Source organism: Festucalex cinctus, chromosome 2 (assembly GCF_051991245.1).
Source record: "Festucalex cinctus isolate MCC-2025b chromosome 2, RoL_Fcin_1.0, whole genome shotgun sequence".
Taxonomy (NCBI): domain Eukaryota; kingdom Metazoa; phylum Chordata; class Actinopteri; order Syngnathiformes; family Syngnathidae; genus Festucalex; species Festucalex cinctus.
The window spans coordinates 32,940,725-33,070,608 of record NC_135412.1 but is presented as its reverse complement, the minus strand read 5'-3'; the positions used below and the strand labels follow the sequence as shown (position 1 = coordinate 33,070,608).

At 40.7% G+C, this 129,884-nt stretch overlaps 1 protein-coding gene across 5 annotated transcripts; it reads left to right on the top strand.

The window, feature by feature from the left end:
* Positions 1–20,848: 20,848 nt before the first annotated feature.
* Positions 20,849–119,188, top strand: casz1 (castor zinc finger 1). 5 transcript variants are annotated; one of them, XM_077514699.1, is made up of 19 exons: positions 20,849–21,150; positions 75,504–76,073; positions 81,791–82,688; positions 84,801–84,866; positions 89,267–89,363; positions 91,628–91,792; positions 94,201–94,373; positions 95,453–96,321; positions 101,829–101,961; positions 102,273–102,336; positions 103,185–103,348; positions 104,048–104,170; positions 104,244–104,564; positions 105,947–106,145; positions 107,311–107,482; positions 109,781–109,932; positions 110,981–111,218; positions 113,185–113,553; positions 115,619–119,188. In XM_077514699.1, the coding sequence occupies exons 1-19, from the start codon at positions 21,102–21,104 to the stop codon at positions 116,836–116,838; spliced, it is 6,042 nt and encodes a 2,013-aa protein (XP_077370825.1). In that variant the 5' UTR covers positions 20,849–21,101; the 3' UTR covers positions 116,839–119,188. The 5 variants fall into 5 exon arrangements, with proteins under 5 accessions (XP_077370825.1, XP_077370824.1, XP_077370823.1 ...); XM_077514698.1 differs by lacking the exon at positions 20,849–21,150 and adding an exon at positions 55,616–56,284 and having other exon boundaries at positions 89,267–89,357; XM_077514697.1 differs by lacking the exon at positions 20,849–21,150 and adding an exon at positions 55,616–56,284.
* The last annotated feature ends 10,696 nt before the right edge of the window (positions 119,189–129,884 follow it).

Below are 129,884 nucleotides of genomic sequence, written 5' to 3'. Positions count from 1 at the left end.
AACTCGGTGAAAATAATAAAACAGCTGTTTATTCATTTTGGGAGTGAATGAAGTTGTCAGAAAGCTGGTTTGTTAATCTATTAATAAAGTTTGACTGACCTATATGACTGTTTTGTTGACATTCCCTTTAGCACAGCACCGTCTAATGGATGCATAACGTAACCCCAGCCTCTACTGTAGCGCCTTATATATGGAAAAATTAGTAAAACATGTCATTCATTGAAGGTGCGCCTTATAATGCAGTGCGCCTTATAGTGCGGTGCGCCTTATATATGGGAAAAAGTTTGCACATATGCCATACATTGAAGGTGCGCCTTATAATGAGGTGCGCCTTATAGTGCGGAAAATGCGGTACATTCATTGTGGTGATGTATGAAAGCAAAAAAAAAATATATATATATATATATATATATATATATATATATATATATATATATATATATATATATATATATATATATATGGGACGGTTTTTGAAAACCGTTAAAGCCGATCGGTTCAACAGTTTCGGTTCGGCCCGTCTGTGTTCTGTTCGGTCGCTTTCACACGACTTTTTTTTTTTTTTTTTTGGTCTGTCCCCGTTCATGAGCACTAATCCAATATGGATATGGCGGCGTCCATTGTTACGGGGAGCGTCATGACCATGCGTCATATCCTTCCAGCGAGGTTGTAGCCAATCATATTGCAGCGGGGTGGGTACAGCCTTGGAACAGCTCCCAGCTAGCTTGCTACAACACACCAAAAACCCGAGTGTAGCGTTTCGGCAGCGCGTTTGAAATATCAGCAATGGACTTGGAACAAAAATGCGTGGGGTGGCGTGGAATCGGGACAGAAACGTGAAAAAAAAAAAATGAAACATCCAAGTACTGGTGAGTCTATTTACTTGCTGTTGAACTGTATCGAGCTAGCAGCAGTGTTTGTGTTGACTCGCAAAAGTGCTCTACAGAGCAAGATTTGTTACATAAAATGAACGTCGGAATTACAACTGGCTGCAAATCGTTATGTTCATGACTGAGTTGTGTGTTTTGTTTCAAACGGGAACTTGGTTTAATGCGATGATATTCGATGTTAGCATAGCATGACTTAAGTCTTGTAAAACTCGTAAGCAGGTAAATCCCCTCAAAATAAAGGTGGGACGTCTGCATATATATATATATATATATATATATATATATATATATATATATATATATATATATATATATATATATATATATACACTCAACTCAACTTTATTTATAAAGCGCTTTAAGAACAGGCATTGTTGTATACAAAGTGCTGTACATAAACATCAGTTTTGCAGTAAACAAGAACAAAGCATATATATATATATATATATATATATATATATAATCAATAATAATCAATATTCAAATACTTCTGGGCTTAACTGGCATCAATAAATTTGAGCTCTGACAAAGTTTTCGTGATTCCTTTATTGTTTTTCGTAGTTACTTAAACAACATATACCATTACTTATTCTACTACTTCTCCTCTTATGTATGAATGAGACGCAGGGCTAGAAGCACAGAGCAAGGCTGACTTATGTAACAGTTTAAAATGTGTCTTTTGTAGTAAGAAAATGGATTTAGGCGTAGGTGTGCCCTTATTGTTCCAATCTTGGCCGTATATGTGAGTGCAGTGGCTTGATCAGGTTGTGTGTTTGCAAAAGTAGGTAAGTCTACTGCCTTACCTAAGTGGATTACAAGGTTTTAGGCTTTTCTCCTTGCACAATGTATTGGCAGAAAATCAGCATTGCAGACGTTGGTTAAATATCACTGCACGGCCTATCATAATAATATCATCAGCTACATGTATTGTTGAAATGTGAATGAATACATCACCATTTTGACATGCCTCAAAAGATAATGTGGATTACAACAACGGTTGTAAAATGTTAATGCAGTCGTTCAGGTTTGTCCATTAATCTGCACTGATGAGGCTCTTTTGTGTTGTTAGCAGTATACGATATCTAAATAACAAAGGTAACTTTCACATACACAATAATCATGATGTTAATACTCACATGGGAGAGCTGAGATACAACTTGACTCGGAATGGGCAAAAGTTCATAATGCATGATGAACATTCGACTCGGGAGGAGATATCAGATTACTTCAAACAAAACTGTTGATCCTGCATTGTTCAGTTACAACTGGTTGAGTGCTGAGCGATACAATTCACTGTGTAATTGTAATTTTCTTCCTTTGGTTTGTTTTTTTATGATCTTTGTGTTTCATTAAGTCGCCTTCAGATGATACATGGTGAATAAATGCCATTTTACCGTCATTTCAAGTGGCTCTTTTCTCTCGATGCATCCATTGAAGCTTTCAATACCTTTTCTCCCCCTCTCTTCTCCTGTCTCTTTTTTTCCACGAGCAGGAGGGTTTTACTTTACTCCTTTGTCATCCTAATTGATTGCATTAACCTTTTGAGTATTGAATTTCCTGTGCATCACGCCGAGCACAATGTGGAATATTATCATAATCCTTCCAAGTAATGGACACAGGGCAATCAACAATGCTTTAGGAAAAGTACATCTTTGAAAGATGGAGCATCATATTATTTTCAGCCCAAAGATGTGCATTGGCTAGGAGTGTTGGGCTTTAAGAAACTTGGTCAAATTAACTATGACCTTTTTGTCCATCTTTCAAATAAGAGATTTACTCCTATTTTTACTGGTTGTGATCCAATGTGTCCTGGTGGAAGGCACTCAACTGTGTAAAAGAAAAGCACATGTATAGCATTCTCAGTGATTTTATAATTTATTGCTAAATTACTTCAAAATAAATATGTAGAAAATTGAACTCTGGTCATTCATGCATTTTGAACTGATAAATGAATGACTGGTGAAGAGCTACTTCAGCTACAAATATTTAAAAGTACTCTATACCCCAGGCTCTCCAATTTATATCGTACTAAACGTGGTGATACACTCCAAATTTTTAAGAGCCGAACGATAGACTTTGCTTCCATTTAGTTGTATGTCACTCTTTATGTACAACATTTTTTCTAAAGACAAAGGAAAGGCATAAACAACAGACTAACATGATAACAACAGTGCCATTGAAAGTCTGTAATCACAAAGCTTTAAGGTAAATACAAAATCCAACTGCCAACATCACCAGGAAACCTTTTGTTAGCAGTATTTTTAGCCAGCTTTGTATGTTTGCAACTGAAAGAAATGCATACCGTACTGTCTGCAGTCCACTTCAGAAGCCCATATGTTGCTATGGATTCTATAAACTACCTAGATGGTAATTTACCCAGACTATGTAAACACTGGCCTTTAACGCATTAAAGTAATTGATTGTTGAAAAACTGACAAAAACCATTATCGTTTCCTTGGCAACGGCCAGTATTATCTGAGTTGCTTTGATGAATTGAGGCACGATAGCCTGTAATTCATATCAGCTCTATTATTTTTTCACTGCAAAGAAGGACAAAAATCAATTGCAACAAGCTCTTATGCATGGATAGATGCTAGTATTGATCGCTGCGTTGTTCATAGGGATAGTGCCTTTGAGTTTGATTTAAGACAGGTCACTCAAAGCCACCCAGTGAGACTCTAAGCTTGGATAAAAATGTTGATGGGTACAGTCATCTTTTGGGCACATTTTGGCAAATTTGCTCAAATGTATGATCAAAACAAAATCAATTGATTGGCCAAGGTGACAGGTCAAAAAATAGGTCAAGGTCAGTCAAAAGCACAAAGCTTTAGCCTGTCCTCTTTTGTCTTCCATCAAGCATTACTGGTATTCCACTGGGAACTTCTGCACTGTCGGCATATGGAAAACAAGGATCTTAAGTTCAATTATAAAAGACCATGGACCTCACAATATTGGTATACGTCAGGATTCTAAAAAGGCTGTAATGAGCAACCAGTTCACCGGGAGGGGGGCGAACAAACCTCTCAGAAACCAAAATATTGAGGTTAGATATTGCTTTCATTGAACTGAGTGAGCTGCAGTGATTGGCTGATCACTTATAAAATATGTGATTTTATGCTTATGTCCAAGAATGGCAACATAAAAATAGTGTAGTGTTCCTCTGCTATACCACATCATCATTATCACCCCTGCTGTCATTTTCTTTTAAACAATTTTTATTTTTTTTAATGTTTAATTAATTGTGTTCATGGTATGTGGGAGGGCTAAAATTCCAAAATAATTTTTTTTTAATGTGGTCTTTCTATATTGCAGCTTTTCAGCATTCACCTACCAGTATTCCCCACAACTGTACTGTATAATAAAACACATTTATCAGAAAAAAGTGGTATTTGTCATATTTTAGGACTGTTTTACGAGTACTGTAATATAATTTTAAAAAAATTATCTAAAATACTTTTCAGAGGGACAGTTGTTTTATTAAATTTCTCCGTGAAATCTGTTGCAGACTGTGAGAACAACATAGGACTGTACTCCAAACCAATAGAATTGTTTACTAGTGTTTCAACTTTCACAGGTAAAGTTTATGTTGGTTAATCCTGATTCTTTTGTGGGTTTAACAATAGGCTACATATTAGCTTGATCTTTTTGGGGCTAATTAATTAAATACATCTGTGTTCACATACAAAACAGAAATATTAAAAGTAAAGCAAATGTTGCGTATTGTTGACCATAGTTTGTCATCTGTCATTGTGTTTGTTTGTCAGCCTCGCTGCATCCAGCACCAGAAAAAGACAGAATCTTAATTGATCTAATCTGGTTAGCGCTTGCTATTTTCCACAGTTACATTAGAAATCCTCCCCCACCCCGCCCCACTCCCGTCACCTCCCTCTCGCTCTACCCCCCATCTGCCCTGACCTACATGGTAGTCACATGGCCCCGACTCCCTGGCCTGTCATTTTATGGAAAATCTGCAGGAGATAAAGCCACAGGGTTTAAAGTGTTATCCCCGCCTGTCCTTTGAGAAGGGCTAAACACTGAATGAGGTGTTATTGCATCAATGCTGTTGGACACTCACAGGCAGCAAAGAGGATATCTTCCTCCCTTTCTCTCCCTCCTCCTCCCCCCTTCAGTTTGATTGGATTTATTAGAGTGTCACCACTGTGACTTTGGGGGATTTCTCTTTCCCTGACACTGTCTTTGCATGCTTGCTTGGGTTATTTACTTAACTTGTCCAGAAAATGGACTGTGATCTACAGCTTACTGCCACGTCTGGGCAGGAACTAGTGCCTCATGCAAGTTAAGATATAGCAGACAGACACCTACGATGCATGTTCACTCTGCTTTGCGTACTCCTTGGCTGGTGCTGAGGGCTTAGTTTTGCACTGTGACCGAGTCCCCTTCACTGTTGTCTGTCTCCACGTTTTCTGCTGCCCTTGCCATTCAGCCAATTACTGCAAAACAGCTTAAGCCATTTTATCTTTTACTATTTTTTTCCACCTCTCCTTCTCTTGTTGCTGCTATATGTTTATACACAGCTCTTATTTTAGAGCTGAAGGCAACAATTACAGTTTCTTGTCAGGTGCTTTAGAGTTTAAAATTTATGAATGTTTAAAGTGGTCATTGAACTTAACTTTTTTTTCCACTCAAAATTGAAATGAATTGCTTTTGTTTGGGGACCAAATACATAATTAAAGTTTTCAAAGAGTTGTGGTGTGTGGTAGATTTAGAATCTTGCTAAAACTGCTACTCTTTATTTTAGAATCAGTGCTCTCTGCAGATAGTATTTTGTACAAAAGTGATGTATTTCTAGGCTTACTTGAAAACCGTCTGTTATTAATCTGTCAATTAGATACACATACTAATTATTTTTATGTTTATTCAAACTTTGAAAGCTGATTGCAGTTTTACTCTCTGTCTCAAAGTCTTCTTCATTCTAAATTCATCCACAGCATACATCTCATTACATAACTACATGTTCAATAACTAATATTGTTTCACGTCATAAGTTGGCAGTTGTTTTCATACATGTACAGTGCTTCAACCGGTTTATTAGACCACCACCATCTATTAGTCTCAGAGACCATGCAGTATCATCGAGTGCTTTCATCAACTAGCTCTCAAAAGTGTCACCATGCACTTTGAACAGGAATGAGGACTTTCAAACTGAATTCACCTTTTCACATGCAAATTTAAGCAGGATGACTTAATCAAGGCTCATATGCAACAACCAAAACACATTTTCTCTCTCTCCAGGACTTTAAGTCAATCACTGTAATTTGACTTTTTAATCAATAAATAATAATGTGCTTGACTATTTCTCAGTTGTTTGGTATAACTCAAAATATCATGGATAATGATAACGTTTTGTTTTTTGTTTTTTATTAAAAATAAAATAATTGTAATTACTAATGATGCTAATTGAAATTGTTTGTGTATAGAGATACTTTGCTGGCTTCATTGCAGAGCACGGGTTCAGTTCTCAACCAGTGCTTCAACTTGAGCTCTCCACTGTCAAGCCTGCTTAAACGGGGAGGTTGCATCATGAAGGGTAGGAAGGTATTGTTTTCACCCATGTTGGTTGGTTTTAAGATTACGTAAATTCTACACCACTGATTTCCATGAAAGCAGATAAGATTGAAAGAACCTATTGAAATTTAGTGCACAGCATAAAAGAATGACACAAAGAAGTCATTAGAACAGTTGACAGTCAACACCCCTGCCACATAATGCAAGTGGTACAGTCCCATTCACACTCTACCACACTGTCCAGCAAACAATATCAACAATTGTCAATATTAGGTTTTAATGAGGAGCTGTATAAGGCGACATTGCATTCAGTTGCCCCCAAATTGTCGCTTACGAGTGATGTCATCTGAAGGTGCTTTTCTCTTGGATACTCCCAGATGACATCACTTCCGTGCAACACACCTTTAAATGTCTTTATTCCGGTTAATATCAAAATAAATATACTTAAAATCACATTTAAAATCATCCGCAAAGGCTCAAGTATTACATTAATTACCAAAGACTAAAACGAAAGACATTTTCACTATAATTACAGTAGTTTTAGTTAGTTCTGTAAATCTAAAATATAGTTTCAGTTAGTTTTGGTTAGAAAGCATTTTTATTTTATTTCGCTAACAAAATTTTTCCTTGAATTTTAGTTTTAGTTTTTTCGTTAGTTTTTGTTAACTAAAATAACCTTGGTGTAAACTACATTGACCACAGTAAATGGTATCCTTTGCCAGGAATGTGTTGATATTGAGATCAGTTATTCCTCCTTGGCTGTGTATGCTCCACTGAGTGGGTTTCTAAGTTGGTATTATAGCTCACGTGATACAATGTGCTACGTATGGTGCTTGTGTAGGGCAACAAAACCACTATCAATGCAATGTCAAATGTAATGCAGAGCCACAAAGTGCTTGAGGAATGTGTCCAAAGTGCTCTGACATGTTGCATTCTGGTGCTAAAATGAACAGTGCCAACATCATGTGAAAACATTAAGGTGTTGATGCAGCTGTCAGCTTTGCTCTTTGTATAAGATGAAAAGATGAGATTCTGCCCTGTTTTTGTGTGAAACTAGAAAAGGCTGTGTCCTTAAAGAAGAGTTGAGCTATGCCCAACAGTGGCAACGGAAGGCAAAAGTGCTTCATATGACAAAAGAAAGCCATAAACACTGGAAGGGAAGGTTAGAATTAGAATCCTGAAAGATTCATGGCTCCTTTTTATTTAGAATGTGTTTTCTTTTCTTTATTGGAGAGCAGTTGCAACTGAATATTTGATGTATATAGCCTTAGAAGTAAGGAGGTGATGTCAGCAAAGGGAATGAAAAGCAAAGAGAAACAAGAGAGAAATGCATTTTGCTAAGTTTGCGCTTTGGAATAAACTCAACTCTCTTTTCACAAGTGGCTTGTTAATTAAATGTGAGGGGAGTTCGCTATCTGCAGGTTGTGCTGAGCCCTGGCGAGGCGAGGGTGCGCCTCACCGTATGCGCCGCACCGGCCGCTGGGTAGTCTCCGTGCGCAGAACACCATCTGCATTTTGCTGTTAACGCTCCTTCACATCCGAGGGAGGATTAGCAGAAAATCCCCAGGTTTTTTTCAACCAGTTGACAAATATCAGATTTGTCTCTTAAAAAATTAGCTCCATCTATATCTCCCACCATATGACACACAAAAAAGATTATCTGTAATACCCAGCCAGCTTGGCTGTGGAAAAAGCAGATTAAAATTTCAGTTTGGTCATATTTACTCAGACACTTATAGTACGAGACTATGTCTGCATTACACAGCAGACATTACCTCCTCATAAAGTGTGTGCCCCCCCCCCCCCCCCCCCCAATCAAACACTCGCGGATTCACTTCACACACACACACGCACACAGTCCATACCTTCCCGAAACAAGATGTCTGCCTTGAGCCAATTAGACATCGTACCTAAATAATTCAGCATTTTCCAGTTGGGCTTTCTCCTCCATGTGTCTTTAAACAGACACAGCTAGCTGCCAAAGGGGGTTAAAGTGAATAAAAGCAGCAGGTGCCTTTTCAGATGAAGCTTTGTACTCTGCAGAGGGTGCTGGGCTGTTATTTTAGCAGCCCACTGGTGAGGAGCAGGGGGTGGCTGGGAATTGGACCCGGTTGCTGACCTGAGACCACAGAGCTGTCCTGTTCGTGGCAGCATGCTTGGCGTGGCCACTAAAGTTGATTTGAAACCAGTACAGGCTTGGGTTGTAGGGGAAACTCGTGTTGAATACAATGATTCAGTAACAACATGCACACAAGCATTGTTTTTAGGTTAGGACTTCATGTGGTATGTATGTCTTCACAAATAATGTTTACAATCTCAGTAACGTGTTAAAATGGACAGTGATACTCTACTATTCAAGTGTGATCGAGGCATTCCGTTCGGACAGTTTTTCTGGGGAGTTTTTCACAAAACTGCACCTTTCAGAGTGGCCTTTTATTGTGGGCAATCTAAGGCACACCTGTGCACTAATCATGGTGTCTAATCAGCATCTTGATATGGCCTGTGAGGTGGGATGGATTATCTCGGCAAAAGAGAAGTGCTCACTGTCAAAGATTTAGACTGGTTTGTGAACAATATATGAGAGAAATGGTGATATTGTGTATATGGAAGAAGTTTGAGATCTTTGAGTTCATCTCATAAAACATGAAAGCAAAAACACAAATGTTGCGTTTATATTTTTGTTGAGTATACTTTCTGTTTCACTTTTGACTTTGCATTCATAAATGCCAACAAATCAAGGCACATCAAACGCAGATGAAAAAACACCATCAATGAATTAACATAACAATAACACAAAGATGCCACCAGATACTACAAACATAATACTTTAATTGCTTTAGCCTGAGCACAAAAAACAGCAAATAGCCGAGAATTGCAAAGAATAACGGGGTTCAGTGAATATGCACATTTGGAAATGTCAAAACACAAAATATACAGGGTTCACTGTATGAATTACATGTTATTTATTTATTTATTTATTTATTTATTTATTTATTTATTTATTTATTCATTCATTCATTCATTTTACATACTGTTAATTTTAATTTTATTTGTCCAGTGGATCTATTCTCTGCACTTTTAAGTTCTTTCTTCCTGCATGGTCAGACTGCACCATTTTTACATGGCTTTTCAGTCACTGTTCAGGCAATCATTTGGTGGTCTACATGTCAGTCATTCTACTTATTACCATTGTTTTATTGTGACGTCACCACTCCCTCAGGATCAGTAAGGTGCAGCCGCTGTATGAATGAGATAGTAACCATCTTTCCATTACAACATGTTTTATTAATCATCCAATGAGGTGCTTTGAGCGTCAAAAAGGTAGAAAAATGCGGTTTCAATTTAACATGTGGCTACAGAATGAAAAGTTATTTTTTAGTGTTATATTTAAAAAAATTGTTCACTAACAATATAAAGAAGGCCTATTAAAATACAGGTAGCAGGTAACCTGTTGTTTTAATATTTTTGTGTGTACCCTGGGCCCTCATGTGTTACGCATCATGGATTTTATTTTATTTTTTTTTTTGTAGTTGATGTTTTTACTTGAGATAAATTGTGCTTGAGTTAAAATCAATCGCCGTTACATTTGATTTAACAGTATGACATACATGCCTTGCCCTGCAATTGACTGGCAACCAGTTCAGGGTGTACCCCGCCTACTGCCCGAAGCCGGCTGGGATAGACTCCAGCACCCCCGCGACCCTTGTGAGGAATATGCGGTTCAGAAAATGGATGGATGGATGGACATACATGCCTTTCCTTATTTTAAATTATAACCTGCAAATTATTCTTAACTGAATAAGTCATACATCTTGACTCAAATTTTTAATTATCCAATTTTCTTCCATGAGGGATACAAAACTTCTGTACTTATTTTGGAGGAAGTAACTTTAGTACAAAGGAATGTAAAACTATTATGAATACTGAAGGAGTTTTTCAATGCAGTGAATTAATTAACACTGGTTGTGAAAGATGAGTGAATGCATGCTTAGTAGCCATCATCATCACCATCAGGGGGATTTAAACCTACGATGACACTATAGTATGTTATCGCTTTAAGCCTCGGCTAAGTCACTTTGTTCTTCCGTACCTATTCACTATCACATGAATAATCATCATCTGAGAAGGACATAGCTGAGGGCCCCGGGCCCTACCTGGTGTCCTGGACGCCGGCAAGACCACTGCCCCACCCAGAGGTTGCTTTATGAACACAGGAGCCCCATAAATGAAATTAAGGTGTCAATTAGTCAATTACAGCATAATAACTCTGAGGGCAGACATTTAGAGACAGAGAGAATCTCGGCTAAGTTCATTTCCTGCGGCCCAAGAGCCTAACGCTTGGCACACGTCACTCCCCACCCAGACTCGCTGAATAAGGGCCCCAGTGCTCTCCCTAATGTTATTTTCCCCTGGATATCTTTTTTGATCAACAATTTCCTTTCATGGGATTGTTTTTCACATGCTGGGGATGCACTATTTCTCTACCCAATTTGGCCAGGGAGAATTTTATAATTTAGTAATTAAAATCTTTGTTAGGCTTTAGAAATTGCAGCTAATTGAATTTAATAGGGAGATGAATTTCATTTTTATTTGATTAGCGGGACCCCTGGCATAGGTATTTATGGAAAAAACTCGACAAAAATATGCTGTGTGGGCTATGATGGCATAATAGAATTACACCTAATCGGATTTCACTGTCATGAATTTCACTCTAATTTCACTATAATTTTCCATTAGATAGCTGGTTTACAAATATTTGCTCATCTGCGATGGGAAAGGCTATCTGTCTAAAATGATTACCGAGCAAGCCTTCAGAAATATGTCCCCCCCCCCCCCCCCCCCCCCCTCCAACCCCCCCTCCCTTTTAAAAACCAGATTGCGAGGGATCAAAATTAGGAAGATTGCATTATGGATGTCTGCATCCGGGAGAGCAATGGGGGAGATATGATGATTACGGCCGGGGGATGAAAGCTGTGTCAAGAAAAATATATTACTCTAAAACATAGGCCTATTCTATCTACAAAATCTCTGCTCTCAGCACACTGCTGCCAAGTAACATACTATGTCATAATTCATGCACTAGTATAAACAGTGCGCAAATAAAAGAAAGTCCGTTGCAGCATTTTATAATATGACTTATGCACCAAACTCCGTTAATTGCTTCCAAGTGTGTAACCATAATGAGATTCTGCTGTTATTTTCATAGTGTGTGTAAGTCGATGTATACACAGCAATTATATATATATATAAAAAAAAAATAAAAAAATCAAGATTGTGACGAATCATTGTCAGGAGTGATGCAAATGGCATTCATCAAGAGGTGCTGTTGCATTGCCATCATCATCATCGCCATCATCATAATCATCATCATCATCACCATCGAGCTGGCTTTAGGTTTAATATTCAGCTCAGTCCCTGCCCAAAAATAAATATATAATGCATTCTAAACAGACGTGAGAGGGAATAATATCCCACATCATAGGCAACCTCAAATAACACAAGGCTGAACTCTTGTTGAATCCCACTTTAAAAGCCCCTGCTTCAGAATTAAGCTTTTACACGTTCAATTTCCTTTCCAATTTAACTGCAACATGCCAGTGAATATAAGAGTAAACTTGTCTGTTGCCTGATGAAAACACAAACTCTTAATTTGTTGTCTTTAAAGTTGGGGGTTCTTCACCTTGCTAGTGGTACTGAACCCCACCAGTTTCCTATGGGCATTCACCGGATCCTTCTTTATTGAGAAATAAACTATTATTTCAAATTCAAGACATAGGTCTAGGGTTTACTGGTGAACTAAATAAACAGGGAGAGTAGCCTTTGTCATCAAATCTGGCTCTCTTCACCTTGGATTCAGATCCATGTAGCTTAAGGACGTGCTCCTAGACAGCTAATTGTGCTGGACGAGATTGCTCAACTTGCCATTGCCAATCAACCAGTTAGGACGCTAACTCCCATCACACAACTCAACTCTATATTTATAGAGCACTTTAAAACACCCAGCGCTGTTTTCTTAAAATGGAACGGAGCAGCAGCTATCATGAAAACAGCAGAGGCCCCAGAATTAAACCCTGTGGAACACCATAATTTACATCATGCATGCTAATTCATATTGCACATATTCGTCTGAACATGTTTTTTTGCTTGACATAGCTAGTATGAAGGGATTACAGTAACAAAGAAATTGCATGATTTACTAGCACAACAGCCCCAAGTCGACTACTGAGAGCACCAAATTCCCTGCAGCACAGATAGGCTAATAAATGCAGCGTGATCACCTACAGCCAATGATGGCCAAGCGGGGAGTATCATCATGAATCATATAAGTCGGGTGCAGTGTTGCCACAGTTACCTTGAAAAAGTAACTTAGTTACTTTACTGATTACTTGGTTTTAAAAGTAACTAAATTGCGTCACTGATTACTTGATTTTAAAAGTAACTAAGTTAGATTAAAAGTTACTTTTTTAGTTACTTTCAGCAGCTGCCGATAACACCATCTCAACATAAAAATAATGCAGTAGAAACGGAGTTCCAAATACTTTCAATAAAGTGCATTTTTAACATGAAAATAAAGTTTTTTTTAATGAAAAACAAAATAGGCAGTCTCTCTTGACTTCTTGTAACGTAAATACTTTTTATAAAACAAAAAATAAAAATCTATCCAGGTTGAAAATGAAAATCCCCTAAATTCCTCTATTGTTTGTTTGTTCCGCTATTCCAGTGTGTACACATGTATCAGTTTAAATATTTATTAGTAGTTATTGACAGTTATAATTGTTTTTTGGTTTGTTTGTTTTTTCTCTTCAAAATAAGGATCAGGAAAACAAAAGGTTGATAATTTAATGTTAAATATAAATATTTAACCTTTAGACAGACACCAACACAATTAAACAGAATATTTGCACATTGTGAAGTATTTCAGAAACATAAATTTAAGACATGAAATAAACCTACCGTCCAGCCAAAAGAAATATGAAGCCACCTTATGGAACAATAAATCTATCAAACACATTTTAACCACTTAATATATGCAAAAATATTTCCAAAAGTTCATTTCCCTTTTTAATCAACAATTTTTGTTTTTAACAATTGTTTTTTCTTTTGTCATCACTTTCATTTTTGGTTAATGTATGACATCTTTTTTTGTTTTTTTAATCTGAGACCCGATGATGACCACAGAATCACTACTGTTTATATTTTGTTTTTTGGGCTGTCGTAATCGCGGGCACGTCTCAGTTCTCCTATCTGCTGCTCATGCTAGTTGTAGACATTGACAGGGAGCCACAAACTGAGAAATGAGATACTTGCAGTGTGCTTTTAGCTTAGCTGGTGTGTTGGCTGTGGGACATACCTGTGTCGTTTGAATCCATGCATTGGATCGTCACGGGAGTTATTCTTTTTGGCTCGCGCGCAGTACCAACGCCGGCCCGGGACATACAAGTGCACCGAGAGGACTCGATAGCCATGGGAAATACCGAGATGTACGGCACCGGCTTCTGCTAACTGTCTCCATTTGTATGTTGTCACTCGTTGCGCGCGCGCGCGCGCGCGCGCGCCGTGTCGCGAGCACGGAAACACGGAAGTAGCTTGAATGGTGATGCTACTGAAATGTAAACAAAACAAGTAGAGCACGGCGCAGAACTCTTGCTATTGTTATGAAAACCATAAAGCCTCACTCGCAACCGATACGATCGTTTAGCTCCCCTTGACGAACGATGGTTCGGTCGAATCGTTTTTTTGTTCCACCCCTACTGAAAACGTAACTTGTCTGACGTCACTCCCCCTGGCGAGAGGGCGGAGACGACCTCATCCCATAATGCTTCACGGACCAGTTGAGGATGGAAATAATTTTTTTTTTTTTTCCACTTTTATGGTCCATAATGCACACTTTTTTGTTGTGTTGTGTGCCTGTTGGTTAATAAAACTAGTAGTAAAAGTATCATCACTTTTGTTTTGAATGTGCAAACCATTCATGACCAGACCATGGCTGAATTCAGTGTGGTGATCAATGACTTCTGCCTCATCTTCGTAGTTAGCAGTAGTTGTTTGTGACTGTTACAAGAGTGAGATAGTTTGCCTTCTTCATGAAAATGTGGAGTAACGCATTGATTCTCTGGACAGTAACTTTAATCAGACTACTTTGTAGAATAAAGTAACGCGTTAGACTATTAGTTACTTTAGAAAGCAACTTTTTTGAGTAACACGTTATTAAGTAACGCGTTACCGGCAACACTGGTCGGGTGTGTGTCTTAACCTCCTCCGAACTCCTTAAACTGACTTAATCGAACCACCATGGTTCACTCGAACCCAGGTTAAGAACCACTGAGTTAAATGCAGTGGAAGTTCCTCATGCTGTCCCCCAACCAACCTGAGCATCCACCTGTCAGGGCTGAGCTCCACATTCAACCCACTCTTGTACCCCCTCCCTCCTTTCCCTTCCGCTCACTCACTCTTTGGTCCGAGCTGCCGGGAGACAGCAAGAGGGGTTCGAGAAACACAATCTGACTCCCAGCAAAGGTCAGATTTCTCACTCGGCATGTCTCTGGGCTTTGGGCACAAAAGCCACTGAATTCACATCTTTCAACTGGACCGTGGCCTTTGTCCCGGGAACCAAGGCTTGTGAGTGGGCCCTGCACCAGACCAGCCCCTCCTGGCGAGCACTGTGAGGGGCAGCCAAACGTCTGGCCCCGCTGGCCCTTTGACTGATGCGCCCCTGCCATGTCACATGCACGGCAGCACGCGCACACACACTCACACACGTACACACTCCACCTTGCCCTCAACATTCTCCTGCGCAAAGCATACAATAAACTGGGGCCACATCAAACGAAAAACCCCCACAGCTCCTTTTGAAAAGTAATGGTTTGGCCCCCAAAGATGGCAGCACCAGAGCCAGCGGATTGTGCTGCATCCACCCTCCCTTGCGGAGGTTGTTGCTACTTGAATAGAATGTGCCCCTCCAAGTTCACTCGAATGATACTGTTGATATGTAATTCAACTTTTAAGCAGACATTGGCACAACATATTCTGAAAGCACATTCCACCAAAGAAGAGTGCTCTACAATATAAATGTCTAATGCCGATGACTTTATCCACATTGTTTTCCATTACTTAGATTTCCACTTAGATGGATCGCAAGTCTTAATGGAACATTCTGGATATTGCCAAAGAAAATGCCATGATGCATTTATATTCACCACTGTAATATTAGCATTAAAAACTGCTTCAGCACAAACTATTTTTGTCTTTGTCAAAATCCTGACTGGAATATTAGATTGTTACTTGGCTGGATTTAAACAACAAATCTTCATTCCCAATTTAGAGCCTAGAGTACTGTAAAGTTATTACAATAATTTACTTTGAAGCCATATGACTCATATCTTGTAATATGTATACATTTACGGGACACCACTAACAACCCATATTTGCACATTTCCAAAAAGCAGCAAAAGCGCCACACATGGGGACAGAGACAGAAGTGACAACATTGGACAACAACAATGACATAAACAAAACAAGTGATGACATAGCGTTCACTTTGGTCTGGACTGACTGTACCCTGGGGAACGGGACCATTACTACACTGGCTGCCATTCTTTTCTCTATTTATTGGCCCTCTGAGCTTTCATTTTGCTATGGAATCTTGTTTTAGATAAATGTGAGTGTGTGTGTGTGTGGGGGGGGGGGGGGGGGGGGGGGGGGGTATGTTGTCAATCAGTGCATTTGATGACATCTGGTTTACATTGACTAGCAATGCAATTACACATTGGTAGATATTCAGTTCATATCAGATTACTATCCTCATATGGTCAAGGCCTGATTTTAGATCGATAGATGAATTGATGGATGACTATGCATATCTATCTATCTATCTATCTATCTATCTATCTATCTATCTATCTATCTATCTATCTATCTATATATCCATCCATCCATCCATCCATCCATCCATCCATCCATCCATCCAACCAACCAACCAACCAACCAACCAACCAAGCACCTGTCGTTGTGCTTTGGACTTGAATTGATGGTGATTCAGGCCTCCTCCTGTATTCCCAAACCATACATATTAACAGAAAAGACCAGACAAATATTTATAAATATTTATTTTAGTGACATATTTTGTACGGGGGTAATCCAAAAGTAATTTCAAGTAATCAATTTACATAACTTTAACATTTTTCTACTTGGATTATGTTACTAATTACATTTTTAGCAGGTAACGAGAGTACCTGTATCAGAATACAATTTTAAAGTAATCCCTTCCAACACTGCATGTATGTGACTTAAGTCATCGCAAATACAATAATAAAGGTTTTATGTTGTGATTCACTCAAGGGAGTTCTCCCCAATATTAATCTGGGAATGCTCTAATGTGATCTTCTCGGGAAAGGCAGGACATTCAGTACAATACCTCAAGCTGACTGGGCAATGCACAACTCGGGCACGTTTACCAAACTTTTTTTTTGAGCAATCACGGCAATGGATGAATATGTTGCTGTTGTTGTTGTCGTAGGTTGGGAAAAAAAAAAAACATGGACCTCTAACCTGGCAATAGCCAAATGGATATTAAATAGCGATCTGGTACCTCTCCACAGTAATTTCGTTGGGAAAAGGCGGGACATTCTGTACAATAATTCGAGCTGATTGGACGATGCGACATTCTACACCTTTGTTTTAACCAATCATGGCCATGAGGTGAAAACGCCATCTCCGTTCATGTCGAAGTGGGGAAGAGCACGGACATCTTACCAGCTAGAAATGCATGAAGCGCGCCACTCGCTGTTCAACTTTCAACAAGGAAACGGTGAGTAAAACTGCGAGAACAGAATTAATTGCAGCGTCCATTCGTCCATGTTAGGTTTGTTTGTTAGCTCTGGCGTCGGTGCTGGCTTCCTGGTTTCGTCACAGTTGCATATCCCGCCCCCGAACACAATGTCGCTCTGTGATTGGTCCGAACCACCAGTGGTTATCAGTGGAAGCGGTACAAGATGTATTCTCCGGAGTTTGTGAACTCACAAATTCGGCGAGAATTCATCTTGCGAGAGCAAGGTTAATGAACCTCTTAGCAGTAATGCACAAAGCACCTCTCTGTGTTCTTCATTCAACAAGGAAACTGTGAGTAATTCTACGAGAACAGAATTAATGGCAGTTTCCATGCATTCGTCCATATTACGTTTACGATTTGTTTCCCTCGGCTTCTTGTTTTCGTCACAGCCAAAGATCCCGCCCCCAACCACAATACCGCTTAGCGATTGGTCCATACACAAAGTGTATGGATCGGTGAAAATTAGCGGGCTCAGTACAAGATGGATTCTCGGGGGTTCACAAACTCACAAATCCCGTGAGAATTTAGCTTGCAGCGTAAGGTTTGGTTTTATGACCAAGTCAATCAACTCAAAGTTTGACCAGAGACCGCAGAAGTCAATGTGGTTGAGCTTTATCACGGTGGTGCCAAATCTAAGTAATAACATCTCTTTCATGAAACATTACACATTTAACAATTACAGTATATAGTCTTGATAAAATGTGAGGACGCTGTTATGGTTTTGACAGGTATTTGTAAGTAAGTTGACATGCATACGTTGGATCGAAGCCGATCAAGTTACAAACAGTAAGAATGTAAGCATTATAGTTTTTCCTCAAGAAGAGACTGTTTTCCCTTTATCATCTCAGACGAGTAATCACATTTTAGAAATGAACCAAAACCTGTTTTATGCACTTTTTTTTTTTTTTTTTTTTTTTTACTGACAACACTCAGCTGAAGCCAGCACGGTGTATCATTGCATGCTGGTTCACAGCCATAAACATGTTCATTTCCTCTTTTCTCTCTCCAATAAATGCTAGTTAGGCACCACCTTTATCCAATGTTGTGCCCTTTTGTAAACTCTACATTCTTATAATATCAAGTCATGTTGACAGTACATAGGTATTATGTCCAAATGGTCTCGAGGCACTTTGCATGCCACTGCGGAAAAAACTGCCAGGCAAATACGAGGTTTGACTTATAAAGTATTCATTGTCACCTGGTAACGGCCACCCTTTATCATTTCACCTGAAATTACAACGAAAACTGATAGCTTATCAGAGGGAGGCACAGAGAAAGAGTGAGTATTATATGACGTGGGAACTCTTTTTGTGTGAGAGATGAAACTTATTTGCTCTAAGCTAAAAAGTCATAAACATTTTTTCCCCTTTTTTCTATCCTTTTATTGACACTTGATGATTTAAAGACACACCTGACCTTTATAACAAGCATTTTGTATATTATGTACCTCTTAAAGTACTAATAAGCAGGGGTGCACATAACTAGTGTGCAATTGCACGTGCACTTAAAAAATGAAATTATTTGTGTACCAAGCATTTGGAATGTTTCTTTTGTTTGTGGGGGAGCAAAGAACGAGATGGGGCTTGTGTAATTCGAGAATAACTCATTCAGATGAGCAAACCTTTTGAGTGAATGTATGAAATCACTTAATGAACGGATCGTGGGGTGGCAACTGGGCTGTCTGAGCACAGAGGGGCCGGCGATGAGGCGGCCGGTTTTGTCTCAGAGCCAAGCATATGACCGGCCATCAAAATATATTTTTGACATGAAACTAGATGCAAAAAATATTATGGACCGCTACCACAGTGAGGTAGAACTCCCAAATCATCACCAGGGCAAATTTCTTTTCACCCCTCCATTGTGCAAGAAATAAGAATGTTGCTAACTTGAGGACCACAATTGGTGTTCGTGCTATTTTTTTTTTAAGTAGCTTGAATGGTTGCACTGTCAGCATACATGCACATCAAAATAAAAACAGTACATACTTTACGTTTATGTTGACTTCATAAGAGCTGTGAAGGCCGCTCAGACACTCTGGACAGGCCAGATGTGGTTGGTTGGTTGGTTGGTTGGTTGGTTGGTTGGTTGGTTGGTTGGTTGGTGAGTTGGGGGAAAAAAAGAACACCAAACAACAACCACTGTTGCTCATTTGAGCACGACACCAAAATTGTTCAGTGTACCACTGGTAATGAAATACAATTGTTTGTTTATTCTCTTTGCTCTTGTGGTCTAGGGGTTCTAGCTGTCAGTGTAAATACAAATTGAAAGTGGTCATTTCAGCTAAGAAGCCAAGCCGTTGATTGTTTTTGATAAAAAGTTGAAAGTCATACTAACTATGATAATGTCACCCTCTTAGAATAACGGCCAAAGGCATATTTTGACAAATATTAGTGGGGTGGTGGCCACCTCTGCTAAAATTGGCTACATGTTTACTTAAACAGGTCATTCAATTCTATCCATGAAATGAAAAAAGAAAAAAAAGGCTTTGGCCACTTAGAGGGTGACATTGATGTCGCACCACTCAGAAATAGTGAAGATCGTCTTTATGACCGTTTTCAACCTTAATGTCATTCCTGTCATTTTTACCTGAAACGCCTAAAAACGGTCTCCAAAGGTACATTTAAAGCTGTTCTTGAAACATTTGGGGGCTCTTTTTAAAGAAAGAGCTTTGAATTTTTCTCCCCAACAGTCAGAATCTGGTTAACTTTTTAAAACACTGGAACATTGGTCCAGTGGATCGTTAAAAGTTTGAAGGGAACCCTGACGAAAACTCAACATTCGCCACCTTTGCAAACACTCGCAAGACTTTGCTACTCAGTGAGATACGAGCTTTAGTCTCACAATAGAACATGCTTTGGAGCCTATCCCAGCTGTCATCAGATATACAAACAACCATTCACATTCACATACACACCCAAGAAAAATTTAGTGTGTTCAATTAACCTACCATACATTTTCTTTTTTTTAATGTGGGAGGAAAATGGAGTATCTGGCGAAAACCCACATAGGCATGTAGAGAACATGCAAACTCCAATAATGAAAGGCCGGACCCCAGATTCGAAGCCACAACATTTGCACTGTGAGGCGGATAAATAAATATGTTATTTGATAATAATAATAATAAAAAAAATAATAATAATAATAATATTTTTTTCACTTTATATTTTAATTTTCTTTTGATTTCAAATCACTACACAAAATGCCGATTATCACAATGATTAAGAAAGGTTACATTATCAACATTATCAAAGTAATGTTTAATTTTGGACTTGTGTTTAATAAAGGCTGCAAATATGCTTAAAATACTTGTTTCTCCCTAAAAGAAGAAAAAAAAGGTTCCCCTAATTTGAATGGAGGCAGCACAGGCCCCTCCCGGAGAGAGTTGAAAGGCTAGAAGAGCACAAAGATGGAAAAGGCCAGCCCACTGAGGGAGGGAGTTTAAAAAAAAAAAAAAAAAGAGAGTGCAGGGGCTCCTCTGCCATAATTTCCTATCAGCCTATTGAGACGACATCACCAGCAGCTTGGTTTGTGCGTGTGTGCATGGAAGCAAAGCAGAGGGCGAGAGAGAGGCAGGCGCACCACAGAGAGAGAGAGAGAGGAGGGAAGGGGGAGGCTCCATATTCTCTCACCTACCTCCCCCCAAGCCACGGGAAGGAGGGGCCAGAGCCAAAGCTGCCAATCAAATCTGCTTGTGGCAGCCGGCATTATCGCAGCAACAAACTATTGACAGATTACATGTCAAGGAGTTTAGTGCATGATTGAAGGAAGCCCCTTTTTTGTTGTAGTCACTTTTCCGCTTGATCTGCCCCTCCACCGAGCAACGTTTGAATGACTTTCCACCAGAGTTGAGTAGTATTATGAAAGTTACATGTCTGAGAGGATTTAACTTCGACTTCCCTGAATATGGTGAGTACTCCTCTTCTTTTCCCACTCTTCTCCCAGGTATGTTTTTTTTTTTTTTTTTTTTTTATGCAGACAGTTAAAGGTGTGCCTTATCTCGCTCGCTCACACACACCTACACACACACGCACACGCGCACACACACACACACTCAGGAAGGGAAGTTGTTCATGATTAAGCTATGTGCCAGCAAGGACGGCATACTGTATACAGTATACCTAAGTGTTGCAACACCCTTATTTATAGCACTTTTCAGAGTGCCCAAAGGTGACTGCAATATCAAATACGATCGCCTCCCGTTCCACTCAGTGTTGACACCATAAAGTACACATGTGAAGAAAGTTCACAGGACCAGTTTCATTTTCTCTTGCCTCACACTTTCTTTCTTGTTTTCAAACAAATTCTCATCTTTTTGTGAGCAGGCCAGCATATTTTGACTGTACAAATACAGGTGTTGGTTTTCTCCACAGAGGGACTGACAATGCCATTAGGATAGAATGAATGGCCTAAGGATTTGTTGCCAAGGGGACAAAGCAAACAAACTGTTTTGTTGTCACACATGTAAATGGTACAGGGCAGTCATTCTTGCCACCTTTTCAGGTAATTCTGAAGAGTGTGTGTGAATATTATGTGCTGTTTAATATCAACACTGAAGAATAAAGTTGAAATGAAAATACTGTATACACTTGCGTTCCAGTGAAGGGCATGGTGGCAAAAATGCTGCTTGTTTCTGTACTTGGTACTTGTGGGGATGAGCTGAATTACAGCGTCTGGGTGTCATTGTATTTTCTTCTACAGGGAAGGGTTCGCTTTTATTTTGATAATTGCTATAGCACAGTAACATTTAGTTCTTTCTGATTTGTGCGTGTGTGTGCGTGTATGCGTGTAATATTTATACGGGTGTGTTTTCTGTTGACGTGAACTGTGTGCGTGTGTGTGTGTGTATGAGTAGTTGCTGTACATTTTATTTAGTATAACTACACAATGTATCACCTTTTCCAGAAATTTCCATCTTATATTTTCTATTTAAAATAAAATCATATATAATTGTTTATACGGTATAAAATAGTTATGCACAGTTATGTATACAAGTTATGAGCATATTTGCTGTGCTGCAGCACGGTAGTAAATAATATATTGTTTTACAAATATATGAAGATGCAGAATTATTTGTCTTACATTTTTTTCCTAAACTGTAATTCACTCTTGTCATCTTTTGCTTCAGGCTGTTATTTTTAATATGTTTCTATGACACTTATGAACTCCCTCTGTTAGCAGTTTTTTTTTCTTGTTATTCAGAGTCCATCTTATTGGCATCTGAGCTCATCATGATGGAGAAATTAAAGCACTTCTAAGAGGACAGTTCACGTTACGTTGAAGTAGATGTCCACAAACTCATGCGAGTCAGGCTTGTGGGCACGCCTGTCATGTGTGGTCACTGTTCACTTTTAGGCAAGAATAACACGAGTCAAGTGAGGCTCCTATCGCGACACACCCTAATTTCAAACTTTTCGCCAGCTGGGAAGATGTTTTTCTCCCCACTTATGAGTCATAATGTTGATTGCTTTCACCCTGACAGAGTTGTCTCATTAACCCTTTGTGGCACCCTCCATCTTTTATGGCCTTCCACAAAAGCACGATGAAATGAGGGAGGAAAACATGTCGTGGGCTGAAGGGCCTCAATAACCTTAGATCACAATTTAGTCATAACCTGAATCATTTTGATGTCCAAGCAATAAAATATGCTGTTGCGCTCCTATTTCTCCTGCTCCTCAGATGACAGTAAATTTACATTTTTTAATTAAACTAGCCAGAATTTTTATTGGGGGGCTGGGTTATGCTAATAAGAATGTTGTGTACAGCAGATTAACAGAGTTTTGAAATAAATTTAACAGGCAGACATTTAGATGGGGAGAAAAAAAGTGAGTCTTTGTCTTAACGGTCTTTCATAACAATTTCTCCTGGGGATTCCATATATGAGGCGCCTGATGGAGTTCTCATCATCCTCTGTCATTTGATTAAAATTAAAAATATACATCTTTAAAATGCTTTTTTTTCTTTGTCCAAACAGAAACTTAGAGATAAATTTGATTACATTAGGCAATAACAAGCTCAACTCTAAAAAAACAAGTCTCAAATATTTTGCAGTTCAGGATTTCCTTTTTTATTTAAAAAAAAAAATATATATATATTTTTTTATATATAAAAAATATATATATATATTTTTTTAAGACTCATTTCATGATGTTTAAATAAAATTAATAAAATTTTCTAAATAAGCGCTGGTTGAAGATTATTGCAAAATGCAGTGTTTAAATGCCGCTTATATATTCGTGGAGTTTTATGGTCCGCTCGCACTGCTTGATTGATGTTTTTCGTGTGTGTGTGTGTTTTGCTTGGTTTTTGCAGAGGGAGAAGAGAGGGGACAGGAGACAAGGGGAGGGAATTGCACGTTTGCGTGCGTGTGTGCGTGCGTGTTGGTGTGTGTGTGTGTGTGTGTGTGTGTGCTCGGAGTATACGTAGAGAGAGGGACAACAGAGTGCCGATTGAGCATGTGCCCAGTCATCGACTGGCTTTTTTCAATTTTTGAAGCAAACAAGTCATATCAAACGGCGATATCAAGTCCAGCTGCACGTGGGCTGTCCCGCATCTTCCCGCAGTAGTCAAAGTGTTGGCGGCTACTTGATATGGGCCACGAGTAAGGCAAGTGGCATCAACACCCCCTTTCTTCATGGCTGTGCACTCATGCAGTGGCCGACACCTAATTAAACCTCAAAGCTCCGTCACCAATATGGAGTAATGGCCTAATTAATACACTGAGTAGAAATTATTACAGAATTATAAAAAGGTTGCACCTTGGGTCTTTTTGGATAGAAAATAAAATCCACTTTTTTTCCTTTTTTTTTTTTTTTTTGCACATATATGTTGGAATATACTTTTCTATCTGGTACAACAAATTAACGCATAAAATAGAATTATATAAAAAGAAAAATAATAATGAAGCTTCAACTTGTATCCTTCTCCTAATCTGACATACAAAATTAAAATTTCACAGGGAGAAAAGGAGAGATAAATAATCTCAAGTCATTGATATGCCGTATAAGAGGGCAAAATGGGAAATGAAGAGGTAATTAGCAGAGTGGAAGACTTTGGCGTGTTTGTCTGAAGCGCGGTCTCCACCGGCCATGAATGAATTTGCATGCTTCGCTTATCGAGGCGCACTTATTAGGCGGCTGAAAGAGAGATTAAGCCGGCGCAAAATGTGGTGACTAATCCTTTTAAATGTGGCAGCGGGTCTTTAGGTACAAACCGGGCAGCCCGCGCTTACGTTGGTTGCGGTGGAATGTGACGACGGGTGGCAACTTTGATGCAGACTTTGACGAGGGCACTAATGGTGACCATCTCATGACCCTCTCATCTGTGCAATCAAACCGCCATGTAGGGCTCTCTATTACATTTTATTTTTCACTAAATCCTTGTCCCAAAATTGTGTTTCACTTTTGTGTGAGTGTGTGTCTTGATGAAAATGTACGGAACAGAGAATCTTTCCTCCGTTCCCTCGCTTGCGCTGGGAGTGAGAAATATTTGTTCTGCCGAGTTACGGAGCCAGTAGCCCTGTCCTCATCCGTAATTGACTGCAAACATGAATGTCTAAACACTGCTCACACTCACCCTCCACTTCAGCTTCCACTCCTGCTTTTGCTTGGTGGTGACATTAAGGTCAGCATGATTCTTCCTCTCTGTGCGTGTTATATCTGAAGGCCAGCTGCTCATTTTTGTCTGTGCCAACGGAAAAAGAGAAAGAGAAGAGACAGAGCCAAGCAGGAGTTTGCTGTATTTCTTCTTTTTTTTTTTTTAAGTCGGTAACTTGATAGGATTACATGGTTCTGGAGCCTACACCTGTTAAGAGGCGGTTAGAAGAACAGTTGCAGTCCGTGGCCACGCAAGCTAAGCTTAAACACCCCCCCCCCCCCCCCCCCCCCCCCCATATCTTGCTGTCCGTTTTGTGTCGCCTTGTGGAGATTTTTACCCAGCATGTACTCAGGGAGTTCATTTCGCGGGGCGGCAAGCGCTCCTTGTGACATGCGAGTATGTGTTCAAGTGTGTATCTGCGTCAGTGTGTGTGTACGATCGGGTCGCCCTCCCTTCTCCTGAGACTCATTGTCTCCGTGCAGTCGCGCTTCCCTCACCAACCTCAGTCACGCGGGCAGAGCCACCCCCGTAAGAATATAAGCGACACAAAGACTTGAATTTTGGTTTGTTTTTCCTGGCGGGTTGGGGACAGGTGTTGGCAGAGCTGTAAAATGCCCAAATACTGGTTAAACCAGACCATTTAAATGATTAAGGGTTAGGTTGAGAACATTTGTGCATATTTTAGGAGTGCCAAAGACCTGTTGTCAATCAAAAATACTTTTGGAAGGAGTGGAGAAATGAGTAATGCATAAAATGCCTTGCTTGTTTTCTCTTGTTCGTGTTTTATTTAAGAATAAAACAGTGGTGAATTGTTGTCTCAAGCCGGGAGAGCGATTGCGTAGGAGACCGTTTGGAAGTGGTGACGGTTATCAGAAAAATCACATTTCAGTTTGCTGTTTTGCGCCTGGGTGCAATGTTTCCCACTGCCTTATTTGGCATTCAGCAGCTCTGTCACTTTCTGGGGGCCTTCAGCACCTGTTCCCCCCGCATTGTGCCGGCATTTTCTATATTTGGCAAGAAGTGGCGACTCTTTGGATTGGTGCGTAGGTCACAGTTTGTACTAGTTTGAGAGGCATAAACTTGATATTCTCATGTCTATTTTTGTTTTTCTCTCGCAGTTGTTCAGCAGACAATATTAGACAACATGATTCACCCCGCGAGGACCAAACATTTCTCAGCGGGGCTTTCTAAATGTCATGTATGATATTGGCACGCCGCCTTTCCACGGCCGCAAATGATCTCCCTTCTGAAGCGCAGGAGAAATAAAAAAAGAACAAAGTTAATACATATCTTGGGCTAACTTTTAATTGTTCTGATATGTAATCGCTAAATGACAATAAAAAAAGGAGGACGGCCACTTTAAAAGCTTTATCTCTGCTGCTCTGCGCTCAAAGTGTCATGTCCATAACTGCACCACCTGATCTACAGAGTAAAATAACCGCTTAGGCTTATTGTTTGGACAATATTGGAACCCCCCACCACCGCCACCCCCGACACCCCAGCTCCCCTCGCTGCTCCGCTCCCCTCTCCCTTGATTCATTTCACCCACTGTCCTCGGCTGCTGGAAAATGGCGTTAATTTTTTTATTACCTGTTTGACTCTCCAGCCTTATTACTGTAGCCCCTTAATGTTCCCTGTAACCGTGGAAACCAGATGAATAAATGTCCGCCAAAGAAAATGAGATGATTAAACAGGTCACCCTTGCAAAACAAATTCGCTTGGTCGAGCGCAATTTGTGTACCAAGCGGCTGTCTTAACAGTTTGCTAACAAGGGGATTGTTTGCCAGACTCATTGAAGATGGGGGGGGGGGGGGGGGGGGGGGTTCAAGATATCTTGGAGGGAGGGGGTTTGATTGAAGAGATAGTATTTTAGATGGTCGGGCAATTTGTCTCAACACTTTATTCTTTGTGATAGTCTGGTGTATGTTTATGATTTAAAGTTCCACCTTCATCCTTTGTGAACGACACTTTTTGCTTCCTGCGCGCGTGCGTGTGCTTATTTAAATCATGTTGTTGTCAGCGGCATTTGGTGTGCGATCATCAGCAAGTGCGGTGGCAAATAGAAATCTCCTCATTTATGTGGCAACCAATCATTACTGCTAATTGTCCTTGAGGCCATCTGTATAGGGTGGCTCGTCCTCTGCGGGCGTTGGTGCGGTGCCGGTCATGGATTTACAAGTACCCGACCCAACTCATCGTCGGCACAAAAAACATCCGAAAGGCACCGCCGCATTGACAAATGTTTTTCTCCCGCCCACAAAAATGATAACGCAAACACAATCATGGTGGCAAACGATCGCAAGGTTCGTTTCCTGTGTTGACCTTCTGCATTTCCATCGTGCATCGAGTCTAATGTTTTCAGTAAAAAAAACACGTTTCCACCAATTAATATGGTCAATTTTGGTTTTCCATAGAACAGTTTTAAATAGTAAACACCTATCCTGCCACTTTCTGTGTAGGAGGATGTTGATAACGTGAAAGGGTAAACAGTTACTTCGATGAAGAATGTGACACAAACTCATAATTAGGGATGGGTGGCTGATACCGGCCTGATTTTTAATGTGCTGGGTATTTGTGGTGGCTTCTGATATTTGACACCAATACTCATAGAAAAAAATAATAATAATCTGATTGAGAATGTCCTCCCTGGCAGTAGTTGGCACTATACTGCAGCAGTTTGGCACACCGGTGTTTCATCATCTTCAGCAGAAAGAAAAGTCTTATACATCAAAAGTACTAGTGGTATCAGTACTCACTATCAATTAATACTCAAAGAGTGAATACTTGTACTGGTATGGGTCTGAAAACAGTGATATTGAACATCACTACTCATGATAATAGTGTAGCGTGCTGACATTTTACATAATCAACACAAATGCTAATCTCTATGCATTTTGCTTTTTTCCAGTGGAGCAACTCACCGTCATATAGAAGCACTTTATCCATAGTCTTTCGAACATTAAAATGTAATTATCATCATTGTTCATAAATTTTTTATAATAAGTTTTCCCCTTTCAAAAAAACAAATAATAATGATAATAATGTTGTGGTAAAAATATAAAAAATAATAATAATAATTAATTATGGTTGAAGATATCAAATTATAGTTAATTATCTGCATTCTTGTTTTCAGTGACCCGACCCCAAAGTGAGTAGGCTAAAAATTGGGTATCCAAACTGTAAATTCAGTAAGAATATCGCATTTCTATTCAAAATGGTAACCTGGCAAGAGCTTACTAAAAATGAAAGTATAAGCGTTAAAGCACTTCCTGATGCTTCAGGGTGTTCTGTTTATGACTAATAGTCTAGTAAATGAGTTAAACACCATACATGTTGGATTGGACCAGGGAGATTGGACCGTGCAGCCAACTTGAGAGGGGACATTGAAAGAGCATCTGTTCGTGATAAAGAGGACATCATTTTCAAAATTTGTCAAAAATGCACTGGAGAGAGAGTCCAGGTTCAAACCTTTCTGAGAAACAGTGTAGCCACTGTTCACTTGTGATGAGAATTTTCTGGGTAAATTCGAGGGATGAAGCCACATAACTGATCAAACTTGTTAAAATCCAGGATGTGGCTGTGGTGTTGTTCATGGAGGGATGCCAACGCTTGTGCCACTTAAGGGTGTTGCCTGTTTGCACTGATGCACCACCAGCACTTAGTGCCTTCTTGCTTTAAAAAAAAAAAAAAAAGCCACATGGCACTCAGCCCATGCCAATTTATCCTTTTACCAATCCCAATCATTTATCCCACATTTGGCCTTAAAAATCAGAGGTTATTTTCTCGGAGAGTACCAGTCCTTCCTGAGCTTTGGATAGGTGAGCCATCTTTTTATTTATTTATTTATTTATTTTTCCCTTTCCACTGTCAGAGGGGGTATTTCATCCCAATACCGGGACACTATAGCTCAAAACTGAAAAGCACTTATGCATTATTGATGTTTTAATTTGTGCAAATGCCCAAGTCTTTGTTAAGTGATTATAGTGCTAGGGAGATAACAGGGGAGGTACTTTTCTATGAAACAAGAGCTTGCTTGCCGGCCGCACTGGGAGGCCATTGAACTAAATCTAACAAGCTTCTCGTCTGCTCAGTGAGACGGAGCTTGCGTTGAGCGGGCTGGCGGGCCGACGAGTGGGAGGGAATGAAGAGAGTTGACTCAAAATATCAAGCGATAAGAAAAGAATCAACCATTGATCTTTCGTCCATATTTCAGCTACACCCCCGCCGTTTATGATGCATGGTTTATAGGTCTTTTACATCCCTTATCAAAAATTATTTGATGTAAATACAATAGAACTGACCTGAAAAGCCCCATGTGCAAATACTCCTCGTGGCACACTAGGAACTGACCTTGGAGGTTGGGAGGGGGGAATGCAAAGTTGTAATGCTTGCAAAACAAGGCAATAAAATAATGCCCTATTGAAAGAAGGGAGTTTGGATAAATATAAAATTGAAGCAATCATTAACTCGGAACAAAGGTTAGTAAGGATGACATTTTTGAAAACATGGTAATCCCTCTGCCGACTGAAGTCACCATTTCCCAACTATAATCAGATATTTATTGCCATGGTTTATCCAATCTTTAACTTCTTATCAATTATTAGTTCCTCTGTTGCAGATGTAATTTTTTTGTGACCATCCTCTCTTGGGCTTTATTACTCTATATATTTATAGAGCGCTTTAAAATAACCACCACTTTTTTCTTAAGATGGAACACAGAGGCAGCAGATCCAATCAAAACAGCAGAGGCCCCATAATTGAACCCTGTGGAACACCATACGTTCCGTTATACGTTTGAATTCTATTGCCCATATTCGTCCGACAACGTTCTTGTTTTTGTTCTCAACATAATTAGCATGAAGGGATTCATTACAATATTAAAGATCTCGCATGACGTAGCATCACAAAAAGCCACAAGTTGACTACTGAGCACACCAAATTCCGTGCAGCACAGATAGGACAAGCAATGTAGCGTGATCACCTGTTGCAAATAATGGCTAAGCGGGATGTATCATTTCAGTCAGGTGTGTGTCTTGTCCTTCGCCAAACCCCTGAGACTGGCTCACTGAACCCCTGGAGTTTGATCGTCACTTTGCTTTTCATTCTTAAATAAAGGCAGATTCAGTAGACCAGCTTTCTTTGAGGTCCCCAGTCGAGGTAAAACAGAAGATCACCGCCTGTACAAACACACATGCGCACGCACCTACACACATGCAGTACACACTCAAACTGCCTTACCAAAGCATTTATTGCTTTATTAAGCTGTCTCATGAACCCACCGGCAGAACATGAAAATAAAGAGGAGAGAAAAAAAAAAGGAAAATCCCACATTATGTCAGTGATTTTATGTCATTTGTAAACTACAAAATGCTCACTTATTGCGTGCACAGGGAGCAGAGAGCCAGGAAAAAAAGGGGTCGCCTTAGAAATTCTGAATTTCAATTAGCGTATGTAATCTGAACCTGCTGGCTTTGATAGGCTCTTTTTTTTCCTCTTTCACTAAGAATACAGCAGCGCTTGTAAAACATTAATTAAGCTGACTTTTTTTAAAGTGTGCTTTATGCAGCTTCTGTTCCCCAGTTACCTCACAAGAGCTTCATCCCAAATCATTGACAAAAAAAAAACAAAAAAAAAACAATTCAATTGGAGTTGTTTAAAACATGAAAGTGACACCGTTGAGAGGATGATATCATGTGAGAGCTTAGCCTTTTGTTGGAGAATTGAAATGCATCCCGAGCTGAGTGAAACCTAAGCCGAGTGCGGGAGAATGAGCCTCTATTTTAATGCCTTTCTACCTGACAGATGACTTTAGTCTGTCTTTTGTATTGACATAGCAAATCATTGATTATTAATTATTTAATTGACAGCTCATCCTGCTGTCACGATAATATCATCCTGTTCTAAAAACTGGATATGTAATAAAATTCTAAGCCACTGGTTCTTAACCCAGTTCTCAATGCTCATTCACCAACCCCTTCTTTATTGATTGAAGAATAAAATGATTATTATTATTATTATTATTATTATTATTATTATTATTATTATTATTATTATTATTATTATTATTATTATTATTATTGACAAATTCAAGACCTATAGGGTTTACTGGTGAACAAAATGAACACAGAGTGTAGCGTTTTCATCCAATCGGGCTGTCTTCACCTTGACTTCCGCAAGCGTTGTATTCTTGTATTCCCCATCTACATGCAGCTTAAGGAAGTGATCCTTTAGTTTTGTCGATAGCTAGTTACAAATATGTAGCACTTTAAAACAACCTCCACTGTTTTCTTAAAATGGAACCCAGGAGCAGTAGATACAATGAAAAGGCCCCAGAATTGACCCCTGCGGAACACCATACGTTCAGTTATACATGTGAATTCATATTCCACATATTCTTATTTCTTTTCTTGCTCGATGTAGTATGAAGGGATTACAATAATAAAGAAAATGCCGTACCATAACAACAGTCACAGGTCGACTGAGTGTACCATATCCACTGCAATGAATCTGATTCGGGTGTGTGTGTCTTGACCGCCACCGAACCTGGTGTTTGTTCGAACCCAGTTTAAAGAACCGATGCTCTAATCTTTTGTCTCAATAAGAGTCAAAGACATACAGCACGTTGGCTGATGAATGCTGCTTAACATGAAAAGTTATGACAGCCCATTCACAGAAAAAAAAGAATGAATCAAGACATAAAATGGTGCAGTTTAGTCTCAACGGAGCATTTACCAAGTTCATACGTACATTATGTCTCAGGTATAAAAAGGAATGTTAAAGATCATTCTTCTTTTGAACTATTATGAAAGAAATGAGACTTTTATGTCATCTTCCTCTTGGAATATACGTGTCCCTCAAGTACACATATGCTCCTGTGCAGACTATTGTAAATCCTCTGGCAGTGGGAGATGAGTACACATAGAGATGATACATTAAAAGTGCCATAACTCGCACACCCAGCAAAGCTAAAAATCAATTGGAATGGATAGTTAAGCTAGCCCCTAAAAATCAATGAGCAATTCATGTCCTTGATCACAGTGAGTGTCATTCCTCTCAATGTTAGAGCCAGCCGACGCGCAGCTGATATGCTGCTCACTATTTATTCCCATTCAGCACAAATTCAGAGGAAACCTGAGCACGCAAAATAATACTCTCATATATTTGAAGATAGTGTGAAAGCATATTTGAATATTTTGTAAAGGCCACTCGGTAAATAAAATGCTCTAGTCAAAATAGCAGTGTCACATTTCCAGTCAAGTGTTGTTTTTAAACTCCTCAAAATGATGCAATCCAAGGACATTGTACACCAGGACAGGAAAGTGGAGAGGACCCCACACACACATTCACATACACACATAAATACATGCACAAGAGCGGCAGTTCCAAAAGAAGGGAGTGTTTGAAAATAGTAATTTTGCCCTTATTAATGCCATTAGTGTAACAGTCATAGTCGATCAAATCACGGGATGACCGAATCTTCTCCTCTGTCTGCGTACTGTGACGGGATCATGTCACCAACAATTTGGCCATTTTGACTTGATGAGGGAAGTTTACTGGGCGGTCGAATCCTACATGGCCAATGATGCCTTCTACTTGTTTGGTAGCTCTTCTATTCTCTGTTCATTGTTTGGACCAGGGAAGTGTTCATATCACTACTACTATTGTAGTTGTGATAGACGTGTTCATGAACATTTTACAAACCATTTTGGTCATTCAACATTTTCATCAGACAATTGTAGAGGATCCTGGTAGCCTGAGAATAATCCCAATTTACTGATAAATGCCAGATAAATGCCCATTCAACACATACCCCAAATTTGTCCAAGGTGCAGGGGTCACCGACCGGGTGTCCCCAAGGCCCACATGAGTAGCCTGTGGGCCTTTTCTAAAAATAGCTCACCAGTGATGGAACAATTGTGATTTCCCAGGAATGTTGAAGTAGTGATCATTTGAAAATGTGAACACTGGCAGGTATTGATAGAAATAAAATGTTACATATAGATAATTAGCTGTTTCGTAATTATTATGAGAAATCATTAACATGATCAGTGTCTTTGCATAAATGAATGCCATTAATTGCTAATTACTACAGCTTCACCAATATGGATTTTTTTTTTTAGCCTGATGCTGATTCCCATATTTGGCAGAATAAAAGCCCACGAACTGATTAATCAACTCAACTCAACTCAACTCAAGTTTATTTGTATCCTTTAGTATGTGTTTAACTTTACAACAGAGAGGGGGGGAAAAAAACAACAAATAGGCCAATTTCACGTGTATTTTGGGGGGGGGATGTCATTACTAAATAAATAAATGAATATATATATATATATATATATATATATTAGGGGTGTGAATTGCCTAGTACCTGATGATTCGATTCGTATCACGATTCACAGGTCACGATTCGATTCGATACCGATTAATCCCGATACGAATTTATAAGTCGATTGTTGCGATTTTTTTCATTCAAATTTAGAAAATACTAATCAGTAAGCTTGTAGAGTGTAAGATTTATATGAAAATGTATTATTTATTTATCTGAAATTTCAGTCTTATAGAGGTTGTAATCTGTTTCATGTTTGAACAGCATTAAAATAAAATATTAAGGCTTAATGTTCCGTTCATATAACATTCTTCCATGCTCAAGGTGTGAATCCTAAAAAAAAAAAAAAAAAAAAAAAAAATCGATTCTGCCGATTATTGAATCGATTCGAGAATCGCGCGATGTAGTATCGCGATATATCGCCGAATCGATTTTTTTTAACACCCCTAATATATATATATATATATATATATATATATATATATATATATATATATATATATATATATTTATATATATATATATATATATATATATATATATATATATATATACATCCATCCATTTTCTTGACCGCTTATTCCTCACAAGGGTCGCGGGGGCTGCTGGCGCCTATCTCAGCTGGCTCTGGGCAGTAGGCAGGGGACACCCTGGACTGGTTGCCAACCAACCGCAGGGTACACAGAGACGAACAACCATCTATACTCACACGCACACCTAGGGACAATTCGGAGCGCCCAATTAACCTGCCATGCATGTCTTTGGAATGTGGGAGGAGACCGGCGGGCACGGGGAGAACATGCAAACTCCACCCAGGAAGGTCCGAGCCTGGACACTATATATATCCAAGGTATGAATATGTTTGTTTTCAACTGTTTGTATGAAGGTATGCAATCTGATGCTGATCCACTTCTTTAAGGTTGTTTGGCAACATTTGTTCAAATTTGAACATCAGTTCAGGCATCAATGGGCTATTGCCTATTTTGTGCCTGCTCCTAACAGAAGTGATCCATTCTTAGAGAACGCTTATTTTTACCCCAGATTTAGATAACGGCACTGTGACAAGCCACAATCAACCCCCAGGTTATTTTGAGCCCTTCCTGTCACTCACGTGTCCGGCTCGGCTTTGAGAGCAAAGCTTCCACCCAACTTCTGTTTGTGCAACAACATATTTAACCCCCAAATTTAAAATTCTCCTCTCTGAAGCCTCTTGACAGCCCGCAACAGGTGGTGGTATTCCTCTGGTAACATTTAAAAGGGTCATTCAGGTCCGCTAGCGAAATAGCTGAGATTTGGGGAGAGGGGCTCGGAAACAGTTGTCACCAAGAGGATCGCTGGAGCAGTTGCGAGGTGCAAAATTTTCCAGCAGCTGCCACTTGGCCTCTTTGGGAGTTTTTTCTTTCCCTTCATTTCCAATAAATGAGTGTTTGTGGCAACTGGAGGGGGAGGGGCCAACAGATTCCGTGTGCCTTGTCACTCACAATGTCAACCGTGTGTGTCCTCCTCATCAGCCGCCAATCAAAAGGCACGCCGACTTGGTGAGCCGAACAGGTTTACACTGTCTGCTGTATTTTTTTGTTTGTTTTTTTGCATCCGGCATCTTAAGTATGAAATAACAAAATGTCATTTTTCTCGTCCGTGCCGTCCTCCTTGCTGCCATTTCCTTTTCCTCTCTCCATCTCTCCCTCCCTCCCTCCATCCCCCCCCCAATCCATCTGCATCATGTCGATCTGTCAGACTGCCAGTGTCTGTTCCAATTAGATTCCACTTAATTCACGTAACCTCGATTAACACGCAATCAAGCCCAGATAAATCACGTCCTTTAAGTTCCCCCTCTGCCTCTCCTGCGTTGCTTTGCATCACTCACTTTCCCCCAACAAGCCACCTTCCCTTCCTTCCTCCGTGCTCACGAAATGTGTAAAATCACTCGTTTTGTTTTCGGACCTTCTTAAATAGCGAGCCGTCACGTGAAGCGCCTCTCGTGTTTCCGTGTGACTCGCCTCTGCCCTCTCACCCCCGAAGATGAAGGTGTCCTAATTACATCTTTGCTACAAAAGCTACTAAAGACAGCCCTTGCTTTCGGGAGGCCGTGTAGTCTATTGTCTCGGTGACCTTTTTAGCTAGCGGACAATTGGTTTGACTAGATTACAAATTAAGACACAGCAGCGGGCACTTAGACAGCAAGTCTGTTTGAGAGCGCTTGTGTTGTTGGCACTTTGCGAAGGCCATCAGGCCACGTATATAAAACACAAAATAAAACAGCACAAAGTCTGCTATCAACTGCACATGCTCCATATTCAGCGACCGTAACGGGACATTTATTTTCATGATAACTACAATGAGCCCCTGCCACTAGCAAGAAGGTAAAAAGAAGAAAAAAAAAGTAGCTTGGGATACGCAACTGATTAGAGTTCTTTCAACAAAGTTAATAATTCACGCTGTTTATGCTAATAGGAAAAGAGGAATGTTGAACAACCAAACGGCAAAAGGTAGTAAAAATTCAACGCAAAGAGAAACAACCAGAGGCGGTGAGAAAGCACACGCAGCACTCCTGGGGTCTTCTTTTATTAATCGCAGCTAAAAGTGCTAACATTGACATGTTGAACAGATTAGCCTCTTTAATAACGGGGCGGGTCAACATGGCTGCTGCTGCTGATACGCGAGGATATCCTTCCTGCAGGGAGGTGAAGACCTCGCGTGTTCCTCATCCTCACCTGTGCCTCCATGGGCCCGACCCCGGACCAATACTCAATATAACCCGTTTGTTCACCGTAAACAATCTGTCTCGCGCTTTCTTTTAGCGTGATTTCACCCACCTCAATTTCTATGCTTCAAGGTGAACCTTGCACAAATATTAGTAGTGTTGCTAGTTACCTTGAAAGAGTCACTTAGTTACTTTACTGATTACTTTCTTTAAAAAAGTAGCTTAGTTATCTTACTGATTATTTGCTTTAATTAAAAAGTAATTTAGTTACTTTACTGATTTCTTGCTTTAAAAAATAACTTAGCTTGTTTACTGAGTGCTTGCTTTGAAAAGTAACTCGGGTAATTTACTGATAACTATTTTAAAAAAAAAAGCTTGGTTGCTTTACTGATTACTTTCTTTAAAAAGTAGCTTAGTTACCTTACTGATTATTTGCTTTAATTAAAAATAGTTTACTTTGATTATTTTATTCTGATTATTTGCTTTAAAAAGTAGCTTAGTTACTTTACTGATTATTTACTTTACAAAGTAGCTAGTTACTTGATTGATTTCTTGCTTTAAAAGTAACTTAGCTTGTTTATGTGCTTGTTTTGAAAAGTAACTTGGGTACTATACCAATTACTAGTTTTAAAAATAGCTTGGTTACTTTACTGATTACTTTTTTAAAAAGTAGCTTAGTTACCTTACTGATTATTTGCTTTAATTAAAAAAATAGTTTATTTTGTTTATTTTATTGTGATTATTTGCTTTAAAAAGTAGCTTCATTACTTTACCGATTTCTTGCTTTAAAAAGTAATGTAGCTTCTTTCCTGAGTGCTTGCTTTGAAAAGTAATTCAGGTACTTTATTGATTACTTTCTTTAAAAATAGCTTGGTTATTTTACTGAATAGATGCTTTAAAAGTAGCTTAGTTACTTTACTGATTGCCTGCTTTAAAAAAGTAATTTTGCCACTTTACTACTTTCTTCAAAAAGTAACTTAGCTAATTTACTGATTATTTGCTTTAAAAAGTAAATTAGTTACTTTACTGATTGGTTGCCTTAAAAAGTAGCTAGCTCGGTTACTATACTGATTCATGTTTTAAGAAGTAGCTTAGTTACTGTACCGATTTTACATTACATTTGAAACTAAAATTAACTGTAACCTTGTTACTTGTTGGGGAAAAAAAGTTATGCATAAGATTAGTGGTTGAATGCTCTGTAAGGCGTTAGCGTCATCTCTGAATATGAGTGCACGAGTGCTTTGCTGTGTTGGCATGCCTGTTGTTCAGTACAAAGTTATTACAGGAATATCTGGATGCTAGTCGGAGCTGACAAGGGCTGCTGCAGTGCAACTCGGGCTTGGATTTAAAATGACATGAGGCCGTGACAAAAGCTCACATTTGTCAGCTTTTCTCCTCTGCTGCTTTTTAACGCCTCCCGAACAATGTAATCAATGTGGGTCGTTTTGCTTGTAGTTAGTTACACTGTAATAAACATAAATGTGTCATAGATGTGATACTTGTTCATTAGAAAGTTGTGCGTGTTTTATTTAATTAGTATTGGGTGCAAGCACAATGACTATTGAATAAACACTCGATAGCCGTGCGCGCCATCTTTTTCCATTTCTAAACTGTGCCCTCTGCCACAACAATGTCGCACTGTCTCTTTAAACAGGGTGACACTTTTCACTCTAAGTTGAGCTATTTTTTTTTCCCTCCCTTTCCCAGAGGAAAAAAAAAAGTGGAATAACGCTGATGAGTTTGAACAGCTTGAGCCAGGCGATGGGCAAATATAATAAGTGTTTTTGTAGACGCCAGCAGTGATTATCTCATGTGGGCATTTGGGGTGAATGTCGTGGATTTAGAGGCTCGCCTCCCATTGTGCTGACATCACCCGCTCACAAACCAAATTCAATCAGGGTTCAAATCAGTTGAAACTCTCCCAGAGTCTGTCTCAAATGGCCAAACAATGCAAGTCTGGGAACATTTGGGAGGGAACGCCGCATGCGTGCCAACGTATATGGACAGGAGTGTGTTTGGTCCTGGGGGAGGGGGGGGGGGGGGGGGGGGGGGGGGGGTCGGGGGGTGACTCGTTATGTTGAAATTGGGACAATTTTACTCCCATGGTGAATAATGTGATAATGTCCTCAATGGCCACTTGGCCGTGGTTTAACACACTCTCTCTCTCTCTCTCTCTCTCTCTCTCTCACTCTCTGTCTATATATATATATATATATATATATATATATATATATATATATATATATATATATATATATATATATATATATATATATATATATATATATAATGATAACGTTGATTGAAATATGATTAAATAAGTTATACTATATTACTGTATAATTACAATTAGACTTATTATTATTATTTATTACGTACATTTTTGTACTAAAAAAAATAATAATATACCCACTAAATGCAAAGTACATTAAGATTAAAAAATTATCGTGTAAAAAAGTCAAATATAGGGCATTGTACACAGTCAGCTGTCAAAGTGAATCAGTTAATCAAATACTAATTGATTAACAAATTAATCAGCAACTACTTTAATAATTGATTCATCATTTAAGGAAATTGTCCAACTTATAATTGTCTGATTTCAGCTTATGAGCGCTAATTACACTCACATTTTGTAGTCCTTCATAAAAGTCAAAATTAGTCTATTAATCAAAAGCTAATTGATTATCAAATTAATCGACAGCTATTTTAATAATCGATTCATCAACTGCAGCCATTTTTTTAACTTAAAATTGCTCTGATTCCAGAGTTGTCCTTCATGAAAGTTGATTGATGTTCAGTATTTTGTGTTTCATAAAATATAACATTTTCAAACTTCTGCTTTTATTTTGAAAAATGTTGACCAAACCGAATAAATTTTTACATTCGGTTTTCTAATATAATTTAATAAAAAATGAAATTGTATCTGACTATTCAATTTAACGATGGAATAATTGGCAGAATAATTGATTTTAAAAATACTCAATAGGCTTAAATGTATTTCATGCACGGATATTGATACAAATGTGTCAGGTTATATTGGACTGGAAGACGTGTTGTAGTCCCGTTTTGGTTTATCAGACGGCAGCGAGTCGTCATCAGCTGTTTGACCGCTGGTGCCATGTTGCTCGCCACCTGTGACCTTGCCAAATGTGCAAGAGGGGAGAAAGAACGTGAGTGAATGCGCTCCAGTCAGTCAAAGTGCGGAGGTGCACGGAGGTAGTGCATGACGAGGGTGTGAGGGGGGGGGGGACTTGCTAAAGGCCTCAACTCAGCTCTCTTTCCCTGATGTGACAAGATTAGCTAAGCCCCGGTGAGCAGGGCTGGTACTGCGTCTGTGTGTGTGGGTGTGGGTGTGTGTGTGTGTGTGTGTGTGTGTGTGTGTCCGTGACGGAACGAGAACCCAAACTGCTGCTCGCCACCAGCCGAGCCAAGCAAGACATGAGAGATCAACAGCGAGTGGGCCCGTCGCTGCCATTAAGCCTTCATCATCACCCTCCTCACCCGCCGACGGGGGAGGGGGGTCAGACCGAAGAAACCGCAGCCAAGGCAGTCGAGAATGGGGTGGGGGACAAGTGGGCGGGCAGCTGGGGCTAAAGTGAACGCGAGTAGGGAAATGATCCTATTAAATTGAATTAAAGAGGCAGTCTTCATTTCGGCCAAGAATGATGGATTTGGCTAATTAACAGTGTTAATGGCGACTGGTTAAAGAGGGCAAAGGAAAGCACTCATTTGCACACGAAAAGGGCCACGTCGCTTGTCGCCGATTCTTTTCCAAATCTTTCCAGGTGCTTCTCTGGGGCTGTCAATAAAGAAAATATTTTAGAATCGATTATTCTATCGATTGTTCCATAGATTAATCAAATCGTAGCGTAGTAATAGTAATAATTAAGAATAGGATGGACATTTAAACTTTTTTTTTTTACTGATTCATTGATTAATCGGAAAAAATATATAACTATTTTCAGATGAATAATAGAATAATTTCTGTTGAGTAGGCAAAATCTGAGGATTTGGACAATTTTAAACTAATCAATGACTCAAAACAATTACTCAATCATTAAAATAGTTGCTGATTAATCTGATAATCGATTAGTTTTCGAACAATCGATATAACTTCTCTGTTTGATTTCCAAGGTGTCCTCTTTTTCTTCCACCTCCATGAAAGGACGGCGACTGTAAGTGGACATCAAACGATGTTTACGGCGCAGGCACGTTCGCAATCGGCCAGCGCGGCTTTAGCCGGGATGCGTTTCGCAGTCAAGAGTGCATTTTACCAGTTTAATGCCCTCATCCTGACAACGTAATTATGGCAGTCGAAGGTGTGTACAAAAAAAAAAAAAGGCACAATGCGCGCCTGCATTTTGGCTGTGGTGATGGCCCAAACGCTATCTGCATGTCCTTAATTGCGGCTGATGTGTCGGCCTGGGGCGGTGTGTGTGATGGAGAGGTTGCCCGTGTGCCAAGTTGGAGTGATGAGGCGGAGGGGGGCCCTCACCCCTTCGAAACCATCCCATCGCGGCTCGCTCGCTCGCGCCGTTTTCACACGGGAGCCAAGTAGCGGCCGGTCGGGCTCGCAAAGGAGCCAGATTTATGAGCGCTGCGCGCTGGCAATCTGCAGCCGGCAAATAATAGCTAATCCCGCAGAACAACTTGAGTTAGCTTCATTTACATGATGGCAGCCATTGCCTTCCTCCAATAATTCTGCTTCTTCATTACACGTGCGGGATGTATTTTGTTGGAGGTCACTCGTTTTTCTTTGGACGCAAAGCGGCGCGCGCAATCAATTTGCGACACTCGACCGTCGGTTAAGCGGGACGGCGGCGGGCGTATCCGCCGGCTTACCTGGCACCCTGATTAGGCGGACGGTGTCCTCGCTAAGGGGATCAAATAATTCGATGCCTCTCGAAAAAAAAGGAATTGACACAAAAAACAAAAAAAAAACAATCTCATCAGGCAGGAGGCCGTTTGCTTAGCGAGAGCTGACAGTCTTTGTGTATGTAAATGAAGAATTTAGACTAATGGAGTTGAACCATTTCTAATTTTGTGATGGCAAGAGGATTTTGATTGAAAGTAATTAAGCAAGCTAGCTGTAAAATTAATTAAAGCAAAAGGAGGAGGGGTGGGGGGTTGGGGGGGAGACTTTTATTGGATTGGTTAGCGATATAGCTGCTGTCAGGCAGGGGGGACAAATGGGGGTGACCTGGATTCTCTGCCCTCCCTCCTCCCGCTCGGGACTTTTATGTCACTTTAATCTCCTTCGAGCGGCTGGTGTGCATTTGTTCGAAATAATCAAGGAAATATGGTCAGAAATTGTCAGCTTTCACATCTCATTTACCTGACAGCCCGCCCGGTGTGTGCGCACACACAAATATGTGACAGCGGCAGGTCCCTACTTTTCTCTTGCGCTGCGGAAAATGCTTCTGACAGTCTGGAAGGAGTCTCGCGTGTCGGAGGGCACGGCGGGGGTACGACCCGCTTGGGTGGCGTCAAGATGGACGTTTCAATGAGGCGGGTTTGGCCCCGGTTTCGCACCTCGAACCCTGCTGCGTGCACACCGGGTGTCTCTCCGTATACATGCTTCATTCCCTGTAACATATTTCGATATCTCGGGGCCACTGTACCTGCACTTGTGAGCTGCAAGTTGGCCCCAAACCAGCAGAAGCAGATTATGGCCATGACAAAGCCTGTTACTGCTACTTAACCACTGACAAATAAGACTGGACAATCTTGCGCCGATACAACTCGTGTCCCATTTCCTATAGCTATGTATAATATTTCTGGATATTCTGTATTAGACAGGTGCAATGATTAATCAGTTAATTAACAATAATCAATTATGAAATTACTTGATAATTATTTTTGATAATCCATGAAAAAACAATGGTATCATTTTGTATAGCAATATATAATATTGTGTCATATTCCAAATTAGACGTGCAAAGATTAATTGGTTAAATGACAACAATCAATTATCTAATTAATCGATAACTATTTTTGATAATCGATGGTAATCGAAGATAATCCATTCACCCATTTCATGCTACTCTATGTATAATATTTCAGGATTGTCTGGATTAGGAATGCAACGATTAAGTCAATCAAAGAGAATCGTTTATCAAATTAATTGATAACTATTTTTGATAATCCATGGTAATCGAAGATAATCCATTCACCCATTTCATGCTACTCTATGTATAATATTTCAGGATTTTCTGGATTGGAAATGCAACGATTAAGTCAATCAACAAGAATCTATTATCAAATTAACCGATTATTATTATTTTTGATCCACGATAATAACAACAATTAATAAGGAAAATGAGTCACCAATTATTTTGATAAATCACTGTTTCATTTCAAATTCACTTTGGTATATTCTGAATTAGAGGTGCTACAATTAATAGGTTAATCAACAACAACCGATTATCAATTTAATCTAATTATTTTAGACAATCCACAGTAATCTATGCGAGTCCATTGTCCCAAATCATATAGCTATGTGTAATATTTTGGGATATTCTGGATTAGATGTGCAACAATTAATCAATTAATCAATAACTATTGTTTATCAGTAATCATTTATTATTTTTTACTGTATAATCTATGATTATCCCTGATAATCTAAAATTATCAACTAATCGGAAAAAATAATCGATTACTGAAATAATTGTTAGTTTTAGTCCTAGTCTGTACGTATTTTGCCACTGTAACAGCATAACTCAGCAGCGGTTCAAAATATCAACCCCCTTGAGCAATATTTGCTAAGCTAATAAGCAGCCATAAAATAGCCCTGCTAATGTCCTGCGACATCTATATGGCTTGGAGCTGTATGGGGTCCCTATTAAAGGTCCACGGGGTTCCCAATGATTCCTCAGTGGGTGAGATGCCACTTCCTCTTAAAGCTTCTGTTTGTTGGCGTTTGTGGCCCGGGGTCTCAGTGTGGCCCTCACGACCCCCTGAAGAGACAGTTAATTAAGGTCTCGGCCCAGACGACACTGCTGGGACGCTGTTGTCCTCCTCCCAGACTCTGCTGCTGGTGGGAAAGCAAAGTGCCACCATCAGGGCCTTTAACAGGATTAGGGAAGCCTCACAGCTGGCCAAAAGACCCCATCCCCTTCTGTCCCGTGCCTTCCTCCAAGCCCAGCCCTCTTTTATCAATTCATATCATAAAAGGTAGAACAAAGAGCTTTCTGTAATTAGAAGAGATCTCCTGAGGACCGGAATTCCTCGGTCCCGGAAAACATGACTCTTGCTCCCAATCGACGCCGTCGATTCGGCCACTCAGGCGGAACCCGACTGCTCGATATATAAGGCCGATAATGTAAACGTAACGTGGTCGTGACAGGAAAAAAGAGGCGACATTGCGTTATCTGCGTGAGAACATTTGCGAAAGTCAGACATTATTAACCGCAATTTGCTCCTGTTTCGAGCTATACTGGCGCTGTCACCTTCACTCCTTCACCTGCACGTGCACTCCAAATCACTTTTGTCGTCGTCCCTATTCTAACACGTTTCGTGTCGCTGCACGTCGTTAACAAATGTGAGAAATATTCAGCTTTGGCGTCGATAAAGGTGAGATGACATCGACTGTCTTTGTCTCTCTTTTCGACTTAAGTGCGTCTGCACGGGTGTGAGAGAGCGAGAGAGAGCGAGAGAGAGGGAGGGAGGTCGAGCCGGAGCGCCCACTTTCACAAGCAGTGGAGCTTTCAATAGAAATTAGTTTTACAACATATGCAAATGTTCCCCCTTGCGAACGGGCTCTTTAAGTGACAGCTTGATATGTGATTAAACGACAATTAGAGTGCTGAAAATACGTGTCGGAAGCCGGTCCAGCGCTGGGCGGCTCAGACGGGGAAAATATCACACACATCTTCCAAGGTGGAACCGTGGAAAAAATGAGAGGTGAGAACAACACTTTTTGTTTCAAGCAATAAGTCAAGTCCTGAAAAAGTTGACGACCAAACTTTCCACTCAAAGGAATAAAGCTTACTCCGCTAATATTCTTAAGAGTCACAAAATGTAAGTTCTTCTAGTAACGTCATCGTTTACAGCACATTGACTAGTCACGCGTTGTCGTCGTTCCTTTTAATCCTTCAGATGCTGCTGATGGTGGACAGCGGCTCCTCAACATCTCACCAGCACAAACCTGAACAAAACTTTTCCTTGAAGCAAGCTCAATTTGCCAACAATTTGTCAGCTGTCAGCGCTGGTTCATTTCTGGTTCTTCCACTTTGCGTTGAGTCACAGACGCTCGCCTGCGCCAGTGGAGGCGGTGCAGGGAAGCTTTTGGTGGTGGTGCTGCAGACCGCACTTAACTTCTCTCCTGGTCTGCTTCCAGGAGGGGGAAGACTTTCTACAGTTGTAATGTGGCGGATGGTAGTCCTCAATTTACAAATGGCTTCCCAAAGGCTGTTTGTAACTCAAATTGTTTCTGAGTCACAGTAAATGTTGTTTTAATATTACATTTTACTAAACAATAATAATAATAAAGACAAAGACAGACAAAGCACGAAGAGAACGCACTCGCTATAGTGCCAGTTAGCAGTTAGCACCGAGCTAGGTTGGGAACTCTCAGGCCCTTTTGAGAGCCAAGTGTATGCCCGTCATGTCACTTGGAGTCACTTCAATTCCCTTGATTTTTAGACATGAGGCAAATTGTATTCAGTAACTCCAGAAGATAGCTAATATAACCCAACATTATTTCCAAATTGTTTTCAGGAGAACTGCACACTAATGACAATACACATCTGCATAAAACGTAACAAAATAAAGGTATACAACATTGTGCAAAGCAGTCACTATAAGACAACTTAGCCATAATAGCTGTAATAATAATAATAATGTATTACTGCCCAGAGCCAGCTGAGATAGGCGCCAGCACCCCCCGCCACCCTTGTGAGGAATAAGCGGTCAAGAAAATGGATGGATGGATGGATAATAATGTATATATATTGGGGGTGTTGGGTGAAGTTGTAATTTATGATTTAAAATGTGCACATAAGTCCACAAGTTGTTTAATTTTCAAAATTAAATAGCTCTTAACTCATTTTCTCCCAAAAACATATAAATATGTTCTATTTTAAATGTGCTAATTGTCCCAAAGACGTATTTATACGTTTTTATGTTTTTTTCATGCTAGAGCATACAGAAGGCTTTGATGCAGCTGCTCAACTGCAAAGAACGGTTGAAGAAATTGTAGTTATGACACAAACGGCCAGCAGGTGGCAGCAGAGCAAAAGGAGATCAACCAGGGCCATGTTGAAAAAAAGTTCAATTACTCAAAGTTCTAACTAGGTTTGTGAATAATGATGAAACTTAAGCTATATTCTAATGGTAATTGCTGCAAAACGGAAACTGAGACAAAGTTTCCTGATGAAAAAAAAAGAGACTTTAATCTTTCTTTTGGTAGGTTCCATGTTTTTATAGCAATAGAAGATAATATTCTGCAGGCCTTGCAAAATCTGTCAAAATCCAGTAAAACAGCCAGGAGTGAAGGGGATTGCTTCTGTGAAAATGGGTGGGAGTGAATGAGTTAATATGAAAAGAAATACGTACTATTGCTTTCACTCATGTCCAACATGAAACAGTAGTGCCATCTAGTGGCAGAAAAATGACCGCAACACAAATCAATGTTGGTGTGTCGGTGTGGAATAATTTCGGCTTTGTTATCGAATACGACGACTAGGGAGTGAAAACGGCGAACAGAAATTTTACTGTCTGTAAACGTTGCTTGAAACATGTCTCATATGTTAACCCATTTCAACCGGAAGCGTTGCCACTACCGAGCAGGGATCAGTATAGCAGCGTGCCTCCACCCTCAAAGCCGGGGAAGCGGACACATCAACCTTCCCTGCCCCAACCAACCCTCGTTCCCCCAGCCGATGAAAAGCATCAGAATACACGTGAAGGTGACGTGGGCCTCGCGGCACCGCCCGGAACTCCACTTGAGCACATGTGGCCGACGCAGACCCGCGGAAGCCATGAAACAAATGACGGTGACAGACGCTGAGCTGTCAACCGACTGGCTCGAAGCACCAAGCGCACCCCACAAACCCCGCGATTCTGGACGCGCAAACAAAACTCTAGGAAACGCCACGGCTCCCCCGTGTCGTGCACACTCCGATGCACGCCATCCGCCAAGAGACCGAGAATGAAACAAAACAAATGACACATCCGCCCTCCCGGCCCCAAAGGCAGAAACTAATGCGCTCCCGGACAAAATGGGTTAAGGAAACACGAGCAACATGAACAAGCATCTCCAGTGATTCATCTGTAGGATTTATTTTTGTATATTATTATTATTATACATATTTTTTTACTGCTGTAAAGTGGTAAAACTGTCGTTGTACAATGCAGTTTTTGCTGACAAGCAAAATAAGGAGAATTTTTTTGGGAAAAAAAATAGTTCTCTTTACGCACAAATCATCTACCGAAACCGTAGACCAAAAACCGATATGGCTACCTGCACTGTTGCACCCCTAGAAATTACTATATCAATGAACTAAAAGATACAACCATGTTAGGTTAACATATATTTCAACTTTTCTATTCATTAACAAGAGTCTGAAAAACTTGAAAAAACATGTTATTGTACTTTTAGAACATATAAAATGTGTGATTAATTTGCGATAAATCATTAGTGAGTTATTGAAATCATGCAATTAAAATCAAATGAAAGCCGTAGCAGAAACACATGAAAATAACAAGAATGCATATGTGCCATTTTTGTCTGAAAGGTCGTACATTTAAGTTGACCAAAAAATCTCTGTATGATGCAAATTCTTCAATTACAAACACGTTTTTTTTATTGTATTTGTCAATTTTGACACAGCTCTTGTTAGATCTGGCTAAGCAAATATATTCCCTTCCCCTGTTTATTTCTTTCCAATTGTTGTTTAATTGAAGTCCACTCTCCACATTTATCTTAACGCTCGGTCATGTTGTTCTGTGCTGCTCACTCCTTCATTTGGATGACAGTCAACACACTGTTGCATGTGGAAAGCAGCAAATTTGTAAAAGCCAAATGAGGGCAGACTCTGGCTAATGTATCATCACGTGAGCGCTCGGGGGGATAATCATGGGTGAGATTTGCTCACGTTTGTTGCAGGTCTGCTGAGATGCAAGTACGTAGCTAATGGGATTGGGATTTTTTTTTTTTTCCCCTCCATCGCTCTCCCGCCGCGTTATGGAGCTGCCAGCTGAACTCCAACGGATGCGCACGCTGCTGAGTCGTGCGCGGGACTATTTCAAGAGCGAAATGCGATTGTTTTAATACTTTAATCCACCTGTCCTTGGCATTCAGGATGTTGCAGAAGTCGCCTAATTATTTCAGGGCCATCTCTCCTTCCACGTTGAAACACAATAGGCAGCCGTAATCCCCGATTGAGGAACTCTTCAAATTGTTCACAGCAAGAAAATCTGCTTTTTGTGCCGCCTCCTGTTTGGAGAGTACGTTGTAAATTCAGCCTTACTCCAAAAACTCCCGCCTTAATTGAGATATTAAAAATGCATATATGACACGTGGATGTGAAATACTCAAAATCAAGCTATACAAACGACAAGTTTTCTCCGAATTGTCCCAGGATCCAACCCCGATAGTATGCAAACACAAATATTTTCTTTTAATTAAAAAGGTCTCATCTCGCTATATCCTCCCCCAAGTCTGCTGCCTCTCTCAACGACAACCCCCCCAGACCGACCCCCCCCCCTCACGCCCCCCCCCCCCCCCCCCCCCCACACACACACACACACACACACACAATCACAATGTTGGTACTTTATCTACACTCTACATACACGTGCAGGCAAATTTGAGAAAAGTGATTATTTTAATTGTGTCCTGCGCCACAGATTTCTCTTGACTGGCTGTTAATCTGTCAGAGGCAGGTTGTCAATTCCGAAGCGGGGACACCAGCAGTGAGGGCTGTCCGGTTCACTGATAGCCCCCTGAGGGACAGTTAACCCTCACGCAGCCACACCAAAAAAAAAAAAAAGAAAAGAAAGAAAGAGACACCCTCTTGTGCAACCCCTCCTCCTAGTACTGACTACTGCTCCTAAAACAGAGGTTCTTAGCTCTTTTACTGCCAAACGTTATCCAAAAATACAACCCCTACAGTGCCAGCCATTTTGAGCACTTTCACTCATCTTTCCAGGGAAACAAATATCGTGTGCTATGACTACGTAAACATGTTGAATAATACCATTTAAAAGATTGGATTCCTTTCTTTCAGTAGAAAAAAGTATGATTCTACCTTAATCCGTTCTTTAGTAATCACAATTTGAAAAGGTAATTTGAGTGACACCAAGCGAAAATGGAAAAAATAAGGATAAAACTAACTTTTTGTGAAAAGATACGTACAACAGTGACTTAGACACTAATATTTTTTTTGTTTAGTGACATTTTGTGAATTAGAGGTAATGTGACAAACGCTTTGATCATTCACCTTATCCTTTAAAATATTCTATTTCCTAAGATCCGCCATGTTTTCATGTAATTTGGTACACTGCAGGAGTCAATTGAAAAGAGATACAATGCTGCCATCTGCTGGCCATAGTTAGTGGGTGTGTTTTTATTTTCTTCACCCCATTCACAAACCAGAGCTGCACAAGACGTTGCACTGCCCATTAAGAAAAACAGAAACGTAGTTGACGTCAATTGATGTTAATGTCGGTACTCGGTGGGCGTGTCCTTATCGTCAGTGAACATTTTTGGTGGGAAAAGAGTTGGGCGATTATGTACAATATGAATTGACATGTATAATGGAACATATGGTGTTCCACAGGGTTCAATTCTGGGGCCTCTGCTATTTTTATTGTATCTGGGGTTGTTTTAAAGTGCTTTATAAGCGAAGTCTGCATCCTAACTGCATGATTTGCAGTGCCAAAGTGAGCAATTCTAGTCCAAGGGGGAATATAAGAACACAACACTTTCTGAATTCAAGGTGAAGAAAGCCAGATTGGATGAAAAGGCTACATTTCCCGTGAAGAAAATGAAGAAAGTGGCTGTGTGATATTTGCGTCATGTGCGTGTTGATGAGCGACAGTCATGTTGGCAGTGCGTGTGCGTGCGTGTGTTTGCGGACGTACAAAACGCATGCTTTTGTGGGGGTTGGGGCTTGATAGTAATGCATGTTGATGGTTTTAGCGATTCTTCATTTGAGAAACAGGGGCCTCATTAACAGCAGTCTTCATCAGGCCAGCGAGCAGTGGGCACATTAGGGGTCCACAGGAAGTCGGAGTGCAACAGGAGAGTGCATTAGAGAGGCCTGGGGAGACACACTTCCCCTCAGTTCCACTTCCACCTCCAGTGCTTTTCTATATCTTAATGTAGCTTTCAGAGGAATTCACATCAAGGTCAATAATTATGCTCTTTAAATTATTCAGTCGAGGTCCTCTGTAATTGTGCTTTTTAGATGCTTGGACATCGACATGTTTTACTGCGCCTGACCGGACGGGAGAAAGTTTCGGAGTCTTCCTCATTTCTGACATGACGACACGTCATCGGCAAACGGAAGAATAAATCGCTTTGCTGAGCAAACCTGTCAGCGCATCAGCTTTCTTAGACTCCGCGCCAGGACGCGCTTGTCATTGACGAGTGGCCGCAAACGTGTGGGATTGTTTTGTTTGGGACATGGGCGTGTTATCTTTGCACGTCGAGGAGTGGAAAGGCCAAACTGCAAGGGGAGGGGGAAAAAAAACTTCACTTCCCCAACCAAACTTTCACCGCAAAGCCTGTCCGACCCTCCTATGCTACATTGAATGCGCATGATAACACTGTCAAGAAATAATAATAAATAGGGATGTTTGATACCACTTCCTTTACACTGATACCAGTATGAATTTTCAGCTATCGAGTAGTCACCGATACCACTAAGTACTTCCAAAAAATTCCCAAAAATTTGACAGATAATTTTAAAGACCTATATATCCAAATATAGTATTTTCCTTAAAATTGCAATGGCAATTTTCTTCTAGTTTATAATTTATAGGCCCTGATCGTTATCATTATCATTATCATTAGCATTATCATTATCATTATATCATTATCAGACGGGCAGATTATGATGAATATTGGCATCAGCCTTAAAAAAAAAATAATAATCTGACAGCCAATAAATGATCAATTTATAACTGTTAATTTAAGGGAATTATTTATTTACAGTTTTTATTTTATTTTATTTATTACAGTTCACTTAATAATATGACTATTGTCTAACATTAAAAAAAAAAAAACTTCCACATTTTAAATAAATAAGGGCAAAATTTAGTGTATACCCACTTCTCCAAGGACCACTACACCACTGGTGTCTGGAAAAAAAACATATTGGTCTATCTCGAGTTCTCTCCCACCCCAATATGTATCTGATATGTATCTGTTCGGGAGAGACAACACACAACAGTGTCACACACCTGCAGTGCCAAACACAAAGTCTGTACACTTTTGTCACGACGGTGGCAAGTCTGTAATTACTGTCTGACGCTTCTTAGCCGCTGCATTAAAATAGTGTTTATCCTGTCGCTCCGTGTTCCTGCCATGTTTTGCACCCAGACAGCCCAATCGCACCTCCCAAAACATTCTTTCTCTTCTCTTCCTCTTTTTTTGTGTCTCGGGCTCGCTCCCTTCAGTTGAGAACGGTTGCCTTATAAAAGAAGATATGCCTTTCGCTCCCCTCTGACACACCCACGCACAAATAAACATAAAAAGCTCATTTGTTAGCGCATTCATTTCAAAGGCCTGCGCTGGAGAATATTGTTGGGGAGGGGGAAGGGGGATGAGGGGGGCAATGCTTTGTCAAATGTTGACATGTGTTGCAAACATGGGGCCTTCAGCAGCACTGTTTGCTGGGGCTGCTGCGGCACATTGTTGGCACATGAAGAGAGGATGCTTTGAAACAAGATTAGCCTCCAAATGGCCCTGCCTGACCCAACCACCCCCCCTCCTCACTCTGCCCCATCGATACTCATGTGCATTTGAATGCGGACACCAAAATGCTCAATGATGGGATCAAGTGAAATATCGCGTGGGCCTGTTTTCTCTCGGCGCCGGGAGGCCCCAAAGTCTGGCACGTGGTCAAGGTGGGCTTTGCTGGCCAGGAAGAGAGCGTCGCTGTCATCGAGGCCTCTTCCTCCTCCTTCTCCCCTGCCTCCTCCCCCGCCTCCCCTTGGCTTTGGGTCAGGGTGACACCGGGCAGGGGGAGGAAAAAAAAAAAAATCCATCACCCGACACCCTGGCCCACAAAAATGAATAAAAATTGGAAAGCAACATGCAAGGTCCGCTTAATCCAAGAACACTTGCAATATGCTGATGTTTTGTTTTGCACACTGCGTTTGCTAAATTGCCTTTGACTGTGTGCATCAGTAATGAAACTTTATGTCCTTGTGGAGAGGGCAGCAAGTCCGTTCCAGTTAGGACCGGGACCATCACTCCTGTCCTGCTATTGTAAGACTTGTGTATTTTTCCTTTCTAATCCACGTCCTTATGAATAAATGAAGCACATGGAGTCATTTTTTTCCATATTTGCGTAAATTGCTTTAAAAGCATTTTATCATGTCATAAAAAGCGCAATTGATCTGCTGGGCTTAGCCCATTGGACAGCTGTGTGTTTTGTTAATGGCCACTTTGCTCCAAGCAGCTTATTAAAAAATTTATATATAAATGCTAAAATTGCATACATTATTTAGATACAGTAAGCATTTTTTTTTTGTTTTAGTCTGGCAGGGAGGGGCTGCTATCAGTATGGAAATTTACCATAGTGTGATATCATAATATATCCACCCAGACACATATGTGTCCTCTTCACTGCACCCCCGCATGCGCGTGCAGAAAGAAAAAAAAAAGTATATATTTTTTGATGACTTCGTTTCAGCAACCACGGAATGTCACCCATATCCCGCTTGATTGTACTTTCGAGTTTTATGATGTTTTTCCATTGATTTGTTTCCCCGGCGCAGCTGCCGACCTCTATTGAGGGACGAACATAATCAGCGCTGACGCAAATTAGATGGTTATTCGTTTTGAAAATTGACAGAAAAACAATAAAAAAGATGAAATGCTCCCAAATCAATAGATATAATGAAATTCAAATAATCCGAGAGATGGGGTCTCCATGGCAACTGATAATGTGGAAAAGAAAACAATTTAATAAAGGACAGACACGCTTTGAAAACAGATTGGGGAGGGAGGGGGTCGGCTGTAAAGCGGGGAGATGAGGGGCGGGGGAGATGGAGGGATAGGTGGGGGGCCGAGGGGGTGTTTGAGGCTCCAGTGCTTGCTCTATAGCTTGTTTCCCCCGGCGTGTGAAGGATCTGTGTCTGTCCCAAGGACACGGCAATAATTAGAAAAGCTTTCAGGCCAGAAAGTGCAGATTCAGGTTTTAATACACAAAATTATTTCAGGGGCAGTGAATCGGAAAACCATTTGTTGGTGACCTTCCCGAAAGGCCTGCACACCCCCCTCGTCACCCCCCTCCCCACTCCGGTGCGGGGCAAGATGGAGGCTATGTGGCAGCGCTGGCTGAGTTATAGCATATTTGTGTTTTTATAGAGGCATGGGGAATGGAGTTGGAGGTGGGGGGGGTGTACGGGGTAAATGTGTGCTGATGATTGTTTGTGTGTGTGTGCATGCGCAGGGGGATGGGTCACAGCAAGACCTTCATGTCTCGAGTGGGGAGTTTTTTGGGAAGAGGGAGGGTAGGCGCAAAGATCAGAGCGGCAGCGACAGACGGCGGCAAGTTGAAGATCGGCTTTATTTACAGATCACTTGTCAAAAGGAGCAATTTAAGGGGAATACGCTCGTTCCTGCGCCGTGACAGGCGAGCGGGGGGGGGGGAGACGCAAAAGACGAGCATGAACCTGAGTGCCAGATAGTCAAACACAGACTTTTTCTGTTGAAGACACACAGAGCAGAGGCTGGCGAGGGAGGCGAGTGGGTGTTAAGTGACTTCATTTGTAGTCTATTTAAGGGATGTTTTACTTGTCCTTGTGCTGCTCCTCCATCACCTAATACAGCCTCTGCCTTCGACTTCCCAAGCGTGCACCATTTTCGTGTAAATAGCAATTATTTTCCGTCATTCGACTAAAAAGTTGTTTGTTTTCAGCCCTGCTTCCAAAGCGATATTTGCGAGCATGCACTTCATTCAACATCCGTGTGCTGTTGTTTTCACATCCTTTTTTCACGTTGCAGTATGACACTTTGTCACTCTTTAAAAAGTCGTCCGACAGGGCGTTGAGCCTCATCTGTCAACGAGAGGCCATCATTTTTGTGTCATTAGAGGGCTTTGTTTGAAATAAAGGTGATCCACCCTTTGTTCAAATGAGAGCCGGTCCAGGATATCACATCTTGACTGCAGATACCTTATCCTGTTCCTGCCAGCAATAAATAGAAAAACAAGTCCTCGCACAAACTTTGACCTGATAATCACACTTCTGATATTTTAATGGCGTGGAAACCTGATGCCATCAGCGCTTTCTGCATTATAAACCATCTTTACAAGTTGAGCAATATTTGATAAAATATAATAATAATAATAAATTCATCCAGTGTTCATCTCAGTACTTTCTTATCTCCAAAGAAAAATCTAACAAACATGCTGTGCCATCCAGTAGTTCTTAACCTTGTTGGAGGTACTGAACCCCACCAGTTTCCTCTGAACATTTACCATTAGAAAATACAATGTTGTTTTGTTTTACTTTTCAAATTGAAGACATAGGTCGAGGATTTACTAGTGAGAAAAATTAACAGGGAGAGTAGCTTATGCATCAAATTTGGCTCGCGTTTGCTAGTTAGCTAGTTGTGCTGGACTAGAACTGCTCAGCTTGGCATTGCAAATCATGCAGTTAGGACACTGTCTCCCATCTAGTGCTGCCACTATTGAATATATTTAGAATCGATTAATCTAGCAATTATTCAATTGATTAATTGACTAATTGGATTCATTTTAATTTTGCATTAATGTGTATTACAAAAGCATTTTTTTCCCCCGATTACTGTATATTAACCAGTGATTGGTGTTTATTTTGTACTTATTCATATACGGATTTATAAAAAGAGGGATTGATGTTGTCCTATGTTATCGTTTCGGTCATTGTTTTCCAAAGTAAAAGCAGACGTTTGCAAATGTCTTATTTTAACTCATTCACTCCCAGCCATTTTCACAGAAGCAATCCCGTTCGCTCCCGGCTGTTTTACTGGATTTTGACTGATTTTGCAAGGCCCACAGAATATTGTCTTCTATTGCTATAAAAGCATGGAACCCGTCAAAAGAAAGATTAAAGTCTCTTCTTTCATCAGGAAAAAAAAGTATGTATCTGTTTCCGTCTTGCAGCAATTAGCATTAGAAGAGAGCTAAGTTTCATCAGTTTTCACAAATCTATTTAAAATTGTAAGTAATTGAGCTTTTTTTTTTTCCTGCATGGCCCTGGTTGATCTCCTTTGCGCTGCTGCCACCTGCTGGCCGTTTGTGTAATAACTACCATTTCTGCAACCGTTCTTTGCAGTTGAGAGGCTGCATCAAAGCCTTCTGTATGCTCTAGCATAAAAAAACAAAACAAAAAAAACGTATAAATACGTCTTTGGGACACTTAGAACATTAAAAAAACGTATTTATACGTTTTTTGGGAGTAAATGAGTAAATTAAACACGGGCGATAATCTACTGTTGATATGTTGAAATCAGCGGATTTGGACAATTTTAAATTAATTTGATAATTAATTACTTGTGGATTAAGCGATTCATTTTGACTGCTCTTCTGCCATTACTCAACTACAGTTATAGCGCACTTTAAAACAATCATCACTGTTTTCTCAAGATGGAACCCAGAAAACAACAGAGGCCCCAGAACTGAACACTGTGGAACACCATACGTTTCGTTATACATGTCAATTCATATTGCAATTATTCATCTGACCATTTTCTTTTTTTACTCAACATATATCAAGGCGACTTTTGAGCGCACCAAATTCCATGCAGCGCAGCTAGGCCAAGCAATTTAGCGTGATCACCTGCAGCCGTGCGTGTGTCTTCACCTGCCCCACTCACTGATCCCCAGGGGTTCGATCAAACCCAGGTTAAGAACCAATGCTCAAATATGAAGCCTCACACCCCTTAGTCGAGTCTTTAACAACCATTTTGTTCTTTTCCCTGCGTGATATTTTTAAAGCAAACACGTTAAATTTGGCGTTAATAAGACGCGTGGCACGGAAGGCAAACACGGCCTTGTTTAGACTCTTGACAGTAACATTCAAAGTTATTATCCTCTGGGGATCGTGCCCTTATATCAAGACAAACACAAGAAATGACACTCTTGAGCGGGACAGCTCATATGCTCCACTATTGATATTCCGATGTGAAAAGTGACCCTCAAGTGGGAGAGAAACTAGAAATTCCCCACCGCAGAATAGCTGAGAGCCTTCAAATCTAACACGCTAGTGTCAATGAGAGCTGAGCACTCATTTATTTATTTTTTAATAATAATAATTAAAAAAACAAAACTCCTGTTCAAGCTGAAATACGAGAGCTGGCAGGCGCCCGTTGTGTGTTTGTGCACGCACACATTCACACACATGGGGCACAAAGCATGTGTTATCACTGTTAACAGCAGCACAAAACAGTTGATAGCCTGTGTTGTGTTTGAGAGGAAATTTGTGTGTCCAGGACCCCCCCAACACCCCCTCCCCTCCACTTTCAGCAGCTGGCGTTGTACTGTAACTCTGCCTTAGTGTGTGAATGTGTTTGAGGGAGGGGGTGAGCGAGAGTGTGCCACTAACAGTTCCACACACTTGAGGGCCCGGGAGCCAAAACGGAGCCAGGTCCAACAGGACCGGACCCGGACGAGGGCCAGCTCCCAAATTGCCTACTTTACACCTCTCTCTCTCTCTCTCTCTCTCTCTCTCTCTCTCTCTCTCTCTCTCTCTCTCTCTCTCTCTCTCTCTCTCTCTCTCTCTCTCACACACACACATACGCTCACACACGTGCAAACGCAGCAGTCGTGCTGTTCAGCGCAGGGTTCTCATTGTAGCAGTGACAGGGGGGCGTCCGATAAGTGGCTCTCTCTTCCTGTGTGTGTATTTGTGTGTGTGTATGTGCACTGCTCCTCATATGTCTGTGGGGTGGAGAAGAGCGATGAAGGACCCCTACTGGTAAAGTGGGTAAACTTGCACAGCTTCGACATCTGTGCTCAGAGGAGGAGGAGGGAGGAGGTGGGGGGAGTGGAGCCAGACAGTGAGAGAGGAGGAGCAGGAGGAGGACGAGGAGCACAGAGTGGGAAAGAGGAGAAGAGTGTGAAGGAGAGAGGGAGGGAGAGAGAGAGCAGAGCCCCGGCGCTGAGCACTTGAGGAGAAAATGCCTTGTTTTGTGGAGAGAATCCTTCCAGGGCAGGAGGGAGAGGTGAGGCAGAGCGCGCAGGGCGGTCTGCTGACAGGTAAGACTCTCACACACCTACAACCCCCTCCAGCCCCCCCCCCCAATCCCTCCCCTCCCCTCACAGGCGAAACACACACACACACACACACACACACAGTGCTACCTGGAGGTGAACCGCCGTGCTACTAGTTGCAGCTGGCGATGACGGCATGGAAGTGTGTAGTGAACAGGTGTCGGGTGGTTTTCATGATGATGATGATGATGATGATGCACGTTCCCATCAAGTGCTTGACTTCAATTCACAGACGTGCAACTTTGTAAAAAGTTTTGCCTTGCTGGAGTGGGGCGATAACTTTATTATTTACTGTTCACAAGGAGGTGTTGTAGTGTTCAACTCTGAAGTTGATTAACTTTTTGAAGATGGAAAAATAACTTTTGGTGTGAACTCTTTGCAGTGTATATTCACAAAACTTTCATAATGAATTGTTTTTCCCTTCTAATTGATTTATTGAGATTCAAATCTGGCACAGATGCAAGAAAGGAAGCAACAAAAGAGAGAACTTTTTTTTTTATCTGTTACGAATGAATAAAAACAAAAACAAAGCAACACTAAAGTGTCAGGATTATAATGGAACAGGTAGGAGAAATTGTTACTTTCCAGTGAAATATTTTGAATACCCAGAAAATCACCTTTATTCTTGCCTTTTTAACTTCAAATGTTTGAACGTGCTGGTTTCTGCTCAAGTAAAGGATTACGGTTCCATCCGCCACTAATTATATATTATTTCACTTTATTGCAAATGCATTTGATATTTTATGAAGCCCCTATTCAAGCAGTAGCAATGATTAAAGGCTACACCAATATATGGTCTAAATACACCGTTGCACGGGCTAAAAAGGGAAATGATTCAAAAGCACCTTAAAACCCGCTGCCCTAATGTCAAGTGCAGATGTTTTTTTTTTCTTCTTTTCGGACGCGACATTGAAATAATTTGCAGTGTGGAGATTGATTTGGCGGTTGAGACGCAGATGTTGTGATGGAGAGGTTTGTCATCTGAGGGATTTTCCACTCTGCACGTGTAAACACCGTCTGGGGCTCAAGAGTCCTCACCGGCGCGGAGGGGAACCAAACCTCCTTGCGTACAATTCTATTTTCTTTTGCTTAAATAAACACGGCGTCTCTGAGCGTAAACACGGATTTACATGCGGCCCCCGTGGCTGTCTGCCTCGGTCCGCTGCCACGTTGTGGCCCTCGTAGGTCAGGAAGCAGACACAAGTTGGTGAACTTTCTTATTTGTCTTGTTAAATAAATAAGTAGATAAATAAATAGGTGGATAGATACGGCAGCAGCTTCCTGAGTGAGAGGTGAAGCCAGAATTGAATTTGGATTGTGTTACCATGACGATCCTGAAACCCCTCCCGTGTCCCTCAGGGCCGCTCTGGTTGCTGTGCGCCAGCGCGTGTTTGTTATTTAACTTTATGCGTGTGTGCGTGTTTGAGCAGTGGGTGGTGGTAGCTGCGTTCACCAGAGAGACATTGTACTAAGCAGACATTTCCCCCTCTGTTTTCACTTTGACCTGGTAGGAGATTGATGACTGAATTGTGGAGTACATGTTAACAGTAACGGGTGATTTATGAAGATACTTAGAGTAAGTGAGGCCGCACAGGCTGGAGGGGAAGAAAAAAAGGGGGAAAAAAAGATATAGCCTTTTAAGTTAATGTAAAAATATAGCCTTTTTAAGTAATAATTGTTATTACTGCTGCCGGGGCTACACGAGAGGGTTGAGTTCCTCTTCCTTTTCAGTTGGCCACGTGCCTTTTTCTGGCTTTTCAACTCAACTTCAAAAGCAAGTTGACTGCTTGGAAATACAATTTAGGGAAAATACTGCGACATTGGTGTCACATATATTATATATTATACAGGATAACTTCAAATGACAGGTTAAAAAAAGAGGGAGAGAGAAAGACTTTTCCTGTTGAAAGCGTAGTGGAAAACTTTTCTTGGACGACCTCTTGCACTGCAACAAGTGCACTGTGTGCTTTGGCTGCCCCACTTAACGCAATTTCTCAGTCAGCCTCTATTTACAATTTTTGATTCATTTTCTTTTTCTTGGCTCATGCCTTCACGAAATATTATTCACAGGGGGACATTACCTCTCTTTTCAAATTTTGGAATTCAATTCACTTGGATGTGATCGATGGCATTTTTAAGCAAGAAAACAAATTTGGGAAATAAGGACGACTTCCTGTCGAAAGAGGCGTAATACTTTTTTTTTTTTTTTTTTAAGCCACCACTGAGTGACTGAGTGAAATGTTTCCCCTGTTCGCTCAGGGACAACTTTATTTCTTACTGGGGATTTAACACTCACTCAGTCCCCTCATAAATACAGCGTCCCTCAGCCTTTTGCTCGCCATAACTCACGCGCTAACTCTCCAGCTAACTAAACTCATATAGCAGAGCCAACGCTTGCTTGTCTTTTTTTTTTTTTTTTTTTTTTACCTCCGCCTCGCCCTCTCTTTTTCTTCCCTTAAGCTGATTTACACGGGACACAATCTCCTGTGACTGCTGCCTCACCGGCCGGCTCTGCTGATCTCCTCGGCCCACTCGCGTGGTTCCTTTGACAAGAAATGGCCATTTGAATATGAGCCAGTGTAATCTGCTTCAAAGTCAGCTGAACGCCTGAAGAACGAGTGTCCCAGTACCTGTTGAAGGAAATCCATCACTGTTCCTACAGTTCAATAAATAGCTGATAGGCTTTGTTGATGATCTCTTTTCAGCTGACAAGAGCGCTCAGGTGGGTTATTTACTGCACATCTGAAGGCACACACAGATTCAACAGTTCAGTTTTCCGCTGTATGGTTTGGAACAATGAGCCTGATGTGACTTGTGTTTCCACTGTGGGGTGCGTAGGCCAGATGACGACAGTTGCATCATTTACATAAAGTGACATAATTTAAAATAGTTCAATATTGTTAGAAAACATATTGTGCAGTCCGTTCAAGTGTTTTTAGCACTGGTTGGAACCCTAACAGTGGGGTGACAGGAAAAAAAAAGTGGTAGCATTGGTTATGTCAGGAACCTTAACTGTTTTTGACAAGAGAAAACAATACTGCAGCAAACTATAGTGCAAACGGGGCTGGTACCAGTTGGCAGGTTGGGAGGAGACTTTCTTTCCTTCTGGTAGGGTTCCTGTATTGGTTGTTAACTGCCTCCTGGCGCCTTCTGTTCTCACTGTTCTGTCCCAAAGGCCCCACTCTGACATCTCCTGAAGCATCTAAAGACCCTCTGAAGTCAAAATCGCCCATTTTGATGTCTCATGGCAGTTTGTTGTATTTGCGTTTGAAAACACAGTCCTTGCTTGGAGAAATTACCCTCAGCACTTGTTGGTGGATGGGGGAGGAGGATGGCGTTCGTCTCCCGACTCTCCTTGCTGTCCTTCCTCCCTTTTTGATCTCGCTATCAAATCTCGCCTTCTGTTTTATGAGTGACGTTTACCCGAGAGCGGCGAGGGAAATGGCTGGCGTAAGAAGACGTTTGAGAAAATGCGTCTTAGCAAGTGATCACCTTTGATAACGCCAAAGTTCCCGCTTGGGAGAGGAGAAGAAAGGCAACGAGTAGAAGAATTGTTGGTAATGAAAAAAGGCCTTGCAGGAGGGAGCATCGCTGTGATCCAGGCCTGGTAAACCGACATTGTACAGTACAGCAAACAGTGCAGTGGTGCATCAAGGCTCACTCTACTGTTGTCCACCCAGAGGACTGATCTGGATCTGGGATAGCACACGGTGTGTTTTATTGCACACCAGCTGGCCACCAAGTAATCTCATAATGATACAATGACATTGCGCGCACACACAGACACACACTTTCACGCTAACAGGTGCTGCCACCAAGCTTTCATGCCTACCTTTAGCTGTGTCAAAAGAAAAAGGAATAATGGTGGAAGTGGATCTTTGCTGGAGGACCGGAGAAACAAGAAATGTTAACTTTAGTAATTACTACCTCCATCGAGAAGCAGTGGAGAGGACCGAGAGGCAAGCACGCTACGAAGGAGGGCCCCGTGTGCAGATAATGATGGGGTATCATTGTAGCTCTGGCTGTGTTAATCTTGGACTACTCCGTGTGTGCGTACTTACGTGTATTTAGGTGTGTGTGCGCGTGTCTGTGAGTGTGTTTCTGGAGCATACAGCCTTTAGATATATATAGTGCTTAGGTGCATTGCTTCATGTCATTTGATCTTAACAGCCAATAGTCAAAGTTGTGCCCTCCAACTAGAGTACACCCATGGTTTAAAGGAGGTGCAGGCTTATGTAGTGGATTCTTGTCATTGCTGTTCAATGGCATTTAAGTTATTAAACACTATAAATACTTAAGTTGTGCGAATGGCTGGTAACCGGTTCAGGTTTTCACCCTTCTCTCTCTAAAAGTCAGCAGCAACGGGCTCCAGCACACCTGTGACCTCAGTGAGGATAAGCGGTCAGAATAGAGGGATGGGTGAATTGATTTGCCTAGTTTGGTTTGGAAAACCAGAGTATAGTGCGAGTCTCTCTTTGGGAGCATGGATTGAGCCTTGATCACCTCCACTTCCCTTCTTATCTTAGTACTCAGGGCACTTTCTAGCGAGTACCAACAGGCCTTTCCGTCCTTTCTCCCTGTGTTGGTCATTGTTTTTCATCTTTCTTGGACGGGATGAGCCTGTTCAGTGAAATTTTGTTACTCTGTATGTGTGCATGTACAATGACTAAAGATATTCCATTCCATCAACCGATCAAGCCACAACTACTCAATACCCTAAGTTAGTAGTTCTTAACCTGGGTACGATCAAACCCCAGTGTTTCGTTGAGTCACTCTGGGGTTTGGCGGAGATCAAGACACACACCTGACTCAGTGGCTGCAGGTGATCACGCTACATTACTTGGCCTGTCCCTGTTGCGGGGAATTTGGTACGTTCAATAATCGACTTTTGACTATTGTGATGGTACGTTGTGTGATTTCTACTCTCCCTGTTCATTTTGTTCACCAGTAAAACCTATACCCAATGTTCCCTCTAATTTTCTATCTATGCATTCACACAAACTTCTTGAGCGTTCCTTGGACTACGGTGAGCAACATCCACACTTATATATGAGTTGACTCACAATACCACTTTTTCACCATAGCGAAAAGTGAAGCCACCGGCGGCCATCTTACGTTGCCACCCGCTACGCCCACCGAACTTGAAAATATTGATTTTCCCGTAGTGTTTTCATGTTATTTACTGTATCCAGGTGAAAATGTCACCGTGTTTGGCATATGGTTGTATAAATAAGTCTGCAAGAAGCGCTACATGCACATTTGATTGGTAAAAATGCATTTATAATTTTTCTTATATGCTATATGTGTGAGTGCTACTCAAAGATTTGTCCGCATCACATTGTCAGAACCATGAACAATTAAATTAAAGTAAAGCCCATCAGACAAAATTGGCTGTGAAATGTAAACCTAATGGTTAGTCCATTTATATACAGTACGCCCCAGTAAGGCCCACATCATCCACTCAAAAATAATGGAAAACATCAGTTATTAAAACATGAACATTTCTGAAACGCGTGAAGAGTATCATTTAAGGGGCTTGTAAACTACGCCCATATTTAGGCTTCCTGAATGGAGCAGTTTTCGTGTCGCTGCAGTCTCGTCAGTACTGAGTATGAGTTTGTGTAATGTAATGTATGTATGCTTCAAACTGCAGTAGAACAACGGACTGTGCACCCAAACTGCTATTGAAACTGTAAGGGAAGTGGGAATGGTGTCCTGTTGTGTGCGTGGCTGGCGTCGGCGTACCTTGTGTTGCCCATTCATTTTGGACAGAGCCGACACGACATGGGTATTCTCCTTGCATTTAAGCTGTTATTTTTTTTTTGTGTATCACATTTTTCTTTCCCACTCTGTTAAGCACATGTGCTAAATACAGTTCTTTATAGAAAGATAATATAAAAAATACAAACAGTAAATACAGCTCATTTAGGATTTCTTTTTTTAATGCGCTGCAGACGTTTGCTGTACGCTGAGAGGGTGAGAGCACTGTGCGATTACGCACGTGCGCAGCTTAGAGGGAACACTGCCTATACTTATGTCTTCTGGGGAAAAAAGATAAAAATAAATATATATATATATATATATATATATATATATATATATATATATATATATATATATATATATATATATATATATATATATATATATATATATATATATATATATATATATTTATTATTATTTTTTTTTTTTTCAATAAAGGGTTTGGTGAATGGAAACTGGTTGGGTTCATTACATCCAGTAAGGTTAAGAACTAATTTTGGACTAACCAGCTTTTTACCCTGAATTCATTGAATAACCCAGAGGACACTGTGGACTATGTCAAAATACAGCACATAACGTAACATAGCCAAAACCAATTTATAGGGCAGAATTTGTCTTGTTTCATGGATTATAATTGCACTTCAATAGAATTAGTATCTAATTAAAATTGAGTGTTTTGAAAACTTTGTGTCTCATCAGCATGTGAAATCCAGTAAAAAGTCATGACCCAACGTGTGTTTGAGTTGGGTTGACTACCCTATGAAGGATATGAAATAGTCAACTTTTTACACCAGGCCATAAATTAGACTGGTAAAGCAGAAGTATAAAGTAGTACAGTTTATGATCTGGTGTTGTAAATGTATAATCCAGCCTCGAGGGGCCAGAAGTCAACACGTTTTTCACCTGAGGATGATCTTAGACTACAGTTTAACATAAACGATCCTATCCCACTCGTTCTCTGTGTATAGTTCAGGAAGGTGTTAATAATGTGGGCTGCCACAATGTATCCCACTACAGCAACAATCACCGTTTCTTGAAGACCTTTGGGAAAAAGCACGCAAGCTACCAGGTTCCTTCCGGTCAAGACTTGAGTGTGTGTTCTCTTCGCACAAGAGAGGAGGAATGAAGCAAAGCATGAGGGGATGAGAAAGTCAAACTTTTCCATGTGCTGCACCTTTTCCTCTTTCCATTTGAAGTTCTGAGACACTCTCATTTCAGCCTCATCGCGCAGCAACACAGGAGAAAGTGTAATGAATATGTATCAACACAGCATATGGCAGCAGGAGCACTGGGACTAGGTGTGTCCAGAAGGTAGAGTGCTGCCAATGCATTATTCTCCATTCAAATTAGAAGAGGAGCAGAAAGGTGTTGAGCACCTTCTCGGATGGGCCGCTCGCAGAAGAATTAAAGGTAGAAGAGGCACCGTTTGAAATGAGCAAAAAGCGAGCGGCTGTCAGGAGTACAGCAGAAAAGCAGTTAAGTTTCCTTGATTTCGATTTTTTTTCTCAACCAACCCAGTGCTCGCTGACACAAACGTGATTAAAAGTGATCTTTCTGACACATTAGGATGCACACGGGAAGTAACCTCCTCTAAAGCGTTCATTATTAGATGCATGACAGACCTGAATATTTATAAAATACGTTTTAATAATTAATTGCAGCAATCTGCTCCTGTAATTCATCAGATTTGCACTTCAACGGAGTATCCGTTTTCACTTTAAAATAATAATAAGAGGAATATGAATGTTGCAGAAATGTAAAACGGGCAGCTGGATGCAGCGAGCGAGCGCCCTTCGCCGCTCAGGCTTTCCCCGCCGCTCATCACCGGTTCGAGTCAAACTATATTTTAAGCCCTCAGTCTTGCGCAGTCTGAAAAGCATCAGTTGTTGTTTTGCGTGACAGTTTAGTGAGTGGCTTCTCACAAGTGTCATGAAGATGAAGATGCAGGAAACAAAGTTGGTTTGGTGTAGAATGCTAAAGTAGTTTCTGTGGTTTTTATAAAAAGCTAATTTATTTGTTTGAGTCAACTTAACAGTACTTCCTTCAGTTTACTAAGACCCAAAATAGGCATTGTTCTTTTTTTCCCGTAAAGCTCTGCTTCTTTCATTTTTATTTTTTCCCTAACCCCTTTTGGAAGAACTGTTTTATCACACCTTCAAACACAGTCACAGCGCATTCCTCATTCCACTGAACTCCCAGAAACAACATTGTTCCTGTTTCAGGTGAAAACTGCCATGTTTGATTCCACCTCCTATTGAACTTTTTTTTTTTTTTTTTTTTGTGATGTGGATCAGTTTAGAGTGTGCAAATGATGCGACCTGCAGCTTTAAACCACTGCAAAGTCAACCAAGGATAATACAAATAATGTTAAATAAAAAAAACTCTCTGATACTATTCCCATTTTTTAAGGCAGACCATTTAATACTTCTCAGTAAATAATGTGGCTGGTGAGTATGCACATTTCACATCGAATAAACATCGTACAATCATACCCAACCACACATGCGTGTGTGACAGTCATATCTTACTGATGCTTCCATCCTGCTTGTAAGAAAAAGAAAACAAATGAAGTTTCTATGAGGGGGCTCACAGCCACGGGGTCGATGAAATCCCACAAGCGGGAAAACTCGTTCTCCTCACTTCCTCCTGAAGCCCTACAAAGAACCGGGTTTCATCAAACTTTAATCGTGCATCGGCAAAGTTTGTACAATATGATTTTATGGACAAGAGAAGCCGGAAGAAGAAAAGTCTCTCAGGCTAAGCAGATGTTTAAAGTAGTGGTTCCTAACTTTGTTGGAGGGACTGAGCCCACATTTTCTATGTGCATTCATCGAACCCTTCTTTATTGAGTTTTATTTTATTTTATTTTTTTTAACAGGGAGAGTAGCCTTTTCATCAAAACTGGCTCTCTTTACATTGAATTCAGAAAGTGTTATGTTCTTGTATTCCCTATCTCCATGCATCTTAAGGAAGTGTTTCTTTAGTTTTGCTCGGTGGGTAGTTGGGCTGGACAAAAATGGCTGAACTTAGCATTGCAAATAATGTTGTTAGGATGCTGACTCCATCACTCAACACAGCTCAATGTTTATCACAGCTCAATGTTTATAGAGAACTTTAAAACAACCACCTCTGTTTTCTTCAGATGAAACCCAGGAGCAGCAGATACAATGAAAATTGCAGAGGTCCCAGATTTGAGCCCCGTGGAACACCATACGTTCCGTTATACTTGTGAATTTATATTCCAGATATGAATCCAAACACTATTTTTTATTTTATTTTTTTGCTAGACATAAGTAGAATGAAGGGATTACAATAATAATAAAAAAAAATCACATGACTTACCACACAACAGTCACAAATTGATTGTTTGGTCGAACCGAGGTTTAGAACTACTGGGCAAAGGAGACATTTCTAAAGTAGGCAATGATGGAATTTTTTTCCTCCCGAGAGAGTAAAAGCCTCTATGTCAGGGTGGTGATGGAGGTCAACAAGATGTGATGCAGAATCATCAAAGTGTGTACACAGTAAATTTTGTAGTGTAAATTTGACTCACTTTAGATAGGGACCAAATCGACTCAGTTTTAGAGTAAACTAAGATTTATGCTAGGAAGAGAGTAAAATAAAAAAAAATTGGAAAAAAAATAAACTCACTCAAGGGCTGAGGAACAAACTCACAACCGCTTCAGCTTGGGAGACAAGCCACACTACCACTTAAGCTATGCCCCTCCTACTGTTTGCTTTTGTCCAAGAGACCAAATATCGTTTTTGGTCTTGGCGTTATGAAGATTCCATGCAACCATGGAATCAGCTGCAGCTGACATGTGAGATATACTATCAGAAAGCATTAGCTGCGTGGCTCAGGTAGTAGATTGGCTGCCTCCCTAGCTGAAGGTTGTGAATTTGTTCCTACCTTGAGTCACTTTTATTTTTTATTGTTTCCAATTCTTTATTTTACTTTCTTCTAAGTTTAAATATTACTCTAAACTGAGTCTATTTGGTAAATAGAGACTAATTCAGTCTACAGAATTTACTGTGTAGAAAAACTAAATCGAAAGGTAACTTTGAAAATCAATTGGACAGTCCTCGGGATTTAAAAAAAAAAAAAAAAAAAAAAAAAAAAAAACTTATAGTAGCTATGCAACCCTCTCCTCTCTCAGCGTTAGTCATCGGGAATTTATTTATTTATTTTTATAATGCCGGACTGCCTTATTTGCTGTCAAAATGTCTTAAGACTCCTATTAGAGGAATGCCACAGCCGATTTCCTCGTAATGCCATTCACATGCTGCTGAAAGAGGGCATGTCTAAAGATCTAAACAGCCGGCTTTTTAGGCCCCACATTAGGGCTGGTGTGTCATTGATTGACATTATTTGGCCTGACAGGGCCTCCCATCAAGGTTAACCTCATGGACAAAAGCGCTGCCCGCACCATCAAACATTGACGCGCGCCGACGTGCTACGCTCATTCGCTCGCTAACATGCCGTCAGAAAAAAAAAAACAAAAAAAAAAAAACACGATCCTCAACCTCCTGTTGAGAGCTGTGATGATGATGGTGATGATGATGATTTTGTGTGTGTGTTTGTGTGTCATCTTCATTGTTGTGAGTGTGATGCCAGGTGGAGATTTCGGGACTTAATTGATAACTAATGGAGCGGCATGTGCTTAGTTTACCCTGGAGGATTGACACTCTGCGTGTGTGTGTGTGTGTGATACTTTTCCTTACTCAGCAGTGTATCTCCGGATTGTGGTGAATTAAATATGACCCTGAAAGATTACGACATGGCAGACTAGGTCCTCTGACCTCTTAGACCAGCAGGTAATTGTCTTTTTCAGACAAACAGAAAGCGTGCAAGAATTCCGCACATACACACGCACACGGCATCATCTCAGTCTCAACAAGCCACAAAGACAAAGCGAGATCCCCGTGACCAAACTACAAGTGAAGCAGTTAATCTGTACAGATATTAGCTGAAGGGCCCTTGAGAGGTACACCGCTGAGCCCCCTTCTCCACCATACTACCCACGATGCCGTGCCGCCGCGCCACACGCCGCAGCCGTGAGACACACACACGGAGACACGCAGGACTTGTCTGCTCATTTACCGTGGCGCTTGCTTTATCAAATTGCACCCCTGCGAACGTCTTGAAAGTGAACGTGGAAGCTGAGGCCCAAAACAAAGCTGCAGAAATAAATTTCCCCTGCTATTCTCAGCAAAAGCCTTTGAAGTGTGTATTTCTTTCAAGCCTGGACTCCTGAAATTGAAACACTTACAGGAAGAAGCCATTAATGCACATTTTTGAGTAACAGCAAATCTAACACGTTACTTTTTCCACTCTAGTAATCTGACTGAAATACTCCTCTAACAGCCCTAAAAGTTACTTTGTGGCAACATATTTGCTTATGCATGTAAGTAACAACTAAAAGAGAGAAGTTGGAAGTTGCAATTAAAGGATGTTGCAGTGAGAAAGAATTTAAAAAAAACAAAAAAAAAACACATATTCACAGTCATGGTGCCTATATCTCCCGCACACCTATTGTATTGTAAAACTAACACTGATTCCTAACACTATAAAGTCACAAAAACAAACAAAAAAAAACAAAAAAACACGCATTAAAAGAACATGTAAGAAAGGGAAACTCTGATATTGTACACAGTGAAATACATTGTGGGAGTATTCAAATGCTCTCTCCCTCTGAGGCAGTGACATCAAAATATTCATTCAAAATCTCACAAGATTGGGACTGCAGGAGGTTCCTAAATTTAATTGGTTAATTGTGTCAACTAAAAAGGATGACCTTTATTTTAGAAATCATTAAAAAAAATGTATTTCTGTTAGAAGAAGCCTAGGAAGACTTTTTTATTTTCTTTTTTTGTTGTATTTTTTAATTAAAAACAGGTAAAATTTCTTAAGTGAAATCCTGAAAAGATTCATTTTTATATTGCAATAATTATGATAAGTCAAAAATGCCTTTATTTAATTTTTAATCTAAACAAATTTTGTTCTTAAATGTCATTGTCAAAAACACACTTCCAATTAAGTGGCAAAATCGGGTGTCATTTTTATGTTAAGCAGAGTTGTCAGTATCTGCTGAATGTAACTACTAAAGTAACTTGTAATCTAACTTAGTTACTTTTTAAAGGCACGGTCTTCTGTTTTCACTCAGGAGAGCGGGAGGGGGCGTGTCGCAGACGGAGCCGTCGCGTCACTCCCACGGCAACTTGACAGCACGCACGTTTTTTTTTTCCCCGTCTGCGACACGCCCCCGCCACCCCCTGCTCTGCGATTGGCTGGAGGGGTAAAGAACTGTCTGTCCACAGAAACGTCCCGCTGTTGACAAAACAAACACAAAATGGAAAAATACAAGCTGGGGGGGAGTGGGGGCTTAAGAAAAAATCACCACGACACCTTAACAGAAGCCCACAACTGAAGTCAGAAGTCTACACAACTGAGAAGTAGTTCATGTGTAGACATCCTGTATTTATATAGTGCATTTTCCTGAGTGAAAACGGAAGACCGTGCCTTCAAAGCAAGTAATCAATAAAGTAACTAAATTACTTTTTTAAACAAGTAATCCGCAAAGTCATTAAGTTACTTTTTAAAGTAATTAGGTTACTTTTTTAAGCAAGTAATTAGTAAAGTAACTAGGTTATGTTTTCAAGGTAACTGTGTCAGCACCGCTTCCAAGTGAAATCGTCATGTGCTTCCAGCTGCAAGTCCAGATTTGATGTACAATATTAACAAGTTAGCCATGTGTCCTGTGAATTACCCAAAGCAGCAAACAGAATAAAAGTTGGCTGTTTTGGTGCGTGGCTGTCACAACGCTTCTCGTCACTCATGTCAGATCCTTTCTTCGCCCTTAAACCACTTTAGGCTGCTTGTCCTCTGCTCTGGAAAAGACCATAATTACACTGTTTGTGATGAAGCCACAGGACGTATTTGTCCTCAGATTTGCCCTCATGTTCAGCCTCTTTTCCTCTTCCTCCCGCACTTCAAACATACTGTATATTGTTTTATTCGCCAATCATCCAGTGTGTGTGTCTTACTTTAGTGGCTGCCTTTGTCTCATAGCGCCTTGTTTGTGTTTTGTGGTGACGTGACGGGAGCGTGCCGCTCGGCTTGAAGTCTCGTCGTGTCATAATAGCTCGTAGACCGGGGCTTTAAGAAATAGTGCAAACGGGCCCTTTTGGGAAGATGGCACATAATGAGCAAGGTCATATTTTGGAGTGAAATCAATAAGTGATTTATTGATAGGTAACAGAAAAAAATACAAATAAGCAGGCAGATGTGCAAGCAGCTGATTAATAATAAAATAGATGTGAGCGAGAGAGGGGCCAGTGAGGGGAGGGTGTGCAAAGAAGACTTTTTGACCCATGTGCGTGTCGCTGTGCACCAGCATGCATGCATCGATCCTGCAGTGGAACCTCAAAAATCCATTAGAAATCCAGCTGTTAAAAAAGAACGGGAACAAAATGTTACAAATTGATAGTGATGGAAGTTTTCCACAGACACGCTCGCTTGCTCGCTCCCACCTCTTGTTTTTCAAGCTCTTTCTGCTCAGTCATATTTGTGATCAATGTGTCTACTCTGCTGTTATCTTCTTTCATAAAATGAAACACAAACATTGTGGCAACCAGGGAGCTCCAAAACGAGCAGATTTACATTTGAGTGGGGGAGCGCCGTCCCAGCACCAACTAAACCGGTTCCTTCAGGAAGACTCTGAGGCTCAGGTGGGCTGGCTGGGCTCAAAATGCTCTGCCAGCCCTTCTACCTCGACTTGTAATCCACCTGCACCCGCCATCCCTTCTTCCACACCCATTTTTACAGCCTCTAAATCCCCACTCCACATAAACTTCCCCTCTGATGTGCCCACCCCCAAATCTTCATCTATCATCTAGTTGGCAATGGCATTGTTTTTAATCATCAGAACCTCAAAATTATTATCGCTTCTGATGCGGCAATTAAAACTTCAGGTCAGAGGCACAACGAGCGGTGATCAGCAGCCGAGCTGAGAAGTTTTAATTAGACGATCAGAACCATTAATGCACAAAAAAAAAGGTGTGCGCTGGGAAATTAACGGGAACGTCTTAATCAGGGTTAGCGACTCCGAAGAGGAGTCAAGTGAACAGAGAGCAAAAAACAAATCATTTCCGCACCACTGGGACAAAACTCAATTAAATATGGATGCAGAAAAATGGAAATTTCCCGGCATCAGCTTCGCAGACTCTTCGAAAAGTGTAGCAAAATCTCACACCGGGGTTGACGACCTCGCTTATTGTTATTCTTGTGTAATAAAAATGAGAAAAGGGGCCAGATGCTGGGGTCCGGGCATTGTGGCGCACGTCCATCAGTGGCTTTCCGCTTGACTTCCTCGCTGAGGAGAACAATTTCAAACACTGCCTGTGATGGGCGCCGTGATTTGGATAACACACACACACACACATCTCAAAGACACAGCCCAGGTTCAAGGAGGTACACGCTGATTGATTCATCCACCCAAGGTTCATAAAGTTAGGAGCTAAAGCAAATCTCAGTTGCATCATGTAAAATAATCTTCATCTCACAGACCCTGTTTGTATTAATTAACTCCAGATATTGCTTACTTATTTGCCTCTGCATCGTTCATATTGGAACTCAGCAGGAATCTTCAACAAACACACATTTAAATGCTTTTATGGGGTAAATGCTGAGAGCGCATTTGGTGTGTTCATGACACTAAAGTGGGTCTTCATCAACATCTACCACTCTTATTCAGACGATAAAACTCATCGGCCGCACAAACAAAATATAGATTTACTGTCTACACATGCCGTTTTATAGCAGCACTGCTCAAGAACATCTACATGTAAATGTTTGCACATAGGCATAGTTTTTCACTATAATACCATATATATATATATATATATATATATATATATATATATATATATATATATATATATATATATATATTATATGTTAGGGGTGTTAAAAATAGATTCGGCAATATATCGCGATACTACAGCACACAATTCTCGAATCGATTCAATAGGCAGCCGAATCGATTTTTTAACATCCTTTTTTTGATGAAAAAATATTCAACAAAACGTCTAACTTTCACACCTTAAGCATGGAAGAATGTTATATTAATGGAACATTAAGCCTTAATATTTTATTTCAATGCTGTTCTAACATGAAAAATGTTACAACCTGTTTGTTAAATACAGTGGCTCACAGTTATAAGACTGAAGTTTGAGATCAATAAATAATAAATGCTCATACAAATCTTACAGTGTATATGTACAAGTTTACTGAATGGTATTTTCTAAATTGAGTAAAAAAATCGTAACAATCGACTTGTAAATTCATATCGGAATTAATCGGTATCCAATCGAATCGTGACATATGAATTGTGATACGGATCGAATCGTCAGGTACTAGGCAATTCACACCCCTAATATATATATATATATATATATATATATATATATATATATATATATTATATATATATATATATATATAATATGTGTATAATATGTGTGTGCACGTGTGTCTACGTGTGTCTACGTGTGTATCGATGTTACACGTTAAAAAATAAAAGAAATAACTGAAAAGAATCGGGCCCGGATTAAGTCAGACAGCGGTAAAGCCGCGACCCGACTCGTCACAGCCATCATTAAAATTCTTGCATCCTTGACTCGAAAGCCGCCTTGATTACAGTCTACGCGCGTTCACACACAGATAATGCACTTCCAACAGTGTTATTAGGATTTGAAACGCCACTTGATTGGGCGTGATATCATTCTGGCACACAAACAGAGCGTCTACATCAAAAAAAAAAAAAAAAGAAAGAAGAACTTTGGGGAGACGTTTGTCGGCTCCGCGGAGTGTTGAGCGTCTCTGAAAAGAAGCAGGGCCTGAAAAGAACTTTGTGACTCAACTTGAATAGGAACCAAGCCCATTTCAAGCATTTCGAATAGTTTCCTGTCTTTTTGCTCAGGTTTTGGCCTTATACAGACAAGAAACTGTGCTTGTTCTTTGCTCTGCGCTCTTTCCAGTAAAAATAATGTCACACTTAACATAAGCAGTTGGAGAAATTAGGTTCAGATGTTGTGCATGACTTCAACTGCCTTTTTTTTTTTTTTTTTTTTAAATGCACATCCCAACTGAGCTGTCAGCTCATTGACAATTAGCACACCAGAGTGAAACAAAGTGTAAATACAACCAATCGGCATGACAGCCTTGTTTTTCTTTCTGATATTCATTAATAAGGCAGAACGCTTAGTGGACTCACCGGGAGGTGGAGGAGTCGCTCCCAGGGGGAAAAGTTGTTCTTTCATGTTGGTCCCCTTAGATTTGATATCATTGTACGCTATCATGCACACAAACGACTTGAGGTAAACAACTTCAGTGTTACCATAGCAATCTGTAATGTAAGCAAAGGGCAAAAAAGCTTCTGCGGACAGAAACCTCAGCATAAATAATAGTGAAGACAGCTTCGATAAACCATCCAAGCTTAACAACGTCCTCCTTGGGGGCTTTTAAGTAAGTTCTGCTCACGTTATTTGTTGGTAAAAGAAAATCTCACATAAATAGTCTCTCGTGGAGAGAAACAACTGTGCAGGGGTCATTTTCTATGAGGAGCCAGAGATGGCAATGCAAAGGAATAGGTAGTTAAAGCGTGAAATACTGAACACAGTAAAAGAAAAGAAAAAAAAAAAAGACCTCCACTGCAACACCCAAATGACCTCAATCTTCCTTGGAGTGTACTTGTAAAAGAAAAAAAAAAAGTTGGAAATTTATGTCTTCCACTTCCTAATAGTTTTTCCAGCTGATTTTGTTTCTGTTGCACCCCCGCCCTCTGCCCCCTTTCAAAAAAAAATAAAAAATTGCTGTCCTCTAAAAGGTTACCCTTTCAGCCCCGCTTGCAATTGTCTAACACTAATTTGTTGGTGTAATGTGCCGTTGCTACTTGCCCCCACCCCCGGCTCTCAAAACGACATCATTCCTGAAGTCATTGTTTCACTGAGGAAGTGTGCAATGTAAATACAGTAACTGAGAAAGCATGTGTGGCGAGCGCCGCTTGCATTGTCCGCTGACGGGGTGATTTGTACATTCCCTCCAATGGTATATCCTCTAATGATTCTTTGCAAAAGAAAATGAAAACAGGACTTTATGTTGCGCCAGCGTGATTTACATAATGCCGGCAATGGCTCACGCGTGATTGTGTTGCGTTTTATGGCCCAGGGAAAATGAAGTGGCTTGCACTTGTTATAGAAAGTCAATTGAGTCTTAAAGATAGAACTTTGCAACCTATGATATCATGCATTCCTCTCCAGTGAAATTGTGCGCATATTATGTTAGGCGAGATGCAGAGTCAACACAAGCAGAATAAATATCCGCTTCAGCCCGGCTGCCGGAGCTTTACGTGAAATGAAAAAAACAGATCACAACTTTTAAAAATATCACGAATGCCGCGTTGCTCCTTCGTTATTTAGAGCCTCGATAAAAATCTGGCCTTGAGTCGGAGTCTGCAAAATGCCGTGGCAAGGTGAACTTTGGTGGCTCTGGAAATAAAGCGAAAGGTAACAGAGTGCACTTTCTGCCCTAAAAAGGCAGCTCGGGATGTGGAATGCCACAGGCAGCTGTTCCGGCCTCATCAGAGGACATGTTATAAAGATAGCCCCACTTGGGTTGAAATAATGCCACCCGTTCCCGCCCCAAAGCACACTCTATCACACTCTATTGTTCAAAGAGGCCATCCTGGGGGGAGTCGGCCCATACACTACGTCCATTCCGCATTTCAGACGCGCTTACTTGCTGCATGCTTTTGCATGACGTCCCACCGTCAAACTTGAAACATCAGGACCCAGAACAATGTTTTGAATCATAAACAGACAATTCATCATCAGTTGTGTTTGTAAACATTTGTTTTTATGACTGTGTTTGTTAAATGGGTGCCTTTGCTCAACTAGAAATGACGCAATAAAATGACCAAAGTTTGTTGTAGGGGAAAAAATAGACTTTTCACTCTTATTATTAAATTATTCAGATCATTTCCCACATGCAGAACCAATGTTTACAAAGACAGTATACATTTTGAAGACAATAACAGCTAACTCAATTTCTTATATTCTTTTGCTATGTTCTGTGTCATTTCTAGTTAAAATGAACTTTTTACTCAACCTTTTGGTCATGTCATGTCAATTAGCGATGTAAGACACCAAAACAGAAATTTTTCTTACAGGGACAGTATGTAGAATTTTTCCAATTTTCAATTTTCATTCATTTTAAACACCCACTATTAATTTCAATATATTCAAATATATATATATATATATATATATATATATATATATATATATATATATATATATATATATATATATATATATATATATATATATATATATATATATATATATATATATATATATATATGTATATGTTCTATCACATCAGCGTACATTTTTTTTTATATACGGTATATAATCGTAAGTCTAGTAAATGCTAATTATATTACATAGGTCGCGCCACATCTTACAAGAGACTGACATGTTTCGCCACCATTTTTCTGCTACGAATAGTCAAATGAGAAGGCTTTGGTGAACGTAGTAATTAGTGGTAGGCTTGTGAAGTGTGGTCTGTCTGAGGCACCGTAGTGCGCTTCAAACTTAGGTTGTGGCATTATGTTAGTTCACCACTAGATGGCACTAAATTCTACATGCTGTCCTTTTAAAAATGCATGAAATTACGTAATGGCAAATGTCTGTTCTTCTAATTCTCATTTTTTTCACAAGTATCGATCACTTGAAATAAGGCTAAATATCAGCCTGATACTAACACCTGGTATTGGTACTTGCCTATCCTGAGCTGGTTGCTTTCAATTATGTATTTATATATATATCTTTTGTGACCAAAAAAGGGCTTTCTTTTGGTCACTCCACATCCAAAGTGTTTTAAAACTGTGTCCCCCCTCCCTTCTCTCAGTGGAAGGACTGTACCACGGCCTCTTGAGGAAGATAACATTTCAGTGTGTCTATAGCGCTGTCATGTGAAGGATTATGTCGCCCGCTTGTACTGTAGTAGCATAGTGGGTTTAGGGCTGTGCGTGTGTGTGTGTTGGAGGGGGTGATACATATCTGTCTGTGGTTTCAGCTGCCACTGCTCTTTTCTCCTTGTTTTTTTCCACCACCCTGAGCTGCCAGTGGAGGTGCCACTTGGAAAGATATGTACAGTATCTCGTTGTCCTCACTCTTCTGCTCTTTTAAGTGCTTTGGGGGGTTATTAATAGCGGCAGTTACCATTCAGTGTCCGTTGTTTTTCCATTGTGATATTTGAAATCTGATGTTGTTTATGACTATGAGGTTTGCAAGGAACCTCACAGTTCGCCTGCTGAGAGCACGTCAACATGTGACATTTAATCGACTATTTTCTGTTTTCCTTCTCCTACCTCAGCTGAAAGGAGTTTATGCACTGAAACGACCTCAGGAAAACCCAAGATGGCCGCCAAAAGGAAAGGTGGCCTAAAGCTCAATGCTATCTGTGCCAAGTTGAGCCGCCAGGTGGTGTTCGACAGTAGCTCGCAAAACGCCGAGGGCGACCAGAGCGTAGCCGAAAACAGCGAGCGCGGCAGTTCCCATTACGATGACAACGAGAGCAACTTCCGCGAGAGCCTGAGCTTGAGTCAGAGCCTGGAGGAGGACCAGAAGAGACGCGAGGCCATCGAAAAGTGGGTGAACGGCGAGTACGGCGACGAGCCGCCTGCGCCCGAGGGCGGCGACGAGCAGGAGCACGAGCTCCCGGACGCCGACGATGAAGACGCCCCTCCCGAAGGCGTCTACATGGTCCAGCCCAAAGGCTGCAGCGACGAGGAGGACAACAACGGCGAGGAGGCGGAGCCCTTGGCCGGCTCGCGGGATGGCAGTTACCACGACGACAAAGATGCTGACGACGGGCCTTCCAAGCCCGACGCCTACATGCCGCCGAGCGAGGCCCCGAGCCGCCAAGCACCTTTCTCCTCTCCAGGTACATTTGAGCTGATCAACCTCACTTTGCCCTTTAAAACATTCCACTTTAGAGTATTAAGGGGCAAAGGCTCAAACTGTGCGTGAGTGTAAGAGAGAGCGACATTGCCACATGCACATAAGCTTAAGTGTGCCCATTATTGGAGAGAGACACTCTAGAGTTGCATTATGAATAGTCGATGACATTATTACCCTAAAGACGGATTCAACTGGCATGCTGGAGGGCGAACATAGGAACTTGTCAGTGTGTGCTAAACTGTATGAAGAACTTCATAAATGGAGTAGGCTTACAACGGCAGGCAGTTGTAGCAGCTGTGCGTGGTCAAGAGCACATGGCGGGGCCGGGCTAAGCTTCATATTACACTCAGGATTACATATTGAGTCTTTGATTGTCCCTAAGCTCACTAAAGTTAGCCACTGCTGCACCATCAGCTTCTCTTCGCTCTGCAAGCATTATTATCTACTGAGGGATCGTCAATAAAATATTGGCCCTCCCTTTAAATTACTCAAAAAGAAGATACATGGGAGACATTTTGTATTTGATCTGTTCCATGGGTAAAATGGTTTTGTACAGGTTCTAGTTTTCAAATAACAGTAATAGGTGTTCGCACTCAGTAAATGTAAGCGATACAAGTACCTGAAGGTGATAACCTGATACTGGGCCAGGATGACATTGGTCGTATTTGTGTTTCGTTCAAATGTGTAGGTCTAATCAGTTTGAGCGGGGATTCTAGTTTAAAAAAACAAAACAAAACAAAAACATTAAAACGAGGTGTTAAATCATCAACTATAATCCTCAGACTTCAGCCTCGGAATTCTAATTATAACTAATTAGAATGGTCAACATATTTTGTTGCCAAGAAAGTTTCAACGGTTTTTGGATACAGCATTGTGATATCGTTGAATCTGAGAATTACATTGTTTTTTCCAAATTGGCTCGACTTTTTGAGATATATTTTTGTTTAAAAAAAAAAAAGGAATGAAAGAAAGAAAGAAAGAAACGTTGGCCATTGTTCTCTTTTGTGTTTAATCAAAGTAAGACATTTGTAAACATCTGCTTTTACTTTGGAAAACAATGGCCGAACCAATAACTGAATCTGTTTCACAAAGGTCGTTGAGTAACACATCAGTCCCTCGCGTGTGTTTGGTTAATTGTTGTTTGGTTATTTTTTTATCATTAAACAATACTGAATAAGCAACAACAATTGGTTTATAAATAATAATGGGGGGGAATAGTTTTGTAATACAGCAAACTTTAAAACCAAATAGTTGTTCGTAGCAATACAATAATTGCTTCAAAAAATGTTTACTACTGATAGCCCTAAACTTAAATTATCACTTCAAAATACAAGGTCAAAGGTAATATTGCAGAGTTGAAAATTAGATTGAGCCTGTGGTTCTTCTACTTCTACTTGACATTTTTATGTTCTTATTGTCTGTCAGTATTTAACTAAGTTTTTCAAAATGAGCACATAGCCCTTCCCTCCACTATTGCCGTGTTACTGCAACACTTCATTTTGTTTCCCTCAGAGTTCCTCTTTGTTGATTGTAAGTAGGGCATCTATACTTCTGTGTTTCTGCTCATCACACAATTAAAACATTTTTTTCCTTCTCTCTATTTCTCTCCACTGCCGTTCAAAGGCTGATGCGCAGTGCACATAATTATGCATATAAACATAGTGGCTTAATTATCTCTCACAACATCAGTGACAATGTAATTAACAAACATTGCAAGATCAATGAGAGAAACTGCGACCTTCAAAACATTTAACTCCTCACGCTGAGGCATCGTGCGGGATTTCCTATCAGCACAAAAGCCCTCAATACTTTTCAAGATAATTTAGATGTCGAATGGGAGTCCCCGTCCGTCTGTATATGCCAGTCAACAGGAAATTAAAAACAAATAAAAATAAAATGTGAAAATGGACCAAGTAAGTTTGTGCAGGGCTCCCATTTGCAATTTTAGGTCTGCTGTAAAAGCTGTCTGCATATTTTAATCTAATTTAGAGGCCTTCCTCTGTACTGCATGTTCAACAGCAGGCATAACTTATGTTGCAAGCAAAATGTAAAGAATCACAATATTGAAAAGCAATAGCACTTGGATTTAATTGACAAAAGAAGTATTTTTCGTTATTTTGGAAACAAAAAATGGTCTTAAACACAAAGTAGAAAACATTTGTGTTTGTTTCAGGATCCCTCTTGTAGTTTTGAAAGAATGCTGATGACATCAGAGGTGCCCAAACTAAGGCCTGGTAGTCATTTGTGACCCGCTATCCATTTTTACTTGATCCATGGCATATACTAAAACTGATATGTTGCACACCGCACAATGCAGGTTCCAAAAAAAGGGTGGAAGTGGGCAGGGTGAGAAGAGTAGGTGTCGTAAATATGGTTGGGAGGGGGTTGTTGCAACACCCACATCCCATGCGTGGAGGGGGGAAGTGTTTGTGGAGCGTACAAATACAGCTGACGAATTGATTTTATACTGTATGGCGTAGAGCTTTTCTAGATGTGCAAGGAGTGAAATAAACGATTTACAATTAAAACAGGAACATTTCGCATCATAACTCTACAGTGAATAAAGGTCATTCATTTTTAGAAGCAAACATGGTTTACTCCATTCTCTGCCCCATGTCAAGGTCTTATTTTTGAATAAATTCCATTAATGATTGTCATGCTACTCTCAATATTACAAGCTGATGGTGCATCCAAAAAAATAAAAAGTTTTATCATGCTTTTTTTTTAGATACTTAACATTTAATGCAACAATGTAAAAAATTCCCTATCTGTTTTAAGCAAGTGGTTTACATTGTGCAGGTATGATTCCAAAGTGACAAGCCTGCTAATGTTCCGACCCTAGATTAGTCCATATATAGCCACTAGCGTGCACCTTTATCATCAGCGACACCTCTGCCTCTCGTCCCGTTTGCAGACCAGCTATGCCACACTGATGCCCATATTTGGCTTGCCTAAAGGAGATATAATGTCCATCTGTTATCATATCTGCGAGGGAAAATGTGGCCTAATTGTCTCCAATGTAGACAAGGTTGGTCTGTGTCTTGTTGCATTTTCAAGTGTAAAAGAGGGGAAGATTTTGCAGTGACACCAAAGAGAACATTCAGCTGGTAAAAGAAAACGAATGACTGAAGATTTGCGTGATGTTCACATTAGAAGGGATCAATAGAACCTTAACTGTCAGTAGGAAGCAGCCTGATAGGGCTTGAGTGGGAAAAGTCATTTGCACTGTGTTTGGGAAAAAAAAAAAAAAAGGTTATCTCCTGTGTGTGGCAGCCCTAATCCTTGCAAGCCAACATCATTTGCCTTTCACTGATAGCATGGTCACATGATCCCTTTCTAAATACACTCCTTGTGCTTTTTTTTTTTTGTCTTTCACAGGATAACGATAATACCGTAAGTCAATAAAATACTTGTAAAAAGCATGTTGGCCCCACCACAAATTACATATATCTGCCTTTTATACAATACTCACTCTAATGTAAAAAGAAGACATTACTCAATGTCAATAGAGATTAATCATAACAGGGTCAATGTTTAGTTAAGTGATTATCATATATGTTTAATTTTCAAATTGGCAATTTGGCGAGAGGCTTTCCATACAAAGATGGCGATTGAAACTTTTTCATTATACCTCAAGTAGTCCAACGGAATGCAATGTTGTGCAGTATAACCGGTATGGGCCAGTCTACCCTAACTTTAGAGTTATATGATCCACTGCGTCCTGAAACGACCTGAAAAAATACAGCAGCACTAAAGTCCATTCAAACATTCTCAAGTTAGTCACACCTGTTGTGAAGGTTTAGTATGTGTATTGAAGCACATTTAAATGCTGTCAGCCTTTTACCCTTTCTAAAAAAATAATAGGGTGAAGGCCTACATGAGGTAACTCCAGTTTCAGTTTATGTGAAAACATTTTATCAAATTATCTATGGCTTGCTCATTCATTCATCCATTCCTCTTAAATGTTTCATGCCCTTTTCGATCCACCGGATACTCTTTCACACTGATCCACCACGCAGAAGAGCGACCCCAAAGCAGTGGGTGGAAATTTGGGGATTATTTTACATGCTGCTCAGGAGATGTGAAAAGCAGAGCACAGCAACTCATTTAGCAATAACTGAGAAATTGGAGACAGGAGCTGAAATATTTGTGTATTAATTACACGAGTGGTAGGCGGTATTACCTCTGACCAGCTTAAGTGCGCTCTCTGGCTGAAAAAGCAATAAAGCACTTTTTTCAATGTGGAATGGGTAGACATGAAAACTTTGCAACAAAACACTTTACAAAACATTTTAGCTCTATTACATGTAGGCATGTGGATAAATGCTGCCTGGAGGACTTGCCAAAGAATATGGGGGTCCAAACGTTTTCCTCCGAGGGCCACAGAGAGAAAAATTGATGCTAGGCCACTATGACATCGCTCGACTTTTTTAAACACACTAAAACCAGTCCATCCGGCAATTATATATACTACACCTTTCTATTGAAGGTGAAGATAAATAGTTTAGAAGACGTCATGATTTTCTGCTAGAATAGATGCACCCTTGCCATGAGTAGGTTTCAATATTGAAGACCAAAACAAGAGCACTCTGTAATAAGCAGGCAATCTTTTTAGAAAACATGTTCTTTTTTTTTTTTAAAGTAATTATAATAATCAGGCAGGCATATTATACATAAGTACACACAAAATTAGGAATATTTGTCACATTGTATAGACGGTATATGATTATATATAATTATACAAGTGCATGTTAGACTTTGACAAATAAATGTTTGTTTGTTTGTTTGTTTTTTGTATATATGCTGCGGGCCGCTAAAAGTTAGATAGTGGTCCGCAAAAGTCCCCTGAGCCGTAATATGGACACCGCCGCCATGGAGTATGTAGTTTTGTTTCCATAGCTGATCATGAACTTGTTCTTTTTTAGAAAACACAAACTTGTGAGTGACTTTTTGGGGGGAAAGAAAGAAAGAAAGAAAGAAAGAAAGAAAGAAAGAAAGAAAGAAAGAAAGAAAAAGAAAAAGCGAGGAAAGTAAACAAATGAAGACTTTGAAGCTAATATAGTTGATTAAAATACTATATTCAATATCAAATTCCATAATCCTCAACTTTAAAGAGCAAATGCCAGGTCATTTCTCATGAACAATTAGTACAACTCCTTTGTTGAGTTTCACAAGTTGGAAGTCTTTGTTCTTTCTTCTAAAAATGCAGTGGATATAACCTGTTTTGTCATTTGATATTTTATACATAATCGTTTTTCATAGAACGCATTTGTGTTTTCAGTTTGCCGTGAATTGATTTTGATATCAGAAGACAATAAGCGATGAAAAAAAAATTCCAAGTTTTGTGTTGAGCGTTTGCTCGGTCAACTCAACCTTGCAAATTCTGCAAGAGCGTAACGTGAAACCAAAACAGGAAAGCACTACCTCAGACTGCTTGTTGACTGTTTGTCCAACGCAAACAAAAAACAAAACAAATATATGTTCTAACGCCGTTGGGCACACTTGAGCAGGTCGGAAATAATAAGTATATTTTAGTTCATCAAATTATATTTTTGTACATCTCTTATATGTTACTTTTCAGTACTAGATGATGGTTTTCTAAAACATTGTTTCAGTGGTGTTAAATGCTGGTCTGATGGGAGTTTGATGAACCAGTTGTAAAAGTTTTATGTCTCAGATATGATCTTCTGACTGTTTCAGGAGAAGCATCTGCCCTCCGAGACTATGCAGCCAACACAATGAATGAGTTTTTGGGAATGTTTGGCTATGATGACCATCATATGCGAGATGAGCTTAGCAAGAAGCTCAGCTTTGAGAAGCTCAAGGCCGCTACCTCAGACCCCTCAACCCTCAGCAGCGAAGAGGCTTCTCGGCGAGCCCGCTTCTCCAAGTATGAAGAGTACATACGAAAGCTAAAAGCTGGTGAGACCCTAGCTTGGCCCATGCATGCTTCCCCACCCAAACCAGATGACCTCAATTCAAAACTGTCCCAAGACAAAAGTCCAAACATGCTCCAGACCTCTGGTGGCGTCCCAGCAGTCGAGGCTCAGATCTACCCCACGAGCTTGGATCACAAGCAGCAAGGTGGACCTCCATTGACTGCCGCACAGCCATCTAATCCCTCTCACTTGCAGAACATGGCCTCCCGGGCCTCCAAGTATGACTTCTTCATTCAGAAACTAAAAATGGGTGAGAGTATCCAGCCCAATGGTAATGCTTTTAAACGACCCTCCAAATATGACCTGGAGAACGTCAAGTTCCTGAACCTTTTTAAACCGGGTGACGGTAACCCTGACATGGGCGGGGCCATCGCCTTTAAGACTGGTAGAGGTGGTCGCCCTTCCAAGTATGACATCAGAACAATCCAGAAGCTGATGCCCGGAAATCCCGAAGGCTCGCTGATGCCCAACATCCTCGCAACCACACCGGGGAACCCTGGTGCACCCGGTGTCCCCGCCACTGGAGCGGCTGGGGCCAGCATCGCACCAGGTCTCACCGTGGACCAGACGGGCCACATAAGCTTCAGCGCATCTGACTACCTGAAGTCCAGCTTTTCCAAAACCGACTCCATCACCACTGGCACTGTGTCATCCGTTAAGTAAGTCTGCTCATATATTCCCTTTTACTGAAGTGTGTCTAACTTCCATGCACTCTACAAGGTCATGAGATGGGGAGAAATTATGCCAGCTGACTTGCTATATAGTGGATGGACAAATTTGGGTTTGCTGATTCGTTTACCATTTAACCACTGAATCCCAAATCAATTCGACTGGGGTACTAATTGTTCTTTTGCTAAAACACACTATAGTGCAAACAATGAAAAATCCAATATGATCATAATGGGTAATGGAGTGCACTCATATAGCGCTTTATCTATACCATATGTTGTCTAAAGCACTTTACCAAGGCTCATATTCACTTTGATGAAAACCTACAGAAAGATTTCCCCTTAACGTTCCGAGGGCCCACCAGAATCCTTCACCGAACACTGGCCAACGGCAGAACCCAGAGTGTTTTTCACTTCTAGTTACAGTTTTAAATCCATCTGTGTCGTCCATCTATGTCGTGTATTTCGGCCGTGCAAGCTAGCTAGTGCGAAGCTAACCTAGGACGGTTCGTCTCTTCTTTCTAGCGTTCAAGATTGCAAACTCCCTTCGTGCTTGGAAAACATCAGAGGCCAACAGCGGAGTAATTTCAGAAATGTTGATACATTGCGTGAGGGGCTTTATAGGCTGATTTCGTAACAGATTAATATAATGCTCATTAACCTGCTAAAAATTCCCATGCACATGCAAACATTTCTGGGTGACTGTCGAAGAGCGCGCCTAACACAACTCTGTGCACTCCCCAAACACAAAGTTGACACCGCATAAATATACAGTACGTTACATGACGCAAGACAAAGTAAAATTCGTTGGAACAACTTTAACCGGATTTTTAGATTTTGGAGTTCATGCAAACCTTCTACCTTTGATTTTTGTGACCAGTCAAATGAGATGAGCAATACATAAGCCTAGAAGTTATTTAATAATTAAAAAAATGTTTTGAAATAACACACACGGGGCAACACAAATGTTGAAAGCTCAGAGTTACAGTTATTGCTTCTCAAAGCAGCAGCTTGGACTTCCTGTGCGCTCACACACACGTAACTGCTACATCGAGTCAGTTTGTCCAACGTAAAGGTAATTGCTACCTCGGAGGAAGCCAACAGCACTGTAGTGTGAAATAGTGCGTGGAGCCCAATAGGACGGCGACATGATGAGTTGCGAAGGCACATGAAGTGTTTACTCGCTGTAGAGGCCCCTTGGAGACTGATTTAGCACAGTCATCGCAAAGTGACTGACTTGGTTCATTTTGGCTCGGGTGTAACAACCCTCCCTTTAATTACTTTGGAGTCACGGCTAACCTACCGGCTAGTCACAGGGGCACATGCAACACCGTCTGAGGAGCACACTTTAAAGCAAGCGAACGAGAGGTAGGCTTGTGTGCGCTACCGGTACCAAACCACTGTTTGATTAGTTTTAATCTTGTTTCTGGTTTGCTGGGAGCTATCAAAGGCAGCGTTCAAGAGCCCTCAGGCGCGTCTCCCTCAGGGTCTGGCCTTGGTTGGATCATGGCTCACAGGAGCTACAAGCTTGGCTAACTGACCCGTTTAGTGCGAGACATGGTCTGGCAGGACGTCCTCCCCTCTGGGCCAAATTAACCTCAGGTCATTCCTCATGTGGAGCTTCAAATGCCGCTGCTGAGGGGGACCAAAGCTGCATTAATGCTGACATCCTACAGATAGTACTGTTACCTTACAAAGGGAATCTTACCTCTGGTGGAAAAAAAAAAAAAAAGACTCCATTTAAATCCATTCAGTTGAATCAGCTGGATATCTGTATAGTCCCATAAAGAGGATAGAATTTTCTTCCACCAGCGCATTATCCGGTTTTGCATATAAGCACTCACCAAAACACCCCCATGAAAGATTAATGTCCTTTTTGCTCCTGCATTTCTCCTTCCATTGGCTGAAAGGCCATGCATCAAATGTGTGCTCCTTCCATCTCTGATTCATATGGCACAGGAAAATGCTGCTCTGCCACGAGAAAATGTGAATTGATGGTTGAAAGTTTCCGCAAGTAAATATTGTGTCACTTTGTGTTTATTAACAACAGGCAGCCCAAAGCTGCCATTAATCCTGTTCCTTTTGTGTTTCCTGCGGCGTTAGGAATGGCCTGCCACCAGATAAACCTGCCAGCGACGACGTCAACCTCTACCAGAAATACATCGCCAGGTATGCAAATCCCTCAACGAGCCATGCTAAGCACCGATGAAACAATGCATCCAAACAGAGACAAAGCATTTCCCCTTCCACTGATGGTGTTTTATTCAGTGGTGTGACTCTAGATTGTGCTATGAAGATGCTCCGCGTGCAGTGAATTGATTAAGAAAGGCTTCAATTTATGTGGCGAGCGGGATGGAGTGTAATGAAAAAGAAATGGGTTGATTGTGCCTGTGACTGTAAATGTTTGACTACATTCCCAGAGTGTGTAGCTATACAATATGTGCTAAAACCCAGCTTTCATTTGACATCGGAGAAAAGATAATTATTGGCTGCTTCCACTTAATTTTTAAGATGCATTTAAGTCCAGTGGTTATTAACCTGGGTTTGATCAAATCCCAGGTGTTCGATGAGTCAGTCTCAAGTGTTCGGCAGAGGTCAAGACACACAATAATGACATTCCTTTCAGATTCAGATTCAAGATTGTCATTGTCACAGAAAACAACAAAATTGTGTTTGGAGCATCCAAAATGCTTAATGTAACGTACCACAAGTGCATACACGTCACCTTTATTATTATGATCTCTTCAATTTCGAGCAAAAAAAACAAAGTGGTTGAATGTATAACGGAACATATGGTGTTCCACAGGGTTCAATTCTGAGGCCTGTGCTGTTTTCATTGTATCTGCTGCCCCAGGGTTCCATCTTGAGAAAACAACAGTGGTGGTTTTAAAGTGTTCTACAAATATGTTGTTGAGTCATTCCCTACCTGAATGGTTTGCTATGCCAAGTTGAGCAGTTCTAGTCCAGCACAACTAGCTATCGACCAAAACTAAAGGCACATTTCCTTAAGCTGCATGAAAATGGGTAATACAAAAAAACACAACACATTCTGAAATCAAGGTGAAGTGAGCCAGATTCGATGAAAGACTACTACAACCCTGTGTCTTGAATTTGCAAAAAAAAAAAAAAATTGTGACGCAACGGGATGTGAATTTTTTCTTTAGTCTGCCATTCAAGTGTTAAATGCATTCTTATAAAAAGTCAATTGCAAAAGAAAAAAAGAACAAATCGGGGAATGGGAGGTTTTTTTCGATGGCCACAGAACAATGCCTACCCGCCCCTTTTATTTTTTGTTCTAGATTCATTTAGGGCTGATGCTCAAAGGTGATTATCACTTGTTTGTTTATTCCATGTAAAAAAGAAAGAAAAGCCGCATTTGAAAAGCCGAAGTGGCTTTGGCGTTAATGATTACTTCTCCAAGCCATAACATGAAGGGCACAAATCAAAGCCTTGGCACTGACACACACGCGCAAACACACGCACGCACACGCACAAAACCTCTTCCTTGGACTGATTACATTTTGCAAGAAGATTTAATTAAGGAATTTTTAATGAGGCTTCTGCTGGCACTGCCAAGAACTGTTTTGATATTTGCACTGCATAATGCATAAAATTTGTCTAAACATCTCGGCAGTTGATGCACGGGGAGGCTGCAGATAAGCTCAGATACAGTTTCAATTTCCGTGTTGGGTTGGGTTGGAGGGAAAGAGAAAGGAGGGATGGAAAAATGGGAAAGGAGAGCTCATAAAAAGGGCAAATGTAGCACAGTGCGGGAGGTAGGAGCGGGGGGAGGCTCCTCCTTGGAGCTAATGTGCACACACGAGTACTAAAACCAGTTTTGTACATGTGTTTGCACCCCAAAAAAAGTTATCTAATCTCCCCACCACAAAACATTTGACGCTTGCCTGCTAGTGTTTAGTCGCCGTTCTCCCTCTTGCTTTCATGCAGCCACGAATTGCCCGGCCACTTTGATCTGTCTCTATTGTAACTGGAGATGCGCTGCAATCTCTGCATCGTGGCCATATTAATATTTAATCTGCAGCTGAATAGCGCCGGCCCATTAGGCCCCCTGACGCGGCAAGTGGGAATTGTCCAGAGGCAAAGTGATACAGCTGGGCAATGAGCAAAGGGGTGGGCCGCAGTCTCAGGAGGCTCGGTGCGTTCATAAGGACGGACGCGCGTGAAAGACGAGTGTATAGAAAGCACAAATGTTTGGGGCATGTGTTGGCTTTATTGCTTTTTAAACCCCCTCCTCTATTTACTTGTATCACAGGCGCAGACCCGCTTTCGCACGCATGTATCCAACTTAAAAAAAAAAGTAGTGGATATGGCGTTCAATTAGCTTAATGAACTCTGCAAAGTGATCTGTAAATGCAGCTCTGGGATAATCTGAACAAGGAAAAAACAGAAAGCGAGATGGGAAAAAAAATATTACTTAGTCCCCTTCACTCCCCCTAAACACACTCACACACACACTCCCTCCTCTTGCACTAGCAGATGGAGTTCTTGGCAGCAGCGGCGCAATGTTTATTTGTGTGTTTTCACTGGTAATTGGAGGATTTTAACAGTCATCATCGTCTGGCTTATAATCAGCGCCGTAAAGTTGCTGTAGTGTAGCAGGCAACAGCAGCCTTTTTCTATCTAGACATGAAGAGATAGTGAAAGGAAAGATTAAAATAAAATAAAAAATAAAATAAAAAACAGCATAATGTTTCTACTATGTCAAAATATGAGAGGCTTTCCTCCCAAATAATACAATAATGACATCGATTTGACAAGGATTTTCACAGCGTCGAGACGTAAAGCATCAGGGGGCTTCGGTGTGTGTAATAAGTGTGTCTTACGGCCGCGTTGGCAATAAATGGAGATAATTTGGCAGAAATTGGTGTGACAGACTGGTAAATTGTCGCAGCAGTGTATGGAGTGGGTTGTGGGAGCAGCGGCGGCACTTTGAAGGTGAGATGAGCGTCATGCCTTTGAAAACTCGCTCACCTGTTTTATTGCACCCGCTTTCACTGTTGACAGGCTCTTTGATAGCCTTTATTGTCACACATCTGTCCGAAATGGAAGGCCCCTCCTCAGCCTGCTCCTTCAGTATGTAGAGGGGAGAAATCATACGACCAAAATAACATTAGACGTCATCATGCAAGGGGTCAAAGTGCAGAGGTATGGGCCTGGATTTCCCTAAAATCACATCAGCTAGGTTTGAAAATGCACGTCGTTTAAGCGACTCACAACTCATCTTGATGATGGAATCAGGAAACAAACGTTGCTCATCTTATCATCCGTCCTGCAAGCTGCATCCACATTATAACCACTGCAACATACTCCTAGAGAAGTTTAGTTGCATAAGATACACATTACACTGTATTTTCAACATAGTTAAATAAGTCATCTTTTGGTCTTCTTCTTGTAGACTGTGGTTACGCAAACTGCATACAAAATTAATCTGCCAACAAGCCCCACGGCACAGTTTGTGTGTGTATTGTCACAGTGTGGCCTTTGTTTTAAGAAAAAGAAACCACATTGGAACTTTGAAAATGGAATAACATTGAACTGACTGCAAAACACAACAAATTTCAACACTGTGCTCCCCACATTTATTTTTTTCTCCTTTTATTTTTCTCATTATGCACACGCATCATGACTGCATTGTAAGAGGTAACCAGGCTGTGACAATTGGATTTCTTTTCAGAGATAATGTTACGTGTCAAATGTTCATTTTGAACCCCAAAGTGGAAAATGGTGAAAATAGTAAATGGAGTTTGTCCAACTAAAGGTGCTTTAAAAATCACTCTGAAGATTTAGTTACGTATGCAGTTTGGTCAATTTGATCATGGATAAATGTTGTTTTGTCCACCGTGTTTGCTGAGTATTTTTTTGGAGGACGACGTAGGTTATGTCAATACAGGTATTTCCATATGAACAAAGAGCTAATGTAGGTTTAACGATGTTCGTGTTTTTGGAAAATAACATTCTGCTTAGTTTTTTACGCTGATTAAAACTAAAAGTGGCATTGCGGATTCCAAAATTGAAGTCAGTTTTGTATTTTTTATTTCTTTTTTTGGCATGTCGTTTTTTCTCCACACCTTACCTTTCATATAAGTTCCAGATAAATTCCACTGATTAGCCGGAGTAAGACTGTAGTAAGAAGAGCTGATTGCGATTTGACTCATCTACAGTTTGCAGCCATGCCTGTTCCTTTTATATTTCATTAGATGTCAGTATTCAAAAATGTTAATAGAACAAGCACAAAAGCTCAATACTTGAAGTGATAGCGGAAAAGCTGAGATCAGTTTTGGATTGTGCACCAAAAAAATAATTACAAACAGCTGTCAGACCTAACTCCACAAAAATTCTGTTCCCGAGTGTAATCCAGTTCCAACATAAAAAAATTTTATCCACATGTAGCCCACAATATAGTGCATGACTTTATTCAAAGTTCCTTCCAAATTCCTGAATTGTTGGTGTAAAATTTGAAAAAGACTCACCACTTTTTTTTTTCTCAGTTCTCATTCCTTTGTAATCCGAATAATTGACTATTTCCCTTTGTGTTGTTTATGTTTCAGGTTTTCTGGAAGTCAACACTGTGGCCATGTGCACTGTGCCTACCAGTACAGGGAGCATTACCACTGCATGGACCCTGAGTGTAACTACCAGGTGAGCGTGAGTAATTTATCACTTTTTGAACAACACTCAATGACACGTTTAATGTCCGCGCAACATGAATACATTTCTGCTCTCTCAGCTGATAGAAATGGCGTTGCAACATTTTAGAAGTTTCAAGAGCCGAGTCTTAGTCTGGAACAAAATGGTGTCCCTATAAAAATTTTATTTTGTCATGCAAGGAATAAGGAGACGTGGCTTGACAAACAGTATGATGTGTCATCTTTTCATTATTCATAACATCCTGCCAAATTTTAACTAATCATAAGTTTGTTAGCCTGTGGTTTTCCAAACAGAGCATTGTTTCGTTTGCAAGCGTCCTCTGGCTATTGCTCTTCCGTGCTTGAAATGTGTTTCTGTTGTTTATTTAGCAATATGCCTCATTTAAAAATATACCACTGGGGAAGAGTTGTCTCTAATCGCATTTCTTACATTTAACCTCATGGGTAAGAAGGAGACAAATAATGCAAAGCAAATCAAATCAAATTTTCCTTTTTTGTTGGCCACTGTTCAGGGAAGATTAGCTCTCAATAAAGATTGGTTAAGAGGTGGAAAGTTTTCAGCTTCACAGTCTGATGAGACGCACTCTGGGAGGAATACAAAGGAAAATCGTTTCATGTCATCATTTCGAGCGTTCGTTCAGGTTATCACGGCAATTTCCATGCTTGGGCCCGTGCTCCTCGCAAATATTCTCTGTGAGGCACTGTGGGTGTCAATTCCCTGAAAAGGAAAAAAAGCACATGATGAGCAGTCCCTTTCGAAGTGATAATTCATGAAATGTTACATGACACACACTCCTGGAATATTATCCCACTGCCAGCCTCTGGCCGATTGGCTGAGTCTTAACATTCTCCTTTCATGGGCTTGTACATGAGGGACGCTGTGTGCATCTTGCCACACTAGTGGGAATCCTAAAATAAATTGTAGCAAGTGGCTCCCAACCTTCATCACCACTCCACTGAAAATGAGATCTTTTTCCCAGTCAGCTCTCTCCATGGCCTATTTTGGACGCCTTGATGGATCGAATGTACAGAGCCTGCATTTCCACTCATCTTCCGGTCCACATCAGACTCACGCTCAGACATGCGCAGAGCTTTTTTTCCCCCCCCCCAAGAAAATTCTAAAAGAGCTGAATATTAAGAATCCTAATGAAGTCTTTACTCTTTGAGTCAAAGGAAAAAATTGGCTGTGGGAAACGGGCCAAGAGCGACAAAGAGGCACTTTTTTATATTTTGTGCGTGAGTGGAACACACAACACAAAGCAATTAGCCTACTTTGTAGAGCAATTAGTTGCTTTTCAAAACACTTCTTTCTGATGTTTTTCCCCCTCAACTGGAGATGAATATGGATTGAAGACAGAAGTGTCTCATTGATTTGCGCGTCTCCCGTTACAGTTTCTGTTACATCAGCTTAAGGCCAATTACAGCAGATTTGGTTGCTGCGGGTCTCGGAGGAGTCACTTTTCTGCTTTCTAACTGCCGCATGTGGGAGGGATCATTTATTTAGTCATTTTAGATGCGAGGTCTCTTAGCGCATGCACTCATCATAAATGACAGCAAAAGCAAGTGTTCATGAATTGAAATTGCACTTTCAGCAAATGAACGTGAAACCTTATCTCTGCAAATTAAAAGGAAAAAAAATCCTTTTTGGTGGCTTGGCTTGTTCATTTGTCTCCCCTTTTTTACTCTCGACAACTAACATGCACTTTTTGTTTATTCTAAAGCCAGAAACATCAGTTTAATCATTTTCATTAAGTGTTTAAAAAAAAAAAAAAAAAAAAAGTCATTGCTATGAATTAATCTGTTGTAAATAGCTCAAAAGGAAATTATTTCTTAAAAATGACCTCAATAGTAAGTTGTGTAAGCATAGGTTAATGAGGCCTGTAGGCCATTAAAAAAAATTAATGGAAGTTAAAAATGTGATCTTATTTATTGTGCATTTGTGAGAGTGGACATTTTGACTAAAAGGAAACAAACTCAACAACCACTGATTGTTTAAACTTCACCATTCTGTCCCAGTGCGAGCATATGGTCTGCCTGTATTTGTAGAAGACACATGTAGAGGAAAACCCGTCTTTTGAGGCATCCTGCCCCCTCCATTCCCCATCATAACCCCCCAGCCCCCAACCTCCAAATGCCAACTGGCCGTTGCGTGCTGCAGCTGCTCTTTCCACTGAGATAAAATGACATGTTGCTGATTTTGTGCCTGGTTTAAACGAGCACTAACCTGTTGCTTTACATCCTCCCCCCCTCGTTCCATTGCAGAGGTTTACCAGTAAGCAGGATGTGATCAGGCACTACAACATGCACAAGAAGAGGGATAACTCCCTGCAGCACGGTTTCATGCGCTTCAGCCCGTTGGATGACTGCAGCGTCTACTACCACGGCTGCCACCTCAATGGCAAAAGTACTCATTACCACTGCATGCAGGTACAGCTCAACAACAAGCAATCACCTGAAAACACGATACACATGCTTGCACACACTTGCAAAAAGTCTTGTTTGGCCTGCCATCTACAGTTAAACCAATATTATCCAAGCCTAGTCTGTCAACATTTGTTTGTTGACTGAGGAGCTTTTAACTGGAAATAACATGAGAAAAAAAAAAGACTGTAAGAAATTAGTCATATTTCTGACAATCTTTGCAGCATTATAAACGATCCGGGTAATTTTGTATGAGCATTTAGGTATTGAGATAGCACAAGGTCAAACATGGAACTTTGTGTTAAATCAAAATTAAATGATTTAAAAAAAAACTTATTGCTTAAAAGTAACTTTCACTGTCAGATATTATGCGATCAAAATAAATATTCATTTTAACTCGGCATTTTAGGATGTGAATTACTTTAGAGCTTAACTAAATACAGTTTAAATTTGAAATATATAAATGCACTGTAGAATCCTGTGAATTATACCGTGAGTTATACTTCCAAATAAGAAATGAAAATGTTCCACATTGTTTAGATGTTTATCAGTATCTAAGCAGTACCTAGATGTTGTAAAATTAAAATAAATAAATAAATAAATAAATAAATTAATTAATTAATTAAATAAAATCACTGATTTATAGTGCATTTCATAAAGAACATAACCCAATATGCTTCACATGCTGTAATTACAAGTAACTTTACTAAAATGATTAAAGTGTACAATGGAATAAAACATGATTTTAAAAATACTATTATAGGTTTGGTAAAAGTGCATGAATTTTTACTTGAATTTAAAAGCATTTACACAACATTGGTATGTTTTATTGGTATGTCATTAAATCATATCACTCTGATAATGAAGGATGCCAGGAAAACTGAGGACCATATTATACACATGTAGAGAGAAAAAATATTTTAAGGGTGAATTTTTATTTATTTATTTATTTAACATGTTGTAAAAGGGTGTGTGTAATTTAGCAGATTTTACAGTATATATTATTCAGTTGTCTTGATTTTCTGTACCGTCTTTACTATAACTGGCATCAGATGAGGAGCCAATTAGAATCCAATGAGATTTTGTGACTTTCATTTAGGTCTAATAGTTTTGATGAAAAAGAGTGATTTAGTATGTACTGTACAACTAAATATAGAAGCTCCCCGTAAAAATGTGTCGTTTGTAGTGCGGCATGTAGAATCTGTGACCTTCCAGTTTGAACGTAATGTAGTTATGCCACTTTTTGAACAATTTTCTATTGCGATGTTGAGAATAAGCTGCGATAGAAGCTTAAAGACACTAACCACACAGAGGCAAACGTCAGACAGTTAAAATAGGGCAGCAAAGTTAAAACGTGTCATCTTGATGAAGGCGATGAGTCACTGACTTTAACAACAAAAGGACACCCCCACACTTTCCCATCCACACTGAAGCATCTTAAAAAATGCATATTCAAGTGAACAGCCCAATTCAAGATTGAAGATTAAAATTGATGTATGGATACACACCTGTGATTGGTTGGCAACCAGTCCAGGGTGTCCCCCGCCTACTGCCCAGAGCCAGCTGAGATAGGCGCCAGCAGCCCCCGCGACCCTTGTGAGGAATAAGCGGTCAAGAAAATGGATGGATGGATGGATGGATGGATGGATGGATGCACACAAGGCAGCTGCTCCCACCTCTTTGTTCCCTCGCTCCTTAATTGGCATGGATGAAATTCATTTAGGTGTTTATGTAAATGTACACATTCTTCATGTTTTAGTACCAGGCAGCCGCTTCAAAATTATTCACGTCTGGATTTTTATTTTTTATTTTTTTTACTACATCTGCTTAATTTCAACGTCATTTTGCTTTTAGCCTTCCTTGCCAGTGGAGGATGTGCTTGAGATAGATTTTTTATTTTTTTTTAACAAAGTCATTGTTATTAGAACATTTCAGCTGTTGTTTTAACAGTGCTGACAAGCTGCAGACGGGGGCATCAGCAGGCCAGATTTATGGAGGAAAACCCAGAGTGGCATTTTTTTCATTGTTTGACTTAATATGGAGAAGTTTGCCATTTTGTGTGGGCGACAAGGATGATATATTGTATGTTTACTGCTTTTAATTCAAACATCACCATTGGCCAAACAGCAGCTTCCCCTGTTAGTCTCAAGGGTTCAACTTGAGACCGTTACCTCCCTGAAAGAGTGTTACAGTAAATTTGCGGTGACCTCAGCCTCCAAATGTGAGAGGAAAGTACTGTAGTTTCAGGTACCACGTGCTTGTTGAAAGCATCGCTTTCAATAGCAAACCACAAATTAAGTGTTGAACATGAGAACCATTTCTCGACCGTTTTGTGAACCACACAAAGAGCTTCCTTCTTTGACTCCTCTCACAAACGGAAATCCTGCGGGCCGCTCTTTGTCTCTGCTTGACAGGTGGGCTGTAGCAAGGTGTACACCAGCACATCTGATGTCATGACGCACGAAAACTTCCACAAAAAGAATGCCCAGCTGATCAATGATGGCTTCCAGAGGTTCCGTGCAACTGAGGACTGCGGCACGGTCGGGTGCCAGTTTTATGGTCAGAAGACGACTCACTTCCACTGCAGGTGACCAAATCAAATCTAATTGTATTTTTAGTTATTGCCCTTCCTTATATTGATATTTCTTCACACTAACATTACATGACATAACCATTTTAAATTAACCAAATGAAGTTTGTGCTAACTTTTATTTGAATGCTTGTTTAAAAAAAACTGCCATCCCAATATTGACAAAACCTTGTAAAGAGTGTCATGGACTGAGGAAGAAACTTTTTTGGTGCCAATTGAAGAGAAGATCTTCTGCTTCAGTTTTCTTCAGTCAGCACCTACTGGACTGGAGTTGAACATTCGTGCCTGCAAAATGCAACAACTCTTCACGTTGACAATTAATCAAGTCCATCTTGTTTCAACAGTAGAACATCACAAAGGTTTAAAGCCCCTGCAATTGGATAATAATAAGGATAATTAGAAGAAGAAGAAGAAGCAGAAGAAGAAGAAGTTTACACCGCTCTCTAATACTGTGGGTGTGTCTGAAACCACACCACCGTTCAGCTGTCAACTGTCAATCAAATACCAATACTGCAACCTAAAAAAAAATGTACTATAACTCATCTGTTGTATTTGTTTTTTTTAACTTTGGCGCTCAAATTCTTATAGTTGAGATAGGGCAACTCATGCTGGGGTCCAAGTGGGTCTGTTTATCCACGCCCCCTCACCCAAAAAATAAAAATTAAGACATAAATCAATAAAACTGAAACTGATGAGTTTCTTTCTATTTGGTTCCAGCAATTATCTTGAAATGGGTATGTGAATATTTGCAACAAAAATCACAGAATTTGTAGACTATACCATATACTCTTTCCTCCAATGTTTCTTTTGCATGCAGTGTTACACAAGATGCAAGGAGAGCCACTACCTGGCAAATAACAAACAGACCTGCTGAGGCCCACTTTGCAGTTTGCCCACAGCAAACTATGATGGAATGTGGAATGTGTCAGTTAGCGGTCACTGAGTTGTCTTTAACCCCATGACTGTTTTATTATAACTGTTGAATTATACAGACCCCCAAGTGGACATAGTTACTCAGGCTTGGTTCTGTGAAGCAAAACGTCTAACCATCACTTTTCCCCCCCTTCTTTCGTCAGGCGTGCCGGCTGCACGTTCACCTTCAAGAACAAGTGTGATATCGAGAAGCACAAGAGCTACCACATCAAGGATGACGCCTATGCCAAAGATGGCTTCAAGAAGTTCTACAAGTACGAGGAGTGCAAGTACGAGGGCTGCGTGTACAGCAAAGCTACCAACCACTTCCACTGCATCCGCTCGGGCTGCGGGTTCACGTTCACCTCCACCAGCCAGATGACCTCCCACAAGCGCAAACACGAGCGCCGGCACATCCGCTCCTCCGGCGTCATGGGCCTCTCTTCCACCTTCCTGGCCCCCAAAGACGAGCCCGAGGAATCGAGCAACGATGACCTGATGGACTTCTCGGCCATCAGCAGCAAGAACTCAAGTCTGAGTGCCTCGCCCACCACCCAGCAGTCCACCACTGTATCCCACCTCATGGCCACACCCACTACTGCTGTCTCCTCCTCCTCATCGGTGGGCCTCACCCTCAAGCCTACGCCATCGCTGCCCAGCGTGGGCCAGCGTATGTCCAGCCTGCTCTCCCAGGCCCTGCCCAGCAACATGCCGGTGGCCCTATCTCTGTCCAACAGCACCATGGCTGCTTCCAGCCCCTTCTACCCGCTCATCCCCAGATTGCCTCTCCAGCCTCCTCCGCATGCCGCCGGCCTGTTATCAGCTGTCTCATCAGGGGCCCATTCCATGCCCACCGACTCGCCAACCCAAGGCTGCTCTACGGCGGGGGCGGACGGAGCCATGGCGTCTACCCCGACCTCCTTCTCCAGCTCCTCCATCATGGAGAAGATCTCGGCCAGCAAAGGTCTGATATCACCCATGATGGCCAGGTTGGCTGCTGCTGCTCTGAAGCCTTCCAACGGACCGGATGCAGGTCAGTACCTTCAACGATGATCTGCTGTGCAATGACAAATCTCCAAAATTGATTTGGAAGCTTTAAGTGGAGTCAGAGTCAATTTGTATCTGGCTTGGCCAGGGGTCTCAAACTCAAATTATTATGGGGCAGCTGTAGACGGGGTCTGCGTTGTGTGTGAGCCGCATCAATTATTCCACAAAAAAAGTTTTAAATTTTCAAGTACAAGTAATCCGATGTTCTCATTTTTTATTAAAAACAGTTGAAAATATTAATGCTTCTTCAGATCATGAATAAGATTGGTGACCCGGCACTTTGCATACTTCTCAGCATTTCTAGTTGAGTCATGACATCTGATTTCTTGAGCACCACAACTTTCTGTCCATTCAAGACATGTTAAAAAATAAAAATAAATAAATAAATAATAATGAATTAATTAATTCATTAATTAATCAATTAATGAATTAAAATAAAATTCCATCACGTTTTTCTTAAAATTGGCTGTTTTCGTCGCCATCATGGCAAGACATGGCAAAGACTGGGTCAGAGGCGGACCCGCAATCAAGAATTTCGAGTTTCTCAAACACTAAACTCAACTCAACTCAACTTTATTTATAAAGCGCTTTAAGAACAGGCATTGCTGTATACAAAGTGCTGTACATAAACATAAATATCGGTTGTGCAGTAAAGAATAAGGTAACAAAACAAGAACAAAACAGACATTTTGAAGTGTGTATACAAGTAAATAAATTTACTATATAAAATATTAATCAGTGCATGTTTCCGGCCACTGTGCGCACTCACTTCCACTGGCAACGAACGACAAATAGTAATCACAGGATGTCTGAGCTAGTCCAAACTTTTTCCTTTGAGGGCCACATGACAAAAAAATCAAAGGATACAAGGGCCGCTTTCAAACTTTTGGACTTTTTTCAAGCAAACCAAACCCAGTCAATCAAGCAGTTGCAAATTGTTTATAAACTACCACTTTTTTGGGTAGGGGGTTGTCTGTTGCCTGAACAGCTTTCTTTTTGGCAAATAGTTCAGCATTTTACAAGATTTTGGTGTGGTTGAGACCCTGTGTGATATTTTCACAATTTGGAACTAGGCACAGAGCAGAATGTAGAGGAAACCATTTTTGTTTGTAAAAATTGTATTTACACAGTGTTATGAAGATAAATGTTGTTACATGTTTAACTGTAAATGATTAATTTTCATATTTAGAAAAGATCTACAGTATATAAAACAAATTTATTCGTAACCAATATACTTTTTAGTATACGTGTGCCACGGGCCATTTAAAAAAAACAACGGTGGGCCAAAAATGGCCCCCCAACCGTCGTTTGGATACCACTGCCATAAGTTTAAAAAAAAAAAAAAGAAGAAAAAAATGGGAAACAACAGGGGCAAAAAAAAGACAGAGGCCACACTGACATTAAACATTGATTTCAAGGGAGGGGCAGGCCACAAATGGCCCCGGGCCATGATCTTGACACCCCTAGTCTTAGCACTAATGCATCCCCGCTGGATAGTTTTTGGATTAAAATGAAACCATCCCACCAAAAGTACAAACATTGCACGTTGGGGTCAAGAGCAACACACATAGCAGACGCATGGTCGTCTGCTTTGAGCTTGTTGTTGTGTTGATGATGCTTCGTGAGATACCCATAATGCACTTGGAGATAAATGCGTTGACAGAGCTGAGTAGACCCTGTAAAAGTCTTTTATGATGCTCAGCGAAAGTGGAGGTGGGGGTGGCGAGCTCCTGGGGCCTGTGTGGAAGGTGGTTCCTCATCATCAGCCTTCTTATCTGAGTCTGTCTGCGCCCGTTCCACGCAAATGGAGGTGGAATCAAATTAAGCGGTGGGGAAAAAAAAAAAAAAAAAAAAAAAAAAAACAAGAACAAAAAAATCATGTTATTTTTTTTGTGAGCTCCATGCAAACTGAATTCTGGGGAGAAAAAAAACAGAAATCAGCCAAGCAGAAATGACAGCTGAGAGATTTTCCTCCTTCCATTAATAAATCACACACACTCACACACTTGCACGCATCAGCAAAGTCACGCTTTTTGAAATTCCCACAAAAACATGTCAATATCTATTTAGCATAAACAAAATCCACATACGCTTTGAGAGGTAATTGCCGTGTTTGTGTTTATCATATTGTGCTCAACCAAGCCCGTGAAAATGAAAATGAAAAGCAAGTTAAAGTGTTTAATTGATAAAGAACCACACAGCGTTGTCTTAAATGTTGCCCTAGTGGGACCTCCTGTGCTGAGCCAGAACAGGTGGAGGGGTGCATGATGGAAGTTGGGGGCTGCAAGTGAGCACGCGTCCGGATGTTGTGAATGGGAAGGATTACAATTCCTGGTGGTGCTCCCTGGGAGATCATCGGGGCGCCTGCTCCGGGGGGGTTTGAGCCCAGCCCAGGCTGTCAGGCTGAGAGCTCCGCCTCCGCGTTTCTAGCAGGTAGTCACAATTGCTTGGAAGGGGGCCCCCTCAGAAGGCGGGGCCTCCACAGATGGTGCCTTCACCACCCCTCTTTATGGCCCAGGGAGAGGCATCAGCTCACATTTCTCTGCTATTTAGCATGAAACATGTATCACATCTAAGGTTGAGTGCAGACACAGGATGGGGGGTTAAGCTGTGGTTTCGCTTCTCCTATATTTCTCATCAATGTGTGATTTTTTTGGGGCTAAAATGGTGGAGGAAGTGGTTTTTGCTTCTTTAAAAAAAAAAAGTAAATGTCCTTGTGGCCATTTTCATTCAGCCTCTTTAAACGTCGCCTTTGCAGTATGACAATGAGCCTTTTTTTTTCTTCTACTCTAGCTGTTTTTAATTAATGTTCCTCTCTAATTTACCCCTGCGTGTTTTGCTCAGAGATTCGAGTACAGTATATGAAAGGTTCACTAATTAGACACACTGTACAAATGATCTTTCGCAAGCTCTGTATCTTATCCAGCGCAATTACATGGCGGTACATTATTCCTGGATAATTTCCAGAAAGAAGCTGCTTTGAGTCAAACTCATTTGTACTCCCTCTTTGGGAAAGAAAAAAAAACCCATAATGATTTGAAACAGAACAAGAGATGTTTGCACTTTCATCCACCCTAAACAGTCAATTTATCCTGGGAGATTTTGAAAGAATTCTTTAATCTGCCTGGTGATCATGTGTGGATCACATAGCGAATGGCTTCTCTCTAAAGTCGCCTCTCATTTGGGCTGATTTAATTGTCAGTGACAAGGCTGGCTAGTTAATTTTGTGTGCGCTGTGATCAAGTTGGGGGTGGTGAAGGCTGGACTTTGTGAGCCTTCATGACCTCAAAGTAGACGTAAAATTATGACTGCATTCTTCTTGAGTGGCGCCCACCCCTCGCCGACAATCCCCTCCAACCATAGCCATTGTCAAGCTGAACTGACATTGACACTTGCCCATCTCCGAGCTTTTAGCTGACAAGGCCCAAGACTGGCCTTTCGACTTCTATTCTGTCTGATATGTCTCTGGGTCATCTTGTAGCACCAATTGGAGGGAGGGGGCGGGCGGATCATGGCCATGTCCGCCCTCCCACCTCACGTATGTTTGTTCTTCTTTTCTCCCCAGCAGTAAAAAAAAAAAAAAAAGGAGACTGTCCTCACCAGGGTGAGGCCAAGGGCGCACACTTGGCTGCCCATGACCTTGCCTGTCACAATCCCTCAACACAAGCCCCAATTCCTTACCAGATATTCCAAAACCCTGCTGGTGTTTTGATGTTTTGGTGTCTCGGAGGCGACACCGGGGGGGTGGGCCCATGCCTTCCGTGCTCCCATTTTTGCAGATAAAATGCCACTTATTGTCTTCCAAAAGCCTCGGCTTTCCTGCATCGCCCCAGGACAAATTAATATTTCAATCCCTTGAGGGTTGGGGGGAGAGGGTTCATCTTCCAGTCAACATTTCTGCCTTGTATTGTCCCTCTGGTCTTTGTTTATTACCTCCACCAAGGAGGTTATATTTCTTCATATAGTTTTTGGAAGCCTCTAGTTAGGAGGCTGGCATTTGTACAAAATATTTTCATAAAAATATTGAACAAATGATATAGTATATATATGTAAAGAGAAATTAACCTAAAAACTGTCTTTGCAATATGTTCTATGCAGCCCCACTGGTCTAAACACGGTATTCTGATTAAAACTGTTTGTGGAATATGAATAAAGAAGCAAAATCCACCCGTTTTTATCCATCGCAGGGAGCGTCCATTTTGCCACTTGCTGTCGACTAAAAATGACATCACAGTTGCTCAGGGCTCAGATAATGACCAATCGTGGCTCAGCCTGTGAACGTCACATGACCAAAGTCAGAAAACAGGTAAGCTGTGATTGGTCGCTACCTGAGCCCTGAGCAACGATGATGTCATTTTCAGTTGACAGCAAGTGTTGAAATGGGCACCCCCTGAGATGGATAAAAACCACAGACTTATGAATGGACTATCAATAGTTCCCTCTCGGCTGAATCCTGAAGGCAGCCATCTTACGTTGCCACTGTTACTGATAACTTTGATGACTTAATAGTACAGCCATATGCAACGATATTGTTGCCATGGAGACATAAAATAATGTTTAAAGGTCACGTAGAACTCACTTGTATTCAAGTAAGGCAAGCTTAGCAAGTAGCAACCTAAGATGGCTGATAGTGGCTTTACTTTTCCCACCAAAATTGGTGCATTTTTTTCGGCCTACGTCATATTCCACTAACACAATAGGAATCAAAATGGCATTTTTAGACTAGTAGGATCTCATACAAAATATTGTAAAATTATTTATTTTATATCCCCATCAATAGCATTCACAATGAAATGGGCTCAGACATTAACTCTTTAATGCAAGCGTGTGTTTCCTGAAAAAGACTAATGAAGTTTTTTATGCAGCTCTCGAATAAGATGCTGATTGGGAATTTATAGATTTTTATTTTATTTTTTTAATGAATAAATCATGACTCATAGAAGATATTTAAATGAAAGTCTACAATTTGTTGTTGGTCTTAAGGATAATTTCTGTCTGCACTCATTGAAAATTTCTTCAGTGTACTCCTCCAAATAACCTATTTGGATCAGAACGCGAGCAAGAGGTCACTTTGTTTGAACCGATCTGATTGGCTGTCATCTCCAATCTGACCGGCGTAACACCCCCGTTCCTCGTGCGTACGCTCAGCAGTATTGGCTGCAGCACGTCTCCAGGCCGACGAGGAAGCGGCTAGGGTGGGGGGTGTCCAATCTGAGGCTGCCACTTTCCCTCAGCATTAGCATCTCACTTAATGACCAGTTAAGAGGCAGCCCAGCAAATGAGTTGTGACAAGTGCTGCAGAAAAAGGAGTCTTTTTCCCTCATATCGCCCGCCTCTCAATCACCATTTAAAAGGCTTGACGGCCTGACATAATTTCACAATAATTATCACTCCCAGTTCTCTTTTCGGGCCAGGACAGAAGTCAGATTGGATCTCGTCATCGGATAATAGTGCTGACCAACAATAACGTTGTTGTTTCTCCTTGATCGTCAGGGAGCGGGCAGCCGGCCTCGGTCGGCCAGTTTAATCTGGCTCAAGTCAAACAGGAGCCGTTGGAAGCCTCCTCAGGGGTCTCACAGCAGTCCACACAGGAACACAGCTTGGACCTGAGCAAGAAAGACAACAGGTACACAAGCCTCAAGTTTTTTTTTGCAAAGTGTGAACATTGCAGATAACAACTGTGACTGATTGAACACGGCGAGATTGTTTATCAGAAACACTCCATTTATTCAAATCCTCCCGTGTCTCAGTTTTTGTCTGAGAAAAATGTTTGTGTAAACCTTCAACTTCAACTTTTTTATTTTTTTTTTATTTTTTATTTTTAAATAAGACAGTGTTTTCATCTTCATTACACTGGCACACCTTGCGTGACAAATAGTCATATTTACTGTTCTCATGCAAATCTTTCCTAAACATTGTTCATTTTCCTTGTTCCAGTAATGAATCAAATGGACATGCTGTACCAGGGAATGCATCTCTTTTATCCTCGCTTATGAATAAGGTAAGACCCATCCATCAAAGCCCTTTCATCCCAAGACAAATTAGCGGCACACGGCGGGGCCTGTTTGTTTTTTAATGTTTCACCGCTAATAAGATGAGTTTGTATCATTTAAATTTTCCAGCCATTTTTCACACGCTGTAATTTCCATCGCACCTCACACAAATTAATATAATGAAGTAGTAGCTGGCTGCTACACTAGATATATAGTGTTGTTTGTTTTCTGATGAGCTGTTTTGAACTCGGGACTCCATATTTTTCTTCCCCTTTATGTTTCTTCTCCTTGCCCTGTCTGGCTCTGCATTTATCCACAGTTTATAAATGATATGATTAAAACGCTACCGTTGAAAAGAAGAGGGAGGTGCTACTCATTTTTTAGCAAGTGCAAATGTTAGGCTGTGGAAATTTGAATGTGTGTGTGTTGTGAAGATTAAAATGGACAATATCTTCCATCACGTTAATGACAGGTCAGCCCCCCATTTCTTTTTACACATGGGCAACTTTTCAAGACCTTCTTCCCCATACAATTACCCCTATGTCATCATTATGGACTTGTCCTCACTTTCTATTGAAGCCAGGAAGCTTAAAAAGCTTGTCAGGTTGCCTTTTGGGGTTTTTATTCAAGCCCCCGCATCACATTAAAGGGTTAACAATCGCTCCCAGAGGATGCTTGGCAAGCGTTCCTGGCCTGCTCTCAAGCGAAAAGCTGAACGTTTGTAAATCCGTTTGCGCTTTTCTCCCCTCGCCAAATTGTTTGCGCGCGTGCGAGTGTGTCAAGCCTCCCGCCACAGTGAACACACTGAGGAGCCCGGCATGCACCTGTTAGTTTTACACGGCGTGTCGTATTGTAGATGTCACAGGTGAACCCTGCACTCTTCAACGCCATGCACCTGAAGTCGGAGCTGGAGGCCGGCCAGGCCGGCGAGAACCTCGAGGCGGCCCAGTACCTGAGCCAAGTTCTGAAGAGGCCCCAGGTCGACAAACCCAGCGAGATCTGGAGGACTTACCTCCGCAGGTAAGAAAAGAAAAAGTTGGCATAGCCTCGTGGTCAGATTGTAACTACATAATTTTATTGAGTTGTTGGCCTTATCATTGATCTAAATGTCAATCATTATCACAGCAATACTTTTAAAATTTGCTGACATGTGGCATGCAGAGTTAGGACACAAAGGCAGACGCAGGAGTTGGGAAAGTCTTTATATACAAAAATACAAAGTAACAACAGAGAACAGGGCTAGATTCAGTTGGTCTCGAAGAAAACACTTGACTGAGAGAGCAGAGCTGGATTCGTAGGAGCAACCTCAAACACATGGAAGAGAAACTTGAATGGAAGAGGAGGGATAGGAATCATCGACGTACTGAGAACTATCAGCTACGGATCCTCCACGTACTGACAAAAGTGGGGGCGGGGGGACTTTAATAATGTCAGCTAGTAATATATAATGGGCTAAATATTGGAAGTACATCATTCAGTGTCATTTCTTTTAAGACTGAGTACAGTTTCTATTTTTTTTACATGAATGTGCTTCTTATCGTCAATGCAGTAGCAATAATGCCCTGCAAATATGTATCACAGGAAAATCCCCTAATTTGTTTTCTTCCGACCTCCTCTGACGGGAATCTAAATTGATTTGACATGTGTACTACTAAAGTTGGAGAGGTGACGTCAGTTGTGTTGTTTGTTGTAAATGGTTTCCTCTCTGTCTACGTAAAGGTTTGACACAGATGACTTCTGCGAGGCTCAGTGTGACTTCCTCCAGAAAGTGCACTTTCACTGCCTGGTAGAGGAGTGTGGCGCTCTCTTCAGTACTGTGGATGGAGCCATAAAACATGCAAAGTATGTGCTGTTTCGGTGACATTTTTGAAAGTATACTTTATCAGTCTAAAAAAACAAGCTCCTGTGGTTTTAGTTTCCACCTCCGAGCCACTCTGAAAGTGAAGTCAGAGCCCCCGTTCAGCGAGGGCAAGGTGTCCGGCGAGGGTGGTCCTCTGCGGCCTGCAGCCCCCGTCTCAATGGCCAACAACCCTTCCATGGATGTGGCACATCTCCCCTCCTCCGGTGGCTACAGCTCCCCTCCTGCCTCCCTGCTGGCCTGGAAGCAGCTGACAGGCAGCATCCCCCAGATGCCGGCCTCCATGCCCAACCTGCCAGCCAACTCCCCCCTGGCCACCACCTCGCTGGAGAATGCAAAGCCACAAGTCAAACCTGGTTTTCTGCAGTTCCAGGAAAAGTATGACAAACATTTGTTGACATGTTTGAAATGTGTAGGGTAACTAAAACGCAGAATTCTGCCCATAGCTAGATTATCTTCCACAATGCAGTCCCTGCGTGAGCTTCAATTTGCATGCACGTGTAATGGTGCTCTCAAACAATGCTGTGGCCTGCAGCAACGCATTCTATAAACATGACTGATGTGCTGAGCGGAAAATGCTGTTTTGCCATGAAAATTACATAAAGTGGTTATCTGTTAAGACATGCTTGAGACAGACCTTGTCTGCAAAGAATTTCGAGTTCACACCAGGATAAATTGTGATATCTTTCGCATTGCGCTTGGCAGAGGATCACCTACTAAAAACCTCCTATGTCCTAATTTGGTCAATTTAATATATTTTCGCAAATCAGTACTGCTGGTCAGTCCCCATGTGTGTCTGTTATTGTATGAAGGCTGAAGGCACACGCGTTATTCGACACCATTAACATAATTATTTATTTTATTCCTTACACTTTATTCCTTATCCCTGCTACTTCTTCCAGATTTTTCGACCGATTGTCACCATTCCACTTCAACATAGTCCAAATATTCACACCTTCCGGGCATCCATTTTTCTCATTCCAAAAATTCAGGGTTTTCCCAAAATTATGTTTTTCGCCCAAAATTACCCTGTTCTTTTCCAATGGCACATTCAGCATTTGCATTATTTCCATTTGAAAACCAAAACATTCCGCTCATACAATTCACCTAGTAAAGGATTTTCTACATTCCTAAAATTCACACATTCCAAAATTTTCACAGTAATTTTCCTAAATTTTCACCTACAAAATTCACATACTTTACGTTGATCACTCATTTATTTATTTTTAGTGTTTTCAAATCCACTCACTGATTCACACCATTTCAATTTCAATATTCTACAAAAGTTAATACTGTTTAGGTCTACTGTTTTCTCATTACATATTTCCCCAAAATTAAACTATTTTTAACCAAAAATTCACCATTCAATCCCAATGGCATAATTTAACATTACATATCATCATATTTACATTTTTCCTATTTGAAATGTCAAACATTCAGCTCAATTCGTTGGGAATACGGGAACAATTTTCCACATGACAAAAATTACCATTCACCAAAAATTCTACATTTCAGCATTCGAATACCCACAAAATAAACAAATAATTACATAAATAAAAAGAACATTTTTATTCTTCACTAATTTATATATATATATATATATATATATATATATAATTTTTTAATTAATTTTAATGAAATGGAGATGCAAAAGTTCTGTATTTCCTAGTACTTAGAGCTTTATGTGTGCAATTTCCATGCCATTTTAAAAACTGTCATTAATTTTACTTTGGGTTTTTTTTGTTTTTTTTTTCATCCAGTGATCCCTGTTTGGCAACAGACTGCAAATACTCAAACAAGTTCCACTTCCACTGCTTGTTCGGGAATTGCAAGTACGTGTGCAAGACGTCCGGCAAGGCCGAGTCCCACTGTTTGGACCACATCAACCCCACCAACAACCTGGTCAACGTCCGTGACCAGTTTTCCTACTACTCCCTTCAGTGTCTGTGTCCCAACCAGGTGAGTGCACTGCGATGATACCTGCTGTCAGCCCCTCTGCCAGTGTTTTCTAAGCATGAAGTATGCTGCCCATTAGGGCACTATTTGAGGTGATTGGACTCAAGGCTTTCACAAGCGCGGCTCGCCGTCTTCCATCTCAGCTGAAAAAGACAGTCAAGTCACCCCAGTAATGCCTGTTTATATGTCAATAATGTCATTTTGACTGCCGCATTCTCCTCTCAGAAAAGGCCAATTTAGCTGATATTACCCAATAAATCATTGTCACTGGCACAGTAAACAAGGCTGTCTGGAATAGGGCAAAAATCAGCGGAATGCCTTGCAAATGAAACCTAAATGGCAGCCCCTGCCCGCTCTCATGAGCCCGTATTTGGAAAACCGTTTAAATGAATTCATTAATGTGTCGAAAATCACCCCTTTCACAAAAGCAACCCCCCTCACAAATCTCCCTCCCTCCATCAACCCTCCTCCCCGAGCTTCCATCTCCTGAACCGAACAGATCTTATTTGGCTCGGTCCTTTGGGATGTGGGCCTCACCAACAGATGGTGGTGTACAGACATGTTAGAGAGGAGGGGTGACGCCTTCTTCTTCTTAGAGAGTGGCCCTGTTCCAAGAGGGAGCAATCGGTCTAGAAATTGAAATCAGGAATGTTGTTGTTGTGCTGTTGCCAAGCTGAAATGCCAATCAAGACATTGAAGGCGATCACAGGCGTTAATACATCACAAGATATCATTGCAATCACCAGATATCATGACAATATGCCTCCTAAAGGCGATGAGCAGATATGAATTAAGGACTGTGGTGGTTAGTGTTGATTAATACAGCATAGTAGATCAGTCCATAGAAGACGCTGTAGACACAGAGTCATTATGTCACTGTAGTATATGGCATCGGAGCAGTCACATGAGCAAATAGATAAATACAACCGTGTGATACTTAGTAATTGCTGTGATGTTTTTCTGGCAATGCTATGACATCATGAACATCCCTTTGAAGTCGTCCTTATAGAGTTTGGCAAGCAGGATAAAATTGACTTTACTCAAGCATTACAATGCTTATCACTCAGCGTTCACACACAACAGCTCTAAATACTATAAGTAATATGTATTTTTTATAACCACATGCAACGTGAGTTCATGAAATGGTACGCATGTCTCATCTGTGCAGCACTGCGAGTTCCGGATGCGGGGCCACTATCACTGTCTGCGGCCCGGCTGCTACTTTGTCACCAACATCACCACCAAGCTGCCGTGGCACATCAAGAAGCACGAGAAGGCCGAGCGCCGCGCCGCCAATGGCTTCAAGTATTTCACCAAGAGGGAGGAGTGCGGGCGGCTGGGTAAGAAACGTTCTCAACCTCGAGTCAAGTGATTGCCAACCAATGTGTCGTGAAAGATAATCAAGTGTGCTGCAGGAAATTAGCCAATTTTGCTTAATTGCTCAGAAACGTATTTACTTACAAGTTCATCTATCTATGCCCATTGCATTTAGTGACAGGTACAACAATTAAATTATCTTCCTATAAATGTATCCACCATAAATTAAGCATATAATTTTTGTGACAACTGGTAGTGTTTTATAAGATTTGTATGTAAAATATGCACCGTGGCTCAAAAAAATGGTCGGAAAGACTGCTCTAGTGCTTGGTACCTATTTGGTTTGACGCAATTCTTCATGTTGTTAACACTTTTCCAAACTAAAAGTTATATTTATATCCTGTTGTACCATAAGACACAAGTTGCCATTGCCACTTCATTGTAAAATTTGATGATAAACGGCTAGCGATGACTCAAATAAATGACACGCTAACGTTAGCTTGCTGAGTCATAGGCAGACTTGTGTAAAGTACCTGGAAGTATATGACTATAAATTTGACATAAGCCTGAGGGGTAAACATTTACAACGCTAACAGATGCTGATTTCACGTCAAGGTTCGTTCAAGGATGCATGGGTATCAGAGTAAAAGTAAACATTTTATTTAGTCAATGTAGAGGTCAAAGTGGAAGTGTCTATTGACATATTGGCCTACAAAATGAAAAAAGATACGTGAGAATTGTTGTTTTCTGCATCTGTTTTCTTGCTGTCGTCAGTCTCCTCTCGGATAACCGAATACTTTAAACAAAAGCCACATATACTGGAGACCCTCGTTCTCCGTTGTCATTGTTTGTTAGCGTATCTCCGTCCAACTGATGTGGTCAATGCAAAGCAGTTTTCTCAGTTTTCCCCGGTGCTAATTTGAAGTGGAAAAATGACAACCCGCTTGTTCTCTGACTTTGACCATCAAGCTTTTGTTCCCATGCCTGGCGATGTACATTCATGTTTGGTATACATACTCTCAAAAGAGAAAGTGCAGTGTTGCAATGAGAGAGGGGAGGGGGTGTTGGTTTCTGATTTTCTTATGACTCGCAATGACACCTCAGGTCCCCAAGGTAGTCTCACTGTAGCTGCAATAACATCAGTGGGTATCCAGCTTTGTTTTCCTCTTCCTTTTTGCCCCTGTCAGAAATGAGCAATTAGGTTTGTGTTAGTTAATTAACCGGCTTGTCTGGTTTAGCCTGTTTGCGCTGGGAAGCTGCGCCTCACAGCCGCCGTTGCCACGACGCGCAAATGAATTAAAAGTGATCTGGGTTTTTTGTTTTTGTTGTGTTTTCAGGCGGTTACACAAGCTTTTCATAACGCTTAGACAAAGCAAACAAAAACAGGCCCGAAACAGCTGTTTTTCGTCCCCAGCCGGATCTGCCAAGTGTATTGTTTGAGCGGGGGGGTGGGGCGGCGCTGGTGGGGGGAACACAGAGGATTAACATGGCTAACACTCCAGTCATAAAGAATTGATGGCTTGCCAGTATCCATGGCAGCGACATTAAACTGAACACCACAGATGATGTTACCTGGTTTGTGTGTGACAAAAGGCACGCCATGTCACGGGCGTTACTGTTATTTGCTTAACTTGGCCTGGTTTAAAACGTGCCCCGTGTGCGTGTATGTTTCAGCTATTTGATGACAAACACGCGTATGGTGGTGCTCTTAAACCCGGCTGCCATGGTTACTGACATGCTTGCACCTGCCCGGCACGTTACTCAATTATTTCTGCTTGCCTTTATATAAGAGTATTTGATTAAGTGGCACAAAACGGAACATTCATTACATTTGAAGTCATAAAGCAATTAGGGATTAAAAACAGGACGAAAGAGCAGAAGATGTTTCAAAAAAAGTGAACAAAAGAGCAGATGACAAGAGAGACACTTGGAAAAATGAATTTAATAGGCCAATAATTGTGTATTTACTTTGGCTCGCAGGGGTGTATGTGCATTTTTGTCCCACAGAAAATGAGAATTTATTTATGTAAATTCCTAATTGAATAAAGCATGTCAGTGTAATAAAAGAGCTCCACAGGTTTAGTGCACAAAAGTCCTGACTTGCTCAGTGTGACACCCCAGTGATCTAATATTCCTCCTACGTGCACTTTCTCTTTCGCCATCGCTATATCATGAAATTAAAAAACTAAAAATATTGCACTTTGTGTGATCTAATCATAATATAACCCCTGTCGCACTGACAATATTCCACGGAAAGCAGCTTCTCTCCATAACATCAACACAAGCCTACAAGAATGTGTGTTTTTGTGCATGTTTGCCAGGATGCAAATATAACCAAGTCAACAGCCACTTTCACTGCATCCGTGAGGGCTGCCAGTTCTCCTTCCTGCTCAAGCACCAGATGACGTCACACGCACGCAAGCACATGAGGCGGATGCTGGGGAAGAACTTTGACCGCGTCCCATCCCATCAGGTACTGACTCAGCGTGTGACACAAGATGCTTGACATTCTCAAAAGGTTCATTACACAAAAGTCTGTCAAGTGGAAGCAGGTGCACCGTGCCAGGTGTCTTCCCACACACCTTCCAAGGCACTGATTGCATTTCCTTTTTCTGTATGGAATTTGCTTCAAATAGTAAACACTCATTTTTAAACCCATTTATGACGCCCAAAGCTCACATAAATATTCTGGAATGTTATCTAATTTCACATTATGAGGTAGTTATCCCATAAGTCCCATTTCAAGAACACGATTATTGTGTTTTGTAGTAAATATGAAGCAGCAACCTCAAAAGTACACATACAAATAACATAGAAATACATACAAATTAAAACATAACAATAAATAATACAAGGACCGCATGAATAGTACACCATGGGACTGTTCTAAAAATAACTATGTGATGGGACATTGTGATTTTCTAAGAGTGTTGTAATCATTTGAAAATGTGAACACTGGGACAGACTTAAATAAAAATAAAATAAACATCAGTGGACCCCAACCACTAATCTGTGGCCTGGTACCCATCCGCAGACCATTTGGTACCAGGCGGCACAGAGATTAAAGAAAAAAAAAATATAGAGATCATATATGTCCTGAAGGGGAGATTACATATTTCTTACCTCCGAAATCGTCACTTTTCAGGAGATCCCAAAAGCGTCATAGTTTTTCAATCGTGAATTTTGCATCACCAAAGAGAACAAGGCATCTTCAACATCGATTTTTGATAAAGATAGATTGTTGAAGAAATATGAAATTTGCCAAATTCCACAATGTAATACTCATAATATCCAGTGACATTCAAGATGTTGTTTGAAGAAAAATATTTTCATTGTGTCTCATTCTTAATCTTTGTGGCCCATATACTACTGTAAAGGAAACTCCCATGTGGATTTTCTTGTTCTGTTTTTTACCTTTCCCCGGAAGGCTTCATGTAAAAGCTTTCATAAGGCAAACCTTGTATGTGTGAATGAAAAGGCATTCATTGTCCTCTTCAATGTACGCTTTTGCATTTTTGCAGGTGATGCCGCTGAGCCAGAGGACTGATGACATGCATCATGGCTCTGCCATGGTGTCGGGGGCCTTGGCGGCCCACTCTGACATCACTTCCAGTTACTCCTCCGCCACCGTAGACGAAGCCGACGATTATGTCGACTACACGAGAGGCGGGGGCAGCCCCTTGGGCATCTCCTCCGAGTCGTCCAATCAAGACCGTAGCGGCACCAGCACCCCCGTGGGCAATGATGGCTCCCCAGCAGGTAGGTTCGTCACACAAGTGCGCATGGGAGGGGCCTCCACGAATGTGACAGGTGGAGACAGGCAATGTCATGCATCACTCATCATCATGAAATCATGCCCTCATCATAGCAGTTCAAACCTACAAAATCAGAGCTGTATGCTGCTGTATTCTGTAGAACTATGACTAACATCTACTTGGGTCTGATTGGTAATTGTTATCATTTTTTTAATTTGTTATTTCATTCATTATGGACATCACTGAGACAATACACAAACCAGATGCTTTGCCTTGAAGGGGAAGTCAACCCAAAAAATTTTGAATTTCTGAAAATCTGTGAATGTTTTCTCTTTTATTTGGTGAGTAAAAATGTTTCCTCATTGTGTGTTATTGTGGAATAGAACAATAAAAGCAGGGGTGTCCAAACTTTTTCATTTGAGGGCCACATCCAGAAAATCAGAAGGACGCAAGGGCCACATAATGTTATGAAGAGAAATTATGTTTAGTCCTAAAAATTGTACAAATAATTTATTTGTGCTTTAGCATATTTAGAAAAATGCTACAGTATATAAACCATTTTATTTGTAATATGGCAGTAGGGTTATTATAGTTTTGGAATTTTTAATTTTAGTTTAGGGTGGTTCTGTTAGCTTTTATTAGTTTTAGTTCTTTAATGCTTAGTTTTAGTTTAGTTTTAGTTAGTCTCAGTATTAGTATTAGTTTTTTTTATGTGTATTACTTGTGCGCAATATTTAAAAAAAACACCATGGTAGCGACATCATCTGAAGGTGCTTTTCTATTGGCTGTTGCTAGATGACGTCACTTCTGTGTGAGATACTTTCAAATGTCATTATTGATATCGGTTGATATCAAAATAAATCTACTAAAAATCACACCAATGACTAAAAAAAAAAGGACATTTTTGCTATAATTATAGTTTTAGTTAGTTTTATCAACATAAAATGTAATTTCACTTAGTTTTTGTTTTTTGAAAAGCATTTTTGTTTTTAATTTATTTCGTTAACAAAATTGTTTTTTGAAGTTTAGTTTTAACTATTTCGTTAGTTTTAGTTAACTAAAATAACCTTTAATAGCACCTGTGTTTTTCGACACCCTCCCTTTTTATTTTGAGCATCTCCAAACATTTTTGTTTTTATTTTATTTCAACTGAGTCAAATGCCATTTTTAGCGTATGTCATGGGCCACTAAAAAAAAAAAAGGCCATTTGTGGCCCCCAGGCCGTAGTTTGGACACCACTGACATAAAGCATCGAAATCCACCCGTTTTTATCCATCTTAGGGGGTGGCCATTTTGACACGAGCAAATGCCATCGCAGCTGCTCAGGGCTCAGGTAACGACCAATCACAGCACAGTTTGCGAATGTCACGAATTAGAAACTGAACGACTGTGACGTCATTTTCAGTCCACAGTAAGTGGCAAAATGGCCGGCCCCTGAAATGAATAAAAACTGGTGGATTTTGATGCTTAGTTCAGGTTCCACAAACACATTAATCAGAATACTGCATAGGACATATTATCGTAAATCTTTTTTTGAGATGACTTCCCCTTCAAGTGTAAATCCTAACCCTTCATAAGTAGTTACTATAGATAAAATACAACATGAAGGTAGGTGAAATACAGATGAATGTTTAGTGGAGAAACAGACCCAAAGAAGTCTTAAATATAAAATACATCTTCTCTGTTGTTCCAAATGTTTGGCTTCATATGAACTTTTCTCGTCAAAAAACTGTACACCTGCTTCTGATTTCACCTTTCTCCATGTGGTGCCACCTCTGTCATCATTGTAGTTCTGGCTGGTGCTTACTTGTCTTGAATGGGCCTCATTTTGTATCATTCTCTTATCTTTATCTTCCCTGTTTACCTCCCGCCCCTGTGTGCGTGTGTGTGTGTGCGCGCGTGGTGTGTGCGCCCCAAACCCTTTCCCTCCTGCCCGCCCTTCACCCTCTTTGGTCAACCTGTCTCTCCAGGACAAGGCTGGCCCACCACCACCACCACCACCTCTGCTCCCACCACCCCTGCTGACTCTAGCCAAACCGCTCCTCCTTCCTCACCTCCTCCTGCTCCTCTTCCACCACCGCCTCTCCCACCTCCTCCTTCCGTTCCTCAAGCTGGCCTGCCGGCCCAGGCTACATCACTGTCTCCCGCTCTCCTGCGACCACCCCTGCCCTCGCTCCCATACCTCCTCTCTCCATCCTGTCTGTCATACTCTCTGCTCAGCGCCTCTCTGGGAGCCACTCTGAGTGTTGTCATGCCAACCAACACACAAGCTTACAGCCCCATCATTGCCACTCCGTCGCCGGTTAAAAATGACGTCCCTATAGTGCAGGACGCTGCAGGTACTTATCCCCGAAGCAAAACAACACTGCAGCTGTCACTCACTGTTGAGTCCTGTGCAACATGTTCATTGTGTCAGCTTGGCTTGCTGTGTAGATTTGTGGGAAAAAGATTTTCCAGCATGCATTCAGAGTCATGCTTTACATCAGGGGTCACTAACCTGATTGAAACGGAGAGCTATGTCTAAATTCATCAACTATTTTTGATAAGTCAAGTGATTAATTGTTTATTATAATCAGTTTAATCTATTACAAATATAACCACTGCAGCAAGGTTATTTTAGTTAACTAAAACTAACGAAAAAACTAAAACTAAAATTAAAAAAAAAAACAATTTCCTTACCAAAAATAAAATAAAAACAAAAATGTTTTCTAAAAAAAAAAAAAAAACGAAAACTGAAAAAAATGTCCTTTGTTTTAGTCTTTGGAAATTAATTTAATGCATGAGCCTTTGGGGATGATTTTAAATGTGATTTTAAGTAGATTCATTTTGATATTAACAGAAGTGATGTCATCTAGCAGCAGCCAATAGAAAAGTACCTTCAGATGATGTCGCTCCTATGGTGTTTTTTAAATATTGCGCACAAGTAATACACATTTCTTTTAAAAACTAAAACTAATACTGAAACTAACTAAAACGGAACTAAATCTAAGCATTTATTAAATAACTAAAACTAATAAAAACGAAGAGAACCACCCTGAAAACTAATTAAAACTAACTAAATTTAAAAGACAAAACTCAAAACGAAATAAAAAGTAACTAAAATGAAAATTCTAAAACTGTAATAACTCTGCTCTGCAGACATATTAGGAGTAACTTTAATTATTCAATGCATTTAATTGCAATTGGCGTCCATCATTTGTGGGGCCGGGCCAGCCTCTATCCCTTGCAATTGGCAGCGGTCGACTGTAAAAGTTGTAAAAGTAAATAAAGTAAAAGTACTTTAAATAGATATCTAACTCCATCTTCTAATCAAATTTGTGATCGGTTATTTTTTCGATCTCTGATTGGTGATCGGCCAAAAAATCCTGATTGTGTAAAGCCTATTAATAATGAATGATATTTAGGTGGCCATACTGATGATGTTAATGATTCCTCACAATCATTAGGAAACAGATGAATATCATTATTTAATGCTTTATTTCTACAAATCTCTGCTTGTTTTTGTATTTTTAAGTGAGTACTTACAAACATTCTAGGAAATCACAATGTCCCATCTTTGGTGAGTTATTTTAAAACAGGACCATGGACTACTTATTTGGGGTGGTGACCCCTGCTTTACATTATGTATAAATACACTACATGGACAAACATATTGGGACATTTCATCTGCAGAAAGTGAAAATGGAAGACCACATTTTGTGGCATTAAAACAGCCTCCACTCTTTTGCGAAGACTTTCTTAAAAATGTTGGAATGTGTCTAACTACACTGCATGACGTTTTGGCAAGATGGAGAATTAAGATTCTTTACACAGCCAACTCCAACCCCTGATTGACACGATTAAGGGCTACTCACTGTCTCAATACTTTTGTCCAAATAGTGCGCTTGTGTGTTGATGTAAGGTGCTCAACTTGATATCATCTTCAAGGAAAAAAAACAAAAAAGCTTAGTCCTCATCTAATCTTCCATTAAGGAGCCGGCTATTTTAATCACGCCCCAAGTTTTATGGAGGCCCACTGTTTCCCATCTTCCAGAACAGAGATCACATCATTAGCGGTGAGCGCCGGGTGTTGCAGAAGGTGCGCGCCCCCGCATAAAATAACACGCGGATGAGAGGGCCGGTTAGGACCCCCAGCCCCGTCTCTGTTTGGAGGCAGGAGACACCCTGTAAAAGTGTCATGTTCCAAAGTCAATCTATCACTTTCCTCCCTCTTGGAATCATGATGGGAATTAGGAGTACACATTTGTGGCTCTCCGTGCTTACTCAGCTGTGAACCACTTCTGGCTGAGTAAGGCGGGACATTAGCCTCGCAACCAGGAAGATCTCATGATCTCGTTTGCGGCTTTCGCTTTGAGAAGCAACTGATTATTCTTTAATGCGCATCCTCTCTTTGTTTTCCTCCAGGAAACACCATCTCCATCCCTGCCGCCGCCGGAGCCAAGAAGCGCTTCTGGATCATCGAGGACATGTCCCCGTTCGGCAAGCGGCGCAAGACGGCGTCCTCGCGCAAGATGCTGGACGAGGGCATGATGCTGGAGGGCTTCCGACGCTACGACCTGTACGAGAACTGCAAGGACCCGAGCTGCCAGTTCTCCCTGAAGGTGACCCACTACCACTGCACCCGCGAGAACTGCGGCTACAAATTCTGCGGCCGCACCCACATGTACAAGCACGCCCAGCACCACGACCGCGTGGACAACCTGGTCCTGGACGACTTCAAGCGGTTCAAGTCCACGCTGAGCTGCAACTTCCTGGACTGCCAGTTCTCGGGCAACAGCACCCACTTCCACTGCCTGCGCTGCGGCTTCCGCTGCACCGACAGCACCAAGGTGACGGCCCACCGCAAGCACCACGGCAAGCAGGACGTGATCAGCGCCGCCGGCTTCTGCCAGTTCAGCTCCAGCGTGGACTGCAAAGTCCCCGACTGCAAGTACAAGCTCAAGTGCTCCCACTTCCACTGCACCTTCCCCGGATGTAAGCACACGGTGGTGGGGATGTCCCAGATGGACTCGCACAAGCGCAAGCACGAGAAGCAGGAGCGGGGCGAGCTGCCGTCCGTCTCGCCCAAACCCGAAGCCGTTCACCACCTGACGCCCTCCGCCGCCGCTCTCAACGCATCCCGCGGACTCACCCACGCCGTCAACAACCCCTGCATGCTCTACTCGAGCGGCGGCGGCGGCCCGGAGTACACCCACCCGTACCCGCCGTCCTCCATCAGCCTGGACGGCTCCCTCAACTTGGGCACAGACACCAGCAGCTCCCTGTTCTTCCTCAAGAACGCCGCCGGTCTGGGTCTCAACGACTCGCTGGACCTGAGCAAGAAGATCCACCAGGAAGTGGCGCGACGCACGCCGGGCCACAACGCGCCAATGGGCGCTCTGGACGACACCAACGGGACATCCGGCGAGGCCGAGGACGACCTGTCGCCCGAGGAGGAGGCGCGGGCCGAAGATGAGGAGGACGAAGAGGAGGACGACGACGACGCGGAGGAAGAGCTCAACACCGACTCGAATGACGATTCGGCGGGAGAGCCCGAAGAGGAGAAGGACAACGGCGAGAGTTTCCACGCCTCCGTTAACCACACTGACGCTTCCCAACTGGAAAAACAAGATGGCCACCCGTGAAGAAAAAAAGCAAGCCCATGTCCGATGAACAAACACGAACGAAAGAGGCCTCATTCATCATGTTTGCAGACTTCACACGACAACAAGGAACAGCAACCAGGACAAGAGAAGGAAAAAGATGACGGCCCAAATATGATTGATGATGATGTTTACAAGATGACCAACATTATGAATTCAGTAATGCATTAAAAAAAATATGAACACATGGAATTGGGCCCCGGTTTCCACGCGGGAGCAGCAATGTAAAGCATTTTACTACACATCAGACTTTTTGTGTGCGTGCATGTTTGACTTTAATTTATTTCTATTTTTATTTTTCACGTTTTTGTGTGAAAAAACAACAACAACAAATCTCTCTCTATAACGATCTATGTCAATGTGTGATGAAAGAAAAGGAACTTTGCCCATGTGACCTGCCGGGCCGAGCACACGTTTAAATAAAAAAAAAAAAAAAAAAAAAAAAAAAAATAAAAAAAGGGAAGTGAATCACTAAGGAGGAACAGGATGTGTTCAAATGTTAGATTGTTTTTTTTTCTCTGTATTACGTCTAATTATTATTATTATTATTATTAAGAGACACCATGAGAGTCTCTCTAAGACGTTGGACTTGTTCGGGGGAGACGTGCGAGCGCTCAGCCTCACTCGGCCTCACTTGGGCTGACATCCTGCTCACCAAATAAGCAGCCTGTGTAATTTAACCCCCCGTCCTCCCTCCCACCCATGATAGCCACCATCTTGGGTGGACGACATCAACTCTGTGTGTGATAGTGCACTTTTCTACTAGCTGACCATGATTCAAATACAGTGGCAGTGGACGACTCGTCTTTATTTTTATTACCGTTTGCATTACGATGTTGTTTTGTTGCTGTCCGTGAGAAGCATATCAATCTGTAATTCATGGAAGTGTGTGTTGGTGAGGGGCGGGGGTGTGGTGGGGTGGGTGGGCTCCAAGATTTGATTAGATGTAGCGTAGGAAGGAGGGAGGAGCATCAGGTAGTGTATTTAATGTTGGAAAAATGTACAGACCGAAACTGCCTCAAACGGCATTTTTTTATTTTTTTTTCCTCCCCCTGCTCACTGTCATGGCTGTAACAGTCGAGCTCCGCTTTTAATGGTTTTTATTTAATATTTATGTGAACTTCCAAAAATGAGAATTTTTAGGGTGTTATTGCACTTTTTAGTTTCATTTTACCATCTGGGGATTTAAAAAAAAATAACTATATATATATATATATATGATATATATCTTTTTACAGGGAATTTGCTTTAAAATGTTTTAGTTCACTTTGCTTTAATGCACAAATAGATGTTAGTGTGACAAAAAAATGTTTTGTGATTTATTTAAAAAAAAAAAAAAGAAAGAAAAAAAGCTGTTTTAGCTTTATTTTGCTTTTTTGATGGGAAAATTTGGTAACAAGAAAATGTGTGCCAGATAAATGGCATGCTTGCAAGAAACACTAATATGGACTGTGATTTTAAGTTTGAAACTTCATGGCGATGCTCTTATTGTAGTGCTAAATTATGAATCTCTCACTCTGGTTTGTATTGAGCAAATATGTATGACTGAGGAGTGGACACACTGGTTATAAATGATCTCCTGAGCTTGGCATTGGAAATAAATGTCCATCATATAGGGATTAATGATGTGTGTAAGGATTTTCCTCCAGCTATTGTTTTAAGAAGAAGAAGAAGAAAAAAAAAAAAAAGAGGTTGTACAGTATTTTCCTCTGTTGAAAAAATAAAATAAAATAAAACATTCTTTGATGAAATTTTAAAAAGAAAACCATAAGAAGGAAAAAAGTGAATAATAAGAAGACAACAAATAACGTCATAGTTTGCTTGTGTGTGTGACATTTCTCAATTACGTATGACTGGTTCACATTTATTTGGAAACAGTTCATACTGTAAACATCATTGGATTCCGTTATTCAGCATTTTCACAATGTCAAAAGCTCAAACTCACTGATTAGAATGTGTCTGGTTTATTTAATAATGTGTTTTATTCATTTGTCATTTTTGTGTGTGCTTTGTTTTTTCTCCCCTCATTAACTGAACTTTATTATTATTATTGTTATTATTATTATTTGTTATATGAGTAGTTTGCTGTGGGCATGCCTCGTTCACAGACTGTCTCCCGGGACTCTCTCGCAAAGCAAGAGATCCTCCTAGATTTGTTTTTGCATCTTTTTGTTTGTTTTTTGTTTTGTTTTTTTTCCTTTTGCTGACAACTGTAGGAGCTGGGAGACAATAATCACTTGAATTTAGTTTCTACGTTTGTATGTGTGTGGCTGTAAAATTGCAGGATTTGTAAAAAGTTGGAAATAAAGAAAATATATAATGATGACATCCAGTACATGTGGTGCTTGAGCTTGTCGGGGAGGGGGCCTTGGGGGGGGGGGGGGGGGGGTACTCGATGAAAGCGGGGCCAAAGGTTAAAGCAGTCCACTTGCTGCCTTTTTTGTAATGTCACTGACACGAAAGTGAGCGTGCGTATGTGTGTGGGCGCGCGCGCGCGCATGTGTGTGTATCACTGTTTGAACACACACAAGTTCCCCAGCTGCTCACAGCTTCGATTCATATTTCATGACCTTGTGCCCTGCTTTGTTCTACTATAAATCCATCAGGGACATTTTTGTCTGTCTCATATTCTCACAAAAAAAAAAAGATACAAGAGAGGGAGGGACACACACAAAATCATCCACATTCATACAGGTGGAAGAAGCCATCCTATTTGTTGCCGTGATCAGCTGTAGTTGATGACTGATGTGAGTTGATTGCAGTCGGGTTCGTCAACCCTCCAAATTTGTAATGTAAAGTCATGGAAATTGTGTCAAGTTCACACTGTCACCATTTTAAATCTTTCAAAACTGTATGTTGCTTTGTAACTGGTTAGGGTTAAATAAGTACGGAGGTGTGGAATTGCCAACATGGAGAAAACGTTTTTTGACTGTCAAATAGATACTTGTAAATACATTGAAAAGCATGTGCAAGTACATTCAAATTAGGAGAGACCGGGGCTAGTTGTAACACGGGTATGTTGTCACATTGCAATTTTCTTCTCCACCAGAGGGCACGACGAAAAAGTGGAATGCTAGTATTCTTCGTATAAATGGTCAGGGGTTGTGTACTGTCTGAGAAGAGAATAGCACATTGTGAGCTGACATGAGTGCCAGTTATCTGTTTTGCACAACCCAAAGTAAAAATTTTCAACTTCATATTATTTTAAACAGGCATCGTACATAGACAAATTCTAGCAGCAAATCATGTGGACTCGTTAGGGGAGAGATTCAGGCATCTTGCCATGCCTCAGTCACTGCTCTGTTTTAAGCTAACTTTAACCCTGGGCATTATCTTATTTTGAAATGACTTGGTCAGAACCATCAAAAAGCCGAAAACCGGTCACAATAACACCGAAGGGGTAACCCTTCGGCAAGTACAAGCCAACATGATAGTTTGGGGCAACTTGTCTTTGTCATTTTGGGGTTTGTTGTCACATATGCAAAAAATGGACCAATAAAAAAATGCACCTTGATGATGAGTCTGAAGAGTGAGGACATTAGTTTGTTAGGTTTTTTTTCATTGTTTAAAAATTGATTTTCCAGTTGTTATAACTACAGTATGCTCATATGTCAGGACTGGTTCAAGTTTCATAATGAACCATCCATTTATTTTATTTTATTTTTTTTTAAATTTAATCTCAAATATCCAGTATAAGGGAAGGAAATCAGGCATTTGAGGCTGAGAGCTATGACCTATATGCCAGCAGTTCCTAAGGACTTTAACCTATTTCATAAAGTTATGTTAAAGTTTGATCAATGACTAAGGCAAATTTTCAAGATCAATGATAAACAATTTATCTGGCTGGAAAAGCAAAACAAAACAAAAAGAAACAAGAGAACAAGGATAATTTTGTTCTTGTTTTATTAGTTGCAAAATCCAATGTGACATCTTACTCCATATAGTGTGACAACTTACCCATTGATGGGGCAACATGTCACATGTTCACTCCCTCTATTTGATGGCTTATAACTCTGCACTTACACAAAGTACGAAAATGACATGAATACAAAAAATGTACCCAAGACGTTGGTCTTTCTTCTGGTATACTTCCTGTTTATATTTGATGTATTGATTCCAAGCAATACATGGTGATACAACTAGCCCCAGTCTTCCCTACTTGCAAATATGTTTAAATGTAGGCTAAATGCCAAGATCCTATGAATTTGGACTGGTTAGTTTGACTGTATGATGCGTTATACTGCCCAGCTTAGTCGGTTCTGCATCAGAGTTGAGGACCATTCTGGAAATTTAAAAGCCTGCTACTGCTAACAAGATGGCTCTTTGTGAGAGAGTGAAAAAGAAGGGGGGTGGGGGCGAGTGGGGCATTATGATTTCATTGTCTGTTTACTTTGAGGGACATGCTGGGCTCAACTCCCACTCCCTCATGTCATCGAGCAGTAGCCAGTGTGCCAAGACTGTCTGTCTGTCTGTCCCCTTGTCTACAGCTGTTCCCATCCTTCCTCCTTCACTTCCTTGTGATGTTTTTTTTTTTTAATAAAAAAAAGAAAAAGAGAGGAAAAAGGGAGGTAAAGACATCACCATCTGCCCACCAGCTGGCATCCTGTATATAATCATCAGATAAAAAAAAAAGATGAACATGAAAATTATATTACACGAAAACCAGACGGAAACAACCTCTGAATCTTGTGCAGTCTTGTACTGAAAAGAAACCTCATTTTAAATGAAAAAGGTGAAAATAATCTGTTTTAGTTTGGAAGCCTTTTTGCTATTCTGCTCTCAAGTGGCTAAAACAACAATTGACAATTTGAAGAACTAAAAGCCATCTTTAGCATCCATGCTGTCTCTCATCATGAAGCACAATTTTGGGGATTAGGTTTGGACCTCGGACTTCCTAACTTCCCATCCACCTACGTATGACAAAAATGCTATTTTAAATATGAGAAAAAAATGTGCATATGGTCAAAACATATGAAATATATTTCATTTTACTGCATATTATTCAGTGCATGAATAAAAGAGCCACTGTCCTAACCCAAAAAATAGGTTTGAAGCAAACAACAAAATGACCACACAATGTATTTTATTTCCAGTGCAAAGGGCTCTCGTGCATAAAAAGGACAAAAGGATAAAAAGGATGGCACAAAAACTGCTGAACAATAAATCAACATTAACATGTGCAATAACTCATTATGTGCATTTTTTTCCCACAAAAAAAAAAAAAAAAAAAAAAAAAAAAAAAAAAAAAAAAAAAAAAAAAAAAAAAGAGAGACCGGTTCTTGCAAAACGTATGTTTTACAAATAACATGTGAGGTCACACAAGATAGCAAAGACATCTATCTTTCCATCCATCCATGTTTTTTGGTGCAAGAGCGAGACAACATTCTGCGTTGAGAAAGCCGACTGACAGGTGTGTGCTACATATGTGATCACATGATGCCTATAAGGCAGATTAGGGCCCAAACAGATGAAGCGCTGCTTAATGGCAGCTTTTATTAAGTTCACAGAGCGTGAGGGAGGGCGGGCTAATGCAGGAAAAGCAGGTGGCCGGGCCTGTGCTGTCTCACGTGAACGCAGATATTGTACAGTGAGGTCTGACAAGATTTATGAAGATTTGCTCCAAGACTTGCTGTGTGCCTGCAGTGGTGATCGCTGCAAGGTGAGCTGGAGAGGCTGTGAGAGGACAAGGCGCCAGTGATGAAAAGTGTGAAATTGAAATCCAAATCATACCAATTGTGACGATACCTGAAAAATCTCCAAAGGATGTTCGGGACTTGAAGTAGAAGCAAAGAGTGTTATAAAGACTGATTACATGATTGCAAGCCAACCCAACGAAAGGATTGCCAACCACTAACAGAACACCCATGTTGAAATACAATAAATCAAATAAAAAGGGTCTGTCTGATCTTTACATTGGTTACATTTAAAAAGTATATTATTAGGGGTGTCAAAATTAGTGCGTTAATTTTGAGTTCATTTAAAGTTCCTTACACGCCACTAATTTATTAAACGCGCCGTTAATGACCGCCCCTTACTTGGAAAAGCCTGTGCAGAATTGCGCAAATTAGTTAGATAGTTCTTAATATGAAAAGAAAATGCATTGAGCTGTCACCAATGTCTTACAAATGCAATTATGCCATCTAGTGGCAGAAAATGATCTTAACATAAATCATGATCACGTTCATTTTTTACAGTACGTTTTTAATTTTAACTCATTCACTGCCTTTGACAAATTATACTTGTCAATTATATTTTTTAGAGCGGTGCTAAGTGGGGGCGAATCTGATTATGCTCCACTGTAAATATCAAACTTTGAAACAACTTTACTGATGCCCAACCACCGGTAGATGACATCATTGTCCCATTTTTTACGAAATAAACACAGTTTCAGAGTCCATGGGAGAAATGGCTGTATTTTGGCAAACCTACATTTTTCTACTGTCAATTATAAAAGAACGGGACGGGGCAAAAAGTAGGGAGTCTATTCTGTCATTTGGTAGATTCGGTTTATATATAATTATTGAACGTAATATCACGTGAGTATTGAACATTTTAAAAATTTCTAAAATGGCTGGCAGTGAATGAGTGTTAAACTCAATTTTATGAATTATTTTGAAATGAGTATGATTGACTAAAAGATGAAGCCATATTTCTATTAGTTTAACATTTCTGTCCACTTGTTAATTAAGAGTATGAAAACTTTGAAAATAAACATTTTATTGTACATTTAGAACAGATATAAAATTTGCAATTAATTGTGAGAAAATGTAATCGCCTCTATATATTATATATTATTTTGAAATGTTGAATGTCCCCACCCCTAAGGTTTTTGCACCGTCTCCCTTGACCAAAACACTGCAGCCTATTACGTGTCACTTGTTTGCTTCTTTGTTGCTGTTAGCAATGCAAAATATGTTTGATACGTGATTTGCATCAAATGAACACCAGCTCATTGTATTGCGTTACTTGCAGATGACACATTTTTCCTACTCAACCTTCCTTTAAATCTCGCACCATTGGCATTAAATGTCCATTTGTCTATTTTTGCATGTGTATGGGCTTATTTTGGGAAGCCCTCGGTCAGGCGCTGAAAAGCCTGCTTGGCCATTGGTAGCAGCTGTTGCTGCTGAGGCTCCTCTGAGGAAATGGCGACTTGGACACACATTCATCCAATTTAGCCTTAACAAGACCTTATTGGATGCAGGGCCACAGGAGCGCATGTGGCTTTGCCTTATGTGGTCGTGTTTGGACGTGCTGCTGCTTTTCGTCAACATGTGAGAGCGCCTTGCTGAGTTTAGTTTGAGTCAAGTTGCTCCGCTTTGTTACAATAAATCACCGCCAGCTTTCAGTGAGATAAAGCCTTTTTTTTATGCAAACTTGAAGTGTGTCAGTGAAGCTGAAATAAGAAGAATGCCCTTGGCTGAGCAACTGCCACAAGTACAATTTTTCACTACAACGTCACACTTGGAGCATGTGAAAAATGCTTTTCCATCAAGTGGGTTGTTGAGACACTGTTCAGACATGTTTTTATTTCTACGCAATCTTCCATGACTTGCTGCTAACGTACACATCTACCTTTGTGTGTTTGATAAAAAAAATTCCACCTTCCTCCTTTCGGTTGCGCAACTGCAGCATGCTTGGCTTCAGGCTGGGTGACATTTCTGTCTCAATTTTCCCTTAAACACCCCTCCCGTTCCTTGAAGCGGTTGGTATTTCTTTCACTCTACTGAAAACAACAACAAAAAAAGGCCTCTTTCGATCTTGGACCTGCAGATGATACAGCATTCTTGACACAGTTTTGTTGGAACATTCCGTTAGCGAAACGAGACAACCGTGTGGGTGAGAAAATGTTGAAAAGCAGAAAAAACTGGATTCACTTCACACAGGACTGCTGCCAAGATTGTGACAGTGGCTTGCTCAACACATCAAGGGATGCACTTCTCCTGCAAAACATGACACTTGTGACTTTTATTACACGGGTTTTGCCACAACCGGAGAGTATTTTGAGTTTAGAAAACCATCTTTAAAATCTTGTAGATTGAAGGAATGGGACGGAATTTTGATATACAGTAAAAGGCAGTCCAATTAATGGGATAAGAAGTGTTCAACATGGCATAGCAAATCATGCAGTTAGGATGCTGATTGCGCCCATCACTCAACTTAACGCTGTATTCATAAAGCCCTTTAAAACAAACACCACCGTTTTCTTAAAAGGGAGCTGCAAGGGCAGCAAATAGAATGAAAACAGCATTGAACCCTGTGGAACACCATACGTTACGTTACACATATAAATTCATATGACCACTTTCTCTTTTTGCTCAACATAGAAGAGTCACAACTAAGTCAACAGTCACAAGTCGACTACTGAGCACAACAAATTCCCAGCAGCAGATAGACTAAGCAATCTAGCGTGATCTCCAGCAGCCAATGATGGCCAAGCAAGGTGTATCATCAGGAATAATTTGAGTCAGTGTGTCTTGACCTCCGCTGAACCCCTGAGACTGAATGTGAGCGTGAATAGATATGTGCCCTGCAATTGGCTGGCGGACCAACACAGGGTGTACTCTCCTACTCGCTCGCTGGCGTTTGCCGTCTGCGTGACGCTAATGAGGACAACTGCTATATTTTTCGTAGTATATACAGTTGATTATAGCAACACTTTTACTGTCTGATTTGACATTATACAGGTATGTACTTTATGGCATGACTACAGTATCTTGTATCTCGCCCTATAAACAACCAATAAAAATCAGTTTTATTACATCATGTTTTTAATATCTGCCTCTTCTCACCGCTTCGTATGTTTCAGTTTGATTAGGAAGTTAAGACATGGCCCAGACAATAGCCGACTGCTGTAATAACTACTGTACTTTGTATAATGAGCCCAAGGCTCGAGATTTTTGGCGCATTGATGTTGGAGTTGTGAACATAGCTGATATTGGATACATTCCTATTCACAAAAATGAGGAGGTGAGAATATAATGTCAGACGGGGGTGGTGGGGCTAGGATATTTTTTGGGTGCATAAAAAAAAAAAACACACACACACACAATCAGAATCCAGTGGAAAGATTTGCACTGAGGCTCTTTAAACATCTGTCCAACCCCTTATATAAATGTTGACTAAAAAAACACCAAATATTGTGCTCTATTTGTTTCAATTCTACCTCGTTTTCTCATAGCCATAAATTCATCATTCCAAGAATTAAAGCCGACTCTGCCAGCAGAGCAAACCACAAGTAGCAGACAGCAGCTCGAAACAAGTGCGTCAAATAAAGTCTACAGTGGCTGATGCCACATGGCACCAACTGGACCTGACCTCATTGTCACAAGGAAGGAGTGAAACGGGAGGAAAAGAAATAGTAGCAAAAGCCAGAGGAATATTCCACTGGAAGTGCCACAGTGAAGCCTGTCCGACTGGCAAGTGAGGCCTCACTTACTGCTTTCCTGGCAAACTGTGAACTTCTTAAGTGCTAAGCTGTAAATTTGCTTAATTTGACATGAGTCTGAGGGGAATGGGATCATTTTCTTGCAGTGGAAAAAAAAATCTGGCAATGAGTCTGACAAGGAGTTGGAGCACTCCAATGTGGTGTTTCTGCTATGAGATGATGGCTGTAACACACAGCGGACAGTGTTTGACGGAGCTGTAAAACCACTCTGCTCTGGCACTAGCTTACTGGTATGACTCATTGCAATTGAAAATAATGAAAACGAAGGTTCCCACTAGAGAGGTTTGGGGTGGGTTGAGTACCGAGCTTTACACTCAGTGCGGCAATTTGTTTCTGTCATTGTAGACAGGAAATACCTTGTTATGTTCTCATCTCATTTGCATAGACAGGTTTTATTCTTAAAGATCACTGGTGTGGTAACATGTTCATGACTATTACAGGAAGCATCTAGGTCAAAGGAAAGGAAATGAAGGTACAAAATTTATGTCTGTGGGAATTTTTTTCCGCCTCTGTAAACATTTTTGAAATTGAAGAAACGAAAATCATTTCATCCTATTATCATCTTTATTATATTATAAAAATCACCCTCCTTGATCGCAGCACAGCTGGAGTTGTGGTGGGGGGGTCACATACGGTCACAAACGATCGGGTTGGAAGATGGCCTTAATAAACTTGCTCTGCAAGCTGAATTCTCACGGTAACTGTGAGTTCACAAGCTCCGGAGAATACATATAGTACCAAGCCCGTCGATTTTTACCAATCAGAACCACCAATCGCAGACCAACATTGTGTTTGGGGCAGGATCAGTTTGATGAAAAACCAGGAAGCGCCGAGGCCGGGGGAAGACAATGAAATCTAACATGGACGAATGGACGAATGAACGATACAATTAAGCCTGTTCTCACATAATTACTCACCGTTTCCTTGGTGAGTGTTGAACAGCGAGAGGCGCTTTGTGTATTTTTTTAAATTTATTTAACATTTATTTAACCAGGATATTCCCATTGAGATTAAAAACCTCTTTTTCAATGGAGTCCTGGCCAAGAGGCAGCAAAACAGTTTACAGTACAGTTACAAATAAAAGTTTCACTTACAATCACATACAAATGATATAAAACAGTTACAAATCAATGAGGCCGTCTCAAGTGGTCTTAATCTGGATCTAAAATCGTTCAATGAAACAAGTTCAGTTAGTTTCCAGTCCATTTTGAGCTGGCAAAGATGTTTGCGCTTCCCTCACCCCCACTCCAGCAAGAACAAAGACGACATTTTTATCTGTGGCAGTGATTGGTCAAAACAAACGCGCACAAGATGCCGCATCGTCCAATCAGGTTGAAGAATTGTACGGCATCTCCCGCCTTTCCCGAGCAAATCACTGTGGAGCAGTTCCAGATTGATATTGTGGAGAACTCCCTTGAGTGAATCACAATTAGAAATCTGGCTATTGCCAGATTAGATCTCCAAGTGCCGCACCTCACAAGGGTGATCTGTGACCGCCCTGGCCAAATTTGGTCGGAGGCCATCTTGATGTTCTCCATACAGTATCTTAAAAAAATGGTTCCCTCTTTGACACTTTGTGCTTGGGAAAGAGAGAAAATAATGGAGCCAGGTAGGGGGAGTAGGGAAGTTACTCCAGGATGGTGATGTTTGGCTTGGCAGGAACTGCTGGATGCTCAGGGCTTTGTGAGCCGGCATGCTGTCCTGACATAACTCTCGCCTCTTTTTGCACACTGAATGGAGCACACAGGGTTTCTTCGTAGGTATGCTGGTTGATGGTCTGGCTCACACTGAAGGGAAAAACTCTTAGTTTGTAGTTTGGGTTCAAAATATCTTTTCAACACCGGTCCTAGAACATGAAACCTCATACAGAATATGTTTTTCCAAAAGCGCAAAACATACCAGAGTTAATCCTCTGATGGTCCCTGAGCTGCAGGTCTCACAATAATATATTTTATTGTTATTATTATTATTATTATTATTCAAGCATTCCTCTCAAGTGCAATTGACAAATTAGGACAAATTTCCTACAGAGTGAAATTTACCGACAGGTAAATGAAATGAATTCAACGATGAAGTCAAAACTGTCATCTAATCGTGAAATGATGTCTCGTTTTTGTTGAACACATTTTTTCTTACAAAGCAGAATGTACTGTAGCTATAGCGACAAAGCACTGTAGATTATTCGAGAGATAAATGTATTTTTCCTCATAACTCAAGCTTGGCTATCGGTGACTTTATAATGCTTATGTAAACCGAAACAAAAAGAATGCAAAACAAAGCAGTCAGTTCGCCAAAATTAAGTTTTGGTTTTTCTTTTAGGAATATTATATTGTTAAATATGTGACTTGGTTGTATAGTTTCACACTTTGTGGCCCTCCTGAGTTACTTTTCAAAGAAGTCAATTTTAAAGATCTTGAAAAAAAGGATGCAATGTCCCTTTTGAGTTTATGGAACTTCAAATTTGAACACAAAATGATGGCTATTTTTTTTTTTTTTTTGCATAATTTTCTTCCGCATCAATATTTGTGAGGATGGGTTGATTTGATATCTTTCTGAAGGACTCCACAGAGCCGCCTTACTCCCCCAATGGCCGAGTTTAAAAAGACTGGTTTTAGAAGCACAGCTGTGACCTTCATAAAGAGAGCAGGGCAACAGGTGTGAATCACATGTGCGCTAATCTTCCACATTATGGTTATTGATAACAGACACTGCACAGGCTGCAGTTAAAACTATGTAATTTAATATGGAATACATCAGCAATGTGATATTTGTAGCATGGAAGAAGCAAAGGTTGGGAAGATTCTGTTGACACTAATTTTAGAAAAAGTCCATCATTCACTGAGGAGTTCTGTTACAAGAAGAATTCTGTCAGTACTGCAGACCCTCCTAAACAAGACCTTGGGTGGACCGCCAAGGGGCTCGGGGAGTTTTTCTTTTTTTTTTTTTTGCACACCCCTTCTTTAAAGGCATTAAAATGGGATTGTATTTCGCTGTGATGACATTGTGACCAATTTTGAAGACATTAAGGTCACTGAAAATACCAACACCCTTTCAGGTTTAAGATCACATTGGGAATGGCTTGTTAGGCCTATCAATGGTGTGAGAGTGACAATAAAAATCAAATTAACCAACTGTTAAATTTGAAAAATTATATGAATAGACCTGAATGTTTATTTTCTTTTCATGTGTGTTCTGTAGTTCTTTCTTGTACAGTATGTGCAATTATCTCTCCCAACAAATGAACTGTGCAGTGACAGCTGACAAATGTCACATTCTTGCATTTTTTTCATGTGTATAGGATGACCAAATGTCCCAAATTAACCGGGACAGTCACAAACAGGACAGTCCAGGATAAACAAGATATTCCTATTTTTTTATTTTTGTGTACCACAAGCCTCGTTGTTTTGTCTCACTTTTACATAGGTGCTGTCCCAGCATCACTTTTTTTTTTTTTTTTTTGGTCCAGTCAGCAAGCCAATTGTTCAGGCCATGTTTACGTCAATCACACACACATAAATCAATGAAAAATGAATTAACTGCTAAATTCCTTTCTATTTACATTCACATTTGCATTCTCATT

What these genes read in the sequence shown, in the direction of transcription:
- casz1 (XM_077514697.1), top strand. Translation starts at nt 56,206, where the DNA reads ATGCCTTGTTTTGTGGAGAGAATCCTTCCAGGGCAGGAGGGAGAGGTG. An exon ending in TGGAGGACTTACCTCCGCAG is followed by an intron (nt 103,349 to 104,047) that starts GTAAGAAAAGAA and finishes GTCTACGTAAAG; the next exon opens with GTTTGACACAGATGACTTCT. An exon ending in GGAGCCATAAAACATGCAAA is followed by an intron (nt 104,171 to 104,243) that starts GTATGTGCTGTT and finishes CTGTGGTTTTAG; the next exon opens with TTTCCACCTCCGAGCCACTC.